Genomic DNA, 144,179 nt, shown 5'->3' with positions numbered 1-144,179 from the left:
TTTTTAAGATTTATATTTGGTTCTGAACTGTACAAAGGAATTTTGTGGGCTGCATATCACTGGCTTTCTAGACTAAACCTCTCATTAAAAAGATAAAGAAGCTGAGGCCTGGAAAGACAAAGTGGTTTGCCAAAGAGCGCACAATTAGTAACCAAGAGTAACTCAAACTCAAGACTTTTGATTCCAAGTTCAATGATCCTTCCACTGTTCCAAAAAAATTGTTCTTATATTTACTTAGTTCAGTTTCTTCAGCAACTTATTAAGTCAGTGGACACTGGACAATTTAGTACCAGTTAAGTTTCATGGTCAAAAAATCGATCAGGTGATGAGCAATCTACCGGTGAGGAACTTCTCCACACTCCCTTAGGCTGGTCTTCAGTTCCTGGATAAGCTCTCTCTGAGTCAGAGAGACAAGCATAAAATAGTGGATAGATAGATATGGTGCTGGACTTGAAGTAGGGGAAGAGCTGGATTTCATTCCTGCCTCAGATACCTACTAACTGAGTTCAAGTCATGTAAGCTCTCTGAGCTTCATTTTCCACATCTATAAAATAGTTTGTCCTCACTGACCTCTCCAATCCCTTCCAGCTACAAAATCTATGATCTTATTATCCTAAGTGGGTTTTTCTATCAGACTTTTAGAACAGAGGGTTATCTCAATAGCATGGTGATGAAGAAGAGTAGGACTTTGTAGGAAGAATCTTTACTAACCTTATTCAAAATTGGACCTAAGGCAGTGAGGCACCCAAGAACAAGGTAGGTCCATAAGATTTAGTGGAATCCTGGGGTCTAGAGAAAGAAGGGAGCATGTTAGCAAAATCACTAAATATTATGAAGACATGTAATGAATACAATATAACCCATTCATTTCAAATCATTTCAGTTCTATAATGGTAGAAGATACTGTATTATCAAAGGGATTCTACTCCCTGGGATTTCAGACTAGGCAGGAACAGTTTTTATTTAATTTTTAAATTGAGAGGAATCTTAGAGAGCAGCTAGCCCAAATCTTCCATTTGTCAGGTGTGGAAAATTAGTCCTCCAGAAGTAAGTTACTTGCCCCAGATCACAGTGGCAGAGGTACAAAAATTAGAATGAGGCTCTAAATATATTGATTAAGTTCATAGGTCAAGAAAGGTGAAATAGGAGGGGAAACAAAAGCTTCTTTAAGGTTTAGAATTAGGTTCAGATCTTGTGAGGGTGGGTTAGACAAATATTGTAACAGAAATCCAACTATGTTTAGAGTCTAGAATTGCAGACTTCTAAAGTAGAACTTAAGAGATCTGGGTTCTCTTTCGGGTTCTTCTACTAATGCCTTGAACAGCCTTGGGCAAATCACTTTACTTCTAGGGAATCCATTTCCTCTTCTGCAAAATCAGAACATTCATTTGTCTCTTTTCTAAGGCCCCTGTCAGCTTTAATTTTTTCATGTTTCCAAATAAAAATTTCAGATAAAATTATCATAGGTACCAAATCGATGCATTCAAATTGGATGCTGTTTAACTATAATACAACCAAATCAATACATGTTTGTTGCATAGTCTATGTATAAATTAAGAGCCAGTGTGACTTAGGACAGAGAGTCAGTTGTGAAGTCATTCAGGTCCATCTTCTGAGACATATTAGCTGTGTGACTTTAGACAAATCATTGACCCTCTTGATGCCCAGGGCAAATCTTTAGGTTTATCAACAGGCAGAAAGTTGCTGATCTGTACTGATAAAGGTTATTCCCAACAGCAATAAAATCATATTGTTCCATACCAACAAAACCATTAAGCATTGAGCAGGCAAACATATAAGCACCATGCAGGTCAAACAATTCAAATCGACTCAATTCTGCAAAAATAATGATTGCCAATAATGATAAATATGAATAGTAATAAAGCCCCATCATGTGAATGGCCCTGTGGAGAAAGGAACGTGAATTATATTCACAAAGCCAGAGGAGAAAGGGGAGGACTTAAAGCTACCAACTGATTGACTTCAAGGGTTGTAGCTTGCACCATATCACAGTTTCAGGCTCCAGAATATAATATGTAGCTCACATAACAGATACCAAGTTTAAGATTGTATCTCCCTTTCCTTTTGTGTTTCCCCCTTTTCCCATTACAATAGAGTAGTCTGCTTGAAAAGTCAACAGATCTCATTCCCTACGCCCTTTTGTTATTACCAAAAGGCATCTTCTCTCTTTGCAGATGCCCTATCACTGCTGGAGGAAATGTTCACCACAATGGCCATCAAGTCATGGTCCTCTCCACAGACACTTTCTCTGTTTGGTGTGACATAGAGGAAAAGTCAGTTTAAGTCTAGATACCTCCATTGCTTTTAGAGAAGGAAACTATAAAGGACAGCTGAGATTGTTTAAGCATTGAAGAATGGCTGAATCAGATTAATTAATCACAAAAGGCATTTACTACAAGGAAGCCACCTAGGCAGAGAGATTACTAAGATTATACAAAGCAGAGAAAATTAGGAAATTGTGTTCTTGATTTCTTTGGGAGTGGTTTGTCTCTCACTGGACTACTCATTTTTCTCAGGCATTCGTTATATAGATTTATCACCCAGTCAAATACACAGGACTTGAACTATAACAAAAGGGAGTTGTGGTTGAGGTCCAAAGGTGAATGGTAGCTATGTGGCACAATAAATAGAGTTCAGTGAACAGAATTTGAGGTGAGAAGACCTTGGTTAAAATCCTGACTCAGGGAATTCCTAGCTGTGTGGCCCAGCTTCAGTTTCCTTATACCTACAAAAGGAGTACAATAAGAGCACTAATCACTTAGCAGTGTTAAGGATGGAAAGGGGTAATATGTAAGATATTTCACAAGCCTTAAAATACTATATAAATGCTAGCAAATACAATGTTCATTATTGGTTGTTTCTTTTCAGTTCAAAATGAGCAGAAAAAAATGAGTTATCTTTCTGAGGGAGGAAATGTACAAAATGACGGCTTCGTAGAACTGTCAAGAAAGATTTTGGGGAAATCTAATTTCATACTTTGTTGTGGGCAAAGTGTCAAACAGAGTCTGACAGTTGAAAGGTATTTTAAAGGCGATCCTGTCCATCCTCCCTCCCAAAGCAGGAATTCTTTCTCTTAATACACAATTATAAATAAGTCCATGCCCTGGAAAAGGGGTCACGGGTAAAAGAAGAGCTGGTACCATATGTGAGGAATTTTACAAGGTGAAATTTCAGCAAGTACATAAATGGAAAGTATGTTATTTTAAAAATTGCCCCAAACAATGAGCTTTAAGCATTGTAAAACAATGAGTAAAGAATCATAGACTCATAAAAAGTTGTACCAACTTGTGGCCCAAAGAATCTGATCAGCTTCAGAGTTTTGAAAAGGAGTCTGTAAATCTATATACATGCCAAGTGTTGTCCTTGTAGCATTTATTTAATTCTAATGTGAAACAACCAAGATTGTGGATTAATAGAAAACAGTTCAATATGATGAACTCCTTACCACAAACTCCTCCAAATAAATCTAGAAAACACACCAGACCAAGTCCTAATGGGGAAATCCAGAAAAAAATCACAGCGAGTCGTTTGTGCAGCCCAGCTCATTCTAGGGCAACAAACAGGAAAGGTGTGGACAGTGGGAATACTGGAGTACACCACACAGAGCACACTACTGTTCAGAGAGAACCCACCTCCCAGTTCCTGACCTAGGTGAAATGAGAAGGGGAGTTGGGGGATGGGGAAGATTCTCATGGAGGGAGGAAGTATATGGAAAAAGGAAGAAGTTCAAAAGCCAGCAACAGCAGCAGAATGGATCAGAAATGGAGCAGATTCTCATTTTCAGCACCTAGTCCAGCCCACAGGGGAATAACCAGAGCAGAAATTCCATATCAGAGGAAGCCTGAAATTCTGCCACTATGAACCAAAGGAGCTTCCCAGTTGATTGAAAGAGGCTGAATCTACCAACAATCTACCCAACCTCCAACTCATACCCAGGCCAAAACAATTGCTGAGCAGAATGATCTGCAATCAGACTTTGTCTGAATCAGACTCCTTTGAAAGTTTTGAAAGTTTACACATCCCCAAAATATCCCTGAGATTCTGGAATAATACAATACTCAATACCCCAAAAAAGCAATGTGAGCTGCCCAGCCAGACCTTTCTTCTAGAAATGTAACATAAACTAGTTTTAACATCAAGTCCAAAGTCAGAAAGCTGGCTAGGAAAATGGACAAACAAACAACAACAACAACAAAAAATACATACCATAATGGACTATTTTGTTGGCAAGAGCTCTCACAACACAAACACGGGAGAAGAGGCTCTAAAACATCTAAGAGCAAAGCCTCAAGAGAAAAACAAAGCTTGGGTAAAAATATCAGCTGGAATTCCTGGAATAGGTAAAGCAAGAGTTGTAGGCTTTTTTAAGAGTTCTTTTTTTTTTTTCATAAATAGAATGAGAAATCCCTAGTCATTTGGACAAGGATAAAAAGCAGGGAATATATTTATGCTCTGAGTATGAACATGGAAGTATCCAAGAAGGTGAAAATAGAAGGACATTAAAAGGAAATATTACCTTTGTTCAGACTTTTGTTTACCTCCCCTATGCATTAAACCATCTGATTTGGAGAGTCATTTGAAAGACATTGATAGAGACAGTTAAGTGGCTCAATGAACTGAGAGTCAGACTTAGAGATGGGAGGTCCTGGATTCATATCTGGTCTCAGATACTTTCTAGCTGTGTGATCCTGGGCAAGTCACTTAATCCTCATTGTCCAGTCCTTACTGCTCTTTAGCCTTGGAACCAATACATAGGATTGATTCTAAGATGGAAATTAAGTATTTTTAAAAAGTGATGATATTGAGACAAAATGGTGTCTGGAATAAAGGGGATTTAAAAGTTCATTTTAAATAAATAAATAGATGGAAAGGGAGTGCTTGAGGAAAAACCTGGAAATGAAATAAGAGCTATAGAAGAAATAATTGGAAAAGAAATTTAACACTTTGGTACAAGAGTATAAAACCTTGCCTAGGCAAAAAGCTTCCTGACAATTAGAATGGACCACATAGAATCCAATGATTTCATGAAAAAATAAGAAATATTAAATTTTTTTAAAAAAAAAACTTAAAAAAGTAAAAGACAATATAAGGCATCTCATAGTAAGAACATATGTTCTGGAAATCAGATTAAGGAGGGGAAAATGCAATAGTCATTGAACTATCTGTATACCACAACAAAGAAAAAATCCTAGAAATAATATTTCAAAGAATCTTAAAAGAAAGCTGCCCAGATCTCTTAGAATCAGAGGGCAGAGGGCAAAGTGGAAATAAAGAGACTCCACCAGTCACCTCCAAAAAGAGACCCCAAAATTAAAATTCCCAGAAACATTACAGTTAAAATCCAAACTTCCAGGTCAAAGAAAAAATACAGAAAGAAGTCAGAAAGAAAAGAAGTCACAGTCAGGAGCACAGAGCACATCACTATAAAGGAGCAAAGGACTTGGAATATAATATTCTGAAAGGTAAAGTATATGAGCTTACAGACAAGAATAACTTATCCAGCAAGAGTGAGTATAATCCTACAGAGTAGCAAAAAATGATCTTTGATGAAATAGAAGACTTCTGAGCATTCCTGATGAAAAGACTAAAGCTGAACTTAAAAACTGAAATTCAAACACAAGAACGAAAAGAAACATAAACATGTAAGCAGAAAAGAACAAGGATGATTTTAAAAGTATAAACTGCTTACATTCAAATGTGTAGGACTATCTTCGAGTCCCTGTGAATCCTCTCATGATCAGGATTCATAAAAGGAGTGCAGTTTAATAAGGTCTGGGTGTGGTTCTCTTATGTCTTAATATCAAGAACAGTAAAAAAGAGAAGGAAAGAGGAATACACTGGGGAGTGGAGGAGGGAAAGGACGGTTGGGGGAAATTATCTCACCTAAAGTTGCACAATTAGGCAGCTATAAATAAGGAAGGAATCAGGGGAGTATACTTGAACTGTATTCTCATCTGATCATAAGAAAGGAGAATACACATGTACTTACACACATATACATACACACACAGAGTTGGGTATAGGAATTCATTTTACTCAGCAGGGAAATAGGAAGAAAGGAAAGAAAGGAAATAGAAGGAGGGTTGATTCAGGGAGAAATTAATCATAAGCCAAACAAGCTCTAAAGATGTACAGAAATTATATCTATTTTTGAGGTGGCAAAGGATGGGAATCCCTATTAATTGAAGAATAGATGAACAAATTATGGTATTTAAATTTGATGCAATAGTACTATTCTGAAATATTATCAGCATAACAACCAACTGGGATTCCAGAGGACTGATAAGAAACTGCTACCAGCTCCTGAAAGAGAAGTAAAAAACTTTACAATGCAGAGTGAGACTTTTTAAAAAAAAATTATGACCAACATAAAAAACTATTTTGATTATCTCATATATTTGCATGGGGATTGTGTTATTAATTTGGAAAATGTGGTTTGGAAGGAGTTTGTAGAGTTGGAGTGGGAAGGTAAGAAAAGGGATCTTAGCTGACTAGAACAAATATATATATTTTTTTATTTACACAGGGAAGGTAATATAAAGTTTGACCCAACCAATATGCAGTTCAACTCACTTAAGAAATAAACAAAAAGAAAGGCAAACTCAAGGATAGTCATTAATGGTTTAAAGTCATTTTTAAGAGGTTTCTCATAGTGGAACACAGCTATCTGTCTTTGGCCCTGTGTCGTTTTACATTGTTTTTATGATGAAGAAAGATGGCAGACAATAAATATGCAGATGACACAAAGTTAGAAGGAATAATTAACACAATAAATTAAAGAATCATGATCTAAAAAGATATGAGCAGGCTAGAACATTAGGGTGTCTATAAGAAAATGAAATTTGATAGTGAAAATGAAACACAACTTGGAATTAGTTGATACCCAAGTTAAAAGACTGACTCTTGCAATTACTAATCCTGTAGCCTTCATCATTTAACCTTTCTGGGGCTTAATTTTTCAATTTTAAAATAATAATAATAATATTTACAATACTTTCCTTACACTTTTGAGAGAAGAGGACTTGACAAAAGTTAAAGTCCTAAGAAAATGTGAGTTGTTATAATAATGATAATTAGGATTATAAATCCTTAAGTCTACAATAGGTTTAAACAATCAACTTCTTAAATAAAAGAAAAACAAACCATGGCTGAATGGCAGTATGTCTGAAAAATATGTGGAGGTTTTGTGGACTGAAAATTCAATTTGATTTAATTTTATTCAATCGGTATTTATGATACAGAAGCCAAAAAAGTCAATATGATTAGATTGCAATAAGATAAGCAAGAGAGAGTAGAGAGCTAGCCTCAATGTCAGGAAGTCTTACTCTGTGTTTATCTTTCGTATACCAATTTCTGAATGTTATCTCCCTTCATGTAATGTAAGCTTCTTAAGGGCAAGGAATGACTTTTTCTTTTTTTATCCCTCCAGTTGGGTACAATGCCTAATACATAGGAAGCACTTATTAAATGCTTTCCAATTGATTAATTTACATGCTCTACATTCAAGGTAAACTAGAAAACTGGTTATTTTCCAAATTTGAAATTGTCAATTTCCACCTGTGAACATTCTAACAAACTGTCCCTGATATTTATATGGCCCTACTCCTCCCCTCTGCCTCTCCAAGGCTCCCCTCAAGCCTCACCTTAGTTGCCATATCCTTTATGAAATTTTCTCTGATTCCCTAAATTTTCTGCATTTTGTCCTTCTTCAGACTGCTACCAATTATGCATTTTGTCTAATTATTATAACACTTTTCTCCTCCAGGAAAATGTAATTTGAGGGAAATAGTTGTTTTGAGTTTACCTTTAAATCCCCTTCCTCCATCCTAATAGTGCCTTCTCTGTAATAGGTATATAATTGTTTAGTAAATTATATATATCTCAAGTATTAGCATATTCTCCATTCACTGAACCCAAATCCTGGCCTGATCCTACATTTATTTTGCCATACAGTATCCTATTCCCCTTTCCATCTGACATATCCTTTGCCTCAGGTTCCAGATATTATTAAGCACTGCAATTAACAATGGAATTACCTGGAAATGACCAACCTTGACTCATCCTAACTCCTTCACTCCTTCCTCTCACACAATTCTCTCCTGACATATTTAGCCAACAAATATAGAGAGGCCTGTGACAATGATATATATGTATTTCAGAAAAATTAATTATCTTAATATCCCTGTAAGGTGGACCAAAATGAAAATAATTACATAGAGGCAAATGAAATGATTTTATTTTATTTTTTAAGAAAACCAAAAAAAATGATGAGTCATAAGGCAGAAGGTCTACAAAGCTTTTTCAGACTCAAGGCAAAATATAATGGATGATTGATCTTGTGTTTCTTACATAAAAAAAATACAGAGAGAACTACAGCCCACAGTTTACAAGCATTGACTTATAATTTATCAAAAAGGCCATCGATGACAAGGTTGTGATTTTTGGCCCTGTCCCCACTCCATAAAAAGGCATTACTCTTAACCCTGGCAGCTATTGAATTATGCTAGCCTTTCATTCCTTCTCCCAGCCTCCCAAACACTGCACATCTGTGAAGGACAGGCTCCTTGAACTATGCTCCACAGAGCCTTTTTTTCAGCATCACATGTCCCTGATTAGATGTTATGGGCCCCCGAGTAGACACCATTTTTGATCTATTGTGTCAAAATTGCTTACGTGGGACAAACCTCTCTGGCCACAGAAGCCCTCTAGGAGAAGCCAAATTACCATCATTATGGTGGACATATGAGGGAATATAGAACAGAACTGAAAGTATTAATTTTTTCATCAATGCACACATATTCCTTCTTAACACTTACTATTAGAGATTTGAATCAATAACCAATAAAGCAAATCAGTCCATGATGTTTAACAAAAACCCTAAAGCAATGTGTCAATGTCAGCTATCTCTATCATTAACATTTTATTAATATTGTGCTTTTTTTTTTCACTGCGTCCAAGAAGAGAGACACCAAAGGAACCAAACTCTGGCAATCTGAACCGGAAACTGATTATTATTCATCTATTAACCTTGAGTCCATGAGAAATGCAGCAAAAATTCTGCCAGTGTATGGTATTTTCTCCCAGCTCCATTTGTCCTCATGTGGATGAAAGAAGTGCTTAGAATCAGTTAAAGGGAATATAAGTGGAACAAGAGAAAAACACTAAGATATCATGCCTTTCAGAAGAACAGTCAATTTAGAGTACTGCAAAGAGAAAAGCGTTAATCTTTTCCTTAGTGTCAATCACTCCAAACTGATCTTCTAGGAGCTGGGGCAGAGTTAGAAAGGCAGCCAGGTTCTGGAGAGATGGAAGAGATTGCAAACTATTCAACAGAAACAGCTCAGACATACTGAATTTCAGATGAATGCCTCAGCGGCTGAAATTTTTGAATATATAGCCTACCCTGAAGGGTTCTATCACATGGAAATTTAAAGTAAAATCATTGAAAAAATGCTTGGGCAAGCTTTCTCTAAAAAAAAAAAAAGAAGAGCATAATTGACACACTTAACACTTTAAAATGTGAAAAACATTTTACATACATTATCTGGTTCATTTAAGCTTCATAATAACCCTAAGAGTTAGGTAGTATAGGCATTATTATTCCCAGTTTATAGATAAAGAAATAGAGGCAGAGGAGATTGAATAGTTTGTCCATGGTTCTTAGCTAGCTAGTATCAGAAGCAGAATATGAAACTAGGTTTTGCTCACTCCAAGGCCAAGTCTTCATTCATTAGGTGATGCTATCACTCTTAAACATTCAACGTTTTAAACATTTTTCCCTGTCCCTCCTCCAAGGTTAAAAGTATCTCTCCCTTCCTGTCTCTGTCTTAACATTCGATTGAATATTTCCCTTTGAGCTTATCATGCTCTAACTTGTACTGAACAAATTTGTGTCACTTGAATACAAAGCATTTCCTTTCTGGGACTGTGAATTTCTTGAAATCAAAGATCATCATTTTCTGCCTTCTTTCTCTAACATCTAGCACAGTACTTTGCACATAGAATATGCTTAATGCTTGATGATTTTAGACAGACCAATTATTTGATGTACCCCTTTCATCATTGAAACATGTATTCATAATCACAACTATGCCAATAATTCTCACTTATCATGCTCAGGGAAATTATATTTTCCATGAAAAAATACAATTGACCCTTAAATTTCCCATTAAACAGAACAAGGGTCATATTCAAACACACATCTTCTTGCCCTGCTTCACAATTCATTCCTTTCCCTAATGCACAGATAGACAAATAAGAATAGAGCCAGGATGGGGATGGTGGATTTTTCACTCCAAAATGCACCTGGACAATGCATAGTAGGGTTCCTTTCTTTAAATTCAGCTCATCATCTTTGGAGCAGAAAGGGACAACTTCACAGGTCAGGGCTGTGTAACACAGACCTTCTTGAGTTAAAGTTCTCCCTTCTCATTCAACCACACTCCGGGTGCCAATTTTACTACAATCTTAATGGACAGTGTGATGGACTGGTGGGAGGCTGTCAAGCTGATATGTCATTCCCCAAGTCTCTGTCCTACTAGAAAAGTTGTCAAAAAAGGAAAATAGTCATTGCTTTATCATAGACCCATCAAGTTTCCCATTATTAATTCTTCAATCATTTTGAAGGCTGATGCAAATATTTTTACAAATTGCTCCATCTAGTGGGCAAAGGAGACAGTAACTGTTCTGCTTTCAAATGAAAATCAGTAGCAGGCAAGAGAGGATTCATTATTAGATTAATAATTAGGAATCTAATTTGCAATCATTTTGATGAGTACCGCACCATAGCAGACCAAAAAAGCTCAAATTAAAATAGCATCCACACTGAATCTACATTTGTTGTTTGTTTGGTCGGGTTTTTATCCTTTTGGAAAGAACAGAAGCATCAAGATGGTAAAAGACTGAGATTGCCTTAAACCTATGAGGTAACCAAAGTTCCCAAAAGAATCAATCAAGGATGACATCAGAAGAGAAATAGAAGATAGTTGTCATAGTAACTGGGATATTTAGGCAGGGCTTATTATTGTTGTCTATTCACATTCATTTAGAACTTATGAATCATCATCCCAAGCAAGCAGAGGAAAATGCTAATTAATTAAATGCCATCTCAATATTATTTATTCTGTAACTACCATCATTCAAGCTAGCAACATAAATGATGGTGATTGGATAATTGCTCCCATGTCCTGATGATATTATAAATCATTGCTGGACTCTCCCCAACCAGTTGTGTTCATCCATTTACCATTGTTTCAGACCATTCCAAAAATGGGCATTCTGATGAGCTTGAACTATATGAGAGAAGCAACAAGCTGCATTCCTTCAAAATTCAAGGCACTGATTTATCCAAAGTGAGATCCAGGCAACCAGGCATGCACAGCAGGAGTCTAATGATTCCCAGATATGAACATTTAATCTCATTCTTCATTCAAATTTGCAGTGATTAACTCTGTGATTCCCAACCGAAACTTCTCTCAATATTTCTCAAAGATTTCAGTCTGTGCCCTTCTGTTATAGGGAAGGGATTAGTTCTGATTTTTATTTTTGATACCTAGAAGACCTTAATATTCTGCTGAATTCAATCGAATGGTTATATATCTCATGTCAAAAAATGTGTATCTATACCTGAGAAAGATTTTGAAGATTAGTCAAAATGTTTGTGTACCACCCTACTTAAAAGCGAGGTATCAAGAAATCAGCACATTCTCTAAGAGTAGGGTTGTGAAAAACGACTGAAACTATGGTAGTTTTGTAGTGGAGATAGTCTGATATCAGCATCAGGAGGACCAGTTTCAAGTCTATCTCTGCCATGAGTGATTCCATTCAGTAAGCATTTATCGAGTGCTTACACTCGTCCAGGCACTGTTATAGACACTTGGGATAAGTAGACAAAAAAGAAACTCACAAATGTGTTGCCAAGAATAAGGTACTTTTAGCTCTTAGTTCTTCAAGAAACTAAATAATAACTTATAAATCATTTACTGATCTGGATCAGTGGAGAGTGTTTCAATCCTGAGAGCTGACCATATGAATGAAATCAAAGGTCCAATATTATATCTATACATGTCTATGACCTACTCTTACACCCACACAATTTTCCTATTTCCTCAGTATATATATTTCTTCCAGAAATCCAGATCATAAGCATCAGGGATTTATTAGCTAGCTCATAAAATTCTGTAAGAAAAAAATCAATAAATTGGTGGTCAATCTTTACTGATGGCCTTCTCAAACTTGATTTGGCTGATTCTTAAATGGTAATCTATTACTGAACCTGTAATCAAAGGCTTTGGGGATTATTGGGATCTATCAGCTCCTGTGCTTTCCTAAAAGTCTTCCTTGTTTAAAAAAAAAAAAAAGCATTTCCTCCCAAAACTATCATTTATACTTCCTGGGGACATTTTGAATCAGGTATATCTTTTTCATGCCTAGCCTTTCATTCTACTAACCCAGTTCTCCTTACTTCTAAACATGTAGAATATGTCCTGTCTTCCATGATATGCCTGCCAGTGGTTCTTTTCCTTTGGGCTACTAAAATTCCTCATGAATATCTGCTATTTTTGGCTTTGTCATGAGCAAGAAAAACACTCAAGAACCTTGTGGACCAAGGTTAAAATATTTATAGGCTAAAATTTTGTTATGAAAAGAACAAACTAGTTATTGTGATTGTAAAATTAGAATAACTTCAAGAGGGGGAAGCTGGGTAGCTCCATGGATTGAGAGCCAGACCCAGAGACAGGAGATCCTAGGTTCAAATCTGACCTCAGATACTTCTCAGCTGTGTGACCCTGGGCAAGTCACTTAACCCCTTTTGCCTAGCCCTTAACACTTTTCTGCCTGCACAGTATTGATTCCAAGATGGAAGGTAAGGGTTTAAAAAAATATATGCAAGACAGATAATTCTGACCCAAAATTGAGCAATAAGTATTCAAGTCAGCTCGTCAAATAACAGCTAAAGTTTTAAATGCAAAGAAAAGAGTTGATATAGAAAGAAAACACTGAAGCACCAAATAAAGAATTTGGCAAGAAGAGGAAAGTTAAAGAATTGCTGGCTAATAATGTAGAATTTTGCAAAACTTATTCTTAGAGATTTTTATTAACAGTTATGTAAGCAGGCAATTTGAGGTCTTTAATCTACTGCCATGCTTTACACACTATAATTCTGGAATGGAACAACCTCACTTAAGAAAGAGACCTTAAAAAAGCATAATTCCCATTTAAAGCCCACATTTCCTGGTCTATTACCAAGCTACAATTTCTTTGCTAAGGGTTCCTGGTGGTTTTGAAATCAGCAGGAAGATAATAATAGCTCATGTTTATGTAGCACTTTGCAGTTGCAAAGCACTTTAATGTACATTTGACCCTCATGACAATCCTGAGAGGATACATTAATAAAATGCAGGTTTCCTATTATAAAGCAAATCTTTTATTTTCAAGGATTAATCAGTCAGCACTAAAAAAAGTATGGCTAATTCTGCATAACTCTCTGTACACAAGCTGCCATCTTAGGATAAGAATAGGACCTTTGGTCAAATTTAATAATGCAGTAAGTTCCAATTTTGAGACAAATTGCTTTATCAATTTCTCAATAGCCACTTAGTACAACAGTCATTTTTACAAATCCCTAATACATATTTTAAGCTGAAAACTCTGACTCACAATGGGAAATGTGCAGCTCATTGTAAAATTTAAATATACTTTGTCCTTGGTTTATTCTTCAAAAAACAGTCCGATTATTTTTTCCACAGTAAGTTTAACATAAGCCTCACCAATTTGAGATATTGAGGGAAGGCCCATGTGTCTCAGAGAAAAGACTAGGATATAGAATATTTTAAATTAAAAGACTTCTGTATATTGACATAAAGAAAACTTAGCAAAACTAGAAAAACAATTTCCATAATGACTACAATAATGGGAAGTAAAACAATTTTCAAAGATTTCAGAATTTTGATCCAATGACTCCAAAGGATAATAATGATATCTGTTGCCCAACTTATGACAGATATGTAATAATCAGAGATACAGAAGGAGATATGCTTTTTCAGACATGATCCATGGCTTGGTTTGTTGTTTTTTTTCCCCTTAAGTATACATATTTCCTTAAAGGGAGGCGTTCTGTTGAGGGGAGTGGGAGAGTTAATGGGTAATGATAGAAAAGAAAAAAATAAAGAGTATCTATAAAATGTAATTTTATTTGCACATGAAAAACAAAACAATGCAGGTTGGGAAATAAATTGTTTATTTTTTAGTATCTTTTTAAATATAACACAAAGCAAAAACTAAAAATAGCAGTTCAGTTTCTCATACAAGATACTTGCTCTTTATGTACTGAAAAGTTTGCTTACTAAAGAAGCCTTTCTGAGTAAAAAAAAAAAAAGTAAATGTTATCATGGTATTACTAAATATAATGCATATTATAAACTAAAATATTCAAAATACAATCAAATTAATAACAATGGCTCATATCTAAGAGAGTCAGTAAATAAACATTTATTAAGCACCTAGTGTGTGTCAGGCACTGGGGATACAAAGGTAAAAGTCAATCCCTATTCTCAAGGAGCTCTTGGTTTATATTCAACAAGCTATATATATGAGGGAAGGCACTAGCATTAAGAGAATTGGGAAAGACTTCTTGTAGGTGAGATTTTAACTGGGGCTTAAAGGAAATAGGAAGAAAACAGTAAAGAAAGCATTCCAAGCCCAGGGGGCAGGCAGACAGGCAGTGAAAATGTTCTGAGTTTGAAAGATGGAGTATCTCATTCAGGAACAGAAAGAAGGCACTTAAGCATGAAGTATGGAAAAAATTAAGTTGAGTAAATTGTAAAATGACTGGAAAAATGGTGGTGGAAAGAGGTTAGGAAGGACTTTAAATGCCAAACAGCAGGTTTTTTATTTGATCCTAGAGGTAATAGGGAACCACTGAAGGCGAATGAATCAGAAAGGTATAAGGGCAGGTTTGAAAGGGATATTATAGTTTAACTATTTTTCCCCAAACAAATGAGGAAAAAAGAAGTTCAGAAAAATTGATCAAAGGCTTGCTAGTCAAATAGGTATTATGTGTCTAATCAGGAATTTAAATAAAGTATTTCTTTTCAATATATCACATTATGTCTACACTTAAAGCCATGACTATATAAGTAAATTGATTAAAAATAAGTCTTCAAAGACCTAAATCACATAATAACATATGATAAACAAGTCCTAGGCATTCCTGGATGGAGAAAGGAAGAACAATGACAGTATAAGACCTTAAGTAGAGAGTAATGTGTCTTCCTATCTGTTTACAAATTTATTTAAGATAAAATCAAGTTTATATAAATTTCTGGAGGCAGACTGAGTAAAAGTGGCAGTGCCACTCTATTTGCTTTGGTGATGCTTGATAGGATGCCTCATTTCTATAAAGGAACCTCAATTCCTTTTTTAGTACTACTTCATGGAGTAACCATATTCTTTTTTTACCCTATCCCTGAATCAGAAAGTCCTAGCAGAATGATAGAATCATCCATTCAGAACTCAAAATGTTATCTAGTTCAATCTCTTTACTTTCTAGACAAGAAAAGTGACTTGGAAAATTAAATAATTTGACCATGATCACAAAATCAGTAAGGATTAAACCTAGGATTTGTACCCTAGATCTGGATCTTAGAACTCCGTATCCAGCACTCATCCCAATACTATCTCCCTAGAAGAGGGAAGTGATCCCAGAGCCATCACTACTCTTCTTTTAAACATAGAAAGTATTTTAATAAATGAAAATTAATGACTGAATCTATAGGTACATTCAAGTAATCAATTTCTTGAGTCCTCCTCTTGAAAGGGATAAAAGTTTCACAATGGAGCCAACATTTTTGTAAGAAAGATATTTTAAATGCATAGAGGAAAAGGCTTAGAATTGTTCATTAAATCAAAATCCAATTGACAATATCTGAAAATTGCAAATTCCAAATGAGTCGGGTCCACATTTGAATGAGGTTTTTAGAAAAGTTTGAAAGGAAACAACATGTTCCAAACGTATTTGCCTCAAGACATACTTAGCTATATAGGTAGAGGAGCTTGAAAAATACTAAATCTGTTTTCAGGATATAATAAAGGTTCTCAAAGGGGACATCTCCAAATTCTTTTTTCATGGCCAAGAGTCTAAAAAGGTAGGACAAAAAAAACTAGTCTTAGAACTAGTGATGAACATAACTAAATTTCTTGGTAAAGAAGAATTCAGTTATCAGGAGATATGAATCAGTACTGAGTGTAAGCAATAAACAGCATGCCTTAGGGGGTTTCTGGAATTCTTGCTTACTTAAGGAAACTTCTTTTCCGAAAGAATATTTTGAAGCTATAATGTCTAGAACAGAAAACAAAGTAAAATAAATAAACAAACAAACAAACAAATAAATGGATAATTTTGTTGAGTTCTACTACTGATAATGTTAGCAATTAATACTTAGGTCAGAAATAAGTGCATTCTGTTGGAAAGAACACTGAATGTAATCCTAGCTTTGCCACTATCCATCTGAGAAACCTTGCACAAATCATTAACTCTATATATCTAAAGAGGAGTAAGAATAGATGACATCTAAACTTCTAATATTAGAAGTCTGCCACTGACCTTTTTTCCATCTTTGATGGACAGTATTCAAGGTTTAAGCATACTGATATTGATTCAATGAAGCTAAGAGGCATTATGGAAACTGATGGAAAATCAGACATCTGCAGTAAGCTTGAGAGAGGAAGAAAAAACTGTTTCAGCCTGATGCCAATCCTCAGTTCAATCATTCGTATGAACATTTTTCTAGCTAGTCCAGCTTATGAAAGGATGTTCAGATAATTATATTAAGTTTGCATTGCTATCTGAGTTTCTGGATAATACTAATCACATATTTTGAAGCTGTCAATAATAAATGTGTTGCATTTAAAATGTTATCTTACACTCTCACTAGGGTGTTAATGGACACTTTATCATACTAGAGAAGTCTGCTGTGTGCCCAGTAGATTGACTGAACTTTTATGATTTGTCAAACCAAGCAATTCTGGTGCTAGGAAAAAGCAAGGACTTGAGAAGAAAAAGGATGGATTGGGAAGTTAACAACTGATTAAAAAACATGTTATCAGAGAAGTGGATTGGGATTTCTGGATCCTTTCTTCACCCAAACAAGATAATAAAAATGCACTTTTCTCTGGGCGGGTCAAGATGGAGGCTTAGCAAGCAGCAAAAGTTCAGACTTCATGGAAGACCCTTCCTTCCTGATACAGACTGAATGCTCCTAGGGCACCAAAACCCAACCTGAACAACAGGACAGAAGCGGGGAACCCTCCTTCTGGATTCAAATCAAAAGGTATGCCCCCCAAAAGCCTGAATCCGAGAATACTCAGGAAGGTAGAGGGTAGATCCCAGGAACCCTCCCCCACAACCCAGAGCACTGAGCCCACAGCAAGGGCAGAGGGAACCTTTGAGCGGCCAAAGGTGCTGGCTTGGAGGGTCTACCTTGTGAGCAGCGGGGCGCCGGGCTCGGAGAATCCAGCTTGGACAGCAGGGAGGAAGCCAGGGAGAGAGGGGACGGCGGCTGGGTACCTCCATCGGGCTCCAGCCTCACTTTTGCCTCGGGGCATAACCAGATCAATCCAGCCAATTCAATCAGAACTCCTCAGAGTTTAGGGAGGAGGGCAAAGGCACTTGTGGACAGTGAAGAAACAGCTAGAGAGAACTGGAGAGAGCCTGGGCGGCCCAGCCTTCCAGGTGTTTTCAGAGCCTCAGTTTCATACTGCATACAGCCCAACCCACTTGAATTCAATCCAAGCCAAAGCCTCCAGAGGACAGGGAAGCTAACATTCCTCCCCTAGAGATGATACCAAGAGATCTGACAAAGCTCCAAGAGGGGAGACTGACAGCCCCAAAACCAAAACAAAATGAGAGGAGCAAGAGCATAGCCAAATACGGGGAGCAAAGAAGGGGTAAACTCGAGCTAACAACAGAAAAAGAAGAAGGAAATTACAATAGACAGCTTCTGCACAGTTAATGAGCAAAGAGCAAATGAAACAGAGGGGAAGGGAACAGCAAAGGAAAAATCAGAAATCCCAGGGAATTGGATACAGGCTTTGGAAGAACTCAAAATGCAATTCAAAACACAATTAAGAGAGGTTGAAGACAATTGGGAAAATAACTTAAAAACTAAGATAAGTCATCTAGAAACAGAAAATAGTGTCTTGAAAGCCAAAATCAACCAGCTGGAAAATGAGGCAAAGGACATGAAAGATGACCTCCAAAGAAAATCCAACCAAAAGGAAAAGGACGACCAAAAAACTAAGGATGAAATCCAGTCTTTAAGAACCAGAATACAACAATTAGAATCGAGCAACTTCACAAAGCAGCAGGACTCTATAAAACAAAACCAAAAGAATGAAAAAATTGAGGAAAATATGAAGCATCTCATTCACAAAACAGAGGATTTAGAAAATCGTTCAAGGAGAAACAATTTAAGAATTATTGGCCTACCGGAAGACCATGACAAAAGAAAAAGCCTGGACATTATATTACAGGAAATTATTAAAGAAAACTGCCCCAAAATCCTTGAACAAGAGGGAAAAGTGGAGATTGATAGAATCCACAGATCACCTCCTGTACTTAATCCCCAACTGACAACACCCAGGAATGTTATAGCCAAATTCAAGGACTATCAGACTAAAGAAAAGATATTACAAGCTGCCAAGAAGAAGTCATTCAGATACCAAGGAACCACAGTGATGATAACTCAGGATCTGGCTGTATCTGCACTGAAAAAAAGAAAGGCATGGAATACGATATTCTGGAAAGCAAGGGAACTAGGTCTACAACCAAGAATCAACTACCCAGCAAAACTGACTATATTCTTACAGGGGAAAGTATGGTCATTCAACAAAATAGAAGAATTCCAAGAATTCGTAAAGAAAAGACCAGACCTGAACAGAAAATTTGATGTCCAAGCAAGACAATCATCAAAAGGTAATTAAAAAAAAAAGAGAGGAAAAAAGAAAAACAAACAAAAAAAATTTTAAGAGACTCAATAAGTTAAAATGATATGTATCCCTATAAGAAAAGAGGTCATTGGTAACTCTTAAAAACTGTTGTTATTACCTGGGCAGCAAAAGGAAGTATACTTAGAGGGAACAGCAACAAACTGTATAGGATGAAAGGACAAGACATAAATAGGTATATAGATATATGCATGCAAAAAATACATATGCATAAGTATGCATATATATATATATATATAACTAGAGCTTAAAATAGGTGAATATTAAAAGAAATGGGAAAAGAAACAAATGGGGGTAAATGTATATGTCATAAAGAAGCTCATGGTGGGAGGGGAGAGAACATCAATACACTGGAAAGGTAAAGAGGTCACAGACAGGAAATACTCAACTTTTACGTGATTTGAAAGTGACTCAAAGAGGGAAAAACAATCCAATCCATTGGGGGCAGAGAATAGATTTGCTCCCTATAGGGGAGTAGAAGGGTAACAAACGGTCTGGTGGGGAGGGAAGAAGTACAAGAGAGGGAGGGAGTGGGGGGTTAATTTTAGAAAGACTATAAGGAAAATAAGGGGGGGATAAATAGGGAGAGGGTAGAAAAGGAAGTAAAATAAGGGTGGGAATAAGGGGGTCTGTTCAAAAGCAAACATTGGTATAGAAGGAAATAGGGAAAGAAGAAAAGGCAGGAAAAGGAGCAGAAATTAAAATGCTGTGAAACACACAGCTAGTAATCATAACTCTGAATGAGAATGGAATGAACTCACCCATAAAACCCAAGTGAATAACAGAGTGGATTAGAGTCCAAAACCCTACCATATGCTGTCTACAAGAAACCCATATGAGAAAGGTAGACACACATAGGGTGAAAGTAAGAGGGTGGAGCCAAATCTATTGGGCATCAACTGACAAAAAGAAGGCTGGAGTCGCAATCATGATATCCGACAAAGCCAAAGTAAAAATAAATCTAGTTAAAAGAGATAGGGAAGGCAATGACATCCTGATAAAAGGCAGTATAGACAATGAGGAAATATCTGTACTCAATATATATGCACCAAATGGCAGAGCATCCAAATTTTTAAAGGAGAAACTAGAGGAGCTCAAGGATGAAATAGATAGAAAAACTATACTAGTGGGAGATCTGAACCTTCCCCTATCTGAACTAGATAAATCAAACCAAAAAATAAATAAGAAAGAGGTAAGAGAAGTGAATGAAATTTTAGAAAAAATAGAGTTAGTAGACATGTGGAGAAAAATAAATAGGGACAAAAAGGAATATACCTTCTTTTCTGCAGCACATGGTACATTCACAAAAATTGACCATGTATTAGGGCATAAAAAACATAGCAAACAAGTGCAAAAGAGCAGAAATAATAAATTCAATTTTCTCAGATCACAATGCAATGAAAATAATAATTAGTAAGGGAACATGGAGAGGTAAATCGAAAATTAATTGGAAATTAAATAATATGATTCTCCAAAACCAGTTAGTTAAAGAACAAATCATAGAAACAATTAATAACTTCATTGAAGAAAATTACAATGGTGAGACATCCTTTCAAAACATATGGGATGCAGCCAAAGCAGTACTCAGGGGGGAAATTTATATCCTTGAGTTCATATATAAACAAATTAAGAAGGGCAGAGGTCAATGAATTGGGCATGCAAATTAAAAAACTAGAAAGCGAACAAATTAAAAATCCTCAGATGAAGACTAAATTAGAGATCCCAAAACTCAAAGGAGAAATTAATAAAAATCGAAAGTCAAAGAACTATTGATTTAATAAATAAGACTAGAAGCTGGTACTTTGAAAAAACAAATAAAATAGACAAAGTACTAGTCAGTCTAATTAAAAAAAGGAAAGAAATAAACCAAATTGACAGTATCCAAGATGAAAAAGGAGACCTCACTTCTAATGAAGAGGAAATTAAGGCAATCATTAAAAACTACTATGCCCAATTATATGGCAACAAATATGGCAATCTAGGTGATATGGATGAATACTTACAAAAATATAAATTGCCTAGACTAAAAGAGGAAGAAATACATTACCTTAACAACCCCATTTCAGAAAAAGAAATTGAACAAGCCATCAAAGAACTTCCTAAGAAAAAATCCCCAGGTCCAGATGGATTCACAAATGAATTCTATAAAACATTCAAAGAACAACTAATCCCAATAGTAAACAAACTATTTGACAGAATAGGCCAAGAAGGAGTTCTACCAAAATCATTCTACGACACAGACATGGTACTGATCCCAAATCCAGGCAGGTCAAAAACAGAGAAAGAAAACTATAGACCAATCTCCCTAACGAATATAGACGCAAAAATCTTAAATAGGATACTAGCAAAAAGACTCCAGCAAGTCATCACAAGGGTTATCCACTATGACCAGGCAGGATTCATACCAGGAATGCAAGGATGGTTCAATATTAGGAAAACCATCCACATAATTGACCATATTAACAAGCAAACTGACAAAAATCACATGATTATCTCAATAGATGCAGAAAAAGCCTTTGGTAAAATACAACATTCATTCCTATTGAAAACACTAGAAAGTATAGGATTAGAAGGGCCTTTCCTAAAAATAATAAACAGTATATATCTAAAACCATCAGCAAACATCATCTGCAATGGGGATAAACTAGAAGTCTTTCCAATAAGATCAGGAGTAAAACAAGGATGCCCATTATCACCTCTATTATTTAATATTGTACTAGAAACACTAGCAGTAGCAATTAGAGAAGAAAAAGAAATTGAAGGTATTAAAATTGGCAATGAGGAGACCAAGTTATCACTCTTTGCAGATGATATGATGGTTTACTTAAGGAATCCTAGAGAATCAACCAAAAAGTTACTCAAAATAATCAACGACTTTAGCAAAATTGCAGGATACAAAATAAACCCGCATAAGTCATCAGCATTTCTATATATTTCCAACATCTCAGCAGCAAGAAATAGAGAGAAAAATTCCATTTAAAATCACCCTAGACAATATAAAATACTTAGGAATCTATCTGCCAAAACAAACACAGGAAATATATGAACACAACTATAAAACACTTTCCACACAGCTAAAACTACATCTAAACAATTGTAAAAACATTGATTGCTCATGGGTAGGACGAGCTAACATAATAAAAATGACAATCCTACCCAAATTAATTTACTTATTTAGTGCCATACCCATTGAACTACCAAAAAACTTCTTTACTGAATTAGAAAAAACCATAACTAAGTTCATTTGGAAGAACAAAAGATCAAGGATATCCAGGGAAATCATGAAAAAAAAAAGGAAAAGGAAGGAGGACTTGCAGTCCCAGATCTCAAACTATACTATAAAGCAGTGGTTATCAAAACAATTTGGTACTGGCTAAGAGACAGAAAGGAGGATCAGTGGAATAGACTTGGCATAAATGATCTCAGCAAGATAGTTTGTGACAAACCCAAAGATCCCAACTTTTGGGACAAAAATCCATTATTTGATAAAAACTGCTGGGAAAATTGGAAGACAGTGTGGGAGAGACTAGGTTTGGATCAACACCTCATACCCTACACCAAGATAAATTCAGAATGGGTGAATGACTTGAACATAAAGAAGGAAACTATAAATAAATGAGGTGAACACAGAAGACTATACCTGTTAGTCCTTTGGGAAGGGAAAGGTTTTAAAACCAAGCAAGACTTAGAAAGAGTCACAAAATGTAAAATAAATAATTTTGACTACATCAAATTAAAAAGTTTTTGTACAAACAAAACCAATGTAACTAAAATCAGAAGGGTAGCAACAAATTGGGAAACAATCTTCATAAAAACCTCTGACAAAGGTTTAATTACTCAAATTTACAAAGAGCTAAATCAATTGTACAAAATACCAAGCCATTCTTCAATTGATAAATGGGCAAGGGACATGAACAGGCAGTTCTCAGCCAAAGAAATCAAAACTATTAATAAGCACATGAAAAAGTGTTCTAAATCTCTTATAATCAGAGAGATGCAAATCAAAACAACTCTGAGGTATCACCTCACACCTAGCAGATTGGCTAACATAACAGCTACGGAAAGTAGTGAATGCTGGAGGAGATGTGGCAAAGTAGGGGCACTATTTCATTGCTGGTGGAGTTGTGAATTAATCCAACCATTCTGGAGGGCAATTTGGAACTATGCCCAAAGGGCGATAAAAGAATATCTGCCCTTTGATCCAGCCATAGCACTACTGGGCTTGTGCCCCAAAGAGATAATAAGGAAAAAGACTTGTACAAGAATATTCATAGCAGTACTCTTTGTGGTGGCCAAAAATTGGAAAATGAGGGGCTGCCCTTCAATTGGAGAATGGCTGAACAAATTGTGGTATATGTTGGTGATGGAATACTATTGTGCTAAAAGGAATAATAAAGTGGAGGAATTCCATGGAGACTGGAACAACCTCCAGGAAGTGATGCAGAGTGAAAGGAGCAGAACCAGGAAAGCATTGTACACAGAGACTGATACATTGTGGTACAATCGAACGTAATGGACTTCTCCATTAGTGTTAGTGCAATGTCTCTGAACAATCTGCAGGGATCTAAAAAACACTATCCACAAGGAGAGGATAAACTGTGGGAGTAAAAACACCGACGAAAAGCAACTGTTTGACTACAGGGGTGGAGGGGATATGACTGAGGAGAGACTCTAAATGAACACTCTAATGCAAATACCAACAACATGGAAATGGGTTTGAATCAAGAACACATGTGATACCCAGTGGAATTGCGTGTCAGCTGTGAGAGAGGTAGAGGAAGGGGGGGAAGGAAGAAAAGAAAATGATCTTTGTTTCCAGTGAGTAATGTTTGGAAATGACCAAATAAAAATTTTTAAAAAATGCACTTTTCTACAGTCTTGCAAATCTATTTTAAAAGGCCTTAAATGAAAATGGAGAAGAATGAAACTACCTATACTTACATTTAGGCTAGATACCTTACAAGAGTTTTAAAACATAGTAAAAATAATCACACTCACAGAAAGTTACAGAAGACAAAAAAGGAAGTAGTGAAAAATAGGAATATGCCTCAACTGTCTATATGCGAATGAAATCAATCAATAAGTAAACAAGTATTTATCAAGCATCTATATATGTCAGGCATTATGTGAGGTTATGGTACTGAAAAGATGAAAATGCCTTTAAGGATTTCATACATACATACATACATATATATATATATATATATATATATATATATATACATATAAACAATGTGTAGAGCAAGCTAGTCATCCTAATGCAAGTAGGAAAAGCTCATTTCAAAAGGATCTGAGGTTTAGTGGAGGTACTTACACCTGTATTCTGCTCAGGAGGTGTATACATTAAAAATAATGAGAAGTAAAAGGCAGTGCAAGGTAGTAATGCATATTAAGAAGAACATATACTTGCAAAAATGAAATCAAGGAACCAATGAAAGAGGAAAGGGGTAGGGGAATATTTGTATGAATATGTTTGCAAAAATGGAACCAATATTATCTGTGGAATATTCCACAAATCAAGCTGAACAGAAGAAAGAAATAATAAGTTGAGGTGACAAATCATGAGCTTCACATGGAAGCATGATATGATAGTGATTGATGTGGGGGAGTGGGTGGGAAAAAATTTTACAGGAACCTTCTCTATGTCCCAACTACCAAGACCTGATTTCTATTTCTTAATTGGCTTTAATGAGCATTTCATCCTTCAAAAGATGGAAGAATCAATTAAAGCAAATACTATTCTTACTTCTGTGACCTGAGTCTTTGATCCTTCTAGTGTCATATTCCTGGAGCATGTTTTATACACATTTGCACATATGTATATGTGTTATATATTTACATGCATATGACTGTGTACATAAGTATTTGTATACATATATTATATAATCCAGATATATTACCACCCTTTCATTTAAGACACCAAACATCAGAGTGCTTGTTGATTTAATTTGTAGTTTGGTATGTTTTTTTCTACCACTTTATCCTCTGCTGCCTAAGTAGTATCTAACTATTGTGAGATGGAATCACATTAAAAGACTGATATATATTAATTTAAGGTTGCCAAGGAATTCAGCTATGTAATTCCTAAATGAAAACTCAAGTCAGCAGTCAACCTTTTATGGAGTTTTTAATTTCAAACAGGAGGAAGAAAGGTATTAGAGAGAGAGAGAGAGAGAGAGAGAGAGAGAGAGAGAGAGAGAGAGAGAGAGAGAGAGAGAGAAAGGGGAGAGAAGGGAATAGGGCTTAAATACCCACTCTGCTTAGGCTGGGCCAAAGACCCAAGGCCTTGGATAGCTGAGGCAAAGAAAAGAGATCAGTCCCTATCACTCACGTGACCAAAATGGAGAAACAGTCTGAGCGCCTCCATTCCAAAGCACCAGGCTCCAACAACCTCCTCTCCTTCATACAGGAAGTCCCCAGAACTCCTCAGCTGTCCTCTACCTCACTTCCTGTGTCTCACCTGTGCCAATGGTGGCTCTAGCTTCACCCAGGACTGCCCAGAGGTCTGTCCCCTTTGCACAAGTCTCTTGAAGGTCATATTCTCAAATAATTAAATCTTGAGCTTTGCTGCAGCCCTTCCTAAATCCTGTTACCTTGAGTAGGGTAGAGAGTATAGCTTCCAAGACCTGATTCTGTCATTCCAAGTATCTCTATTGTTATTGATCAGGAAATAGCCAAATCCCATCCTCTAAAGAATGGTTTGAACAGGGTTGAGTAGTTTTGAAATTCACACTATATATTATATATATATATATATACATATATATTATGATAGATATTATTAACTATAAATATTTTAAAGGCTTCCATGAAAATAATTATAGCTTATGAATAAAGTTTTTTTTAAATATTGATCATTAATACAGACATATATGACCAAAAATATTCTATTAAATCCCGTTTCTTGTTGTCTTTTTACTACTCACTACATTGATGCCCTTCTTTTCTTCTCCAAAGCTATCTTTGAGATATTCTGCCATTTAGGGGAAGCTTCCTCCTTTCTTCTGTTTTCTGTTACAAGAATAACAAAATTAATATGATTCAATTTCCCCAGCGATATGTCATTTTGTTAAGCATTGAGTAAGTATCTCAAATTTAGAAAACCAGCAGTCAAGTTTACATTATCAGTGGTCTATAAATGATATGATTCTAACACCCTCTTCTCCCTTTCCCACCACTCTGATGTCATCTTTGCAAAAGTACCAGGGGACTCCCCAGAACTAACAGACAGTTGTAGATTGTCCTTTACTTTTCGGATTACTATGATGTTTTTAAAAAATCATCATCAGGTGGCCAGCATCCTGATGATAATGTTTAGAAAGGGTGAAATAACAGCCTTTCTGGACTCTGTTCTTGTCAGTCCATATCTGAAATATTTCATTCACTTTGGGAATGCCAAATTTTAGGAGTGATGTTCATAAAGAGCAACTCCCTGTAAGGAGAGCAAAAGAATGGCTAAGGGATTCAAAATCATGCTTTATGAAGATCTTGATGAAGGAAATAGCACTATTTAGTCTGAAGAAGAAAAGATTAGGGGGAACATGAAAACTTTATCCAACTATTTGAAGAAATGTCATGTGAAAGAGGTACTCAATTTATTCTGCTTAACCCAAAGGGCAGAACCAGTAACAAAAGGCAAAAATTATAGAACAACTTTAAGCTTGATTGAAGAACAATCTTCCTAATGATAAGAATTATCAAAAAGGGGAATGATTTGCCTTGAGAAGTACAAGGTTCCTCCTTACTGTTATCTTCAAAGACAAATTGAAGCAATTTTGTGGAAGTCAAATCCATTCCAGCAACTTCTCTACAAGCTATTTCCTGACCTCATGGAACATTTTCATTCCATGATTTCAGGAACGTTTCTTCATGAGTCTCAAAACAATGGGTTTACTTCTTGCTCAGATCTTTGTAGATCAATACCAAAGAAGCCTCCTACTCAGTGCAAAGGCTCTCTAGCCAAGCAAAAGCTGCAGGTATCTCATAATATTTAGTCTTGTTTTACGGGTGGTTTCCTTGATGCAATTTATTTCTCATTCTATAGATTCATTTCTTCAGGGTATGGTGGTGTTGTTTGAAGATCCCATTAAGATATTTTTATTATTTAAAAAGACATAAGATATACTACATTGACTTTTATGAGTCATTTCATATAAATTTAATAGTCCCAGGAACAAACAGTGAGATTTGCTACTGTTGCAGCAAAAACCTATGAGCTAAGGCTCAAAAGATAAAGACAAAACAAAAAATATAAATTGAACTGGTTCAAATGCATGATAGTTTCTTTGAGAGATGTTTAACTTCTCATTACTAATTGTGAAGTTAGGAGGTAGAACAAAGAACAGAAACTATTTTTCCTTTTTTCTTGGTGGGAGGGAAGCTGGAACTTAGAAAACCACATTTTCCATCATTTATTGCAGAAAAACTTCTTCATTACCAGATGAACTAACTGAACTTGGAAGTACTTCCCTGTTCTAGTATTCTATGCTGTGTTTCCACACCTCCTCGTGTCAGAAACTCTAAGGAGGACACAGGAAGCAGGTCAAAGGGCTCAAAAGTGCATAGTGGCAGCTTTGCAGTTGGCATGAGGTGGGGTAGAAGTTCCTAATTATTTTTGTTGTTAATTCATTTTCAGGCATGCCGGACTATGAGCCCATTTGGGTTTTTTTTTTTTTTTACAAAGATCCTGGAGTGGTTTGCCATTTCCTTCTTTAGTTCATTTTATAGATGATGAAACTGAGTCAAATGGAGTTGAATGACTTGCACAATGTCACCCAGCTAGTAAATGTCTGAGGACAGAATTGAACTCAGGAAGATTAGTCTTTCTGACTCCAAGCCTGGCACTCTAGCCACTGAATCACCCAATTGTCCCTAGTGAGTCAAATTATCCAGTCCCTTTGCAGTGGAAGGGAGAAAAGGAAAAGAAGAAAATAAGCATTTATATAGTGCCTACCATGTGTCAGGCACTATGCCAAGCACTTTACACATATTATCTCATTTGATCCTTGCAACAAGCCTGGGAGGAAGTTTGTTATTATTTTCTCTATTGAACAATTATTTTTATTTATTTTATTTTATTATCTCTATTTAACAAAGTGAGACAGACACTAAGTGACTTGCTCAGGGACACATAGCTAGTAATTATCTGAGACCAGTTTGGCACTCAGGTCTTCCTGACTCTGGGACCAGAGCTCCATTCGCTGCACCATCTAGCTGGCTCAAGAGAAGAGTTTCAAGTGAAAACTGACCACATGGAAGCTGCACCGGATATTTTCTAAGACTTCTTCCACTGTTAAACTTTATGTCTTTTTATGATGCAACATCTCATCTCTACTAAGGGAAAACCTAAAGATTAACTTAGAAAAATATCATATTGGAGACTTAAGTAACATGGAGGAGCATTCAAATAACGCTGAACAAGAGAAATCTTGTTCTTATAAGCAAACTGGGGAGTAAGAGGAAGAGAGGGAACAAGGGAGAGTGGTCATTCAGGGAGAAAACCTACTTTAGTTAAAGGGAATATTTCTTAGAAGACTATCTCATTACTGGAGGCAACCAGGTGGCACAATGCTGGGCAGTGTTAGGAGGTCCCAACTTCAAATATGACCTTGATACTTACTTAGCTGTGTGATCTCAGTCAATTTGTTTAACATCTCAATTTCCTTGTCTGTAAAGGGAGAACAATAACATCTACTTTGCATGTTGTTGTCAGAAACAGAAGTATATATATATATATATATATATATATATATATATATACATATATATGTGTATATATAAAGCATTTTGCAAACTTTAAAGTACCATATAAATGCTAGTTTTTATTATCATTAATTACTACTATTATCATTATCTTAACCAAACCTGAAATAAGGAGAAAAAAACTTCCTTCTTCTAAGAAGCTGACTGAAGCAAAAGTTACACTTAAATTCTCTGTAGCATGAAGACTCATTGACCTAAATAGAGTTTACCTCTGCTGATTACTCAGAAATCATTTAAAGGGAAAAAGAAATGGCATATTATTTTTCAATGAGAAAAACATTATTTCAAAGGAATCATTGAAAATTGATTAATCTGTTCCCTGACATACTTTTCTTGCCATTAATTCTCCTTAGATCTTCACACTGAAATTACCATTTTGAAGGACTGTGAGCCCTTCCAGACCTCATGCATTCCATATCCTGAATGAGTCATCTAACTGCAAACCAAGTTGGAGGTAGATGGCTATTTCCCTCAGCAAATGGATGAAAGAGCAGGTATCTTAAAACCTGGGAAAAGTTTGATAGCTTCCCAAATCTTTTAAGTGTCCAGATCCCATTAAACTTTATTGTACCTTAAAAGCTGGAATGTTATAGACTATGACAAACTAAATGAGGTTGGCATCCCTAGACGAGGCTGATTTTAGCTAGTAGACTCTGTAACAACTTTCTGGAAGATTTTTTCACAAATATCCTTAAGAATGAATTTATCAATGCAATTCTGGGTTACTGATAAGACCTCTTATAAAAAAAAATTCTCAAATCCCAAATACTGTTACTCAGTATTTAAAGGTCTCTAAGGTATACACAAGAAAATCTGGAAACAATTCAAGAAGACTGAAATTTAAATTCATACATGATGGTTTCATTATAAAAATCTTAAAGTTCATTACAAAGTTAATACTTGAAAAGAGGGGAGGGATGGGGGATTGGAAGGGGGGAAATTCCAAGAGATGATGAAGAAGAAAAAATGTTTAGGGAAAAAATTTGAGAGAATATATAAAGATATATATATATATATATGTGTGTGTGTGTATATACATATATGTATGTGGGTTAATCAATAGGAAGCATGTAATGCAGAAAGCTCACTTCTATTTTTTGTTTTATTTTATTTTTTAATATTTTATTTAGTTTTATTTGGTCAATTTCAAACATTATTCCTTGGTTACAAAAATCATATTCTATTCCTCCTTCCCCTCACCCCACTCTTCTCTTAGCCAACACACAATTCTACTGTGTATTACATGTGACCTTGATCAGAACCCATTTCCATGTTGTTGTTTACACTAGGATATTCATTTAGGGTCTATATCTCCAATCATATTCCCTCAACCCCTGTAATCAAGTCGTTGTTTTTCTTTGGTGTTTCTACACCCACAGTTCTTCCTCTGAATGTGGATAGTGTTCTTTCTCATAGATCCCTTTGGGTAGTTCATGATCACTGTATTACCACTAATGGAGAAGTACATTACATTCGATTGTACCGCAGTGTATCAGTCTCTGTGTATAATGTTCTCCTGGTTCAGCTCCTTTCACTCAGCATCAATTTCTGGAGGTCGTTCCAGTTCACATGGAATTCTTCCAGTTTATTGTTCCTCTGAGCACAATAATATTCCATCATCAACATATACAATTTGTACAGCCATTCCCCAATTGAAGGGCATCCCCTCATTTTCCAATTTTTTGCCACCACAAAGAGTGCAGCTATGAATATTCTTGTACAATTTTTTTCCTTATTATCTCTTTGGAGTACAAACCCCAGCAGTGCTATGGCTGGATCAAAGGGCAGGCAGTCTTTTGGCACCCTTTGGACATAGTTCCAAATTGCCCTCCAGATAGGTTGGATCAATTCACAACTCCACCAGCAATGAATTAATGTCCCTACTTTTCCACATCCCCTCCAGCATTCTTTACTTCCGTTTGCTGTCATATTAGCCAATCTGCTAGGTGTGAGGTGATACCTCAGAGTTGTTTTGATTTGCATCTCTCTGATTATAAGAGATTTAGAACACTTTTTCATGTGCTTATTAATAATTTTGATTTCTTTGACTGAAAATTCTGTTCTTGTCCCTTGCCCATTTATCAATTGGAGAATGGCTTGATTTTTATACAATTAATTTAGCTCTTTGTATATTTGAATAATTAGACCTTTGTCAGAAGTTTTTGTTATGAAGATTGTTTCCCAACTTGTTGCTTCCCTTCTAATTATGGTTACATTGGTTTTGTTTGTATAAAAACTTTTTAATTTGATGCAATAAAAATTATTTATTTTATATTTTGTGATTTTTTCTAAGTCTTGTTGGTTTTAAACTCTTTCCTTTCCCAAAGATCTAACAAGTATACTATTCTGCGTTCACCTAATTTACTTACAGTTTCCTTCTTTATGTTCAAGTTATTCACCCATTCTGAGTTTATCTTGGTGTAGGGTGTGAGATGTTGATACAAACCTAATCTCTCCCATACTGTCTTCCAATTTTCCCAGAAGTTTTTATCAAATAGTGAATTTTGGTTCCAAAATCTGGGATCTTTGGGCTTATCATAGGCTGCCTTGCTGAGGTCACTTACCCCAAGTCTATTCCACTGATCCTCCTTTCTTTCTCTTAACCAGTACCATATTGTTTTGATGACCATTGCTTTATAGTATATTCTGAGATCTGAGACTGCAAGGCCCCCATCACTTGTGTTTTTTTTTTCATTATTTCCCTGGATATCCTTGATCTTTTGTTCTTCCAAATGAACTTAGTTATGGTTTTTCAAATTCAGTAAAAAAAGTTTTTTTTTGTAGTTCAATGGGTATGGCACTAAATAAGTAAATAAATTTAGGTAAGATGGTCATTTTTATTATATTAGCTCATCCTACCCAGGAGCAGTTAATATTTTTACAATTTTTTAGAACTACTTTTAATTGTGTGGAAAGTGTTTTGTAGTTGGGTTCATATAGTTCCTGTGTTTGTCATGGCAGATAGATTCCCAAGTATATTGTCTAGGGTGATTTTAAATGGAATTTCTCTTTCTAATTCTTGCTGCTGAGATGTGATGGAGATATATAGACATGCTGATGACTTGTGTGGGTTTATTTTGTATCCTACAACTTTGCTAAAGTTGTTGATTATTTCCACTAGCTTTTTAGTTGATTATCTAGGATTCTTTAAGTAGACCATCATATCATCCACTAAGAGTCATTGCTTGGTCTCCTCATTGCCAATTTTTGTACCTTCAATTTCTTTTTCTTGTCTAATTGCTACTGCTTGTGTTTCTTGTACAATGTTAAATAATAGAGGTGATAATGGGCATCCTTGTTTCCCTCCTGAGCTTATTGGGAAGTTTATCCCAATTGCAGATGATGCTTGCTGATGGTTTTAAAAATATACTGTTTATTATTTTTAGGAAAGGCCCTTCTAATCCTATACTTTCTAGTGTTTTCAATAGGAATGGGTGTTTAATTTTGTCAAATGCTTTTTCTGTGTCTATTGAGATAATCATGTGATTTTTGTTGGTTTGCTTGTTAATGTGGGCAATTATGTGGATGGTTCTCCTAATATTGAACCATCCTTGCATTCCTGGTATAAAACCCACCTGATCATACTGAATAACCCTCATGATGACTTGCCAGAGTTTTTTTGCTAGTATTCTATTTAAGATTTTTGAGTCTATGTTCATTAAGGAGATTGGTTTATAGTTTTCATTTTCTGTTTTTGGCCTGCCTGGCTTTGGAATCAGTACCATATTTGTGTCATAAAAGGAAATTGGTAGAACTCCCTCTTTGCTTATTATGCCAAATAGTTTGTATAATATTGGGATTAGTTGTTCTTTGAATGTTTGATAGAATTCATTTGTGAATCCATCTGGACCTGGGGATTTTTTCTTAGGGAGTTCTTTGATGGCTTGTTCAATTTCTTTTTCTGATATGGGATTATTTAAGAATTCTATTTCTTCTTCTGTTAATCTAGAAAGTTCACTTCTAAAGAGACAAAACAAAGTTTGTATGTTAGTTTTTTCTGGTGTGCAATTCATGTGGAGTCCAAAGCACAGAATCACTCTTCCAATTTAACATGAGTATCAAACATAGTCACAGTAAATGAGAAACCATTAGTTGGAAAGAAAGACATTGTGATTCCATTCTTCTTCTGTATCCATCCTGGCTTGCCAGTCATTTGTCACACTCATTTCTTCTCTCCCTGCTAATCTAAATGGGATCAAACACAACATGATTGCTTCTAGTCTTCAAAGAATAACAAGATCATGGAGTCTTTGAAACCACCCAGTCCAATCTATACTTGACTGGAGAATCCAGCATACAAAATCCCCAACAAGTAAAGAGGAATTATATGTAATCCACTTCCCTTGTAGATGGTACTGTTAGAGAGTTTCTTTGTTTGTTTCCTGTAACCTAAAGAGACTTCCCAATTACTTCCCTCATTACTCCTAAGTATGGTCCTCTGGAGCAAAACAAAACCAGTGTAATCCTTCTCTGTGCTAACTATTCAAAAATTTTGAAATGGTTATCATGCTCTTCACTTTGTTTCCTTTTCTCCAAGCTAAATATCTCTCTTTCCTACAACAGCTCTCCATCTGCAGAGTTTAGAGCCCTTCAGCATTTAGTGAGCACCTACAAAAGGAGCAGCTGCTGTGCTATGTACCAGAAAAATAAAATAAAATCAAAATCTCTGACCTCAAGTAGCTGACTCTATACCAAAGACTTTACAGTCAATCACCCTGACCATCCTCTTCTGAATCCTTCTCAGCACCAAAAATGGACAGCCTATTCTCTATTCTACATCTGTGAATATGGTCTGACTATAGCAATGTAACTGTCCCAAATGGTGAATGTGACATTTATCCTTATTAATCACAGTTTTAAACCCTTACTTTCTGTGTTTGGATCAATACTAAATATCATTTATAAGGCAGAAGAGTTAGTATGGGCTAGGCAACTGAATTAAGTGATTTGGCCAGGGTCACCCAGCTAAGAAATGTCTGAAACCAGATTTGAACCCAGATCCTCCTGATTCCAGACCTGGCTCTCTATTCATTGAACCACCTAGCTGCTCACCTTATTAATAACATTATTCCTCCAAATGATATCCCTGCCTTTAGCGTCTCTCTGTGCCAAAGGAGAGGAACTATCATCCACACCGTTGCCAGATTAATATTCCTAAAGTACAGACCTAGACATGTCATTCCTATGCTCATGCTGCTTCAGTGGGTCCCCCAGCATGGATTTTTTAAGAGCTCTGTTTAACATTTAAATCTCTTATTCATTTACCCCTAAACTATCACTCCAGACCTGTTTCACATTCCTCCATATGTACTCTACATTCCAATCAGTAAATCAATCTACAAATGTTTATTAATCACCTCCTATATTTTAGTCACTTTGCTAAGTGTTGGGGATATAAAAACAAAGTATGAAACTCTGTCTGTAAGGAGTTTATATTCTAAGGAGAAAGACAAGTATATGTAGAAATATAAACAGCATAAATATAGTTACTATTTAGGGAGAATTAAATGCAAGATTTTAATTTGGGAGTGAAAATGCTACCAGTAGTGAGGAATTAGAAAAGGCTTTCAGAAAAAAAGATGCTGCTTAAACTGCATCTTAAAGAAAAAGAAGAACTCTTTGTGGTTGAAGGAAGGAGACATGAATTCCAGATATGAGGGTTGGCTAGTACATAGTCAGAGAGATGAATGATGGAGTGTCACATGTGAGAAACAAAGAGAAGGTCAATTTGACTGCAATGCAGTTCATGAGAGGGAGGAGTAATGTCCAATGAAGCTAGGAAGATAGATGAAGGCCAGGCTGAGTAGGGAAGAAGATGAACAAGAACAAGAGCAAAAAGAAAAGGAAGAACAAGAAGAAAAGAAGTTTATATTTTTTTATCACAAAGCCAAAAAAAAAACAACTGGAGTTGGTTGTGTAGGGAAGTCATATGTCAGATCTTGGCTAAAGGAAAATTACTCTGGCAGGAATGTGTAGGGTGCACTGGAGTAAGGAGATATTCATCAGAGAAATGGTAGCTCTGTGAATGAAGAGGAGTCATGCACAAGAAAGGGAAAATTGGCAAAATTTAGCAACTGATAGGATACTCCGGCTGAGGGAGTATGAGAAATCCTAGAAAATGCTGGGATTACTAAACTAGAAGGATGGTGGGGCCATCTAGCAAAACTGGTAGTGCCGTCACCTGAAATATAGGAGTTTGCAAAAGAAGAGTTTAGAGGGATGGCTAATCAGTTCTATTTTAAAACATTGAGTTTGATTTCTCTGGGACATAGAGCTTGAAATGTTTCTTAGACAATTGGTGATCTAGTTCTCAAGTTCCAGGGAGAAACTAGGGCTGGCTATGTAGATCTGGGAGTCATCTGCATAGGGTAATAGATAGTTAACTCCATAGGAGTTAATGAGGCTACCAAGAGGAAAAGCAGAGAGGGAGTAGAAAAGAGAGGCCAAGACAGAACCATGAGGACTTCCCACAGCTGAGTGGGAGTGAGTACATGGGAAGGGGGTGATATGGATGATAAATCCACAAAGAAGACAGTAAAAGAGAAGTCAGACAGAGATAGAGATAGAGAAGGATCATGGAAACTCAAAGAGGAGAAAATATCAAAGAGGGTTGGCAGCAGTGTCAAAAGCAGCATGTAAATCAAGAAATATTAGTCCTTCCTCATCAGAACTATTTCTCTTAGTGTCTTCAGAATTTTTACCTTGAGAACTTTCTACATCTCCTGAACTGACTTTCCCTAGAAGGCTGACATTTAAATTCATGAACAGTGGCTTCATTACAAATACCTTAAATCTCATTACAATGTCAGTGCTTAATTAGAACAGGGGGAAGATGCCAAGACATAGGGAGAATTCTAATCTCTGTCCACAGGATCCTACTTTTTCTTATTTTGAACATTTCGAAACCTGCTTTCCTCAAATCAATCTCCACCTACTGCTCTTCTTTTTCCAACACATCATATTGTTACTCTGAAGGACTTAAACAGTATTTATAAATGGAATAAAAAGCTAATAATCCTTGTTTTTTTTTTCTGTTGTTTTAGGCACAGATGGATGCATTGGAATAGGCACTCTGGACTAGAGCAAACTTCCAATAAAAACAATGCCTTATTCATTTTTTTAAACCTATACCTTCTGCCTTGGAACCAATATTATGTATGTATTCCAAAGCAGAAGAGTGGTAAGGGCTGGCCAATGAGGGTTAAGTGACTTTCCCAGAATCACACAGCTAGGAAGAGCCTGAGATCAGATTTAAACCTAGAACCTCCAGTCTCTAGGTCTCAATCCACTGAGTGAGCTACCCAGCTGCCCCTCTCCTTATTCACTTTAACAAATAACAAGGATTTTAGAGAATGAGTTCTTTTGATATTCAGCACTACTGCATTTCCACTCCTCTCACTCCCAGAGAATTAATTTTGTTAATTATTTATGATTTAGTATGTATTATTTTAATCAGATAGTCCTCTTCCCTGGCATAGGAATTCTATGTTGTGCTGAGGAAATGATAGTTTTAATTGGGGACATATGGAAAAGGTAATTGGAGCATGAACATAGGACAAAAGTTAAAACTAAGAGACATTGAAATGCATCTTATCCAACCCTGGCATCTTACAGATAAAGAAACTGAGGCCCAGAGTAGGTAAATGATTTTCCTTGGTTCACAGAAGTCAAAACTACAGAGGTACAATTTGAAACAATTTAAAGATTTCCTCTGATGTTTTTTATCACTCAACTTCATCTGTTGAGGGCTGAAGAAAAGATGATAGTCATGAGCTAGTGGAATACAGTAAAATTAGCACAAGCAATCAATAGCCTTCCCCACTTCATAAAGAGGTATACATACTTCTCTGTAACTACCTCAGGCCACTTGTTGCTCCTGCTAGCATTTCATCCCTAAAATACTTGTTTCCATTGATCCAACATTCCTTTGGTATTTATTTTAACCAGTTTTCACCTTTGTAAAAGTGATCCACAAGAGATGACTCTCTCCCACCCCACCCCAGAAACCAAATATCCTTTAAAAGGATGGCTGAACCTTCTTGATAAAGAATATTAAATCAGGTATTAATGATCATTCATTCATTCAAGAAAAAAATACTAAAGGCAACTATGTAAAATTTAAAGTAACAATTGGTGACTTGTGGGCATTTTGAAAAGGAGATAAAATCCAAAAGAGATAGCTTCTTTCCAATGAGAAAAGTTTTGCCAGTCTAACTTCCTCTCCTTTCTTTACATCTTGTTAGATCAGGAGCACTCCATAAACAGAATAGAAGGCATTTTCACAAGACTTTTAAAACAGTTTCTCATGCCATCCATTGGTTTGAGAAGAAAAGATATGGATTGTATTATTAAGTAGCTTTGTTGTTCATTTTTTTTTGTCAGTCACATCCTACTCTTCCTGCCATTTGGGGTATTCTTGGCAAAGATATACGAGTGGTTTATCATTTCCTTTTCAACTCATTTTACAGATGAGGAAACTTAGGCAAAGAAGGTTAAATGACTTTTCCAGATACACACAACTAGTAAGTGTCAAAGTTCAGATTTTAACTCAGGGAAATGAATCTTCCTGACTTCAAGCCTGGCATTCTATCTGCTCTGCCACCTAGTTGCTCCCGCCTTGACGTGGTTGGTTTAAAATTAATTGAATGAACAGATACAAAAAGCAGTCACTAAAGGATTAATTTCAACATTTAAGGTGGTTTTGAAAATAATGTCCCAAAGCTTTGCTATTCAGCCTATTTTATTCATCATTATTTTATTATATCAAATTCTATCACATCAAAATTCAACATATTTTTTATCATTAACTTGAATAAACAAAAAAGTGACTTGCTTATGATATTTGTAAATAACACAAACTTGGTAGGGTTAACTAACACATTAGATGAGTTTTGTCTCAAAAAGATCATAGCAGTCTAGCACAATGAACTAACTTAAATATAATTAAATTTAACTGATATAAATGTAAAATTCTTCAAATTTAAATTAAAAACATAGAATATGGGAGGCATGGATGAACAAAAGTTTACATGAAAAAATATTCATGGGATATAACAAATAACTCAATATGAGTCATGATATGTCATGGAAGACTAAGTTGATTTTAGACAGCATTTAAAACCATGGTGGTCATGAAGTAAAAAATCACATCCTCTTTGGCATGGACAGAGCACATCTGTAGCACTGTATACAGTTTCAGACTTTTTCAGTAGTTGATGAGCAGGAATTTATTAAATACTTACTATGTACCAGATACTGTGATAGATGCTAGAGGTACAAAGACAAGAATGAAATAGTTCCTGCTCTCAAGAAGCTTAGAGTCTAATAGGGGAGACAACATTTACACAGATAAATAGATAAATATGTAACAAAATGATACTTCAGTTTTCATTGATAATCTGTTGGAAAACAATCAGCAAAATTTGAAATCAATGAAAACTGAGGCAATTTTTTCCATATGAATCAATGTAAATCCAATTAACTCATTCTAGACACTGCAAAATACACACCAAAAACATCTTTTATAAAGAATAAATATAGCATTTAATACTAAAAACAATAATAAATTAATATAAAAGACTAATGTAAAGAATAAATGAACATTTAACATGGCATTCCCCTTTTTGAAGACTCTTCTTAGCATATGGAATATAGTGAGGAGGGTAGAGAGAGGTTCTTGCTTCGGAGGGGAATCCCCCTCCATGAGGACCTTAGGTATCAAGGCACTATCTGGAAAGTCTTTGGAAAAAAAAGTTGACATGTGGAGTAGTTAACTTGATTATGTCCATCTTCTCAGCTGAGATACTATGGGAGAATTTCTGCTTGACTGAGATGAGATATCTCATTCCCAAAGAGAGAGCTCATTCACTTTGTATAGTCAGGTATATACTCTCCTCCATATCCTTTATCTGATTTCCATTTGCTATCTGTATGGATAAATGTATTTATTTGCTTTTCAATACATGTATTGCTCACCCTGAGCAGAAGAACAAGTAGGTTGCCCCTTGTTTTCAAAAAATTAGTATCATGGTCAAATAGGCATGCCATGAAAACCAAGACAAATGTTTCACGGAAAAAATAAAACAATCGAAACCGACAATAACCAATATCAGTGAAAACTGAGGCATTACTGTATATATGAATAAATATATATTTAAAATATATACTTTTAAAATATACATGTATTTTAATAGAAAAAAATAAATATAAATATATACAAATCTAGTAATAGGTAACTCTGGTAGCTTCCTGAAGGAAGCCATGAATTCCACATGGTCAAGATTTGGAAGGAGAGCATTCCAGATAAAAGGGACAACCATTTCCAAAGTCATAGGGAAGGGAATTGAGACTTTGTGAGGCACATCAAGTTAGTCAGTATTAGATATGAGGATACACCATACCATGAGGGCCTATTTATCCCAGCTACAGGAGATTCTTAGCTGAATCCATATATTTGAAGGACTATTTTGTAAAATAGAGTCTAAACTAGTTCTGCTTGATGCCAAAGGGCAGATCTAGGAACAACAAGTAAAAGTTTCAGGGAGATAAATGAAATTTAATGTAGAAAAATTTCCTAACAATGTAAGCAATATAAAAGTAAATACTTAATTCAGAAGGTAATGGATTCCCCATCTCTTAGGTCTTCAAGCAGAGGCTGAATGAATTCTTATTAGAGATGCTACAGAGGGCTTGGATGGGACTAGACAACTTCAAGAATCCATACCCTCTCTGAGATTTGGTGATTCTAGGTCTTTCTATCTACAAGCTGTAGTCAGTTCATTTGCATCTACTTGTAAGCTTCAGATCACTTACAAAGGGTGAAAATGTGATTTTATTTATTTAGAAAATTAGAATTAGAAAAAGGAGTTCTTTCTGAGTCTCTATCACCTCCTAGATATTCCTCATTTTTAAAGCCCAGATCACTTCCTTAATCTGCATCCCCATCCCAAATTTAGAACATTCTCAAGAATCAGCCATAATTAAACAGGGGTTCTATGCATACATATGGAAGATCCCTAACCCTATTTGTTTTCTTCTATTGAGTTATTTTTCAATTCTCTGTGCTATAGCAGAGTATAAGTTAGTAGCTGAAAATCTATAGCTAGCCAAAAAAAAAAAGTTGAAACAATTTAGTTTTATTGAATGGAACCTTCATATTTTCTCTGGCTGATGTGAGTTCAGTGTTCTCAATGTAGCGTCTCAAGGAAAGGAGTTGACCCTCAGGCACCCTCATGCTTGGGATATAAGCTAGTGGTATTAATGGCAGTTGGAATGGCTTTCCACATCCTGCCATCACAATGAGAAAATCTGAGCCATTCCTAGGCCGAAATATGAAATTGGTATTGATCTGATATGACTGAACTTATGTCTGTCATTTATGAGAAGAGAGCACTTGCTTCATGTAACAGTCAGTGATCCATCCCTCTTTAATGAGGCCAGACTCATACTCTCAGAAAAACTAGACTGAGGTTCACAGTTACACTGCCAATTCCTACAGCTGCAGCAAAAGCAGATGTACGTGTATTCATTTATACAATTACATGTATGTATTTACATTAATGTAAACATATATATATATATATATATATATATATATATATATATATATATGAGCAGCTGAGTGGCACAGCAGCTAGAGTGTCTAGCCTGGCTGGAATCAGAAAGACTCTTCTTCCCAAGTTCAAATCTGACCTCAGACACACTGACTATTTGACTGTGAGCAAGTCATTTATCCCCATTTGCCTCCAAATGAGCTGGAAAAGGAAATGGCAAACCAGTCCATTGTCTTTATCAGGAAACCCTCAAATGAGGTCACAAAGATTTGATCATGACTGAAAAACAACTGAACTGAAAAAATATACATTTATACCTTTTTAGTCATCGTCATCTTCACAAGAATAGCTAATATTTATATAGTACTTATAATGTGACAGCACTATGCTAAATGCCTTACAATTATTATTTCATCTGATTCTCACAACCCCAGGAGGTAACTATTATTATTGTTAGCAATTTACAAATGAGGGAAGTGAGGCAAAATAGATTAAGTATAGCAAGTATTTGAGGCTAAATTTGAACTTGGGTCTTCCTAAATCCAAGCCTAATATATGATGTATGTGTATTTATACATATATATTTTATACATAGTAATATACATGTGCTGTTTCTTATTCCAGTAGAAATAAACCTATTTTTATCAGAATAAGTCAAAGCAGCACTGTTATCCGACATCATTTTGGGCACTGCATCTTCCCAGATTAAAAGGAGGACTATATTGCTTGGATTTTCAACCCAGGAATTCATTTGTGATTCCACGCAGGAGATCATTTGGACTTAAATCAATACTTACTTCCAACTGACTTCTACTACCTGACGGGAACCAGAACATGCTAGGTCAGCTAAAAGCATTCCATAGTAAATTAATTGATGCCCTCCTCCTCGCCACCTTCCTCCCCACTTAACACTTTTTTAATGGTGCTTTGGGCTTTTTTTTAATGTCTTGGCTTTGTTGTGTTCGTAGAATCATAGAGCCAGAAGATGATCTAATTCAACCCTCTAATTTTGCTAATTAACCTGATGCCCCGAGAGGCTAAGATACTTGTCCAAAAGTAACTCAGACAGCCAGTAGCTACGTGATTCCCTAGAGCTGGGACTGATATCTTTTCTTCTGTGTTCTCACTATGTAACATTGAGTCTGGCACCCAGAGGGTTCCTGTAAAATGCTTATTGGTTGATTATTATTTAATTAGTTATGTGAGAGAAGTTGAAGGGGAAAGGAAGTGGAATCTCTCTGATTTTTTTTTATTGATTACCTAGAGTAGAAATATATAAAGAAATAAGCCAACAGAACAGTATGATTTTTTTTCTTAAAAATTGCTGCCCCTGGCTAGCACATTCTCAAAAGAGAAGGAAACAGTGAAGTGTAATCAACTCCAAAGGCCACAACATCTGGTACTCGATGAAATCCAAATTCATCTGTGACCTGGTGCTGCTGTGCATCCACATAACTGGCCAGTAAGTTTCCAGTTCAAGAACTTAGGAAGAAAATTTGAAACATGTTTGAAAAAAGAGCAGCTTAATCCCTTTCCTGAATATTCTTAGAATTTGGCATTATTAGAGGAAGCCCTGTGTCAAGGTACAAATACAGGGTATCACAGAAGTCTTACTGCAGTTTTAAGCTATTAAGGCTGAAAATATACACCCCGCATATTTTCACTTTAATGTTTTAATACTTTTTTTTTAGTCAGTGTTCAAGGATTTTGTCAGTGTATGAATACTCCCTCCATGCATCAGATCTTTCTAAGATTTAGAACACGGGTTCATAACTTAAGATATGTAAAGATTTTAAATATATGTTATAACAATATTTCAATATAATTGGCTTCTTTTGAAATCCTCTATGTTGTCTTACGCATTTAAAAACAAAATAGTGAGAACTCATAGGCTTCACCAGACTGTCAAACGGGTCCATGAACCCAAAATGGTTAAGAAGCACTGACGTAGAAGAGAATCCTCGGAAGCTGTGGCCACAAAGCATCATGGTCACCCTATGACCAAGTAAATGATGAAGATCATTGGCTTTGACTAGACTGGTCCTCAGGGGGCATTCATTCTTTCAATGACACCACATGCAAAGCTTTGCCATCCAAGTAAGACCTCCCAAAGCACATGCTCTGTGGGTCCAGGTTCTGACATCCAGGTCACCACCAGACTTGGGGAAGGCAGCAGGGAGGACCTTTATAATTCTGACTACAGCTAATACAAAGATTACCAAAAAGCAACAGAGTAAAGGACTTCACCTTAAATCCTTTTCCTGTTTTACTTCCATTTGACATTTCTTTCCTTTGCTGATTCCACCTTTCTGTCTGTCATGTTTGCATCCAAGAGATCTCTGCTATTTGGGACTTTTGTGTGAATCCTCTTGGTTTTTAGAAAGCTATCAGTCAATCAAGAAACATTTATTAAGAGCTGAAATAGAGTAGCTGAAACTGAGGGGAACTAGAGTGACAGTCATGTCCCCAGCCTTGGTTCTTCCATCTTGGCTTACAAGTCCTCTCTCTCTCTCCATGCCTCTACCACAGAGCTTACTATATAAAGACCACTCGGTAGTAGCACAAGAAATAGAGTAATTTTCCTGTAGTTGGGAGGAGACAACTTCAAATCTTGCCTCAGATACTTCCTAGCTACATGACCCTGGGCCAGTCACTTAACCCCAATTGTCTAGCCCTTGCCACTCTTCTGATCTAGAATTGATATTAAGACAGAAGGTAAGGGTTAAAAAAAAAAAGAACTTACTATATTTCAGGCACTGTGCTAAGCTCTGGGAATGCAATGAAAACCAGAAAGGTCATTTCTATTTTCAAGTTCACATTCTAATAGGAAAACAACAAGCCAATAACTATACACATAAAATATATACTTAATAATGAGGTCAGGGTGCTGATGATGGACTTAGAAAGACCCAAGTTCAAGTCTTACCTCAGACACTTACTAGCTAACCATGGCTAAGTCTCTCAGAATCAATTTCTTTGTTGTCCCTGCCTCACACAAGTAATGTGAGGATAAAAGGAGACAGCAAATATAAAGTACTCTGAAAATCTAAAAATGCTATATAAATGCTAGCTGCTATTTCCTCAGTGGAAAGATGCTGGTGTATAGGGTTAGGGAAAGATCCCTTACAGAAGATGAGATTGGAACTGATTCTAGAAGAAAGCCAGGGAAACTGGGAGGCAGCTGTAATAAGGGAGAACAATCCGTGCATGGGGGAAAATCAGTCAAAAGTCACAGAAGGGAGATGGGAGAGTCGTGTGCAAGTAACAGCAAAAAGCCAAGGTCCCTAGACCAGAGCAAGAGGAAGGGAGTCAAGTATAGAAAAAGCCATAAAGGTAGAAAGGGATCAGGTTGTGAATGACTTCCAAAGCCAAAGAAAAGATTTGATCCCAGAGGAAAAGCCACTAGGATATATGGAGGGAAAGGCAGGCAAGAGGGTCCATACAAAAGGATCTACAGTTTGTAAAGATCCCTTTGGCAGCTGAAGGGAGGATGGACTAGAGGGAGCAAAGCCTTGGGGCAGAGAGACCAGCCCCAAGACTTGGCAGTGGTCAGCGAGCAAAGTGATTCAGGCCTGTACCTGAAAAATAGCTGTGGGACTAGAGAGATGAGGGTATATTTGGACTTCTAACTGCTCCATCCATTGCACTCATGGTATAATGGAAAGAACACTAGAGTGGAAGTCAAATGGCATGGATTCAAATGCAGACTCGGGCACATTATACATGATCTTCACAACAGCCCTGTGAGGTATATTCTATTATTATAAGGCATAGAATAGTTAAAAAAAAAAAAACTTTCCTACAATCACAGAGCTACTAAGTGTCTGAGAATGGACTCAACCTCTGGCCCTTACACCAAAAACAGAGCTCTACTCGCTATGCCATTGTGGCTCTTGGAGTAAATGTTCAAATTGGAGTGAGGGAGGAGGGCACAAGGACAGAAACACACCCTCCAGGAATCTAAAACAATAAAAAGAATAAATACTGAATAGCGAAGTATAAAAGGACTATAGGTCCATTACTGACTTTAGCAAAGGACAATTTGCATTATTTCCAAAATAATAATCATGTAAGTAATAACTATTTTAAGTGAAAATTATGTAATCCTAATGGGAAAGTAAAGGTTGCATTGTTATTCAACAGCATTTTTGGAATTGACTCAACTCAGATGAAAATGAATAATATTTCCCCCTGGGAAGTGACCATAATGTTTTGAGGCTTCTAAGATGGTACTTGAAGTGTTATGAAAAAACCTTGATGGATTTCATGGATCCCTGTATCATCATCCCATGAAGATGAAGGGATGGAGATGATTATTTCAAGGCACGGCTTTCCTCAGACATATTTAGGAATAAATTTAGCTCTTGAAAAGACTTTGGAGAGCATCCATTCCAATTTTTTTCATTTTATTGATGAGGAAACACTAGAGCCAGCTCTGTGTCTATATCTATAATTCTCAGTCGTTGAAAGGATTAGCCTGGGTCAGCCTAGACGACAGTCTTACTTCTAGTTCCAAAATGATAAAGGTAAACAGTGTTCTTTATTTAGTTGTTGAAGTGAGTTAAATAAATCCAATCTTTTACTTTCAGCAATCTAGAGCTAACATTGTAAAGGACTGTATTTATTGCACTGGAAACAGTAGGATCCAGGTGGGGGTTCCTCCTACAATGGGTCAGAGTTAGCACAAATCACTCTGATTAATATCAATCAGTCAGCATTAATTAGGTGCCCACTTTGTTCTAGGAACTAAGCTAGGTACAGGGCATACAAAGACAAAAATTCAAAAGTCTGCCTTCAAGGATCTTATATTTTACTGATGACAAAAGGTAAAATAAATAAAGGAAATGGCACTTTCCCATAGAAAGTCTGTCCTTAAATGTCTCATTGATAAGCCTATAGTGTGTCCCTAAAATCTCATGAGAAAGACACTAGTTATAACACTGAAGATTTTGGTGACTGATGATGAAAAAATAGAAAATGTCTAGATGAACAAATGTGTACAGGAAAAGGAGATTTATAGAGTATGTAATTTATCATTATATTTGCATTGCTGCCCAAAGTACAAAGGATTCTAATTCTAGACAATTGATACTGGCTCTTTAAACAGATATGACTTAAGTACAGATAGTTGAGCTACCCTAGCTTTTTGAAAAATATTGTTGGAGAATATCTAAGTCCCTTTGCTCTAATTTTGTGCTCATCCAGAACTAGCCTTCCTTCTCATGAAGAAGTCTCCCCATTCAGTACTATACCTTGTCAGGATTAGTCAATCAAAAAATATTTATTAAGCATTTTCTAAGTGCCAGACATTGTGCTAAATTGCTTTGTCTGTGCTTAGCACAAGTTTTTGTTCCTGGTGTATTTTTCAGCACAATTTAATTAATTGTCATTTAAGTAATTATCAGACATATGAGATCAGTTATTATGAATCATTTCCTGAGAACCTGATCATCCCTAAATGAAGTTATAAAGCTAAGTTTCTGAAACTACAAAACTAAGTACCCAGACCCTGGATCTATGATATGTTTCCCATGAGACAGACATAGGCAGCTCCTCAAAGGTTCAGATTATAATAACCACTAGACACTTCCCATCTAAAAGAAAAACATCCCACCTAGAGAAAGTTAATAACACTAAATCCCAGAGCTACAGGAAGACTAATCCTCCAAAAGTCCAATATGTTACTTTGAAGAATGTCAGCTTGAGAGGCAGGAGACCTAGCCCCAGTCTTGGGTTTACAACTACCTTGCTGCTGTGTGACCAAATCATTGTATGTCTCAGTTTCCCCACTGATAAAAGGAGGGAATATAATAAATGATCTCTGATATCCCTGCCAGGTCTAATAACCCATGATTATATCACATATGTCTATAGAGATTCAAATCTATCTCAGGAATGAGTAGCAAGGGATGAGAGAAGGTACTATTTTCTTGGTGCTTCTAATAACCACAATGGGTTTAGGGCTTTAGGTATGTGATTCTGTTTCTGATTTTTGTATTTTTAAATTTTATTTTATTTCATTAGTTACTTCTTTTTGTTTGCCTTTAAGATCATACATAATCTCCCTTGTCCCCAGCTTACACTTCCAGTCTCCTGTATTATTTTCCACACTCTCTAGGCCCATTAAGTTTTTCTTCTTACATATCTTCACACATCTTCCTTCTCAGAGTCTTTGCCAGGTCTGTTCTCAGAATCTGTCATGTACTCCTTCCTCACCTTGGCCTCTTAGCATCCCTTTATTTCCTTAAAAACTCAGTTCACATGCCATTTTCTTAATGGAACCTGTCTTGATTCCCCAGCTGCTAGAACCTTCCAGCCCAGAAGTATACTTTGTATTTCTTTTTATATTTTTCTATGTCCTTATGCATATACACACTGTCACCTACAGAATGCAAGTACCCTGAGGGCAAGAACTGTTTTGTTTTTATCTTTGTGTCTCCAGTGCCTGGCATGTGATGTGTACTTGGAAAATGTTTATTGGATGGTTTCGTTTTTTTTTTCTGATTTTTTTTTGTTGTTGTTGATGACACCTAGCTGCTACCATAAGGGCATTATGATTCCTGACAGCAATTTACTTCAGCATGAAGAAAAGAAGTGTCTGGACAGAAAAGCCTGGTGCCAGCTCTGGAAGGAAGAGTTTCTTTCTCAGACTTCTGAGGTACTGGCAAAGCTCTTTCTTCTGCAGGGAGAAAATACAAAGCGATACCAGTCTGTCAGCATAACTCAATTATCAGACTTACAATAATACCTGAATTTATTTAACAGGTCCTTCCTCCAGGGGAAAAGAACTCAAAAGGTTTTCAGGGTATTCTCTGTGGGATGACTGGGTCTGTGCTCTGTAAGCTGCCTTTCTACATTGTGACATTTGCCTGACAGTAAAATCCACAATGTTGAGTCACAGCATTGGTCAGGAAGAGGCAAAAATAGTCTAAATAGCAGCTGAGTAACTATACTTTCTAATGATAAGGCACTTTGAGGTTTGTAGGATTTGTAGCTTGCTTAAGTTTATAACCTGAAACACTTTTGAATTTGTAAATCAGTCGTGTGTATCACCAATGATCTTTTAATTGCCAAATCTAATAGTCTTTTCTCAATTCTCATTCTCTTTGACCGTACTGAAGCCTCTGACACTGTGATCACTCTCTCCTCCTGGATACTTTCTTCTGTCTAGATTTTCAGGACAGCAATCTCCTGGCACCCTTCCTATCTTTCTGACTGCTCCTTCTTAGCTGCCCTATGCAGATCAGAGCCTCTAACCCTCACTTTCCCTCAGTCCTATCTTGGATCCTCTTCTCTTCTTCCTCTACACTGGTTCACTTGGTGATCTCATCAGCTCCTATAGATTTAATTAGCATCTTTATGCTGATGATTCTCCATACCCGTCCTGCCCTAACTTCTCTGCTAACCCCCAATCTTGTGTCTCTATCTATTTTTCAGACGTGTAAACTTAAACTCAACATGTCTAAAGCAAAACTTATTATCTTTCCCCCTAAACCCTGCCCATCTCCTACCTTACCTATTAGTGTAGAAGACAACTCCATCCTCCTAGTCCCTTAGACTTGCAACCTATGTGTCATCTCCAACTACTCACTATCTCTCACACCTATATCCAATCTGTTGCCAATTTCACCTTCACAGCATCTCTCAAATGCTCCCCCTTTTCTCCTCTGACACTGTCAACACTGGCACAGGCCATCATCACCTCGTGCCTGGACTATTGCAATCATATACTGGTGTCTGTGCTTGCCTCGAGTCTTGCCCCACTCCCATCTATCCTCACCTTCCAAAATGATTTTCCCAAAGCACAGGTCCAATTATGCTACTTTCCTACTCATTAAATCCCTGTGGTCCCTTGTTGCTTCTAGGATCAAATACAAAATCATCTATTTGGCATTAAAAGCCCTTTATAACTTAGCCCCCTTCTACTTTTCCAGTTTCCCTACACATTGTTCCCTACCATGTGCTTTTAGATCCAGTGACACTGACCTCTTTGCTGTTTCACAAAAAAGAGACCTTCATCTCTGGGCATTTTCTCTTGGTGCCCCATTTCTGAAATCCTCTCCCTCCTCATCTCCATTTATTGGTGTCCCTTAAGTCACAAGTAAAACATCATGTTCTACAAGAAGCTTTCCCTAACACCTCTTAATTATAGTGTCTTACTCTCTTAATTATTCCCTGTTTATTTTGCACATACCTTGTTCATGCCTATTTGTTTATTTTCTCCACTTTCCCTGGAGGCCACAGATGTTTTTTGTCTCTGTTTATATCCCTGGAACTTAGCACGTAACACCTAGTTATTGACTGACTGACTTCATGCAGTACTACCTCAACTGAACATCTGGAATCTCTTCCTCTGGTCCAATTCTGTTGGACTTCTACTCATCTTTTAAGGTAAAGCTCTCTCTGCATGCCTTGCCATAAAACCTTTCCTAATAACACCAATCATCTGTGATTTCCTCCTCATATTGTCAGCCTTGACCTAGAACCAAAAAGGTAAGCTTGTCTCCTGCATAGTACCGGGACTATGAGCACAAAGAAGCATTATGTATGCTCAGGAAAATACACAAAATAATTTGGAGGGTACTTGCAGGTGACTACACTGCCAGAGAGGAAACTAAACATATTGCATACACCATAAGCACAGTGATTTGAAATTGGCCACTGGAGTTTTAAGAATGAGCATAAAAGCAGAATTTTGCTTTCTTTAGAAACAGGAAGTTGAGATATATTTCAGGATTTTATTTGAAAGTCCAGTTAACTGGCACTGGGGACCATGTCATTTATCCTTTTGCATGAGTTATGTCAGTATTACAGAATTTTAGACTTGGGTAGAACTTTAGAGGGTCTAAATCTGTGGCTCAACAAGAACCCCCCTCGATAACATCTGGAAGAAGTCCTCATGAAGAACTCTGAAGACTGCCAGCATGAAGTGAGGTATTACTTCCTGAAGCAGAAAGGTTTTTTCCCCAATGTTGAGTTAAAAGCTGCCTCTTTGCAACATCTAATCATAGCTCCCAATTATCTGCCCTAGAATTAAGCAGAACAAGCCTAATTCTCCTCAATATATAAATCCTTAAAATACTTGAAGACAATTGGCATGTCACAGAATCGTATCATCTCAGAGGTAGAAGAGACCTGGGAGTCCATCTAGCACCTGAACAAGAATCCCTTCAATAACATCCCCCAAAATTGATAACCTGGTCTTTGTTTGAAGATCTCCAGGAGGAGGAAAGGCAGTACTTTCATTGAGCTATACACTGTCCTTACATCTTGTGATTTTGTTTCCAATAGAGAATTTTCACAGTATAGTGGAAATAGCACTGGATTTTCAGTAAGAAAACCATGGTTCAAATATGGGTCTGCTACTTACTATTTATGTGACTTTAGGCAATTCATTTGGCCTCTCTGGGTCACAGTTTATAAAGTGGGCAGAAGGAGGTACTAGATGATCTAAAATACCTTTTAAAGAGACTTATTCCATTATAATTTCACTATTTTTAAAGTTCAAAACAGTTTCAAAGGAAGAAATCCAAAATATCAGTAGATATATAAAAAATGTTCCAAATTACTAATAGAAAAATTCAAATTAAAACCATTCCAAGGTTCCATCTCACAATCAACATTGAAAAAGTTGGCAAAAAAATGGAAAATGACAAATGCTGGAGGGGCTACATTATAATATGCATGCTTATATACTTCTGGTGAAGCTGTGATTAGCAAAGTTATTCTGGAGAGCATCTTGGAACTATGGCACAAAAATAACGAAATTGTGTATACACCCTATCTTAGTGATACCATTACTAGGCCTACACTCCAACAAGATCAAATAAAAAATGAAAAGGACCTACATATACAAAAAATAATCTGTCCTTTTTATAGTAAAAAAAAAAAGAACTAGAAACAATTGGGAAGTAGATAAACAAATTATTATACACAGATGTAATGAAATGCTATTATGTCATAAAAAGATGGCAAAAGAAGTGATTTCAGAGATACCTAGAAAGACTCATGAATAGGGCAGAATAAAATAAAATGAGTCAAAGAATAATTTATACTTGTAGAATCAACATCATAAAAATAATGATTAATTTTGAAGATGAAGAATGAAATGAGTAGAACCAAGAAAAGAGAAGGGAATAAACATTTGTAAAGTATCTAATATATACCAGGTGCTATGCTAAGAATTTTATAAATATATCATTTGATCACAGCATCAAGCACAAAGTAGGTGCTATTATTGTCCCTATTTTACAGTTAAGGAGTCTGAAGAAAAGTCTGTAGAAAAGTTAACTTGGAAAAGGTGGAAACACCTGGAAAGGTGTCTCGGGCTGAATTTGAACTAAGGCCTTCCTGACTCCAGGAAAACTTTTTCTACACTAACAACACTATAGAGACAAACAACTTTGAAAATATTCATGCTTCCAAGTACTAACAATTTTACATACTATCCACATCCTGACAGTAAGATGATAGATTTTGAGTATAGATTGAGATTTCTTTGATATCCAACTGATGAGGAAATTTGTTTTTCTTGAACATGAATATACATTTTAAGAAATTTATTTTACTTTTCTCTTTTTTTGAAAAAGGCAGGAAGTGGGAGAGGGAAAATAAATGTCTACAAATTTAATTTATTTTAATAGAGAAGTGGAGAGGTGCTAAAGATAAGAAATGTTGCACGCACTTTCAGATGAGGTGACTATATTGTTAGTTTTACTTAATTATTTTACTTTTTACAAGAGAACTCTCTCAGAGTGGTGGTAATCTATAAAGATTTGTAATGAAAAACCACATGCATCAATAAAATGTTTTAAGTTGTTCTATAAACCTATGCATTAAAAAAATTGATGGGAAGGGAAGGGAAGGGAAGGGAAGGGAAGGAAAGGGAAGGGAAGGGAAGGAAAGGGAAGGGAAGGGAAGGGAAGGGAAGGGAAGGGAAGGGAAGGGAAGGGAAGGGAAGGGAAGGGAAGGGAAGGGAAGGGAAGGGAAGGGAAGGGAAGGGAAGGGAAGGGGTCCAGGACAGGACTCTGAGGGACACCTAGGTTAGAAGGTATGACCTGGAAAAAGTTACAGCAAAGGAAACTGAGAAGGAGCAATCAGGAGGAGAACCAGGAGAGATCAGTGTCCCAAAAACCTAGAGAGAAGAGAGTATGAAGGAGGAAAGAGTGACCAACAGTGTCAAAAATGAGATTTTTTAAAAAGAACTTTGAATTTGGCAATTAAGAGAACATTGGTGGCTTAGGATAGTAGTTTCATTGGAATGGTGAAGTCAAAAATCAAACTATACAGGCTTAAGATATAAGAGGAGAGGTATCTATTGTGCACAACGGAGAAAAAGACATATATGCAAAAGAAATTCAATAATAATTATACAAATTACCTCACAGGTTTGTTGCAAGAAAAGTATTTTGCTGAGGTTAAATTCTGTACAAGGTGTTCCAAAAGTCTTAGTACAATTTTAGATTACTAATCCTTAGTACTGAACTAAGAATTTTGAGACACCTGGCATAAATTAAAATTATTATTATTCTACAGCATACCATATTTTTTGGTAGTTCTCACTTCTGCAAAGGTTATTCTTGCCACAATTTAACATTAAAAAAGGAATTTTAACAAAAATAATAATTTAGAATATTGAAGCAATTTAACACATAAAAATGCCTTCATTTACAAAGTTCTGTGCTTCTGTGCCTGTTGTTTCTTGCTGAGTCCTATACATGATAAAACCAATAAATAGCATCATTTGTACTGCTACAAATATTAAGAAATGTGTTATAGATAAACAAGATGGAAATGGAGATAGTTCTGGGCATTTTCCTCTTTCATTTGATAATACGTTTCACTAAATTGAATTCAATATCCTTCTTTACTACATGAAGGTGATCTTTGATATCACTGAACTGCTGGATGATTTCATTCAGACTGCCCACTGTGCCATTGTGCTATGCTTCACTGAATAGTCTAAGCATTTCACCATAGAATTCTTCATTTCATTCACTTCTCTTAGGACCTATTGTCAAGTTTTAACCAGTGTCAAGTTCTTGCTGAAGGGCCTGTCCAGGATACTGAACCTCCAAATCCTTCATAGAGAGCTCTTCAATCAAGACGGAGACATTTTCTTTGCCAATCAAGGTGTAAAAATGGAGATTTGAACCCCAGACTTCAATCCCCAGAAGTCCTTGGTACTTACCAGAATTCCCTATAATCTCACCTGAGATTTCCACCTGGGTGAGATCACAATTTGTATTTAAACAGGCTGTAATGCCTACTTCTCTCTCTCTCTCTCTCTCTTCTTCTAGCCAGAGGTGGCAAGATATAGTGAGTAGGTTGTGAATAGACTAATCAGCCTAGGCATGTGGTTTTTCTATTTTGTATTTTCTTTACTCTTAATTCTAATAATCCTTAATAAACTTCATAAAATATAATACTTTTATTACAAGAGACTAAATTAACTGTTACAAAGGATCATTTCTAATCATCAGTTGAGTTGCTTGATTTCAAGATGGATGCAATTTTAACCTTCAAAAATTTATCTTAATTTTCAATTACTTATACTCTCAAAGATTTCTTCAGCTAGCTGGACTCCAATATCAAGGTAGTCCTTCTGGAATAGTTCTTTTTTTCTATTTATTCATTTTTTAACTAGTTCTTGTTGAAAATGCTCAAGCTCTTTCTGGCACTTTTCTTTGATCATTTCAGGAATTTCTTTATCAGGTGCAAGAGGTTCTTTTTCAGGATCAGTCAGTTGGAAAGTCAGAATAGAAAGGACATGATAATCATCTGCAAAATCACCTCTGCCTGAAGATATTCCAAAATGCTGTTGTTCAGGGATCACCATGTTTTCCAGTTCAGCACAAAACTCACAATCATTTTTATCTGGTAACAAGTCAAACCATTATTGATTATCACTATGATTGTTTTCTGGAATATGTAGTCTTTGCCCAGACAAGATACAAATTATTATAAAAGTCCCTTTGACAATTTGTCAGAGCTTAATTAGTGCCATCATTATGATGCTCATACTGCATTTATCCATTGTTGTCTATGACAACCACAGCTGGATTGTGTTTATTTTCATAATTGTCAAAAGAATCAAGGAAAATTCAAAAACCCTCCCAATCCAAACACACGCCCTCCCAAACCTTGACCTTCTGTGTACCAAACTGTAAACCATTGACTCTAATTCGTCCTTTCCCAGTGAATCAAAATGAAACTGCAACCTTCCAGTTTTCAAGTGCAGCTTTTGCCTTTGTCTGGCCTGATCCTTTTCTGGCTTTCTAAAAAATGGAATTATTCAAATCTGGTCTGATCTAGATATTGCATTTCCCACATGGTCCCATTGCTTTGCATCAGATGTAGTCCTTTGATGCCATACTTGTATTCCAACCAGCAATAAGGCTTCAGGGCTAGAATAACAGCAGGATCTGTACCACCCCAGGGTCCCCACCTGCTTCTTGGGTGCCAGAGAAACATCTCAGAACTACATTACAATTTCACAGAGACTGAAAGGTCCAAGAAAAAACAGAATACCACTGTGACTATCATTTGTTCATTATATTTTAAGCATTTGATTTGGCAAAGTAAAATTTATTCTTAAGGGGTCTCTTCGAACATAGTATCTTTCATGTATATGCTAAGATCATACCTGATTCTTTGATAATAACAACAGCAATGATAATTTTGGTCCACAGTCACTGTTTGCTGATACCAAGAGGCAAAAAAAAAACAAACAGAACAACAACAAATCTGTATGCTTTGAATGTGTTTGCCACTGTTCTGGAGGATACCTAGTGTAGAGACCTAACAGCAGCAGTTTTTTTTGTAGAGACAGATGTTCTCCAGATGCTCCTGTTTGCAGATGATATGGTGTTAATAGTACAAATCTCTGAATAATACAGAGCTTCCTAAACGAGATGCGTACTCAAAAGAATTCAGTCTAGCAATCTATAGGAGGAAGGAAAGAAAGTAAATGAAGAATGTCTATTATCCAGACTGACATGTAGTTGGATATACAACTCATTAACTGATTCATCAGCTCAAATACTGCAAATAGGCATTGAACTGAGCCAGAAATTAAAAGAAAGGAAAGAATAGGTTGCTTTGTATTTGGAAAATTATGTTGCACTTTATTATTCTAAGCTCCTCTCTGAAACAAAAAATCCATCTTTTCTGACACCAGCATCCTTACAGTGTTGCTCTGAGACTTTGAATCATAGAAAAAACACAATCCCTGAGGAATCAAAATTGTAGATAACCTAAACTACAATCGATAAATATATTGCAAGCATAAGAAGACTGATACCGATGGTCAATAAGTATTTGTAAGTCAAAATGACATAAAAAGCTATCATCCAGAAGATGTATGAGCAGGAAAAGAGGTTAGTAGTCATTTAGCAAGGAAAAGAGATGACAGACAAATGGGTAAGTGCTCACATAATGTCAGAAGACCTGTAGAAAAGTTTCCAGAATGTATTGTGACTTGCCTATCAAAGAAGATATAAGGGAGGAAATAGATAAGAGTTGCATCATCAAGTTGTTGGAATGCAACTTATACCACTGGATGACATACAACCACCAATGAAACCATGGATCTACTCAAGAATTGGAATATAGAATTTCATTTTTCCTCCTTTAAATTTCTTTTTTTTTAAGATGTATGTCATTCTAGCCCATAAAAGTCTTTCACAATCCTGATTGTCAGTTAATGTGTTAGTTATCCTTCCTTTTCAGTTTCATGTCATCAACAGGTTTGACAAGCATATCTGCTATATTGTCACCCAAGATAATTGATATAAACATTGAATAGCACAGGACTAAAAACAGGAATCCCCAGTGCATTCCTCTAGAGATCACTCTCCAAATTGACATTGATCCATCCCATGCATTAATACAATATATTTTTCAGGGATCAAAACTGAGCCAAGAAATATATCATTATTCTCATTTAAAATGGACAAAATCAGTCTGTTTATTAGGGCAATATACCAAAAAAAGTTCCCTATTAGCCACACAGGCACCCTCAGGTCCCAAGACAGCTATAATCTGAGATTTGCAGTCTCAGATAAATTTTTCATCATTAAAGAGTTGCCTACATATTATTTAACACAATCTTGGTTGAAATGACCAAAGGAATAAATGTAGGGACAGGTACTTTTAAGATAAGTGCAGGAATTCAGCTCACAGGAGTCAATCAGTTTCTAGTAACAAGCAATGACCAACAGTAATCAAAAATTATAACACAGTTAAACATTAAGATCTGACTAATCATAATAAAGGATGGGAGGCAGAGTGGAAAAATGGAAAGAATACTAGATTAAGATTGAAAGAATCTTGGTTTGATTCTTGGTTCTGCCACTTAATGTCTTTATGATCTTTGAAAAATCAATAAACTGGCAACTTCCGGGTAATCATGGCTGCAATCTATACGCCACACTCTTCTTCTCCCCAGCACGGAACGAAATAGACTACATCAAAGGAGCATAAAAATCACCTTTGGAGGAACAGAAGGACTCCCCAGTACTCCCCAGTACCCGACAGAGGCGAAGGTACATGGGGTTTGAACATTTCAACACTATAATAAGAAGGAGGTAAAGCTAGCAAAGAAACGTGAACTGAGCCACCCTCCCCCCTTCACCTCCCCCACCAAACCAGAGTGAGCTACCGGAGCGCTCACTGGGACAGTGAGTGAGTGGGGAATATCTCTGTCTGGGGGGGGGGGGCACTCCAGGGTCCTTGGGATCTGGGGACTAACAGGAAAAAACACTGGAGAATCCTGCGCCGAGCAAAGGGGGCCCAGGGAGCTGTACTCGGGGCTGTTGCTCTGAACATCTGGGTGGAACTAAACACCTGGGCAGTGTGGCTGTATTCAGGGGCCCAGCACTCTAAGAAACCTCGGAGGCTGGGAAGAACTAGTCTGAGGCAACCTAAATTCACAGAAAACCCGCCCATATCACCCAGACCCCAGACCAAAAAGGAAAGGGGAATAAAACCATGGCTCACAGGGCCCAAAATCAAGCCTCCAGGAAGAAAGGGAAAAAGGTGACTATTGAAAACTTTTATGGTGGAAGTACCCAAGGAAAAGAGGAGAATGAGGAGGAAATCCAAAAAAAAATTCAGAACATGCCTCCCAAAATGGAAACTATCAACAAGCTCTGGAAGATCTCAAACTGGAGCTTACCCAAAAGATGGAAACCTGGAAAGAAAAATGGGAGAAAGAGATCAGCAGTCTGACAGATAAGACTGCTCAATTGGAAAAAGAGCTCGAAGCATCCAATAGAAGGACAGAAAGAGCTGAAAAGCAAAACCAGTCCCTAACAACCAGAATTAAGCAACTCGAAGAAAGTGAGATCCTAAAACAGCAAGAATCAATAAAGGCAAACCTAAAAAAATTAATGAATTAGAAGAAGACATAAAATATCTCACTGAAAAGGTCACAGACTTGGAAAACAGAGGAAGATGAGACAACCTCCGAATTATCGGTCTCTCAAAAAAACCAGAGATAAACAATAAACTCAATGTTATTCTACAGGAGATTATGAAATAAAATTGTCCACACATTCGGGAGCAAGGGGGCAAAATAAAAATAGAAAGGGTTCATAGAACACACTCTATACTAAATCCCCAAAAGACAACCCCTAGGAATGTAATTGCCAAATTCAAGAGCTTCCAAGAAAAGGAGAAAATCCTACAAGAAGCCAAGAAGAGGAGCTCCAGATATAGGGGGCTCCCATAAGGATCACACATGACTTAGCCGCTAACAAACTAAGAGACCTCAAAGCATGGAACATGATATTTAGAAAGGCAAGAGAGCTGGGTCTCCAACCAAGAATCAACTACCCAGCAAAACTGACTATATACTTCCAGGGGAAATTATGGGCATTCAACAAAATAGAAGATTTCCAAGCATTTGCTAAGAAAAGACTAGAGCTCAGTGGAAAGTTCGATATCCAAGCACAGAAAGCAAGAGAAACATGAAAAGGTAAATATGAAAGAAAGGGAAAAGGAGATAAATCTTATCTTTTTTCTTTAAGTCAAACTCTCTTCTATAAGGACTACATTTACATCAAATTATATATATATATATATATTAATATGTGGGGAAAAAGTTTTGTGTAACACTCAAAAATTGTACGCAGCATAAGAGTAGTTAGAAGAAACATGCATAAGGAAAGATTGGGGCATCAAGAAGATTTGGGGTAAGTGGGGGAAAAGAAAGGAAAAGGGAGGGGGGAACCATCGATAAAACTAAGATTTACTTCAAGAAATAGGGGGGGGACGTAATAAAATAATCTTTCCCATAAAAGATACACATGGGAAGGGGAGGGGAAGAACTATCATATGAGAAGGAGAGGAAGACAGCGTGAAGTGGAAGTACTTAAACCTTACTCTCAGTGAAATCAAATCTGAGAGGGAAGAACATCTAGATCCAATGGGATCCTGAATTCTATCTTATCCAATAGGGCAAGAAAGAAAGGAAAATTAAGGAGGGGGAGAGGGAAGGGAGTATAAAAAGGGAGGGAAGGAGAGGGGGGAAGGGAAGGGAGCATAAAAAGGGAGGGGCTAGAAAGGGAAGCATCTCAAGGGAGGGGACTAAGGGGACTGTCCTAAAGTAAATCACTGGTTCAAAAGGAGATAGCTAAAGAAGAAAGGTCAGAACTAGGGGAAGATATCAAAATGCCAGTGAATCCACAAATGACAATCATAACTTTGAACATGAATGGGATAAACTCACTCATACAACGTAGACAAATAGCAGAGTGGATTAGAACCCAAAACCCTACCATATGTTGTCCTCAAGAAACACAAATGAGGTGGATTGACACTCACAAGGTTAGAATTAAAGGTTGGAGTAAGACCTTTTGGGCCTCATCTGACAGAAAGAAGGCAGGAGTTGCAATCATGATATCTGACAAAGCCAAAGCAAAAATAGACGTGATCAAAAGGGATAGGGAAGGTAAATATATTCTGTTAAAAGGGAGTATAGACAATGAGGAAATATCACTAATCAACATATATTCACCAAACGAAATAGCATCCAAATTTTTAATAGAGAAACTAGGAGAATTGAAGGAGGAAATAGACAGTAAAACCATATTAGTGGGAAACTTGAACCAACCACTATCAAATTTAGATAAATCAAACCAAAAAATAAAAAAGAAAGAGGCAAAAGAGGTGAATGAAATCTTAGAAAAATTAGAGTTAATAGACATATGGAGAAAAATAAATAGGGACAAAAAGGAATACACCTTCTTTTCAGCACCACATGGCACATTCACAAAAATAGATCACACACTAGGTCACAGAAACATGGCACTCAAATGCAAAAAAGCAGAAATAATAAATGCAGCCTTTTCAGATCACAAGGCAATGAAAATATTGATCGGCAAGGGTACATGGAGAGCCAAATCAAAAATTAATTGGAAATTAAATAATATGATACTCCAAAAGCGATTAGTTAGAGAAGAAATCATAGAAACAATTAATAATTTCATTGAGGAAAATGACAATGGCGAGACATCCTTTCAAACCTTATGGGATGCAGCCAAGGCAGTATTTAGAGGAAAATTCATATCCCTGAGTGTATATATTAACAATTTAGGGAGGACAGAGATCAAGGAATTGGAAATACAAATCAAAAAACTTGAGAACAAACAAATTAAAACCCCCCAGAAGAAAACCAAACTAGAGATCCTAAAAATTAAGGGAGAAATTAATAAAATCAAAAGTGATAGAACTATTGAGCTAATAAACAAGATTAGAAGTTGGTACTTTGAAAAAACAGACAAAATAGACAACATACTGGTCAATCTAATTAAAAAAAGGAAAGAAGAAAGGCAAATTAACAGCATCAAAGATGAAAAAGGGGTTCTAACCTGCAACGAAGAGGAAATTAAGGCAATCATTAAAAACTACTTTGCCCAACTATATGGCAATAAATATACCAACCTAGGTGATATGGATGAATATTTACAAAAATATAAATTGTCTAGACTAACAGAAGAGGAAATAGAATTCTTAAATAATCCCATATGAGAAAAAGAAATCCAACAGGCCATCAAAGAACTTCCTAAGAAAAAATCCCCAGGGCCTTATGGATTCACCAGTGAATTCTATCAAGTATCCAAAGAACAGCTAACTCTAATACTATACAAACTATTTGACATAATAAGCAATGAGGGAGTTCTACCAAATTCCTTTCATGACACAAACATGGTACTAATTCCAAAGCCAGGCAGGCCAAAAACAGAGAAAGAAAATTATAGACCAATCTCCCTAATGAATATAGAAGCAAAATCTTAAATAGGATACTAGCAAAAAGACTCCAGCAAGTGATCAGAAGGGTCATCCACCATGATCAAGTAGGATTTATACCAGGGATACAGGGCTGGTTCAATATTAGGAAAACTATCCACATAATTGACCACATCAACAAGCAAACCAACAAGAACCAGATGATTATTTCAATAGATGCAGAAAAAGCCTTTGATAAAATACAACACCCATTCCTACTAAAAACACTAGAAAGCATAGGAATAGAAGGGTTGTTCCTAAAAATAATAAACAGTATATAACTAAAAGCATCAACTAATATTATCTGCAATGGGGATAAACTAAATCCATTCCCATTAAGATCAGGAGTGAAACAAGGATGCCCATTATCACCTCTATTATTTGACATTGTATTAGAATCACTAGAAGTAGCAATTAGAGAAGAAAAAGAAATTGAAGGCATTAAAATGGGCAAGGAGGAGACCAAATTATTGCTCTTTGCAGATGACATGATGGTCTACTTAAAGAATCCTAGAGATTCAACCAAAAAGCTAATCGAAATAATCAACAACTTTAGCAAAGTTGCAGGATACAAAATAAACCCACATAAGTCATCAGCATTTCTATGTATTTCCAACACAGCTCAGCAGCAAGAACTAGAAAGAGAAATCCCATTCAAAATTACCTTAAACAAAATAAAATACTTAGGAATCTATCTCCCGAGACAAACACAGAAACTATATGAACACAACTACAAAACACTCTCCACACAACTAAAACTAGACTTGAACAATTGGAAGAACATTAACTGCTCATGGGTAGGACGAGCCAATATAATAAAAATGACCATCCTACCCAAACTCATCTATCTATTTAGTGCCATACCCATGGAACTTCCAAAAAATTTTTTTACTGATTTAGAAAAAACCATAACAAAGTTCATTTGGAAGAACAAAAGATCAAGGATATCCAGGGAAATAATGAAAAAAAATACAAAGGAATGGCGCCTTGCAGTCCCAGATCTCAGACTATATTATAAAGCATCAGTCACCAAAACAATCTGGTACTGGCTAAGAGACAGAAAGGAGGATCAGTGGAATAGACTGGGGGCAAGCAACCTCAGCAAGACAGTATATGACAAACCCAAAGATCCCAGCTTTTGGGACAAAAATCCACTATTTCACAAAAACTGCTGGGAAAATTGGAGGACAGTGTGGGAAAGATTAGGCTTAGATCAACAACTCACATCCTACACCAAGATAAATTCAAAATGGGTGAATGACTTGAACATAAAGAAGGAAACTATAAGAAAATTAGGCGAACACAGAATAGCATACACGTCAGACCTTTGGGAAGGGAAAGACTTCAAAACCAAGCAAGACTTAGAAAGAGTTACAAAATGCAAAATAAATAATCTGGAATACATCAAATTAAAAAGTTTTTGTACAAATAAAACCAATGTAACCAAAATCAGAAGGGTAGAAACAAATTGGGAAACAATCTTCATAAAAACCTCTGACAAAGGTTTAATTACTCAAATTTACAAAGAACTAAATCAATTGTACAAAAAATCAAGCCATTCTCCAATTGATAAATGGGCAAGGGACATGAACAGGCAGTTCTCAGCCAAAGAAATCAAAACTATTAATAAGCACATGAAAAAGTGCTCTACATCTCTTATAATCAGAGAGATGCAAATCAAAACAACTCTGAAGTATCACCTCACACCTAGCAGATTGGCTAACATGACAGCTGTGGAAAGTAATGAATGCTGGAGGGGATGTGGCAAAGTTGGGACACTGATTCATTGCTGGTCGAGTTGTGAATTGATCCACCCATTCTGGAGGGCAATTTGGAACTTGCCCAAAGGGTGAGAAAAGACTGTCTGCCCTTTGATCCAGCTATAGCACTGCTGGGTTTGAACCCCAAAGAGATAATAAGGAAAAAGACTTGTACAAGAATATTCATAGCTGCACTCTTTGTGGTGGCCAAAAATTGGAAAACGAGGGGATGCCCATCAATTGGGGAATGGCTGAACAAATTGTGGTATATGTTGGTGATGGAATACTATTGTGCTAAAAGGAATAATAATGTAGAGGAATTCCATGCAGACTGGAACAACCTCCAGGAAGTGATGCAGAGTGAAAGGACCAGAACCAGGAAAACAGTTTACACAGAGACTGATACATTGTGGTACAATTGAAGGTGATGGACTTCTCCATTAGTGGTAATGCAATGTCCCTGAACAATCTGCAGGGATCTAAAAAATACTATCCACAAGCAGAGTATAAACTGTGGGAGTAAAAACACCGATGAAAAGCAACTGCTTGACTAAAGGGGTGGATGGGATATGACTGAGGAGAGACTCTAAATGAACACTCTAATGCTAATACCAACAACAGGGAAATGGGTTCGAGTCAAGAACACATGTGATAACCAGTGAAATCATGCGTTGGCTATGGGAGAGGGAAAGGTGGTGGGAGGGGGGCGGGGAGGAAAAGAAAATGATCTTTGTTTCCAGTAAATAATGTATGGAAATGACCAAATAAAATAATGATTAAAATTAAAAAAAAAAGATTTTGTAAGCACAAAAAAAAAATAAACTACTTTATATTTCAGGTTAATTATCTTCAAAATTAAGAGACTGTATTAGATAAAATTTTAGATAAAGATCCTTCTTGGCCTAAATCTGATTGTCCTATTGTTCAATTTGGCTTACATAAATATAGAAAAAAATCAATTCCAGGCATATGAAGTTGGACAAGGCATAATAACAATCAAAGCCATAAAACAAAGTAGTTTGTCATAAACAAATCACAAAGATCTCCACTGCTTATATTCTGGTTAGGCCCTCTATATTATTATCCCTATTAATAATTATCCATTGGATACAATCATTCAACTAAACCATCTAATTATATTCATGGAGGAGATAAAGCCCATGCCTCTTTATCTCCTCCATGAATATAATGGAAAGGGGAACTGGATGATAACAACCCATTCATGAACAAGTACAGTTGGGTCCTCTGATGCAATACTCCATATGGACTTCGGAGCATACATAGATATTCTGTAAATGTTTCATTCCCTCTAAGCATATGGCAAAAAGATGGTCTTTTCTGAACTATATGTTTATTTAAAAAGGCACTAATTAGTCAAAGAAAGTCTCTATCTTTCTTCAAAGCCCTCCTTTCCCAACCCAGAGACATTATAAAGCTATGAGAACATAGTCTTGCTATTACTTTGACTCTCATGTCTACTCTTTTCTATACTCATTGAACGGGTATTAGAGATGGAACAGATTAGACTGTTCATCAGTTTTGAAAAGTTGGGAGAGAGCCACCAGACGTCTGGAAGATCACAATAGAATTTTTGGAAAGCAAAGTCTAGCATGACAGCATGCTGCCAAGGAGAAAATGGTACCCAGACTAGCATCAAATTGACTCCCCCCACCAGATGAGGCCAGGTATTAGGAGGAAGAGAGTAATTCTGTCCATAGACTATGTCACATTCAGAAATGACTTTGTTGGCAAAAATGTTATGTAGCAATTGTTTTAAGTTTAAGCCCATGCTCTGCAGGAACACAAATTGTATACAGGAGAGCGCTCCATGAATATAGGGAAAGAAACACATGCTTATTCTTGCTATTTCTGTGTAATAGTTAATTAATACTAATTAAGTGAAACTTAGGCCTCACTCCACTGGTGTTGAATATTAGAGAGAATACAGCACTCTCCCTATTTAGCATAGGAAGTTTTAATAAATGCTTTACTGAAATCTATATGAAATCTCTGGGGTCCAGGGAATAAAGCCTCTCCTAATATGTCTGGAGACTGGTATTTCTACTGATCTCTTCTATTCTTCTTAGTCTATAAATAACAAGAGTGAGTCAAGTAAAAAGGTCAGAGCCAGTTATTCTTATCACTTTAGAACCTCCGATGACAATGAAAGCTACCTTAACCTCAGCCTTCTGATTATAGCTGATAAATCCTCATCAAAGCATTTTCCCCATTTCTTAGTAAGTGACATAGTAGGAAGACAAGGCAGAAAGAAAAAAAAAAATTAAACTGCTTCTCCTAGTACCATATGCTCATGAGATTTAGATTTGAATGGCCTTACAGAGTAAAAACTCTACATTTCATATATGAGGAAAAAAAAGAATTTACAGTGGCGAAGTGCCCCTTTTCCCAATGTAACACACGAAGAAAATGGCAGGACTAAGAATCAAAACCAGATGGTCTTAACACCTGATGCTCTCACTATCACTCCACAATTGTCTAAATTAGTATTGCCTGTACTGCTCATTTAGTACTTAATCACATATTACCTTGTTTGTATTGTAGCTTAATTCCTACCTTTTATTTAACTTTTCATGCATATTTTATCTGTTTCCCCAATGAGATTATTAGCTTCCTAGAATAAAATACATGCTTTTATCTCTCCTTGTATATCCTAGTACAATGTAATGGAGCAGCTGGGTGATACAGTGGATAGAGTAGTAGGGCTAGAGTCAGGAATATCTGAGTTCAATTATGGCTTCAGATACTTACTAAATATATGACCCTATTTGTCTCATTTCCTCATCGATAAAATGGGGACACATGAGAGAAAGAAATGGCAAAGCACTCCGGTATGTTGCCAAGAAAACCCTATGATTTTGTCCATGGGAATCACATAGAGTTTAACACTGCTGAATAACTGATCAATAGCAACGAAAGTATCATATAACAGATATGAGATATTCAAATATATTCTAAATAAATTATATTTTGATATTCTGAATAAAAGATTTATGAATCAATGATAAATTTTAGTCCTGGAATACTGTTCTGAGTTGGACAAAAGACCAATAAAAGAAGCAATTCTTGTTCCTAGCCCCAAATAAAATTAAAATTAAAATGAAGTAGTGTTATGACATTTTTCTGCTCTTGTTCCTCTTTCTACTACACACATCCAAAAAAAGCAGAAAGTAACTGATAAAAATCATAGAATAAAGAAAAGTTTGCACATTTCAACCACAGAACTAAGGCAGACCCTGCACAGCTAAGTGGTACAATAGATAGAGCACAGGGCAATCTTCATGAGTTCAAATCTGGCCTCTGACACTTACCAGAAGTGTGATCCTGAGCAAATTGCATAATGCTGTTTGTCTCAGTTTCCTGGCTGGTAAAATGAAGTAGAGAAGGAAACAGTATCTTTGTAAAGAAAATCCCAAATGGGGTCATGAAAAGTCAGACCCAACCAAAATGACTACCTACAACAAAAGGCAGGTTTCTTAGTCTTATTCTGCCCTTCGAGAATAATTTTCAGCAGCCTACATTTTCATTTTCTTCCCATCTGCTTTTTTTGGCTTATATTTCTAACATATTAAATTTATTTTTAATCAATTTATCTGGTTTTTGTTACATTAAAATACCCAAGAAACTCTCTCCCTTCCTTCCCTCTACCCATTAGAGAGAACATCATTTTGCAAAACGATACATGTATATATAAAACTGTCTTGCTTGTTTCTATTTATGAGTTCTTTCTCTGGAAGTGGACTTACACAAGTCATTCTTCAAACAAAATTTCTGTTGCTATATGTAATGTTCTCTTGGTTATTCATGTTTCACTTTTCATAATTTCATGGAGGTCTTTTTCCCCAAATTAATTTGACCATCATTTCTTAGGGTACAATAGTATTCCATCATAATCATTTGCCACAACTTGTTTAATCATTCCTCAACTCACAGGCATCCATTCAATTTCCAGTTCTTTGCTACCACAAAAAGAGCTGCTTATATATCAGAATATATAGTTTCTTTTCCTTTTCCCCTGATCATCTTAGGAATTAAATTTGATCATGGTATTGCTGTAATGAACAGTTTTCCACATTGTCCTCCAAAATAGCTGGATCAGTTCACCAACCTGCTTTTTGATTTCCCAGTTTCTTCTCATCCCCCTTTTTTCCCTAGATTCATCACCAAACCATGTTTCATTTTTACAATCTCAGTGCTATTCTTTCTACCATTTTCTCTCATTAGATTTTGTACTTTTATTGTTAGCCCTTGCTCCAACTTTTTTGCTAATCTTTCAACATATTTTAAATACTCAATATACTTAGAGATGTCATTCTCAAAAATTACAAAAAAAGGATCAGTCTGAAAACCATTATCTCATTATCTGTTTTTCATTCTAACATAACATTATTCTTGGATATGATAAGTATTTCCTTATGAGTGGGCCGATTAAGCACACAAAGCCAGAGCTTTGCCATAAGGAGTTTTGGGGTTTATTTTGGTTTGATTTTGGGTGGTGGTATTACTGAGCATGGTAGAATCTGACCAAACTGATTTGTGATGTCTATATTTATTAGAAGAGGTTGGCTTGTACTTCCTATCTTTCAATAGTAGGAACCTTTCATTTTTTTCTCCTCCTTTGGTATTGTAAACCTCAAAATTTCTCAGACTTATGAATGTTAGGGGTTTCCCCCCTTGGGGAATCTACTACTTTAAAAAAATTCCCTAGCAGATGGTGAGAATTTTACTTGAGTGTGGGGGCTCCTAGCTATGGGAGTGTCCCTGCTCCACCCTACTTAAGACTGCTTTAGGACAGAAAACGGCTGGCTAAACAATGAAAATACTTTGATCCATGCTTATGGAAGGGACAGGAAGTTCTTTGAGTCATGACTGTTTTAGAATTGATACAATGGAATACTAAGTACCTATAAAGGTGGGGCAACTTGTAAACTACTTAAACCTAAAAGGGTGATAACTTATTCAGAGGTTTTTTCTTAATGAAATTTGTTGACACAGCAGCATTTTTTCCTGACTTACTAAAGAGATTAAAACTACTCAGCTGTGAATTCAAAATGGGTGGTCCTTTAGAAACATCTACAATGATTGGTAGATGTAAGGACTTAGGGGAGGTGACAGAGGAGATTTTGCCCTTAAAAATAAGAGCTTGGATCTCATTCAGGGATCTCGATTTCTGACTCTCATTCGGAAAGAGAGCTCCTTGAGGAGCCCCACTGAGGGGCTCTGTCCCTCTGGGGTAGGAGCTCTGGAGGCTCTTGAGAGAGAGGCCCTTTGAAACAATCTCTGGCTGGAAGACTCTTTGAGGAAGGACGCTGGCCTGGTGTCACTAGTATCCTTGTTTAGTCAGACCTTGTGGTAAGTGTTAAAAAACTGACTGATTTCTCTTTTAAGACTCAATTCTAGGCCATATTGGCTTGAGGCCCTTTTTATTCCTTTCTTACTCTCTCCCTCTTTCTTTGATTACTCATTGTATTGTTAATTAAAATCTCTATAAAACCCAATTGACTTGGGTATTTGAATAATTGGGAATATTTCCCTGGCAACCACCTTATATTTGATTTTAAACCCAAGACGCTGTAGTTAAACATATTTCTGTGGTCAAATTTACTCACTCTTTCTTATATCTATCACAATTTATATCTTCCACTATTTTAATCACTACAGTTTAAGACCTCAACCATTTTAAATCTCACAGTATATAGTATTATTGAATGCATGGGCTCACCTACCCTGAATAATTGAGGAAACAACCCTGAATAATATTCATAACACCAACCAAATTTTCATGGGTCAACAACTGAGAAAAAATTTGGCATTTTATTCAACTTCTAGACCTTTGGCACTGGTAGAAAATACTGTAAATCAGGTATTAGAGAAAAGAAGACACACTAACAAATTCATGTTGAGGCAACCAAATATCAAGGACTGAGTTTCATTTGAAGATTAGACAGGATAGGTTTGTTTTCCTGAAAGTTTATTAAAACTTCATATAGTCAGATATGGATAGGATCAAAATCATAATTAAGGCCTAACCTCTTGAGCCATTATGACATACCATTATGACAAAAACAACTCAACTCTTAAACCAAATGTTAATACCATATTGAGCTAGGACTATTGACAGAGAAGATAAATTCTTTTGAAGCTCCTCATTCATCTTTTCTCTTACTCTACTATTTGTTTTTTTTTTGTTTGTTTGATTTTACTTATTTATATATTTGGGTAGTTATTTATTTAATCATTTATTATTTTTTTCATTTTTCATTTTGAGATATGTTTAGCTATTCATATGGAGAGAATAGAGGAGCTAGAGGTCTTCATGACCACATCACTCTATCATCTTGTCAGAACTCCCACTCTGAAGTTTTGAACTATGTGTTTGTAAGGGATTTGACAACAATTTACTAGATGGAGTATCCCAGTTAGGTCTCAGATTTTCCAAGGAGGAGCAATAAGACAAAAATATGAGAAATCTTTCAATAAAAAGTCAAGACTTTCTCACTAAAGACTTCTGACTGAAGTTGTATTTGCATGAATTTAAAATTACAATCATGACTTTTTAAATCAAAAGCTTTTTATTTAAATATCCTTTCCATGCTCCTCCTTTGGCAATAAATTCTGTTCATCAAATATTTGTTAATTGTTTACTATTTGTAAGGCATTTCTTACCACAAAGAATACAAATGATTCATACAGAATGAAATAGCTAAGCATCTTCTCATGGAGAACATTTTTGGGGAAAGATGACATTTGGACTGTCTTGAAAAAGATAAGGATTCTAAAAGGAGAAGAGATGATGGGAGTGATTTCAGGCATGGAGTATGGCCTAGATGAATGCATGAAGTCAAAAGACACAAGGTTAACTTTGAAGAAAAGTTAGTATTCCTATAAGCCTGGAGTGTAGAGTAAGTAGAAAGTAAGGCAAATTAATTTGAAAAATAGGAAAAAATACTAAATTTTGGTGGACTTTAAGTGGCGAATTAAAATGTCTTAATTTTATTCTTTGCAATCCCAATTTCTCTTGTTAATCTTCTCCATTCTTTTATGGCATATCATTGAACTATCTTCTTTATTCTTTTCACCAGCTGAGTACAAGATTTCCTACCATAATTATTTCAGTGAATTAAAATTTCTAATGCCTTTTCTTCTATCTTTTAAAAAATGTTACTTCTCCTAGACATAGTATTAATCATTTCAACATTTTCCCATAACACCATCTATCTCATCATCATTAAATTTCCATGGCCCTTTAAGGTCAGCAGTGCATTTCATATATTATCTCATGGCACTGAAGTTTTTGGCCAAATATTTGTTCATGTAATCCCAATCCTCAAAATATTACAGAACTAATGTAAGCCTATAATATCTCAGGCTACATTGCCTCCTTAATAGCTTGATCATGCCACTCACTGTTTATTTTAAAATATCTGCTTTGAAACTTGGTCCTAATATATCTTTTTTTTCCTTTTTCTTTGGCAACTTTTGGAACCCCTGAAACATGCCTTCAAAACTTCTCTTACAGCTTCTCTTTTGATACTCCCCTCAGACTATGCATTTCAAATATGTCCATCTGAAAGTCTTTATTCAATATACTACCTCCTTGCCTTCTGATATTCTGTTTATTGTTCTGACAGAAATTATCTTGAAAGACTGATTTTTGCGTAAGAATAAAAGTTTATTGATGATATCAGGTTTCTTTTATTAGGCCAGCATCATTACTGATAAAGTGATATAGATCTTCATGGCTCTCCCATGACCAGGGACAACCCAAACTGGATCAGGAAGCTTAATAAATGAATTCTTAGGAGTTAATTATTCAGCCCTTCCCTTGAACATCCCAAGACATATTTAAATGGTAATCGCTAATTAAGAGATGGTGCATCAAATGCTCAGTGCTTTCCCAAACTGACAGGTGAAGGTTTACATGTATTCCAGGAAACCATGGTAGCAGAACTTTCCTGTTAGCCAGAATCTATGAAAGGACCACATTCCTGAAGACAAAAAGCACCAGACTGGATGGTATCTTTGACCCAGCTCCCATACACAATAATACACTGTAATTCTCCCTAATATAAAGGAAACAATACAGTATGTGTATTTTTTTTTACATTTTTACATTTACACATTTACATTTTTTTTACATTTTTACATTTTACATTTTACATTTACACATTTACATTTACACACAAACATTTACACAATTCCCATTTTTATTTTTTTAAGTGGTCATTCTTCGCACCTGAGTTACTCTTCCTGATTCAATATTACATTCAAATGTTCTCTCAGAATACTTATATATGTCCCCATAACCATTGCCCTCTGAATAAGATTCATCTGACAGGATTAATTTGCTAAATACCAATTCATATTATAACTCTCCTAAGATAGTACTCTCCAGGTATGTGCTAGAACAGGTTCTGAGAGCCTATTGTTATATTTTCAGTGTGAGCATTTACACCTCAGACAGGTACAGATGTTATAAATCATGGATTGATTCATTGCTTATTGGTTTCTAGATTTAAGAAAGTGATGGAAAAAATGTTAATGATATACATTAAATTTTATGTATATACATATGTCATATATACATTTTTGGAGGGAGAAGCCAGGTGTTAAATATTTACCAATATACCACTGCTTCCTTCTATTCCTTGTCAAAAAATTAATACTATATTATGCCACTTGGACTTGTCTGCCAGAAAAAAATTTACACGTATACATATATGAGATTTCTGGTTTTGAGATATTGAAACTGACATAATCCCCCATTATTTTCCAACATAACTCCTTGCCTCAAGAGAATTCAAAGTAACATTTTTAGGAAAACTGAACAATAAAAAAATTACATGTTAAAATATAGTTTTGAGTTAACATCCCAGAATAGTTAGTTACCTCTCAGTTCGTCTTGAACTACTTCCTATTGCAGGTTCCTTCCTATAATCAATATTTAACCTGGAATTCAAAAGAGAAGCCGATGTCCACAAGTAGGTCATGGCAATCATTTCAGGAGGTGCAAAAGTAATGATTCCATCTAGACAGGAGTTAAACATGGTTATCACCCTTAACTCCATTTCAAAGGAAAGCCTTAGCCTTTGTTCTTTCTACTTTCCTATAGGGAAAACACTGGAAAGGGTTTTAGGCTAAAGCAATAGTATTTCTTAATATTTCTAGAGAAAATTTTAAAGGTTTTTTCATTAGTTTCTACACTGCCAAATTAGTGAGCTCTCTTTGTACTTCTCTCATGCACTAGTATTCTAATATATTTATTTAGGTACATTTCTTGCCTTTCCCCATCCATTACTCCATCCTTAAGGATAAGTATCATATATTTACCTTTTCTACACTATGGTTATAGTATATCTCTGTGTCTGGATTGTGCCAGCCCTATACTATATTCCCTATTACCATTATTATATGTAAACTCCATGAGGGAAGGCATCACATTTCTATTATCTATGTATTTTTCTCAGAATTTCTCACAAGAAGTACATAGACCCAGATCTTGCTAATTAGTCTGTGTTAAGATGAGATATAATGTTCCTGGTCTGTTAACAGAGAGAAGCTTCTCTGCAGGGTGGAGGACAGATAAAATCAAGAGTATTTGAAAAGATACTCAAATCTTCTTGAAGCCTGTGTTTGGTTGTGCAATTCTATATTGACTTCCCAGACTAATTTTCTGCTACTGTAATTACTTTTCTGCCTATCTCCTTTATTTAGAATAACTGTTATGGGAATTAAACTTTCATAGCAACCTAGTCTGACTTCATGGGTTACTCTGGTTTGGCTAATAATTTGGACCTTACTTCTCAGATTTTCTTTCTTCCTTTTAATTATTTGGTCAATTTTAGATGTTGGCCTAATTATTGCCATGGAATGGGATTGGCATGGGATATGTGAAGATTGGATTTAGCTATCTCCTGATTGTAACAATGAAGATACTTAGCTCTTCCTCTATTGTGAAGATTAAATTATAATCCCCTGATTGTAACAATGAAGGTACTTAGCTCTTCCTTTATTGAGAAAATTGAATTGTAATCCACAATCTATTTTTATATTTTAATCCCCAAAAGGTGATAACTCAGTATTTTAAGTAGATCTACTCATTTTAACTACAAAAAGGTGTTAAGTAACTACCAAAGGTGAACTAACCAAAAAAAAAAGGTGTTAAGTAACCAAAAAAGTTATAATTTAATGAAAAAAGGTGTGAAGTAGAGAGTGGGCAGTCCTGGAGAGGAGCATCTGCTTTGATTGGTAGATGTGAAATTTAAAGGAGGTAACACAAGAGAAAAAGATCTTTAAAAAGAGGACCAGAGACCAGAAGAAGAGATATTCTATTAGGGAGATATTTGATGGGAGATCTCTAACTCAGAGTTAGACTGGAGGAACTGGACCCCTGGAGGAACTCATGCAGGAGACCTCAGACTGCTTTCCTTTTAGATGGTCACCATTGGTAAGTGAAAGCCTGACTTGGAGGTGTAAACCTCTGAACAAATGCTCATTGTCTTGAGATGTTTTCCCCTGGCTGGGGCTTAGAATTTCTAACTGGTATCAGAGCTAAGCCAGAGCTCTATCTCTTTCTCTCCCCCTTTTTCTCTCTTCCTTAATATCTTCCCTCTATTGTAAATAAACTACCATAAATTACATTTAATTTTAGTAATTTATTTTGGGATTTAAAAATTAAATCCCTGCAGACCATCACTTTATATATTCAGTGTCCAACCACAATTAAAATTAACAGATATTCCATAGGCTTGATACAATAAACACTTGATTGGTTGGTTATTGCCCTTCTCACTGTAAGAGGAGCAATATGACATCCCTGGTGATGTCTTTTGATTCATGTATAAATTGAATCTAAGTGAGGCAGAATTGAACAAAGTCATCAGCCTCACTTTCTTCCAAATTCATCAAAGTCCAGTGACAAGACAAAAGCCAAATAAACTAGTGATGGTTGGGGATGCAGTGAAGACCTTGGCTTCTTCAATGTCTAACCAAGCTCTAAGAGCTCCACAGAGCCCATTTCCACTTTCTTCATGGTCATTGGATCAAACTCCTCCCATCTGCCCATTCATCTGGAGGAGTCTTCACAGTGATCCACACAGTGGTTTCCTGGAGTGCAGGCGCCATGCAAGCTATGCCTTCGTGGAGCCAAAGGTGAAAACTGGGTGGTAGATGAACCCCCAAGGAGGAGAACAGCCTTAAAAGGGGTTCAGTGAGCTCTCCCACAAGAGATACTAGTTTGGCCTGATCACTAATCAATGACAGTCATTCATTCTATCACCATAGGTGCCTAATCAGTGGCAGAATGAATGGTTGGATGAATTAAATCCAAGGAATAGATCTCAATTTAATTAATAATGGATTTTTCTCTATTTATATGATCCTATTCTGGGCAACTGCTCTTACCTACTGTGAGATGAATTCTTCAGGACCGTTTTCCCTTTACAGATTCCTCCCACTGACTCCCTTCCCTCATAATGCATAGATGCCATTGTATTCTTTTTCCTTCTGCCGTATTCCTCTTACAATCCTTATGAAGAAGAATCTAGAAAAGGTGGCAATGTCTAACTTCTTACCTTTTTGCCTTTCTTATTCTTCCTTCTTTCAGGGATCCCTTTTACCTTGCAGGCCCAGTTTTTTAAACTATTTTTCTTCTTGCATCCCTCTAATTCTTCTTAAATACTCTCATTTGCCTACTTAGCTGATAAATTACAATATCCCTGTTTAAAGCCAAAAGGAAAGAGTCCAGAATTATCTCAGACTTAGAGCCAGTGCTTCCATTTCTGATCTTCTTGAAGGTCTCCTTTCATCTCTACCAGTCTTTGTGTAGTTTCTTCCCACCACACATTTGCATTGTTGTCTGCTTCATCCCAGATTTTCTCTCTGAGTCACTACAAAGTTCTTCCTTCTGACCTTTCTTTTCATCATCATCATCATCATCATCATCATCATCATCATCATCACTACCACTAATGGAAGACAACTCCTGCTTACTTTCAGACTTAATAAATGCCTCTCTATGCCATGGACCAGATTTTAAGCGACCCTAAGGTCCAGAAATTATTCCATACTTTTAAGGAGATAAATTTTCTCCTCTGGCTGCCTTCAGTAACTTGCAACTCAGTTTACTTTTACAAATTTTAAATTGAGCTCTCAGGGGTTCTTCTAAGATGTTGCCAAACTTGCCTGTGGAAACCAATTCTTTTTAAACCTGCTTTAAATTCAAAGTTTTCTTCACAATGTTGTTTATTGCCTCAAACTACATCTTTCAGCTAAGGCATTTTTCTTCCATGAATAAAAATTTCAAACACTTTAATGGGAACATTAAATTTGGCTTCACTTGGTTCCCCTGACTGCCACAAGGTCTTTAGTTTAAGGTATTGACAGGAACACAACTCTTTTTGTGTTTTTTTGATAAAGTGCTTGTTTATAGCAATGTGTGATAAGGAAGGATGTTTTTTCTTCGTGGCCTATGTGGCCAAAGGTGATTTATATTTAACTGTTTTGTTACAGGCTAAGGGATTATGAGATTCAGAAACTGTTCTAGTTTCACTAATAGTTATAAATATTCACAACAACCTGTAGCTCTAGAGAAGCAGTGATGTTTGTCTGCATAAAATATTAGCCTCACCTCTTAACTTTTCCTGTTCATGAGCTTTAGGTATGCAAATATTCTGATTCCAAGAGGAAGAGCAACTGAGTACAAGCTCCTTTCTTTAACCTAGTTGGAGAGTTTAACAATAAAATCTGCCTGACATATAGCAAATTATTATACTAAATATTCCTTGTTGATGCTGTATGACTATAAGTCTTGAAGAACATAGTCTCAGAAGAGCTGAAGGATCAACTGGAAGGATGGAAGGAAGGAAGGAAGGAAGGAAGGAAGGAAGGAAGGAAGGAAGGAAGGAAGGAAGGAAGGAAGAAAAGGAAGGAAGGAAGGAAAGAATGAAAGAAGAAAGGAAGGAAGGAAGGAAGGAAAGAAGGAAGGAAGGAAGGAAGGAAGGAAGGAAGGAAGGAAGGAAGGAAGGAAGGAAGGAAGGAAGGAAGGAAGGAAGGAAGGAAGGAAGGAAGGAAGGAAGGAAGGAAGGAAGGAAGGAAGGAAGGAAGGAAGGAAGGAAGGAAGGAAGGACATGAATGGAGGCTCATGAGGTAAGGATGTAAATGAAACTGATTTCATTGAATACATTGAAACTGGAGCAGTTTTTCTGAGGAGATCCCTGTAGAAAAGGAGACACAATGATTATTGCATACATATAAAATATCCCAACTATAAGAAATTGAACCTCTGTCTCATATTACACTGACTATCCCCAACATAATATGAAGTAAAAAGACATGGAGAAGTTAAGAAAAAAATTTTCATCATTGATTGTTAATGATAAGATATTGATAACTATAGAGTTTATATACATGAATATATGCATATGTGTATAAGTATATATGTATGTGTGTATGTACATGTGTGAATTTTAGATTTACTCCATCTTGCTTAGTCTTTAGAATTTTAGCAACCAGGAATGTAAACACCCCCCACTTAAGGATTGGGTGTGGTAGAGGAAGGTCTATGACCAGCATGTACTAGCAAGTGACAAATCAGAAACAACTGACTGACCCCCTGGGGGTCAATATTAAGACATCATTGGTACATGTGACACACAAGAAGTGATGTAAAGAACTGCCTTTATATTTGTATCACTTCCTGTGAGAGGGACTTTTTGCAACTTTTGTGGACTTGGGCGGTAAAACTTGACTTGGAGGAACTCTGGAGTGTGGAGACCTGAGACTGCTTCCCTTAGGTGACCACATGGTGAGTGTTAAGGCTGAATCCTCTTTCCCTGGTTTTCTGAAGGCACCAGCTTCTAAGGAGGCCCCTCATTTGGGGGAAGCCCTTGGCTGGAAGTCAAGCTAGATTTAATCTTCTGGGAAGGCCCCTAGAGAAGCTTCTGAACTCTCCCTGGCTCAGGCCAGGCTGGAGTAGATCTTTATCCCTTTCCCTCTTTCTCCTTCTTAATTTCTTCCTTCTATTGTAAATAAATCACCATAAAAATCCATTCTGACTTGCGTATTTCATTGGGATTTAGAATTTAAATCCCTGGTGACCACTAAATAATATATTCAGTCTCAACCCAAAATTTTACCCTGAACACATGTGTGTATATATATTCATGTAAACAAGTCACATGCCTATGTTTATATTTATGCCTACATGTGTTGCACATATGTGTGTATTCATGCTTACATGTGTGCCTTGTTTGTATACAGTTTATGTACATGTATAATACACATGCATACTCAAACACATATTCACGGCACATGTGCACACTGCACAAACACATGCATGTTCATCCTCATGTGCTGGTATATGGCACATTTGGGGTTGTGCTGAATGCATGTGTATATCATGTACATATATGCTACTTTATTGTATTTTGTGTGTGGCTTGTGTTTTGTTCATGTGAAATCTATGTATATTTATGCATGTATTATACATATGCATGTACAGGGATATATTAATGTAGACATATATATGCGTGTGTGTGTCTATGTGTACTGTACACATACATGATTAATTCTTTGGAATGCCTTTTGGTTCCTTGCTCCTTTGACCAACCTTCTCTTTCTCCACATATGCAAATATGGATGGAGTGAATCTTGGCTGTCAAGGACTCTTAGGGAAGGCACAATCCATTTCTACTTCTCAGAGAATAATGCTGAGGCAACACCAAAATTCTTTGAAAATTATCAGCCCCTCCTCGATCTATACTGTCTGTCAGATGTGTTCTGGTGACTGCCTGGAGAGGTCACTGGATGAGGAGCCTTTGGTCAGGACCATAATCTTTGAACACAGAGTGTCCTTTGCAGCAGCTTTCAGCCCTGGATAGCTTCTACTTTTGTATTATTTTTTAAATTAATTTTTGTATTATATTTTTCCACTCTGCTAGCTCCTACATGGTGTAAAATTACCATGAAACTATTTTGGTTGAAAGATGACAGATATAGCTTCTGAGTCACTTGTCTAAGGATCACTGCTTGAGAGGCACATGTCTATGATGGTGGTGGTGGTGGGTGAGATATGTCTATTTTGTATTCTAGCTATTGGAATATGTGTCCTATCGCATGCTAAGATGGAAACTACATGAAGCCAGGGATCTCATATAAATTATGCATTTTATTCAGGACTTATCATGGTGTTTTACATACACTAAGTCATCTAGCTATAAAAATCTTGGCCTATTTGCACAGTAGGGTCTCTCTACAAATTTTGTCTCTCAGGCACAGGAAGTTGCTTGAGGCTCAGAGAATTTAAATGGCTTACCCATTGTTACACAATAAGCATCAGAAGCAGGATTTGAATCTAACTCTTTTCTACTCCATCTACTGTACTTTGTCCACAATGCCAAACTGCCTCATACAGTATCTGCTAGTTGTTGGATTAGACTGATCTGGATTAGAGTTCAAGAAGACTGCTTTATAGATCTAAAATCATAAACCCCAAATTCAAACTATTGTCCAATTAGTCAATAAAGCCCTGCCCAGACTGAACAAGACTGACTGCAATCTCTCATAGGAATTTTTGTTTAAGAACACCTCTCTCTGCCTTCTCAATTCACCCATGCATTTGCCTCAGTGTCCTACCTTTCTCTAAGATGATGAAACTACCATCTACGAAGTTAGATTCTACTAGACTAAAAGTCCTTCATATAATGAATAAGAAAAACACAAATCCAGATATGCCACAGTTCAAATTATGCCTGGGGCTCCTTAAACAATGGATCCAAAAAAACATAATTTGACAATGTTTTGGAGCAGTTTTGTCCATGGTGGTGAATTAATTAGATGATCAGCACAGGAAACTGTCACTCAGATACTGACTCTGAAGATGTAGCAATGGTGATACAAAACACTAGTGCCATCTCATGAGTATAGTTCATCTGGAAAAAGTCTTTCTTGACTTAGTATAATCTAAAAGTGACTTCTTGAGAGCAGAGATTGAATGTTTTTGCCTTCCTTGTATCCCCCACATTTAGCTCAGTACCTGATACACAGTAGGTGCTTAAAAAATTCATATTGACTGTCTCACCAACATTTTCCTTATAAAATTATCCTGGAAGTACAGAAGATAACAGGGATGGTATTCTGAGAAAATATTCTAAGACTGGAAACAAGGGACACAAGTCAAAGTTTAAAGTCCAAAGAGCTAAAGATGAAAAGGAACTGAGGGATATAAAGAAGAGCTGTAATTTGTTCTTGTTCAGTTTCAGTCATGTCAGACCTCTGGGTACCCCATTGGCCTTGACAATCAGTTCTCTTTTGAGTATCCCACAGCTCTGAAACCACAGCAGTGCTGGTCCCTGCATAAATCATGATCAGGGCACAAAATGTGTAAACTGGGACTTGGACTATCATCCAGATGGATTTACAAAAGGATAAGGAAATACAGCACTGATTTCACAAAGACAAGACTCCTAGGTCTTCTACTTGCCAACTGTGAACTAATTAAAGGATATCCCTTGGCTTCAGTTGCCTCATTTCCTCTAGGAATTAGACTAGATGATTGCTAAGATCCATTTCAATTGCACATCCTAAACTAGCAATTTGATCTAATAATAGTACATGGATAATATATTCAAGCCATTAACATTTTTTTCCACTTGGTCTGTCTTGTGATCTCATGGGTAAAGGGGAACCCCCTGTAATGAAATTCCCCAGACCAATGCAGATGGGCAACTTTTCTACAATTTTTAGACTGGTAAAAAATTGAAAGGGTCATTAAGTGGTTAGGTCACTTGCTCAGGGTCTAAGACAGGAGTTGAACCCAGGTCTTTCTCACTCAGAAGTCATCTTCTGATCATAAGCAGCTTTCACTCCCAAAAACAAACCCTTAAGCCTTAGTGACTTGAGTAATTTCAGGATCATAGATTTTTGAGTTGGAAATGACCAAAGAAATTACCTCATCCACATGTCTAGTTTTATAGATAGGAAAACTGAGATCCATGAAGAACTTGGTCAAATTCAGATACAGTAGTATTATTAGAAATACGTTTTGTAAAGTGCTTTATAAACAGAAAATTACTATATCAACATCAATGACTAAAAGCTAGTAAGTGATGCTATACACTAAATTTTATTTAAAGGTACACTATTACAGCTTTTATGGGTATCAGAATTTAAGACTGTTCAGCAGTTACATCTGTAATATCTATAGGGAAAATGTATTTGGGATTGAAGAACAGGGAATATGGAAGGTTTTGTAACAGGGAATGGAGGAGTTGAGGGGAGAGAGGGAATATGGCTGCCAATGAGGTAAAAGAAGACACCCTGCTGAGAGGCTATTTTTGAAAAATGGGTTTCCTGAGAAATGGACCACTTATGATAGCCTGAGGGAATGTCTTTTCTATGGATTGATGTTGAAGATACCCCAGAGCAGGACCCTCCTGTGGAACAAGTCTCCCCTGGACCAAGGTTACCCAGCAGGAGTCCAATAAGGACAGTCTATGGTTCAATGGCTATCCTGAGGTTCAGTTCTCTCTATGTCCCCTGAAATGATAGTCCTCTTATCTGACTGTAGTTATTTAAATAAATATGAATTTTAATAACAAGTTTGGATTGGGGAGGTATCAGAGAAGAGGGAATCTGAATTTCCCTAGATTGGTTTTGAATCTCTCTCAGCTTTAGAGCTGAGGCCAGGCCTCACAGGCTGATGGAGGGTTTCTTTTATTCCAGTCTATGCTGATGCTAGCTTTCTTAAGTTCAAAGTCTTTAGCAGTAGACAGCAAGAGAAAAAAGGTCTGACTTTCAGAGCTGGTTGGGCCTGTCTCTTCAGGCTGACACCCCTGAAGACCAGTCTTACAGTTCAAACTGCTCCCCTTAAGTCCTTTTGTTTGATAACACAATCACAGGAATCCAGGTAGAGCACACAGTTGGGAAAATCAGGAATAGAGGCACTTCTATCCAGAGACAGGGAGAGAGGCAACTTCCAGGGACCAGAACAACTGCCACTCCTAGTTGCCCCTCCCCCCACCAACTGTCATTCTTATTAATATCTTCTCTCTAACATTCCAACTGCTGTTTGTTCCACCTGATTGGCAGAAAGTCCAAAACTTGCTTGATTACAGGATAGTTTTTCAAGTTGTGTTCATCTTATTAACTTTTAAAATTACCAATTCTAAGGATGGGTTCATATTTTCTTTCTTTCCCTCCCAGCTGACTCAGAGTCTCTATTCCAGTGAACATAAATAAGTGAAACTTCCAGTCACTTTGTTCTCAGAAGCAACATGACCAAAAAAAATCTCTCTTTAACATGAAACTAATATCCAGGTAATCTACTGAAAGGAAGAATCACATAGAGAGTATACAGACTTAAAACTAGCAGGGATGTGGTCATAGAGGTCATCTATTCCAATATCCCCATTTTTCAGTTAAAAGAACTTGAACTCTAAGAAGTCATATGGCCTGCCCAAAGTCCAAGAGGTAAATGAAGTGTCATAGCCAGTGTTTGAGGTCAAGCCTTTTAACTCCAAAATGCAGTAGTCTTGATGTTGCATCATGATGCCTGCTATTTAGGTCAATTCATTTTAATAAGTAATTGATAAGAATCTCATATATGTCAAACACTGTGCTAGGCCCTGGCATGACAGAGACAAAACTGCAATATACTAAAGTGCAGTTATAATCATGTCACTCCTCTACTCAATAAATGGCTCCTATAGCCTCCAGGATCAAATACAGAATGCTGTGTTGGGCATTCAGAGCCCTTCATTGCCTAGCCTCCTAGTGCTTTTCTAGTGTTCTTCCTCTTTCCTTTTTAGTGTTCTTACACTTTTCTCCATGACTTATATTTTTGGACCCAGTGACATTGGTCTCCTAGCCAAAATAACAAGACACTGCATCTCTGCTTTGGGCTTTTTTCTCTGGCTGGCCCCCATGACTAGAATATTCCCACCCTGCCAACTTCCTTGCCTGGTTTCTTTAAAGTTCCATCAAAAATGCCCTTATTTTGCCAGAATTCTTTCCCACCCACCTCCAATCCCCTTAATTCTAATGCCTTGCCTCTTTTAATTATTTCCTAGTTATCATGCATATAGCTTACTTTGTATACATTTGTTTGCATATTATCTCCTCCATTAGATTGTAAGCTCCATGAAGGTGCTGTCTTTTGCCTCTTTTTATCCACCCAGCGTTTAGCACAGTGTCTGGAACATAGTAAGTGCTTCGTAATGTTTGTTATTGATTAATTCTTCAGTAAATCCTCTGAAAACCTGGGATATGGAAAGGAAAGTCCCAAGAAGGGACGTTTGAATTGGAGTTTCTTTCAGAATAAAAAGCCCATAAAAGAAGTAAACTAGTGAAATCAATGTCATCAGTTCATATGAGCTATGGATTGATGGGATTGACTTAACTGGTTCCTGTAAGGCCATTCACCTGTAGCAGCTTTCAAAAATGCCTCCAGATATTAGGTTTGATACATGATTGATCATGGTATGAACAGTCCCAAACTGACCATATTCCAGGTTTTTTAGAAAACTTAAATAGTACCATGTCAGAACCTTAAAGCGGTTTGATGTCAAAAATCAATACCATAGGGGGAAAAAAACTACTTCCTTCCTGAAAGATTGGTCTGTAAATTCCTTAACTGAAACTATCTTCTATTCCTCTATAAATACATAAAATCTGGAATAGCTCTCTGTTTATGCTGGAGTTCTTGGCTAAGAGAACTAATGACTATTTTTAATAATTAAAGAAAGCATTAAAAAAGGGGGGAAACAATAGTTTGAGGGTAGGCAGAGGGAAAAGATTTCTGAAGCAAACTATACATTATTCTAATTCATTAAGAAAATATAGTCATGGTAGCGGTCAAAATGTGGATTTGAAGTCAGTATAGACAGGATCCAAAGTCTAGACTTCTAAACCAGTGGTTCTCAACCTTTCTAATGCCATGACCCTGCAATACAGTTCCTCATGTTGCAGTGACCCCAAACCAAAAAATCATTTTGGTGACTACTTCAAAACTGTAATTTTGCTACAGTCTGTTCCCATGATATCGTTTCACTCTTCTTTCTCTTTAACCTTTTACTTCCCTTCCCCATCCCCCCAATAATATTCCTCATCTTTCTACTCTCTCTCCTTCTTGACAAAAACACCTAATTTAACTCAGTTATACATTCATTTATTTTTACAAATAGTTTAAAAAGACCATAATAAGAAACATCACTGAGATGCTAAGAACAGTGTTGTGGCTAAACCCCAAGGTGCTCCAGGCAATTCTTCTCCGGTGATATTATCAGACTCTTCTTTGAATAAGAAATAAATCCAAAGGGGAAAGAACAGTAGGATTTTATAGTTTCTCCAACTTCCTAGGAGAATTTTTTCATGATCACTTAGAATAGGTCCAAGAACTATTTCTAAGTGGTAGTCTTAAGTTCAAGAACTATGTCTATGTGGGAGCCTTAAGCATTCAGACATTAAAAAAAAAAAACTATAGAATTCAGGGGACAGCTGTGGCTCAGTGTATTGAGAGCCAGGCATGGAGTTGAGAGGATCTGGATTCAAATCTGGTCTCCTAGCTGTGTGACCCTGGGCCTTCTTTGCCTAGCCCTTAACTCTCTTCTGATTTGGAAACAATACATAGTAGTGATTCTAAGATGAAAGGGTTTAAAAAAACTATAGAAGTCAAAGACAGGAAGAAATTTCCTTTATGCACCAAAATATTCATAGCATCACTTCGTGTAATAACAAAGAACTGGAAACAAAGTCTATATCGCTTATGTGTGGAATGGCCAAATGAACTGTGTAAAATGAATGTAATGGAATTTTAAGGCTGCTGAAGAAATATTGAATATGAAAAGTTCAGAGAAATATAATATATATAGAGAAAGAGAGAGATAGTTAGATAAATAGATAAAATAACAGAACCCAGAAAATGACTTCTACCACTAACATGTAACTGGATATGTCAGAAAAGAAACTGAATACTCTCTAATTATAACCAAATTTGTCCCCTGTGAGAAAATGCATCTCCAACCCTTCTCTGAAAAAAATGGGATGTGTGTATGTGCATGTGTGTGTGTGTGTGTGTGTGTGTGTGTAGAACATTGCAAAGAGTGTCAAAATCAGTTAAGGAATTGTCTAGTTTTGCTGAACCATTTTATGTTTTATATTTTGTCATAAATCATGACTCAATGAGTAGACAAAAATTAATGAAAGAGTGAAAAGTTTATTTTAATAAATGAAACTAAGTAAAATAAAATAAATGAAAAAGATGAGCCCAATACCTTTCCCTTAATCACCAAACACACTTCTCATTGATAACCTATTTCATCTCAGGAGGCTTGTCCTAAACAAGTTAGGACTAATATTGGTGCATGGCAGTTGGAAAAAGAGATGTTCCATTAATATGTAGTCTGTTGAAAGGAACTATTTTTGGTTGTTGGATTATTTTTTCTTCTGCATGTCAATCTCTAGGCTACTGAACCTTTCTGAGAAATCAAAGGCTTGAGCTAGAGCATGTATGCTTACATGTAAGTATGAAGATAGCAAAGTGGCTAGAGTCACGAATGGATGCCTGAGAGAGGTGAGGTTGCTTTATACTTAGGGATTATAGCTTCTGGAATAACTTCAGTCTAGGAGGAAATCTCATGGTGTTGGAGCTAGATTCCATTACCTCAGGCCACAAGGACAATGTCAGTTCCAGTCAATGAAAGCAGCTATAGAAGACTAACCACTAAAATCTTCTTGTTCAGTCATTTCAATCCTGACTGATGCTTTATGACTACATTTGGACTTTTGTTGGCAAAGATATTGGAATGCTTTGCCATTTTCTTCTCCAGTTCATTTTATAGATGAGGAAACTAAAGTAAACAGGATTAAGGGTCTTGCCCAAGATCACATAGCTAGAAAGGATCTAAGACTAGGTTTGGATTCTGAAAGATGACTCTCCCTGGCTCCAGTTCCAGCATTCAATCCATTCTGCCACCACTTTCCCCAACCTCTAAAGCTTAGGGGAGAAGATTTTCCTTGAGATCAACCAATATAAAATGTAGAATATAGGTGACAGATCAGAGAGAGAAAGAATTTCTAGGTTCAAGAGGGATAGAAAGGTTAGGATTTTCTTTTTTTTCTTTTTTGTTTCTTACATTAAAATACCTCCTCACATTACAGAAGAAAAGGTATAAGTATATATAAAACTATATATTATTTCTTCTGTGGAGATAGACATAAACAAGTTATTCTTCAAACAATATTTCTCTTGCTTTATATAATGTTCTTTTGGTTCTCATTTCACTCTTCATTATTTCATTTAGATCCTCTTATGTTTTTTTTTTTCCAAAATTAACTGGTTTATCATTTCTTATGGCACAGTAGTCTTCCATCATAATCAAATACCATAACTTGTTTAGCCACTTCCTAAATGATGGCCATTCTCTCAATTTCTATTTCTTTGCCATCACAAAGAGAGTTGTTATAAATAATTTAGAGCATATGGGTCTTTTCCTTTTTCCTTGATCACCTTAGGAAATAAACATGATAGTGGTATTGCTGGGTGAAAAGGTATATACACAGTTTTATATCTCTGAGCATAGTCTCAGATTGCTCTCCAAAATGACTGGATCAGTTCACAGTTCCACCAACAGTAGTGTTCCAATTTTTCTACATCCTCTCCAACATTTGTCATTTTTTTTCTTTTATCATTTTATCCAATCTAGTGGGTATGACATGATCTCTCAGGGTTTGTTTGGAGTTTTTTGCATTTCTTTTTTTAAACCCTTACCTTCAGTCTTGGAATCAATACTGGATATTGGTTCCAAGGCAGAAGAGTGGTAAGGGCTAGGTAATGGGGGTTAAGTGATTTGCCCAGGGTCAAACAGCTAGGGAGTTTCTGAGGTCAGATTTGAACCTAGGACCTCCTGTCTCTAGGCCTGGCTCTCAATCCACTGAGCCATACAGCTGCCCCCTTTTGCATTTCTATAATCAATAATGATTTAGAGAATTTTTTCATTTAGTCATATATAGCTTTGATTCCATCATCCAGTCATCTAAAACCAGTCTATTAATATCTTTTGACCATTTATCAACTGAGGAATGGCTTATATTCTTATATAGTTAGCAAAGTTCTCTATAAAGTTTAGATGTGAGACCTGTATCTGAGAAACTATAAAATTTTTATCTATATTTAAATAATTTAGAAAATTTTACCTATAAAATTTTTCCCTAACTTACTACTTTCCATTTAGTCTTGGCTCCATTATTTTTATGTGTACAAAAACTTTTCAATAATATATTCAAAATTATGCATTTTACATCTCACAGTGCTTTCTATCTCTTGTTTATACATAAATTCTTCTTTCATTATTGGGACAGTTGGAGGATTACATTAGATTCTCCTGGTCCATCACCATTGAGTATAAAATGAGGAATGTACCAGAAAAACATTGTACAAAGTAACAGTAATACTGTATAATGAACAACTGTGAACGATTTAGCTATTCTCAGCAGTACAATGATCCAAGACAGTCCCAAAGGACTCATGATGAAAAATGCTATCCACCTCCAGAGAAAGAACTGATGAAGTCTGAATACAGAGTGAGGCATACCATTTCTCGTTTTATTTTCTTCATATCTAATATATGTCTTCCTATCACAAAATAGCTAATATGCAAATCTGTTTTGGATGATAGCACATGTATAAGCTATATAAAACTATTTACTGTCTCACAAAGAGGGAGAGGAAACAGGAGGGAGAGAATTTGAAACTCAGAATGTTAGAAAACAAATGCTAAATATTGTTTTTACATGTAATTGACTAAAATAAAACTTTCCTGAAGTTAAAAATAAACAAATTAATTAATAAGATAAGGGATATACTGTACATACTCTGAATCCCAGGAAGTTGAATTAAACTAGAAGAACTTTAGGAAAGAGATGTCCCATGGGCCCAAAGTTGCCATGGCTAGATCTAAAGGATATGTAATAGCTTCCAGAACTTAAGTTACAAACAATTAGCTTTGTCCAACTGAATCCACCAACAGAGAGAAGTAGAGTGTTCTCTTATCAAAGATAAAAGTCAAGAAAAAAAGAAAAAAATTCCCTCAGAATAGAGAAGAAATTAAGAGGAAGGTCTAAATTACTGATTGGCATGCAAAACCAGGATTAAGTCTTAAAACTCAATTTACCCTTTGAGTTTTTAGTTGAAGTAGAAAATAAGTATAAACCCTTAAATGAGCTCAACTTTTTAGCATGAAGACGCTAAGACTTCTACTTCCAGGGAGCAGAAGAAAGGACATAAAGAAAAAGACTCACCATTGGAGATTTTCCTTTTCCACCAGAGCCCCCATGACACCTGGCCTATTCTTTATATGGAAAACTCTTCCAAATCTTCCTCTCTTTTAAAATAAAGGACTTAGTGGTCTCTATGACCCCTATCAGCTCTAAATCACTACTTCTATAGTCTTATACTCCATTCTCTGTAACAAATGTCCTCTATTTTGAAATAATCTAAAATATAGTTCAATCTAGGGTATTACCAACTGATATGAGAGGATTTAATGTATTACTCTCCTCAGATAACATACCTGAAAACAACACATTTAACTTTAGAAGCTCTAATGACCTGAATTTCAAGCAGGCCAATCATAAGTCAATAACCTAGGAAAATTCTATGGTTTACCAAACCTCTCCAAAACACCCCCTTCCATTATCACAATATATGGATAATTTCTATTCTTTGTTCATTTGGGGAAAAATAGTGGCTCATCCTATACACTAATTAGAACATTATTCTCTTATCACCCTCACACCATTTCTCTTGCCCATTCACTTCCTATCAAGCAAGACAGATTTTTGAAGATCTAATAGCTTAAGGCTACCCAAGGGGTTCACAAAGTATTTAGTCAAGAGTAGCTCTTTATTGTCAATTTGTTTCAAAATGGCAATTAAAGAGCTGAGTCAAGATGGTGGCTTAGAGACAACAACAGCTCAGTACTCCTGCAAACCCTTCCTCACCAATCAAAAACACAATGTTACAAGGGGACTGAAAACCAAATCTAACAACAGGACAGAACTAGGGAACCCTCCTTCTGGACTCAACTTAAAAGGTATGATCCCCCCAAAATACGTGAATTCAAAAACAGCTGCCTGGTTCTGGCCTTTAAAGCCTGGTTTTCCTTTTCACTTTGGTCAAACTGGTTTTGTAGATGTGTGAATTTCTTTTGCATTATTTCCCACTTTTCCTCCCAGAAGGCTTCCATCTTTTTGGTCATTTCTGATTCAAATTCTTCATGTGTTTGTGGAGAGTTTCCATTTCCTTTGGAAGGTTTAGGAGCATTTTCTTGTGCATCGTCTTCTATCTCCTCTCTATTTTGTGTTTTGGTTCCATAAAATGTGTCCAAAGTCGCCCCTTTCTTCTTATTTTTCTTGGGATTTTGGGGCTTCTGTGCTTCTGTGGAGTTTGCCATCTCTGAATGGGGAGGATTAGCTTTTCTTATCTCTGTCTGGTGTTCAGAGGCTTTAGTCCTGGGCAGATTGTCGGTTCTATGAGCTTTCCCTGGGTTAAATTGAGTATGCCTCACTGGAACTGGAGTGGAAGGGTCGGACCTGGGGGCCACATTCTCTCCCGGCTCTATCTGCTTCCCTGCTGCTAAGGTGCCCCCTCGACTGGACTGGGTCGGGTTGCTTTCCGGAAGTTGCCTTCAGAATAGCTGGCCGTGAGGCTGTTTTGTCGGCCCTGAGGGTTGCTGTTGTTTCAGACAACCCTGCTCTCTGAGGGGGAAGGAGTCGCGGCTTCCCGGAGCTCCGAGGGCAGTGACTTTCACTGAGACTTGGATAGCAGGATCCAGCTGGTGAGGCTGTCTTGCCCGCCCTGAGGGTTGCTGTTGTTTCAGACTACCCTGCTCTCTGAGCAGGGCGGGGCCATGGCTTCCCGGAGCCTTGGACTCTGCACTCCTACCCCTTAGGTCCAAGTGATCTCGGGTTCTGGCTTTTGAGGGGGGCCGTACCTTTTGATCCAGGTCCAGGTCCAGGAGGAGGATTCCCAGGGTCTGTGCTGTTGATCATTTTGAATTTCGGGGCCTTAGGAGCTTATAGTTTGAGATCGGTCGGGAAGGGTTTTCCGGAGATCTGAACTTTAGCTTTCTCTAAGCCGCCATCTTGACCGGAAGTTGATCAATCTAATTTAAAAAAAAGTAAAGAAGAAAACTAAATTGACAGTATCCAAGATGAAAAGGGAGACCTCACCTCTAATATAGAGTAAATTAAGGCAATCATTAAAAAACTATTATGCCAATTATATGTAAATAAATATGTCAATCTAGGAGATATGGATGAATATTTACAAAAACAAAAATTGCCTAGATTAACAGAAAAACAAATAGAATACCTAAATAATCTCATATCAGAAAAAGAAATTGAACAAGACATCATCCCTAAGAAAAAATCTCCAGGAACAGACAGACTCACAAATAAATTCTATCAAACATTCAAAGAACAACTAATCCCAGTATTATACAAACTATTTGACAGAATAAGCAAAGAAGGAGTTCTACCTAATTCCTTTTATGACACAAATATGGTACTGATTCCAAAGCTAGGCATGTCAAAAACGGAGAAAGAAAACTATAGAACAGTCTCCTTAATGAACATAGACTCAAAAATCTTAAATAGAATACAAGTAAAAAGAGTTCAGCAAGTCATCACAAGGGTTATAGGGATGCAAGGATGGTTCAATATTAGGAAAGTCATTCACATAATTGACTCAATCAACAAGCAAACCAACCAAAATCACATGATTATCTCAATAGATGTAGAAAAAGCCTTTGACAAATTACAACACTCTTTACTACTGAAAACACTAGAAAGTATAGGAATAGAAGGGTCTTTCCTAAAAATAATAAACAATTTATATCTAAAACCATCAGCCAACATCATCTGCAACAGAGACAAACCTGAAGCCTCCCCAGTAAGATCAGAAGTGAAACAAGGATGCCCATTATCAACTCTATTATTTAACACTGTACTAGAAACGCTAGCAGTAGCAATTAGAGAAGAAAAAGAAATTGAAGGGATTAAAATAGGCAATGAGGAAACCAAGCTATCACTCTGTAGATGATATGATGGTCTACTTAAAGAATTCTAGAGTATCCATTAAAAAGCTAGTAGAACTAATCAACCACTTTAGTAAAGTTGCAGGATACAAAATAACCCCATATGAGTCATCAGCATTCATATATATTTCTAACACATCTCAGCAGCAAAAATTAGAAAGAGAAATTCCATTTAAAATCACCCTAGACAATATAAAATACTTAGGAATCTATATGCCAAGACAAACACAGAAACTATATAAGCACAACTACAAATCACTTACCTCATAAATAAAACTACATCTAAATAACTGGAAAAACATTAGTTGCTCAGGGGTAGGATGAGCTAACATAATAAAAATGGCAATACTACCTAAACTAATTTACTTATTTAGTGCCATACCTATTGAACTACCAAGAAACTTTTTTACTGAGTTATAAGAAAACATAACAAAGTTTATTTAGAAGAACAAAATATCAAGTATATCTAGGGAAATAATAAAAAAAATGTGAAGGAAGATGGCCTTGTAGTACCAGATCTCATACTATATTATAAATCAGTGGTCATCAAAACAATATGGTAGTGGTTAAGAGACAAAATGGAGGATCATTGGAATAGACTTGGGGTAAGTGACCTCAGCAAGAGAGTCTATGATAAACACAAATACCGAGCTTTTGTGACAGAAATACCCTATTTTATAAAAACTGCTTGGAAAATTGGAAGACAGTATGGGAAAGATTGGGTTTGGATCAACATCTCATACCCTACACCAAGATAAACCCTGAATGGGTGAATGACTTGAATATAAAGAAGGAAACTATAAGTAAATTAGATGAACACAGAATAGTATGCTTGTCAGATCTTTGGGAAAGTAAAGATTTTAAGACCAAGCAAGAGTTAGAAAAAATTATGAAATGTAAAATAAATAATTTTGATTACATTAAATTAAAAATGTTTTGTACACACAAACCAATGCAACCAAAATAAGAAGGGAAGCAACAAATGGAGGGGGAGGAATCTTCATAATAAAAACCTCTGAAAAGGTCTAATTACTCAAATTTATAAATAGCTAAATCAATTGTACAAAAAATGAAGATATTCCCCTATTGATAAATGGGCAAGGGACATAAATAGGCAATTTTCAGATAAAGAAATCAAAACTATTAATAAGCACATGAAAAAGTGTTCTAAATCTCTTATAATTAGAGAGATGCAAATCAAAACAACTCTGAAGTATCACCTCACACCTAGCAGATTGGCTAACATGACAGAAAAGGGAAGTAATGCATGCTGAAGGGAATATGGCAAAGTAGGGACACTAATTCATTGCTGGTGGAGTTGTGAATTGATCCAACCATTCTGAAGGGCAATTTGGAACTATGCCCAAAGGGCGCTAAAAGACTATCTGCCCTTTGAAACAACCATCACACTGCTGGCTTTGTACCCCAAAGAGATAATAAGGAAAAAGACATGTGCAAGGATATTCATAGCTGCGCTCTTTGTGGTGGCAAATATTGGAAAATGAGGGGATGCCCTTCAGTTGGGGAATGGCTGAACAAATTGTGGTATTTGTTGGTGATGTAATTCTATTGTGCTCAAAGGAATAATAAACTGGAAGAATTCCATGTGAACTGGAATGACCTCCAGGAATTGATGCAGAGAGAAAGGAGCAGAACCAGGAGATCATTGTACACAGAGACTGATACACTGTGATACAATCCAATGTAATGGACTTCTCCATTACTGGCAATGAAATGATCCAAAACAACTCAGAGGGATTTACAAGAAAGAATGCTATTCACATTCAGAGGAAAAACTGTGGGAGTAGAAACAGAGAAGAAAAACAACTGCTTCATTACATAGCTCGAGGGGGATATGATTGGGAATGGAGACTCCAAATGGTCATCCTAGTGCAAACATCAACAACATAGAAATAGGTTTTGATCAAAGACACAAATAATACCTAGTGTAATTGTGCATCAGTTATGGGAAGGAGTGAGAGGTGTGGAGGGAGGGGAGGGAAAGAATACGATTCTTGTAACCAAGGAAAAATGTTCTAAATTGACTAATTATATAAAAATTTCCAAAAAACGGCTGTTAAAGTATTCTTTAGCTCAAGAGACTCAAAATGTGATTGAAGTATAGGAGACCTTAGAATTCCCTAGTCTGACCTCCTAATTTTATAGATGAACAAAGTGAGGCACAGAGAATTACTTAAAAGTTTTACCTGTAGACCAAGGCCTATGATATAAAATCTAATTTCCATTCTATGGTACAGTATTTTCTTCTCAAATCACCCGTGTTTTAAGTCAATAGCACTCATCTATTCATACTACTATTTAAATCTTTTATTTTCTTCATAAATTCACATCAATCCCATTAAATATTCCTTTGAATAAAGACTGCAGCTTATACCTTTCGGGTTGGAAATAATCTGTTGTCATGGCAGGTTAATACCCTTGATCTGCCCAAAACAGACTTTACAAACCAAGTGCAGTTGCTATGACTGAAATATTCCTTTAATACAAGAATAAAAATGAAGGATAAGTCTATTCATTTCTTTAATAGTCTGCTTCTAGGTGCTATGGAAATAGAAATGAGATCAAAACACTGGCAAGAGTGTTATGACTGTGAAAAGGACAAGAGGGACAAAAAGTCCAATGAAGTACTTCACTTCTTACTAGAAATGTCTACAGCTCCCTCAATTGGGCCTTTAGAATCAGAGATAAGAATAATTAATTTTAGAAAAATCACCAGTGGTCAATTTGGCAGCTGAGAAGGGAAAAGAAAGCAGCATCCAGGGGAAAAGGGCAATAAAGAAAGGGAAAGAAAAAAAAAAGGAAAGCTGAAGTTTGTGAAAATAAAATGAATTGCAAGAAAGAATTCATCCATTAAACAATGATTTGTTAAGGAAGTAGAATGGACCATGCAAGATTCTAGACTTTTGAGTAAATAAGAAGATAAAATAAGATAGAATCTCTATTTAGCATAGAGAAGATGGCATGCAAAAATAAACAATATTATACAAATAAAGTCCAAACTTGATTCTAATTTATGCATAATGAAGCAATACAAAGGCAAGTATATAGGAAGGACCACAAAAAGAATTTGGGGTCAAATATGAGGAACTCAAAGAAATATCAGAAGATGTTTACAAACTGTAATAAATGGCCAGTAAGAGGGTCATGCATACATACACTGGGGAACTGGAGAGAGGGAGAGAAAGAGTTGAGAGAATGGAGAGAAGGAAGAGACTGACCTTCCCCTTTCTTCCCCTTTGGGAAGGTAACCCAGCTTTGTCTCCCTGAGGGACAGAGTATGCCTTCTTAGAGAGTGGTTCTGGGAGGTGGAGGTTAAAACTAGAGGCAAGAGCTTTAGTGAAATGGCACACAGATTCCCTTCTTGGTCCCAGTTATAGTTGAGAGACCAGATGGACCTTCTTGTCTCTCTGGGTCCTTCAATTATACCAACTGCCACTTCTCCTCCCCCCCAAAAAAAACCTGGAGTTATTCCTCTGCCCAGAGGATAGTATCACTCCTTTGGGTCTAGTTATTTAGATCCTTAGGATCCTGAGTTAACCCCTCCTTTTTGGGGAGAGGTATGGTTCTCCCCAAATCTTCAGCCCCCTTCCTTAGTGTCAGGAAGTAGGTAGACCTGATCTAAGTAGTAACACTTTATTTGGGATCACTCAGGGAAGGTAGAGATGAAGGTATTAGGTGAGGAACGTGGGTAGCAGGAATCCCTATTGATTGGCAGAATGACCCACCAAATCTCAGGGGTCCAGGCTCTCAGCCTTGACCCCTCTTCTGGTCAGCTGCTGGTTTGTTCCCTACTCCTGAGTAATTTAGTTAAAGCAATGGAGTTCAGGAAAAGTTGGGGAAAGAGTAGGAGAATCTTTGGAGAGGAGTTTCTCAGTAGACGGCTTCCTTCAAAGTCCCAGTCTATGATGTCTCAAGTTGAGTAAGAGACTTCAGGGGTTCACTGGGAAACACACACACACACACCACACACACACACACACACACACACACACACACACACACACACACACACACACACACCTAATAGAAGAGCTTCACTATTTTGTGGAATCATGTAACTGCTTCTCCAATTGATTTCATCTTAAAAGTTTATTTGAAAGTGTTTTTCATGCATATTGCCCCAATATTGCCATGTTTTTGAGGCTTGCCCTTGATGTGAAAATGCTAAATAGAACTCAGAATCCTAACTATGACCCCAGCAGAGGTCTTTTTCTTGCTATAGTGTCTCTGTCCCTTCATCCCTATGTAATTCAGGTCTACTCCCTCCCCCAGTTTTTCTCATTCTCTGTCTTTCATTTCCTATATGCCCTTTGTAACCTTGTTCTATTAAACTCCTCTCCAATATCAATCTCTTTCTCATTCACTCCTCCCTCCTTGCATTAAGAGACACCCAGCTTAAGTGGTCTTGTGAGACCCACAGAGCCTTTGGCACTCTCTTCTATATGGACCAAAGGGCAAAATGACATCCTCCTGGTTCCCCACTACCATTTCCAGACACTTGCTCTGCCATTTTCCTCCAACAAATTCTCTTACTTTGACATTCATTCCATCTGATTACATAAGCCTCTGTCAACCCTCATCACTGTCAATGTTCATAAATGAATTTGTCACCTGCTTTATGGCCTTTCTCACTAGGACAACTTCTGCCATCATCCCCAGTGTTATCCACCATCGCATGTCACCCACATAGGGATGGCATATACTTCTGATTAGGCAATATCAGCCTGAGAATGAGGAGGCAGGATCCTAGCTGGAAGGTGAGTGCAAACAAAATGAAAAGCCAGAGTGAGCTTGAACTAGGCTGTCTGCTGAGTGGAGATTCAAAGCTTAGGCAGTCTGGTAGATCCATTGCTAGACAAAAATCAGAAGCCATTAAGAATCTTTTTACTCCTTTTTAAAAAAAATTCCATATTGGTCATGTTGTGAGAGAAAACTCATATAAAATCAAAATCCAAAATAAATGAACAAATGAACAAATGAACACACACACACACACACACACACACACACACACACACACACACACACACACACACACACAGTCTTCTTACTCCCAAACCAAGGATTTTCCCTCTAAGCTATGTTGCCACTCAAATAAAAAACACTGTGGTACAATGGAAAGAAGACTGGACCCCAAATCAGGACAACTCTGTTCTAATTCAGCCTCAAAACTCAGTAACTATAGAACCCTGAAATCATTTCAGCCTTAGAACCTTAGCTTTCTCATTTGTAAAACAATAATAATAATAATAGCTCCAGTGTTTTCTACCTCACAAGACTATTGTAACCTATAAAACTCTTTCATTAATTCTAGAATAAGAAGTAAAAAGGGGGGAAATAAGATGTATTTTAGAATAAATAATATTAAGCACTAAAATTCAAAAGTTTTCATCACAAACAAATCCTTTTAAGGTCTGAATGAAACTGACATAAAGATATGAAAAAAATTAACAAAAAAATGGTGGGGGGAGAAGAACATTAGAAACATTTTTGTACCCAGAGATTTTACATAGTTAACTATATTCTGCAGTGATGAGAAGTATCAAATGATTTTAAATCATTTTAAATATGCTAAGTACTTGCCTATGAATAACAACTCCAAATGTTCTGCCAGTGCTCCAAGAAGACATTGCATAATGATGGCACATTCCACCATGTATTTCTGCTGAATATATTGCAATGCAGAGGACTAATGAGAGGTATGTCAGAGGAGTCTGACAAAACAGTATTAACAATCATAATTTATATTCTTTAAATACACTTGTAGCCCACCAAAGGTAAACAGAGGTACTGAAGTTATATATTAAACATGTTGCAATTTTTAGGTTTCATATATATTTTCTCTTTATTTACTATTCGCCCATTTCTACATGTTAAAATTATGGGATGATGGCCATTAAAGAAGTGAGAAGACATTCTAGCTCAAAAAATCAGTGGTTGAAATTATCAAGATGAAACTCAGGTTCCTACCTAAAAGAATGGTTTACTTTTAAAAGCCTGTCATTTGCGCTTGTGATTTATATTCTGTTCTCAAGGCTCCAACTTTGGCACTTTATCCACTGCACCATCCTGAAGGAAACAATGCAATCCCTTTCCTCCTACCTAATTGATTTTCTATCATAGTCCTCACAGCAATTATTTTAAATCTTCTATTCGCTCCTCAAACTTTATGCCAAACCCCTGAACCCCAGCCCTTCATCAGAGAACTTGGGCTCAAAGTTAACTGCGAAAATAGAAACCATTTGTCAGCGGCTTCCTCTTCTCTACCTGCAGCATTTCAAAATTCCTTGATGTCATCCCCCAAGGTATCCTCCTTTACTCATGTCTTTGTATCTCCATTGCCTGCCACATAGTAGGCATTTAATAAGTACTTCTAATGAAGAGAGGGTCCTTCCCCTCACAAAGACTAGTTCCCCCTCTTGGGGCCCTTCCCCCAGTTCCCAGTATCTCTCCTCTATTAAGATTATCCCCTTAATAATCTCTCTTAATCTTCGATCTTTATCTACCAGCTCATTCCCTGATGCCTACAAAGTGAAATGTAAAAAAAATGAAAAAAATTTCCTTTTTGCATGGAGTTTATAACCTAGTTGTGGGAATATATATGTGTATACATATGCATATATATATAAAATGTTAAACAATATTCTAAAATTAAATGCTTTTCAAAAGAGCTATCTCAGGGTCTTATACAAATAATTGTGAAAGGGAGTGTTGCAAAAACCCTCTAAAATTTAAATTTTGAAGGTAGTTAATAATCAAAGTGACAACTTTGTTCCCTGGACTTAGCTTAGCTCCACCTACTCTTTCATTGATATGTTAAAACAGAAAAGATCTAGAATTGGGAAAAGAGGGAAACAAGTCTCAGAGCTTTTTGGTAGTAATTAGGAAGATTATCATTTCCTAGTTTATAACCTACCCTTCCAAGATTGCAAATTTGGAAATCATATGAAATGTTCCCGATAAGCTACAATGAGGACTTTGACCAAGAGGTGATAGGCTTTGTATCAGATAGAGGAGTCCAAAGAAAAGGTTGAGCCTAGAAGCACTAATCAGGTGGAAAGACTCTAAACATATTAGAATAGAGTGGAAAATCTGCTGGAGAGGAGAGATGAAATGAGACAGAAGAGCAGGAGATTTTTCCTGGAAATGACTTTTATGCAGAAGCTAGAAAAATCGTAGGAGCTTTATTTAAGCTGATGTATGGATGTGGATCTGCCTTGTCATAGCAGAGGGATGTGCTTAGCTCAGTGAAACTATGAGCTATGCCAATGCAGAGCAACCCAAAGAGGACAGGTAATAAAAGGAGAGTTCTATCAAAAGGTGATCCCCTAAAGAAAGAAATGGTCAATTCCAGTATCTTTGCCATGAAAACCCCAGCTACAAATTTCACAGGGTCAGAAAGAATCAGAAACAGCTAAATGATTGAACCATAATAAAAATGGTGGTACTAACTCTACTCTTAAAAGCTAACCAAGGAGGACGTAGGGGACTCGATGGAGAGAGAACCAAGCCTGGAGATAGAAGGTGCTAAGTTCCAATCTGACCTCAGACACTTCTATCTGTGTGACCCTAAGCAAGTCATTTCACCCCTACTACCTAATCCTTACTACTCTTCTGCCTTAGAACAAATACACAGTATTGATTCTAAAATGGGAAGTAAGAGTATAAACAAATAAAGCTAATCAAAGATTTGTGCTGAAACAGAACCTTGACAATATATACCCATCTGAGTGGCAGTTAGCAGTGGGAATTATAAAACCATTGGAAACTAAACTCAGTTTGAATAGAGTTCAGAAAGTCTATAGTGGGAAAAGAATGAGTTGCCCTTCTTTGCCCTAGCCATATATGTTTTGCCTACACGTACACTCTGGATATATGTACTCCTGTGTGTATGACTTCCATGTTTGTGTTGTAGTCACATTTGTTTCTTTTCTACACTGGATGAAGTACTACCTAGAGATGAACAATGGAGGGTCAATATTGATTCACTGCCAACACAGAGAAGTGTGGAGTGTATGTATTGGCTTTGTCATGAATGTTCAAGAGCACAGGGTATGTATTTGTTTCTTTCTGTCCAGTTTTTCTCATAGGAAGGAAGGTAACATTAATATATTAATGACTTAATTTGTGCCAGACACTGAAAATTCAAATACAAGCAAAAAGAAAGTTCCTGCCTTCAAGGAGCTTATATCTAATAGAGATAAGAATGCAGAAAATGGAGCAGAAAATGTGGGAGGGTTGAGAGGGAAGAATGCCTGCTGGAGCATGGTTTTGAGAGTCAAAGGAAATTAGTATCAGGGCCAGGAGAACAAGGAAGGCAGGTCATCTTCAGGCTCCCCACAAAATAGAGGCTCCCAGAAGAACTCACCAAATGGGAGAAGGGAATAAGTCTTTGTGTAGAGATAGTCCATAGAGACTGTGCTATATTTTGTACCCTGGGGGAGAAAGGATGCCCCAAACTATGGGAGGAAATTTTTGTTGCTACTCTTCTCGCTATGCCATTTTAAAAATATTTTTGCTTTCAACTAATTATACTATCTGTCTGATATTAAAAGTAAAAATTGTAGAGGCAGGGTTGTTCATGAGTTATGGTTATAATAGTGGAGAGTCCCTTTTAGCATTTATATAGCACCTAATATATGCCAGACACTGTGTTAAGCATTTTAAAAATAATATTTAATATCATTTAATCCTCAAAACAACTCTGGGAGGTAGGTGCTATTAATATTCATGTTTTACAGATAAGGAAACCAGGATAAACAAAGGTTAAGTGACTTGGTCAAGATCACATACTTAGTAAGTATCCAAGATCAAATTTAAACTCTTTCTGAAATTTTAACTGTCTTTTTGATACTGGGTCTTATAATTTATTCCCTTTATTATATTTAGCATGAGAGGCCAGCCATAAATGAGAATATATTCAATGAGAGGTAGTCATCTTCTTGGAGAGCCTGCCAAATTAGTTGGAGAGATGGACACAATCCCTCAGATGCTACAGTTGAAAAACGAATTATAACGACAATAGTTGCTAAGGATTTTAGGGAAATAAAAGTAACTTAGGCTTAGGGTGCTATGCTTTCTGTTTTGTGTCTCCTAAAATTGTCAATGTGACAGTAAAATTAATTGCTTCTTATCTTACCCAAAGACATACTTGCAGGACTCAAGAATTGGAAGCAAGTTATTAGAACAAGTTCAATTAATGAGAAAAAGAAAGTAGGGACACTATGACTTGAAAGTAGCCCAAGTAGGCTCTTTAATGGTTCTGTAGATTGTAAAAGTAGTAGTCATTGTTGTAGTTGTAAGAGTCACAATAGTAGTAATAAAAATAATAACAAAAGTTACATTAAATAACAGCTCACATTACTATTGCCATTTTAAAGTTTGTAAGGCACTTTACACATATGTTCCCCTATGATACTCACAATAAGCCATCTAAGAATGGTGCTATTGTTATTAGTATTGTACAAAAGAAGAAAGGGGACTTCAGAGAATGATTGCTCACGCTCATGCCCATGCCATGTTTGTCAGTCCAAGAGACATGATTATAATCCAGATATTCCTGACTGTAACCACACTGATCTGGTTACTTACGAGGCTATGGAAAGTAGAAGCCTAAAAACCATCTTAACTACTTCCTTTCCTCCCTTCCTCATCCCAAGAAAGGCAAGGTAGTATTTGGGAAGAGCTCAAGTAAAACATAACAAAAGGAAACATTTATATGGAGCTTCGTGCTTATTCCCTCATTGGAACCTTACACTGAATACTACATGGATTGTTATCCATCCTCGGGTTAGTGATAAAGAAACTGAGGCTCAGAAAATTAGTGAGGTTAGAGGTGGAAGGCAAAAGCAATTCTTTCCTAATTCCAAGTCCAGCACTAATGCCATTGCACTGACATTCTCCTTGCCTAGACAAGGAAACAATGGCAGTGATCCAGTGACTAGCCAACATGGAGGTACTTCCTCCAGTGTGGATGAGATAAACTCTCAGCATACTCTTTTTTTTTTTTGATGCTTATTTTCAAGAACATTAATGATATCTCAGAAAGCATTAGCAGATCTTATATGTATTGATGCCAAGTGAAGGAGGCAGACAAGGGGAGAAATATAAATAAGAAATGCATTATTATTTGAAAGAACAATAAAATTAAACTAAAAAACTGACCAAGCCAAGAAAAGAGTAAAGAAAATGAATCAACTCTTATGTATAATATTGGGAGAGAGTGGCTGTAAAGCATTTCAGAAACTATCAGATATATTGGTTAGTTTTGCTAAATTGTCCTCTCTTTTTCTGTCTCTGCCTTTCTGTTTATATCTCTCTGTCTCTATGTCTCTGTCCTTGTCTCTCTGTGCATCTTATCTCTGTCTTTGTCTCTATCTTGATCTTTAGGTCTCTGTGTCTCCATCCCTGTCTCTCTGACTCTCCCTTTGTCTCTCTGTCCCGGTCTCTGTCACCATCTCTGTGTTTGTCTCTCTGCCTCTTGTGAATGGCTTTTTCTCTGCCTCCATGGCTCTCTTTTTCTATATCTGTCTCTCTATTCTTTTTTACAAGGAATGGCTAGCTGAGTAGGTTGGCAGAGAGGAATATATTCAGAAATGAAGGTGTTATAAAAACAAATGATACTAATACTTTAAAAAACCATAGTACAAATTTAAAAAAATAATTTCCCATGTACATGTTGAATTTAATTTACTTGAAGGACCTTTTCCAAAAATGTTCAGGAATCACTATTTGCATTTTTTAAAAGTAAGATTAAAGGTAAGAGACTCTTGGGATGATCTGGCATCATCCCTAATTCCTATTTCTCAGGAGCAGACTCTAGTCTCATCCCTAATTTGGAAACTTCAGTCCTAATTACACACTAAATCAACTCTTCCACCTAAATGCCTAAGTGGGGCATGCATTGGAAATGTTGTACAGACTTTGAGAAGGTATATTTTTTTTCTTTTAGATGGTAAGAATATATTTTGGAGATTTGATCATAAGATCTTGAAACCTACCCCATCTGGGAATAATTTAGATGAGGTATAGAAATATAATTCCTTGTCTAGCTTTTGCATTATTTTTTAAAATTGTACATCTCCCATTTCTCTCTAGGTAATTACAACTTTCTTTTTTGCTTATAACTATGAGCTAAAAATCCTACTCCTTTAATTGGATATTAAATATATAGTCACAGTCCATAGAATGTGAAAATGTTTTTCATAATGCTGGTCAGCTGGAGTTCTGTAATATTAATTCCTGGCACAGCATTTGAGGTTTGATTGAAGCTGCAGTACTGACATTCTGTACTTCCTTAGCTGAGGGCATTGATAGGATGGAGGCAGCCTTTGAAGTTTGCCTTTAGCAATGAATTTTCAACTGCTTTTCAGAAAAAAAAAAAGTAGTCCAAGGATCAGCAGCTACTCTGGACCTATCCTTAAGCCTTTTTAACAGAACAGTTACTTGTAATTTGGTATTTTGCTGCAAAAGATTAAGATCAAGTAAAGAATATGGAATAGGGGGGTCAGGAAATGTGATACATAACAAAGAAGAAAGATGCTGGAGTCAGAAGACCTGGTTTCAAATCCTGCTTTTGATGTTTGGAGCCTTTGTGACTTTCAAGTCACTTGAATTTTGTGGATTTCAGATTCCCCTTCTATAAAACGAAAGAATTGCATTCAAAGGTTTCTGAGTCCCGTTCTAGCTCTAAATCTATGAACATCTGATGATATTGGTTTAAAAAACCCAAGTAAACAGAATATTCTCACCAATATTTCCAATTTCTTACATAAGGCCCACTCTTGAAACTGGATTGGAAAATATTCAGGACCATAGAATTTGAGAGTTGCAGGGGATCCCAGAAAACATCTAGTCCAAACCATAGTTGAAAGGACTCCCTACTTTAAGAGTAACAGTCTCAAGGCCATCTAAAATCTAGAGGCAGAATCTACCAGCCCTTAAAGTACTCCATTCTGCTTTTGGATAACTACAATTGTCCTGACATGAAACCTGAAGTGCCTTTTGCTAATTCCATACATTGTTTGTTTTGACCTTCTGGGTTCAAATTGAAAAAATCCTACATGATAGACATATTTGAATTGAATAGAATCAACAATTCTATCACCTTCAACTATACTTCCATGTCTTCTCGTGTCCAAGCTAAACATGCCCAGTTCCTTCAACCAATCCTCAGATGACAGGGACTTTAAGTCCTTTAATACCTGACAACTACCTATTGGTTATAGTGAGAACATTTTTTCATTTACATGTCAAATTAGATAATTCCTAAATACCCTTTCAACCCCAAAACTCTATATCTCTGTAGTTCTGTTTGTTTCTATCCTATTTGCCACATTCTGGACACTTTATGCTTATTTACATCCTTATTAAACTGTGACATTGAATTGTGAACACAATACTCCAGACAATTTTAAATAGACCATAGGTAGCCCTTTATTAATATTTATTATTATCTTTTTCCAAACTACATGTAGATATAGTTTTAATAATCATTTTCTGACATTTCAAGATCCATGTTCTCTCCTTCCTCTCTTTTCCAGATGGCAGACAATATGATAGACATAGGTTATACATATACTATCATACAACACATATTTCCATGTTCATCAACTTGTAAAAGAAGATGCTCATAATGGAAAAAATTCTCAGGAAGGAAATGAAGAGAGAAATGGTTATCTGCATTCAGACTTTGCTCATTCTTTCTTTGTAATGGATAACCTTTTTCATCATGAGTCCCTTGGAGTACTCTTGGAATCTTGCATTACTGATAATAGTTGAATCATTCATAGTTGCTCATCATACTTTATTGCTATTAATGTGTGCAATGTTCTCCTAGTTCAGCTCACCTCACTTTGTATTACTTCATATGTCTTTTTAGATTTCTTTGCAATGTCTTGTTCTTCATTTATTATGGTACAGTTGAATTCCATTACAATCATATAACACAACTTGTTCATCCATTCCCCAGGTGATGGACATCCCTTCAGCTTCCAGTTCTTTGTCACCACAGAAAGAGATGCTACAAATATCATGGCACAGGTAGGTCCATTTCTCTAGACTTTTATCTCTTTGGGACACAGACCAATTAGTAACATTGCTGGGTTAAAGGGTATGCATGGCCTTTGGGCATGGTTCCCAATTGCTCTTCAGAGAGGTTATATGAGACCACAGGTAATCTAAAGAACAAAACTCTCCTTCTGTGAGAGTCAATTTGACATAGAACATAGAAGATTGGCTTCAGAATCAGGAAGACTTTTCTGCCTCAGATATGGACAGCCTATATATATATGACTCTGATTAAGTCACTTCCCCTCTATGTACTAGGGTCAAATCTAGCCACTGCTTGTTTATTTATAAATGGAAAAATAAATATATTCTTAGCTTGTGAGGCAGTATAAAAACAGGAGGCTGGCCAGCTTTACCCCTGTGGACTATAGTTTGCGTACTACTACAGGTGACTCTCCAAGACTATATATAACAGTGAACATGCTACTCCCCCACTGGCAGAAGGTGGTTCCTATTATGGGAGTTACTTAAACCCGTGAAACTGAAGATTCAGTTACTAACTCATTGGTTAGCATCCAACCAAAAGCTGAAAAACTGATTGACATGGAGAAAAATGCTAACAAAGCAATGTTGAGTTGTCATTAAGCTGGATAGAAAGGAAATGAAGCTTTTTCTAATGAACAGGTAAATATAATTCAGTAAAGAGCAAAAATCAGCAAGGTTAAAAAATCTTTCTCTAAAATAGAAAAAAAAAATCAGAAATGAAACATTATGTTCAATTAGTGCATCTTTTAAGGTGGTCTAGGAAAGTTGTTGAGGAAGCATTCCTAAGACCCAAAACAAGGCTCCTACACCAAGGGAGGTATGGAAGCTTCCAAATTTAAAGTTCTTCCTGAAGGGATAGAAATTGCCTTTGAAGGTGGAAAATAGGGGACATTATTTTAAACCTCTGATTTACATTGATATTATCTAGCCTATTAGGAATTTTCACCTCCTTTATTTTCTAAGTTTACCTCTCATCTCACAGCTGTCCCTTACTCCACTCACATAGCCACTGTCCTAGCCCAAATCCTTATTATCTCTTTCTTGGTCCATGTCCATAAGTAGCTTTCAACATCTCCAATCTCTCCCCTCTCTAATATGTCTTCCATACAACGACCCTTAGGAATAATCCTAAAATACCAGCCTGACCATGCCATTCCTTTACTAAAAATTGTTAGTAACTCTCAATTTCTTCTTAAGACTGACATATAAGAAATTCAATCAAATATAATGTCCTCTTGAGTCTGGGCTCTAATTTGCCTTTCCAGCCTCATTTGATATTTTCATCCCTTCCCCAAGCATTCCTTTGCTCTGTACAAGACACTTTTAGGTACTAGGGATACAAATACTGAAATGAATTAGTTTCTTACCCTCCTCATTGCACACTGTATGCTTCAGTCAAACCAGATGGCTTAGCTTATTTCCTACTTTGGCATTCCAAAGCTGACCATTTCTAAAAGCCATCTGCCTGCCTAGAATGCCCTCCCTCCTCATCTCTGCCTCCATGAAATTCTTCACTTCTTTCCTTAGAATTCTATCCTTGGTGAAGCCTCCCTGATTCTCTCAAGTGTCAGGGTTCTCTCCCTCCTCAAAGGAGCCTGTGTATGCATGTGTGTATTCGTGTATGCATGCAAATAGGCAGATTGTATTGGTATATATAGTATTCATGCATGTCACATATATACATACTTGTGTATATATCAATATACTCATCTATACCTAGTGTAAAGATGAGATTGCAACACAAAAGAGATTTGCAAGAAAAAGCAAGAGAGTTAGAATTTGGTGAATTGCCAATCAATCAGATGGACACAAGATTCCAATAGAATCTTGGACAGGGGGCAGTTGGGAAGCCCAGCTGCTTGAACTGACTTCTCCTTTCCTCTGACTTGGAAGGAAGTGGGAAAACCAATTATTATCTTGATCAATGATTATTTATCTGACTGAGTACTAAGAAGATTTGGAGCTTAGCTCTGAAGAATCTCTGTCAGCTTTTGCTATCAATATCTCTCCATAGAGAAAATAACCTTATTTCCTGAATTGAACACGTGAAAATCTTCAATCAATAAGAAATCATAGGAAGTTAGGGAAATCTATTTTCCTCTTCCCCCCTCCCCCTCTTTACCTCCTCTACCTTAAAGAATAAAACCCTCTTAATTAAAAGGATCTAAATTGTGGGAATAGTTAATGGGGAAATCCTTATCATTCCTGAGAAGAGCACTTGGATCAGTTGGGAAAGGGACAGGAAGTGGAGTGGGGGAAGGAGTGTAAGATTCAGCCTTTCCTTTAGCTGGCTTCTCAGTGTCCTTGTCCTATTACCATAAATCTCCTAATATTTGCATCTATTGCACTAGATACCCACATCATTAAAATATGTATATGTATGGATAGGTATACATAGATTTGTATAGACACATTTGGGAATATACTTTACTTAAGGTCAGGAATCATTTCTTTTTTGTCTTTTTATCCTCAGTACCTAGTATAGTACCTGCCACATCATAATCACTCAATACTCCATAGATTTATTTGAATTATCATCATCATTATAATTATTTATATTATTTATTATAAGATAGTATTCATTTTCATGGTGATTTGTAGTTTATAAAACACCTTCCCATACATTATCTTGTATGTTTCTCATAACAGCTCCATGAAAGAGACAGTAAAATTCTTCTTATCCATATTTCACAAATTTGGATTTGCAGATAAGGAAACTAAAAATTTGTGTTTCTATAAAGCATATTGATGTCAGAACACTATTGAATGAGACTAACAATAACAGTAACTGGGATTTATATAGCACTTTACAGTTTTAAAGCATATTATATATATATTACTTCATTTGATCTACAAAGGCTCCTGATATAAAATATGTTTGAATACATAAGGGAAAACTACTTAATGTATATACTATAGCTAAAAGGACAAGTATGGCTTCCTTCTCTATTCATATACCTCTATTTATTTGGAGAAACACATTAATATTCTCTTAGGATACAGAAAAATCACATTATAGTATTTTACTATTTTTATTGCTTATAGTGTCAGCAAGAGAGATGGAAAATATTGGCCATAAAAATAAATTCAATAGACAACCAGTTCAAAACAACATCTCCCATCAAGTGACATTTTCAAGGCATCAGTTCTATAGATCTAAGTTGGTGAGGGAAAAAGAATACCAGCCAAGTTGAAAAATGGCATTATAGCTCAGTCTACTGAGATGTCACATTAAAACTCAAGCAAGAAGCAGTTAGGTGACCCAAAGGATAGACAGCCAGGCCTGAAGACAATAGATCCTCAGTTTAAATATGGCCTTAGATACTTCCTGGCTGTGTGGTCCTGGGTAAGTCATTTAACCCCTATTCCCTAGCTATTACCACTTTTCTGTCTTTGAATCAATACATGGTCTTGATTTTACAATGGAAGGTAAGAGTGGTTGGTTTTTTTAACTCAAGCAAAAGTATTTTTTAAAAGAAAAGACATGAATGAACAAGAATGGTGAAACATAGCTATAGTCCTGTTATGGGGTAATCTAAAGCTAGCATTCTGAGTTCTGAGCTACAAAAGGGCTAAAGTGACATTAGTTAAAAAGAAATGAATGTGAAGAGCCCTCAAATCAGAAGACTTGGATTTAAAACCTAATTATGTTACCAATTTACTAAATAACTTTGGGAAGCTAAATGAGAGAAACTCAACAAATCTAAATAAACTTAGGAACTATTATATAATTATTTTCACATTTTATATTAATCTGAGAGGACCAAAGCATATGCTGTAAGACTGGGAAAATATACGGAGATCCAGGCAAGCAGCCTACATTTATATTTATATTAAAGATGCCTTGTTGTTAGCTAGAAGTCAGAGCACCAACTGATAACTTATACAGAAAGTATAGTTTTTGTAGCTATTCCAGCACATACTCCCAAGAGACAAATATACATTGATGCCCATCTAACTGTCTTTCCTCCTTCAGTGTCCATATCACAGTAAGTGCTTTTGCATATAGAAAAAACTGTATGAAACGCAATGCTCACAGCTGTAAATCTTGAAATCTCTCAGACTTGTGAATGTCAAAAATTTCCCCATCAGGGAATTCTTAATTGGAACAAATTCCCTACTGAGAAACATTTCCCATTTTGATGTGAGAACTCGCCAGCATCAGAAATGGGAGGACCTCTACTCCACCCGTACTTAAAACTGCTTTAGGGGAGAAAACTCATTGCTAAACAAAGAAAGTACTTGGATCCATGCTTATGGTGGGGCAAGGAGTTCTTTGAGCCAGGCCTCTTTTTAGAATTGATACAATGGGATGCTAAGTGCATATAAAGGTGGGGCAACTTGTAAACTAATTAGACCTAAAAGGTGAAAACTTACTCAGAGGTTTTCTCTTAATGAAATTAGTCGACACAGCAGCATTTTTTTTTCTCTCTTACTAAAGAGATTAATCTACTCAGCTGTGAATTCAAAATGGGCTGTCTTTTGGAAAACATCTACATTGATTGGTAGATGTAGGGACTTAGGGGAGGTGACATGGGAGAAAAACCCTATATAAGAAAAAGCAGAATCCTTTTGGAGATATCCTTTTGAAGTTATCCTTTTGGAGAAAGCCTTTTGGAGGATCTCTGATGAGGACCGCTTGGGAAGAATCTCTTGAGAGAGGCCTTTTGGAACAGTCTCTGGCTGGAAGGCTCTCTGGTGAAGTCAGCTGAGATGGAGCTGGCCTGGTGTTACTAGAATCCTTGTTTAGTCAGACCTTGTGGTGAGTGTTAAAAAACTGACTGATTTCTCTCTTAAGATTCAGGTCTAGGCCATATTGGCTTGAGGCCCTTTATACGTATTCCTTTCTTATTCTCTCTCTCTCTTTCTTTGATTACTCATTGTATTGTTAATTAAAATCTCTATAAAACCCAATACTTGGGTATTTGAATAATTGGGAATATTTCCCTGGTGACCACCTTATATTTGATTTAAAAACCAAGACACTGTAGTGAAACATATTTTCTGCAGTCAAATTTACTCACCCTCTCTTATATCTATCACAATTTATATCTTCCACTATTTTAATCACTACAGTTTAAGACCTCAACCATTTTAAATCTTACACAGTCAAATATAAAATCTCTACCTGAAAAGGTAATTGTTTATCAAAAGGTAGCCCTTCCTCCTGTGAGTTAAATTAAAAGATTGGACAATAATTTAATGAAATTATGTGGTTGTCAATATTTATTATATCTTGAGTCATATATTTATTTACAAATATATATATATATATATATATATATATATATATATATAGAGAGAGAGAGAGAGAGAGAGAGAGAGAGAGAGAGAGAGAGAGAGAGAGAGAGGAAACAATAAAGAAGAGAAATGTGAGGGGGATAGAGAAGTTATCTATCTATCCTATCAACCTAAATGTTTAATCAGAGTCTGCTTAATCCAGGCAGAGATTAATTAGCTCTCAATCAGGAAGGCTGATGATGAGTAACCACAAGGCCACCTCCAAGATGGAATCTAATCTCTTGGGAAATTTGGAAAGGAGTCAGTCTTTTCACTCACCCAACAAACTAGTCCAGAAGTCAGAGTCTAAGTTGAAGCTGAGCTCCAACCTCAGGATCCAAGCCCACATCTCCAGGGAAGCTCCCTTGAAGACTCTCCCCAGTCAGAAGACTATCTACAGAAGACAATCTCTTCAGACTATCTTATAAAAGACAATCTCCCCTGAGGAAGTCTGGGGTTTGCTTTTATGGTGACTTCTGGTCCCTTCTCCTCTTCACAGGGCCAATCACAGTTTCCAGATTGTCTAGCACTGACCAGGATCAACCTTCTCACCTTCTGAAAGTTAAGTTCTCATCAAAAGGATTCACAGCTAAGGGTGTGAATTTTCTAGATCTCACTTAGTACTAAGTAGGGTATTCAATCTTTTGTTGATTCAATTTTAAAGTAGACAGAAGAGAGTTAATCCTGTCTTCAGTCTAGTGAGGTACTAAGTAGGGGTACTTAAGTTAGTGTTAATTCAAGATAGACAATAGAGTAAAGAATTCTCTTTCACAATCCCACCTGTGATTTTTTGGGAGACTAGTCTCCCCAGGGGATAATTTTAAAGTACAATAGTTAGAGATAAAAGGAAAATAAAAGAGATAGAGAGTGAGAGAGAGCAAACCAGTATTTGGTAGGTGAATTGACAATAAGCCAATTAGGGGACAATCCCCTGTGGCATACAAACTTATATTCAAAAATACTTTTGTTCAACTCCTGCACAGTTCAATTAGTTATACTCCAAAGTTCATGCTGGATCCCCTGATGTTGTGGAAGTTTCTTCAGGCATCTTCATGGCTTCTTTCTTCAAACAATTCATTTTCTTAATTCAAAGAGTTGTAAAAGCTCCTTTTCCTGAAAATTTTCTCAAACAATTTTAAATTTTGGATTTTATGACAATTATACAATCCACTTCACTCCACTAAAGGTCCAAACATATGTAACTCTCTAATGCTAATCAAATTTGGTCCATCAAAGTCTTGACTCTCACTTTTAGGGTAAATTGTTTTAGATTCATAGATTCATTTTTATTGTTTCCTACCTTTCTAATCCCCATATTGTGACAGTATAATGTAAATGCTGAAATTATTTGTTATTTACAATAATGTTTTTCAGTGATGCATGGAATGACTGCTCAAGTGGTTCCAAAATAGAATTTTGTAACTTGGTCATAACCTAGAAGATGCTATATCTCTATTTTAGCTATGTTGTTCCAAATTGCAATAAGTTTCTGTAGCAAACAACTGAAACTCTGTAATATGAAAAATATAAGAGAGATAATAGAAGATAAATGAAATAGTACAATGGCATTCTTGGATCTCCTTCTATACCCAAAAGTATGTGGTAGATATTAGGTAAAATATATTAATGGAATAATTAACTTCAACTATTTGCATCCTCTTTGTATATAGCACTCTGCTCCCCTTGATCCATTCACATATCACAGGATTACAGATCTAGAACCAAAGGGGAACATCTAGTCCAATCTATTTCATTTTTAAAATAAAGTAAGTCCTAATAGAGGTTAAATAATTTGCCCAAAGTCATATAGGTTAAAAAAATGTTGCAGATCTGATTTTTTAATACAGGTTCTCCAACTCAAAATTCAGTATACATTTCATTGTACCACATCGTTTTCCTTAAAAACTCTAATTAAATGATCAATTCAAGAAGATTTTCTTTAAGTTTATAAGTTTCATTTTTTTGGCTTTTATTTTTTTCAATTTTCAATTTATTTATTCTTAAGTATTTTTCCAGGTTACATGATTCATGTTCTCTTCCCTCCCTTCTTCCCTCCTCCTTCCTGGAGGTGACAAGCAATTCCTCTGGGTTATACATGTATTATCACTCAATGCCTATTTCCATATTATTCATTTTGGTAATAGAGTAGTCCTTTAAAACCAAAACCCCAAATCCTGTACCCATATAAACAAGAGGTAAATCATATGTTTTCTTCTGTGTTTCTACTCCCACAGTTCTTTATCTGAACATGGATAGCATTCTTTCTCATAAAACCTGTGGGATTGTCCTAGATCATTGCATTGCTATTAATTAGTAGCAAAGTCTATTACATTTGATTGACCCATAATATTTCAGTAACTGTGTTCAATGTTTTCCTGACTCTGCTCATTTCATGGAGGTCTTCCCAGTTTTTATAGAAATCAAGCAGTTCATCATTCCTTATAGCACAATAGTATTCCATCACCACATATACCCCCATTTGTTCAGCCATACCCCAATTAATGAACACATCATCATTTCCCAATTTTTTGCCATCACAAAAGTGCAGCTATGAATATTTTTGTACAAACATTTTTAATCTCTTTGGGGTACAAAACTAGTATTAGTATTGCTGGATCAAATGTATGCATTCTTTTAGAGGTTTTTGAGTGCAATTCCAAATTGCTTTCCAGAATGGTTGAATCAATCCACAACTCCACCAGCATTTAAATAATAGACAGAAAGGTGAGGAGTATTCCAAGTAGAAAAAAGCAAAATGGCAAAAGAAAACAAAAAACAGAATAAAAAGGACCATAAAGACAATGATTCATATGTTGCCCCTCTGCCCTTACTGTTCTCACTTACATAGAAGGTTCATGTTGGAAACCAGTGGAAAAAGAATCTGGAAAGTTCAAATGGTCCCACATCATGAAGGACTTTCAACATCATATATATGATCTGATAAACTGGTCCTTGACTAGGGGAATTACAGAAGGAATGTTATATTTCAGGAAGATTAGGATGTTGATGATAGTCATTCAAAGTTAAGAAAGAAACAAAAGGCAGATGAGCTAAAGAGGAAAAGAGAGTTTTATAGTTTTTGCCTCTTACTGAAACAAGGAAACTGTTTTGAAACAGAATCCGAGGACTACCATAGTAGAAATATTGACAATATCACTTCTTTAAAAATATATACCTTCCCTTCCCTCTTAGAATCAAGTATTGGGGAACTTCCGGGTAATCATGGCTGCAATCTAGACGCCGCACGCTTTCTCTCCCCAGCACCGAACAAAATAGACTACATCAAAGGAGCATAAAATCACCTTTGGAGGAACAGAAGGACTCCCCAGTACCCCACAGAGGCAAAGGTACGTGGGGCTTGAACATTTCCACACTAAAATAAGAAGGAAAAGCTTGCACAGAAAAGTGAACTGAGCCGCCCTTCCCCCACCCCACCTCCCCCACTAAACCAGAGTGAGCTACCTGAGCGCTCACCGGGACAGCGAGTGAGTGGGGAGCGTCTCTGTCTGGGGGGGCACTCCAGGGTCCTTGGGATCTGGGGACTGCCAGGAAAAAACGTCTCAGGGCGCTTTCACTGGAGAATCCAGCGGACCTGGACTTGGGGCGGGCTGCGCTGAACAATGCGCGCTGATTATCTGGGCGGAGCTGAATACCTGGGCTCGGAGGCTGGGAAGAACTAGTCTGAAGCAACCTAAATTCACAGAAAAACTGCTCTTATAACCCAGACCCCAGACCAAAAAGGAAAGGGAAATAAAACCACCAAAGGGATGGCTCACATGGCCCAAAATCAAGCCTCCAGGAAGAAAGGGAAAAAAGTGACTATTGAAAACTTTTATGGTGGAAGTACCCAAGGAAAAGAGGAGAATGAGGAGGAAATCCAAAAAAATTCAGAACACGCCTCCCAAAATGGAAACTATCAACAAGCTCTGGAAGATCTCAAACTGGAACTTATCCAAAAGATGGAAACCTTCTGGAAAGAAAAATGGGAGAAAGAGATCAGCTGTCTGACAGATAAGACTGCTCAATTGGAAAAAGAACTCGAAGCATCCAATAGAAGGGCAGACAAGGCTGAAAAGCAAAAATCTGGTCCCTAATGACCAGAATTAAGCACCTCGAAGAAAGTGAGATGATAAAACAGCAAGAATCAATAAAGCAAACCCAAATAATTAATGAATTGGAAGAAAACATAAAATATCTCACTGAGAAGGTCACGGACCTGGAGAACAGAGGAAGACGAGAAAATCTCCGTATCATCGGTCTCCCAGAAAAACCAGAGGTAAACAACAAATTGGATTTTATTCTAGAGGAGATTATAAAAGAAAATTGTCCCCACATTCTGGAGCAAGGGGGCAAAATAGAAATAGAAAGGATTCATAGAACACCTTCTATACTAAATCCCCAAAAGACAACGCCTAGGAATGTAATTGCCAAATTCAAGAGCTTCCAAGTAAAGGAGAAAATCCTACAAGAAGCCAAGAAGAAGAGCTTCAGATATAAGGGGGCTCCCATAAGGATCACACACGACTTAGCGGCTAATACACTAAGAGACCGCAAAGCATGGAACACGATATTTAGAAAGGCAAGAGAGCTGGGTCTCCAACCAAGAATCAACTACCCAGCAAAACTGACTATATACTTCCAGGGGAAAATATGGGCATTCAACAAAATAGAAGATTTCCAAGCATTTGCTAAGAAAAGACCAGAGCTCTGTGGAAAGTTCGATATCCAAGCACAGAAAGCAAGAGAAACATGAAAAGGTAAATATGAAAGAAAGGGAAAAGGAGATAAATCTTATCTTTCTCTTTAAGTCAAACTCTCTTCTATAAGGACTACATTTACATCTAATTATATATATTAATATGTGGGGAAAATGTTTTGTGTAACTCTCATAAATTGTATCATCATAAGAGTAGTTAGAAGAAACATGCATAGGAAAAGATTGGGGAATTAAAAAGATTTGGGGAAAGTTGGGGCAAAAAAAGGAAAAGGGAGGGGGGAACCGTGATAATACTAAGATTAACTTCAAGAAATAAGGGGGGAATCAATAGAATAAACTTTCCCATATAAAGATACACATGGGAAGGGGAGGGGAAGAACTCTCATATGAGAAGGAGAGGAAGAGAGCGTGAAGTGGAATTACTTAAACCTTACTCTCAGTGAAATCAAATCTGAGAGGGAAGAACATCTAGATCCAGTGGGATCCTGAATTCTATCTTATCCATTAGGGCAAGAAAGAAAGGAAAATTAAGGAGGGGGAGAGGGGAGGGAGTACAAAAAGGGAGGGAAGGAGAGGGGGGAGGGGAAGGGAGCATAAAAAGGGAGGGGCTAGAAAGGGAAGCATCTCAAGGGAGGGGACTAGGGGGACTGACCTAAAGTAAATCACTGGTTCAAAAGGAGAAAGCTAAAGAAGAAAGGTCAGAACTAGGGGAAGACATCAAAATGCCAGCGAATCCACAAATAACAATCATAACTTTGAACGTGAATGGGATGAACTCACCCATAAAACGCAGACAAATAGCAGATTGGATTAGAACACAAAACCCTACCATATGTTGTCTTCAAGAAACACATATGAGACGGGTTGACACTCACAAGGTTAGAATTAAAGGTTGGAGTAAGACCTTTTGGGCCTCAACCGATAGAAAGAAGGCAGGAGTTGCAATCATGATATCTGACAAAGCCAAAGTACAAATAGACCTGATCAAAAGGGACAGGGAAGGTAAATATATTCTGCTAAAAGGAAGTATAGACAATGAGGAAATATCACTAATCAATATGTATGCACCAAATGGTATAGCATCCAAATTTTTAATAGAGAAACTAGGAGAATTGAAGGAGGAATTAGACAGTAAAACCATATTAGTGGGAGACTTGAACCAACCACTATCAAATTTAGATAAATCAAATCAAAAAATAAATAAGAAAGAGGTAAAAGAGGTGAATGAAATCTTAGAAAAATTAGAATTAATAGACATATGGAGAAAAATAAATAGGGACAAAAAAGAATACACCTTCTTTTCAGCACCACATGGCACATTCACAAAAATAGATCATACACTAGGTCATAGAAACATGGCACTTAAATGCAGAAAAGCAGAAATATTAACTGCAGCCTTTTCAGATCACAAGGCAATTAAAATATTGATCAGCAAGGGTACATGGAGACCCAAATCAAAAATTAATTGGAAATTAAATAACATGATACTCCAAAATCGGATAGTTAGAGAAGAAATCATAGAAACAATTAACAATTTCGTTGAAGAAAATGACAACGGCGAAACATCCTTTCAAACCTTATGGGATGCAGCCAAGGCAGTACTTAGAGGAAAATTCATATCCCTGAGTGCATATATTAACAAATTAGGGAGGACAGAGACCAAGGAATTGGAAATGCAAATAAAAAAACTTGAGAATGAACAAATTAAAAACCCCCAGAAGAAAACCATACTAGAGATCCTAAAAATTAAGGGAGAAATTAATAAAATAGAAAGTGACAGAACTATTGAGCTAATAAACAAGACTAGAAGCTGGTACTTTGAAAAAACAGACAAAATAGACAAAGTACTGGTTAATTTAATTAAAAAAAGGAAAGAAGAAAGGCAAATTATTAGCATCAAGGATGAAAAGGGGGATCTCACCTCAAATGAAGAGGAAATTAAGGCAATCATTAAAAACTACTTTGCCCAACTATATGGCAATAAAGATACCAACCTAGGTGATATGGATGAATATTTACAAAAATATAAATTGCCTAGACTAACAGAAGAAGAAATAGTTTTCTTAAATAATCCCATATCAGAAATTGAAATCCATCAAGCCATCAAAGAACTGCCTAAGAAAAAATCCCCAGGGCCTGATGGATTCACCAGTGAATTCTATCAAACATTCAGAGAACAGTTAACCCCAATATTATACAAACTATTTGACATAATAAGCAAAGAGGGAGTCCTACCAAACTCCTTTTATGACACAAGCATGGTACTAATTCCAAAGCCAGGCAGGCCAAAAACAGAGAAAGAAAACTATAGGCCAATCTCCCTAATGAATATAGATGCAAAAATCTTAAATAGGATACTAGCAAAAAGACTCCAGCAAGTGATTAGAAGGGTCATCCACCATGATCAAGTAGGATTCATACCAGGGATGCAGGGCTGGTTCAACATTAGGAAAACTATCCACATAATTGACCACATCAACAAGCAAACCAACAAGAATCACATGATTATCTCAATAGATGCAGAAAAAGCCTTTGATAAAATACAACACCCATTCCTACTAAAAACACTAGAAAGCATAGGAATAGAAGGGTCATTCCTAAAAATAATAAACAGTATATATCTAAAACCATCAGCTAATATCATCTGCAATGGGGATAAACTAGATGCATTCCCAATAAGATCAGGAGTGAAACAAGGATGCCCATTATCACCTCTATTATTTGACATTGTATTAGAAACACTAGCAGTAGCAATTAGAGAAGAAAAAGAAATTGAAGGCATCAAAATAGGCAAGGAGGAGACCAAATTATCACTCTTTGCAGATGACATGATGGTCTACTTAAAGAATCCTAGAGACTCAACCAAAAAGCTAATTGAAATAATCAACAACTTTAGCAAAGTTGCAGGATACAAAATAAACCCACATAAGTCATCAGCATTTCTATATAATTCCAACACAGCTCAGCAGCAAGAACTAGAAAGAGAAATCCCATTCAAAATTACCTTAAACAAAATAAAATACTTAGGAATCTATCTCCCGAGACAAACACAGGATCTATATGAACACAACTACAAAACACTTTCCACACAACTAAAACTAGACTTGAACAATTGGAAGAACATTAACTGCTCATGGGTAGGACGAGCCAATATAATAAAAATGACCATCCTACCCAAACTCATCTATCTATTTAGTGCCATACCCATGGAACTTCCAAAAATTTTTTTTACTGATTTAGAAAAAAACATAACAAAGTTCATTTGGAAGAACAAAAGATCAAGGATATCCAGGGAATTAATGAAAAAAAAATACAAAGGAAGGGGGTCTTGCAGTCCCAGATCTCAGACTATATTATAAAGCAGCGGTCATCAAAACAATTTGGTACTGGCTAAGAGACAGAAAGGAGGATCAGTGGAATAGACTGGGGGCAAGCAACCTCAGCAAGACAGTATATGACAAACCCAAAGATCCCAGCTTTTGGGACAAAAATCCACTATTTCATAAAAACTGTTGGGAAAATTGGAGGACAGTGTGGGAAAGATTAGGCTTAGATCAACACCTCACACCCTACACCAAGATAAATTCAAAATGGATGAATGACTTGAACATAAAGAAGGAAACTATAAGAAAATTAGGCGAACACAGAATAGTATACATGTCAGACCTTTGGGAAGGGAAATACTTCAAAACCAAGCAAGAATTAGAAAGAATTACAAAATGCAAAATAAATAATCTGGATTACATCAAATTAAAAAGTTTTTGTACAAACAAAACCAATGTAACCAAAATCAGAAGGGTAGCAACAAATTGGGAAACAATCTTCATAAAAACCTCTGACAAGGGTTTAATTACTAAAATTTATAAAGAACTAAATCAATTGTACAAAAAATCAAGCCATTCTCCAATTGACAAATGGGCAAGGGACATGAACAGGCAATTCTCAGCCAAAGAAATCAAAACTATTAATAAGCACATGAAAAAGTGCTCTACATCTCTTATAATCAGAGAGATGCAAATCAAAACAACTCTGAGGTATCATCTCACACCTAGCAGATTGGCTAACATGACAGCTATGCAAAGTAATGAATGCTGGAGGGGATGTGGCAAAGTGGGGACATTAATTCATTGCTGGTGGAGTTGTGAATTGATCCAACCATTCTGGAGGGCAATTTGGAACTATGTCCAAAGGGCGATAAAAGACTGTCTGCCCTTTGATCCAGCCATAGCACTGCTGGGCTTGTACCCCAAAGAGATAATGGACAAAAAGACTTGTACAAAAATATTCATAGCTGCGCTCTTTGTGGTGCCTAAAAATTGGAAAATGAGGGGATGCCCCTCAATTGGGGAATGGCTGAACAAATTGTGGTATATGTTGGTGATGGAATACTATTGTGCTAAAAGGAATAATAAAGTGGAGAAGTTCCATGGAGACTGGAACAACCTCCAGGAAGTAATGCAGAGCGAGAGGAGCAGAACCAGGAAAACATTGTACACAGAGACTGATACATTGTGGTACAATCGAAGGTGATGGACTTCTCCATTAGTATCAATGCAATCCCTGAACAATCTGCAGGGATCTAAAAAAAAAAATACTACCCACAAGCAGAGGATAAACTGTGGGAGTAAAAACACCGCTGAAAAGCAACTGCTTGACTACAGGGTTGGAGGAGATAAGATTGAGGAGAGACTCTAAATGAACACTATAATGCAAACTCCAACAACAGGGAAATGGGTTCGAGTCAAGAACACATGTGATAACCAGTGGAATCATGCGTCGGCTATGGGAGAGGGAAAGGCGGGGGGGGGGGGGGAGGGGAGGGGAGGAAAAGAAAACGATCTTTGTTTCCAGTGAATAATGTATGAAAACGACCAAATAAAATAATATTAAAATTAAAAAAAAAAAAGAATCAAGTATTGGTTCCAAGTTAGAAGTGTGGTAAAAGCTAGGCAATTGGAGTTAAGTAACTTATCCAGATTTACACATCTATGAAATGTAAATCCAGATTTGAACCCAGGATCTCCTGTCCCTCATCCTGGTTCTCTATCCACTGAACCACCTAGCTACTCCACAATATGACTTCATATCATGATTATATTAATTTTTAAGTGTGTGCTTATTGAAATATTAATTAACATTCAGGTTTCTAGAGTTGGGAAAAATAATGGAATAGGATATAAATAATAGAATCTCAAGAAGTGGGAGAAACTACAAAGGTCATCTAATCTATACTTCGAACAAGGTTCTCTACTACAACATATGCCACAAGTGGTCAACCAGTTTTTGCTTCATGATTTCTAGAGAAAATATATCCAATAACTCCAGAAGTAGCCATTCAAATTTGGAAAAACACTGGCCATTATGATTTTTTTCCCTGTCATCAAATCTAAATGGAACTTGTTATCATTTCCACACATTGTTCCTGGTTCTGTCCCTTGGGGCAGATGATTCCCAAATCAACAGAAACTGCCCTTATCTCTCTTTTGAGTGCCAGTACCACATCATCAGTTGCTTTCTGGACATCTGTCTCACAGTGGCTGTCCCATCAACATCTCTAAGACCAAACTGACTGTTCTCCTCCCTAAATCTACCTCACCACCTAATTTCTAAAAAAAAAAAAAAAAAGTTTTTTTTATTAAAATATATTTATTGATTTGTTTGTACATTAAAATATCCAGATAATACCTTCCCTCTTCTCCCCCCATTAGAGACATCTAATTGCCATCATTTGACAATATATATGTCTATGTGTGTGTGTGTGTGTGTGTGTGTGTGTGTGTGTGTATAAAAAAGTCTTCCTAATTTCTATTTATCCCTTCAATTATTTGGAAATGGTTATACACAAATCATTCTTCAAACAATATTTCTGTTGTTGGGTATAATATTCTCTTGGCTTTGTTTGTTTCACTCTTCATAATCCCATAAAGATCTTTCCATGTTTTCCCAAAATTTACTTGCTCAACCCTTCTATTCCTTTTGAGTGCATGACTATTTTTCCATGACACAGACTCACAATTTTGAAGTCATCCTTAACTCTTCATGCACTTCACATATCTGATTAGCTTCTAAATATAATCTATTTTATTTCTACATCTCTCATCTCCATGCTGTTCTCTTTCCTCACACTACAAGTAGTCTAGTTCAGATTTTCATCACCCCTTTTCTACCATATTTAAATATTCTCCTAACCAATCTCCCTCCTTTCAGACTCCTCCTTTCAACAACCAGTTCTCCATATAACAACAAAATTGATGATCCTAAATCACAAATATGTCCATTTTACATTTCATATTACTCAAGAAGCTTCACTGGTTCTATATTGTCTCTAAGAAAAAATTCTTTGATATTTAAAGCCCTTTGTTATCTACCTTCAGCCTACCTTCCCAGGCTCTGTACTACATACATTATGTTCTCTCACATACTCTTACTCAGAAAAATTGGCTTGCTTGACATTTCCTATACATAACATTGGATTTCCCACCTTTAGCTCTGTCCCCTATGCCTACAATGTTCTTCTTTCTTCCCTGCACATATTAAAAGCCCTAGGTCCCTTCAAGGTTCAGCTCAAATGTCACCTTCTATAAGAAGTATACATATAAACAGGTAGTTTAAAAAAAACAAATCAAAGTTATCAGTAACTATATGAAAAATATCCTCTAATTCACTAATAATTTTAGAAATGCAATTAAAACAATTCTGAGATACTACCTCACACCTATCATACTGGCCAAAATGACAGAAATGAAACCTAACAAATTCTGGAGGGGGATATGGAAAAATAGGGATAATAATGCCCTGTTGGTAGAGTTGAGAACTGGCCTACCCATTCTGTAGAACAATTTATATCTATGCTCAATACCCTTTGATCCAGCAATACAACTACTGGGTTTATACCTCAAAGTAATCAAGGTTTCAATTGTACAAAAATATGTATAGCAATTCCTCTTGTGTCAGCAAATATTTGTAAAAATATGGAATGCCCACTGCTGAGAAATGACTGAACAAGTTGTGATATATGATTATGATGGATTGTTATTGTGCTATAAGACATGATGAAAGAGATGGTCTCAGAAAAATAAAAAAACCAAGATTTATATGAACTAATGTAAACTAAAGTGAATATTACTAGGAGAACATTATACATAGTAACAGTAGTATTTTAATGATGATCAACTCTGAAAAATTTAGCTATTCTGATCAGTGCAGTAATCTACAACATTTGCAAAAGACTCACAATGAAAATGCTATACACCTCTGGAGAGAGAACTCAATATTCAATGCAGATGGAAGTATATTTTTCTATATTTTTCTGGCTATTTCCCCCCTACAACATAGCTAAGTTGGAAATGCTTTGCATGACTTCATAAGTGTAATACATATTCTATTTCTTATCTTCTCAGTGGATATGGGAGAAATGCAAAAAGGCAGAATTTGAAATGGAAAATAAAAGTAAAAATTTATTTTTAATTTTTTTAACTTTCAATCCTCCCTTATATCTCTTCTTTTCCATGCTAAACCTCTTCAGTTCTTTCAATGGATACTCATATGAAATGATCTCAAGGACAGTGACAATCTTAGTTAACTTTCCCTAACTTCCTTCCAGCCTTTCTAAAAATTCAAAAACCAGAATTGACTGTAATGTCCATATTTCATCAGACTAAGACAGAATATACTAGTAATATCAAATCGCTAGTTTGAGGCACAATGTAGCTCAAGATCAGTAGTTATTTTGACTCCCACACTAGTATCTGCTAATAATTTCAGATTTTTGCAAACTGAAATATTGTCTAAGCCTCATAACTCTGTTGTCCTAACGAATAATGTGAAAACTGATCAAATATTTTTTTTTCTAAATCTACATATACTATACTTTCTACATTCTCTTAATCTGTTTACTAGTCTACTGACAAAGAAATAAGTTAGATTCTGGTATGATGTATCCTTAAGAAACCAGATTGGCTGCTTGTAATATACTATTTCCTTTTCTAGACATTCACCAATCATTGTATTAATAAACTTTTTCAAAAACTTATTCAGAACCTTGATCAAAATCACTGGGCCTAAGAATAAAATATTAATAGTAAATATAAATAAAATATGTTTTAAAAACTTTTCTTTTTTGGAAAATTAGGATATTTGCCTTTCCCAATACTGTGATACCTTTCTGGTTTTCCACAATCTTTCAAATATTTCTGAAAGTGACTCAATCATCATATCTGCCAGAATCCTGGAATATGGCTCATCTGTCCTTGCTGATTTCTATTCCTCAGGGGCAACAAGATGCATCCTTACCATCTTTCCTAATTATCTTAGTTCAACATTTTTATTCAGTTCTTTCCAATCCAAATAACATTCTTCTTAGTAAAAAAAAAAACCTGAATATAAATAAAAGTTGAGAAATTTAATCTGCTCTCTTTCGCAGGCAACTATCTTCGTCTCATCCATCTCCCATAACAGAAAGAAAAAAGAAAAAAATCATTTTGTGTTTTCTTTAGATTTATACACCAGCCTCAGTTCATTTGAAGATTTAAAATGCCTCATGATATATCTATAAGATTTTGCTACCACGTATTCTCTTTATCCTATAGAAGGAATTGGACTAAAGGATGTCCAATATCACTTTCAGTTGTAGATCTATGTTTCCATAATACATTACCATTCTATTTCCACCTTCCTTTCCTTGTCACCACCCAAAACTTTCCAGTCTTTGTATACCATACTCTAGACCTCATACTCTTCCATCCAGTAATCCTGATATCTTTGTTATTATACAAAGATCTATCTTTTGTCTTACATTTCCTCTGGCTGTTTCCCCTTACTTGAATATTCTCCCTCTTCCACTATGTCTACCAGCTTCCCTGGCTTCCTTCTGGTCCTAACTAAAACCCCACCTTCTACAGGAAGCTTTTCCCAACCCCTTTTAATTCTAGTACCTTCCCTTACTTCATAATTTCCTATAAATCCTGTACATATCTTGCTCATACATATGTGTTCACCTGTTGTTTCCTTCATCAGATTGTGAGCTCCTTAAGGGCAAATACTGTCTTTTGCCTCACTTAGCACAGGGCCTGTTAAATACTTAATAAAAAACTTAATAGTTATTAGGTAGTTAACAGATAGCTTAATAAATGTTTATTGACTGGCTTCCATATATGCCATTTTAAATTCTAAATTGTTCCATTAATTTTGTTGTTTATCCAAATCATTCTTCTAAGAAAATCCTTGCTTTTCTGACTCATGGAAACTATATCTATTAGTTGTTTGTTTGTTTTTTTTATTTCCTTCTTCAGAGCTTTTTATCCTTCCTGAGCTGGTTTGCTCTGGAGAATTTTAAAGCATAGCACTCTATCTAACTTTTAAAATATATCCACTCAAATTCTGTCAAAAATGCCTTCCTTTCCTCCTTTTTATCACAAATTTTAGTCTAGTCACTTTTCTCAGTGTTCCCATCATTTCTCGCCTAATGAGTTACTTTTTATAAAAATCAGACCCTATTGGGATTATTCTGGAGAAAGACAGAGAGACAGAGACAGAGACCAAGACAGACAGACAGAGTTGAGAGATATAGATAAATAATAAAAGAGAATTCTGGGCTGTTCCTGAATTTCTAGTTTATTTCAGACTGTAGTATAGCATATTCAGAAGGCAATATCATTTTTGCTTCTGACTCTGTTCAACTTAACTCAAATGCCCTCCACCATGTTCCCTCTTCTGGTTCCTAGTTTATTCACTTGAACATAGGTTTTTTTTTTCCAATTTTTTTTTGTATTGAATACATAATAACCACCACCAACAAAAAATATTTAAATAAACCAATGAATAAAAAATTGTGTGCAAAACCACAAACCCCAGAGTTAACAATTTGTTTAAAATATATAAAATATATATGTATGCTAATATAAACATCCTCTGCTTTTGAGTTCCCTTTGGATATTTTTCTTCTCATTTTGTACCAGTTTTTAAATGTAATCATAATATTTCTCTTTTTTCTTCTTTTATTTCTTCATAGATTTCCCTTATTTTATTTTTATTTCTATTTGTTATTTCTAATAAAATAATACAACCCATTACATTCAAATACCACAATCTATTCAGTCATTTCACCCATTCTTTACAGTTGTGTTATTTCCAGTTATTTTGTCATTAGAAACAAATTTTCCTTGAAAACTTATATAAATACACAACTTTTTACCCTCTTGCCATTAGAGCCTAATCATAGTAATGGGATTCCTAGATAATGAGAATGAACAGCTTTTCAGCTCTTATTGTATATTTCCATCTTGTTTTCTAAAACAAAAACAATTCACAACTACTCTAGCAATGTAATGTTGGACCCATTTCTCCATTTTCCTATAGGCATTTAATTTGATCACATTAGTCCATTTTGTTATCAGTTAATATAGGATACAAAGACCATGTTTAACTAGATTTGTCTATAGGCAGCAAACACTCTCTGTTGCAAAGACCATACTCTTTCCAAAACCAAGTCTTTCCATTTTGGTCATATCCAATTGGAACTTTTGTTTCAATGCCACAACCCTTCAGGGATGTAAGATTACCCCTATTGTGTAATGAATGCTTAAGTAATATTTGCAGAATATTTATGCTCAGTAAATCATTGTTGTCCCATCAAAAACTGTTTGGATTTTATATATATATATGAATGAGCCTATGAGCCTCATGCAGGTATGTGGGGGTTCTCCAGATACCAAATATATTTCCCTTACTTGTACATATAGTTCCAATATTAATAATGCTTCATTATCCCTAGTACTCCCAGATATAATATAGTTACTTTCTTCATCCCTTCCAATTAGATTCATTTTAACCCCAACTCTGTCAGATATCTAGACTAAACCTCTGCCTCCTCTGGATCATCCGAGGCATAAAATATTCTAGAATAGTCTGCTCCAGCCCATAACCTTAACTTTATATGTATCTCTCATTTTCAACGTGTTTCTTAAAAACAACACATTGTCAGGTCCTAAGTTTTGATCCTTTCTTTTTTCCATTTTCTTCCCACAGATGAGTTCATCCCAATTACAATCAATGTCATAGTTTCTATCTGTGCATTTCCATCTATTTGATTCCTCCTCACTGTGTGTCCTGCTCTTCTTTTCCTCCTACTGTATTCTTCCACAGATATCCAATTTTCTTTGGCCAATACCTCTGCAATTCATACTCCTTCCAAAAATCCTCCCTTATTCTCTGATCTTGCCCTCCTAGTTCCAAATTGCTCCCACCTTTCCAAAGGTCCCTCTCTTATTTCTTCTTATTTTTTAATTCTAATTCTATCCACCTTTCAAAAACCTCTTCCTTATCCCCATGCTCTCCTACTTCTGGATATGAGTTTGATTCTAAAAATTCCTTCCCTCCTTTGTCCTAAGAGTTCCTCCTTTACCCCCTCTTGATATGTACTCCACTATAAGAATCCCTTCATTTATTTATCCGTTTGACCTCCTTTCTCTTAATCCACCCTTCCTTTTCTGGTGAGAGTAGAGTTCTAGTGCTATCAATCCTCCACCCTTCTTCCTCTTCTTTATGGAAGCTCTTCCACTCTTTCTTCCTCTATATGAGACAATCATTTCACCCTCTACCCTCTCAGTCTATTCCACTATGATTTGGGCTCATTCTAAGTGTGTTTCACACTTTCAATGTGTTTCTTGTAAACAACACATTGTAATCTCACATTATATTCAATTAGACCCCAAGTCTTCTATCCAAACATGCCCCTTCAAAATACTAATGCCATTCCTAGGGGGCCATAGATGATATTTTCCCCTGCAGGAAACAAACAATTTGACCTTTTGGGTGGCCTATGCTTAATCTTTCATTACCTTAATATGTTTTTTATAGATTATAATTTTCTGCTGAGTTATGAGATATTCTTCAGGAATAGTTGAAACTCCTTTACTTCATTAAGTATCCACTTTTTAACCTTTTCTAATTATGTTCATCTTTACTGGATATGTTATTCTTGGTTACAAAATGCTGTGTTCCATGTCCTGCATTCTATTAATATTGTGGCTGCTAAGTGTTGGGTTACTCTGATTATATCTCCACAATATTTTTTTCTTGTTGCTTATAATATTTTCTCCTTAACCTAGGAACTATGGAAATAAGCAATGATTGTGCATCTTCATCTTTGAGTCTCTTTGAGGTAGCAAACTATGGATTCCTTTCATTTCTCTTTTAGCCTCTGATTATAGAATTTCTGGGCAGTTTTCCCTGATGACTTCTTGAAGTATGGTGTCTAAACTTTTTTTGAACATAACTATCCAAGTATCCAACTATTGTTATATTTTCTCGCCCTGATTTATTTTCTAGGTCAGCTATTTTTCAGATAGTTTGTTTTATATTGTCTTCAATTATTTCATTCTTTTGATTTTGCTTTATTTCTTATTGTCTTCAGAAATTGTTAGGTTCCCCTTGTCCAATTTGGGAAGGTTCAGGTCTCCAACTAGTATAATTTTTCTATTATTTCATCCTTGTGATCCACTATTTTCTCCTTTAGAAATTTGGATGCTATACCATTTGGTACATACATGTTGAGTACTGTTATTTCCTCATTGTCTATACTGTCTTTTATCAGGATGTAATTACCTTCCTGATCTCTTTTGACTAGACATATTTTTACTTTGGCATTGTCAGATATCGTGATTGTGAGTCCTGCCTTCTTTTTATGAGTTGATGCTCAGTAGATTTGGCTTCATCCTCTTACTTTTACCCTATGCATGTCTACCTTCCTCATGTGTGAATCTTGTAGACAGCATATGGTAGGGTTTGGGTTTCTAATCCACTCTGCTATTCACTTGCTTTTTATGGGTGAGTTCATTCCATTCACATTCAGCTGCCTATTTCCCATTTCTATTCCTAGTCCTGCCATTTCTTCTTTCACTATTTCTTTCTACACCAATATTTTGTTTTTAATTAGTCCCCCTAATTCCCACCCTTATTTTACTTCCTTTTCTACCCCCTTCTTATTCCCCTCTTCTTTTTCTTTACAGTTTTTTTAACTACCCCCACCCTCTCCCTCCCTTGTATTGCTTCCCTCCCTACCAGTCTTTGTGTTACCCTTCTAATTCCCTCTAGGGATGAAATCAATTCTCTGCCCCAATATATTTGATTGTTCTTCCCTCTTTGAGTCAATTTCAATGCACATAAGAATTGAGTATTTCCTATCTCCAACCTTTTTACCCTTCCAGTGTATTGATGTTCTCCCCTCCCTCCCACCATGTGCTTCTTTGTGACATATACATTTACCCCATTTTGTTTCTTTTCCCATTTCTCTTAGTATTAACCTCTTTTTAGCTCTAGTTGCATATATATATTTATGCATACATATATCTATATACATATTTATGTCTTAGCATTTCATCCTATACAGTTTTTCACTGTTCCCTCTAACTATAATTCTTCTAGCTACCCAGGTGATGGTAACAATTTTTAAGAATCACCAATGTCCTCTTTTCTTATAGGAATACATATCATTTTAACTTATTGGGTCTCTTAAGAAAAAGTTGGGTTTTTTTTGTTTGGTTTGGTTTGATTTTTCTTCCTCCCCCCCTTCTTAGTTACCTTTTGATGATTCTCTTGAATTCTGTGCTTAGGCATCAAACTTTCTGTTCATGTATGGGTTTTTAAATTAGTAATCAATAACTAAGTATTATATTTTATAAAATTTTATTAATAATAACTAAAACAAAAGAACTGCCTTACTTCATCCCAATTGAAGGTTCAAAAAAGTGACCGAGGGAGAGGTTACAGCCACTTAAATACAATCATGCAAAATGTGTGGACTCAGGAAAATGTAATCCTGGGAAAACCTAAGGGAATTCTGGGAGATGAAGTCCAAAGTCTCAAAATCTCCATTGATACACATTACCCCTGTGATCCTATTGGGGAAACCAGTTTCCCCAAAAGGATCATGGAAACATAACTATAAAATTATAATAATTTGTGAATAAGAGGAAAATAGAAAAAAAAAACAATGATTACTAGGTTGACAAAAGGCCAATTTGGGGGCAATCCCCTTTGGCATCAGAGTTTATATTTTAAAAAAAAAAGGCATTTCAACCCCCCACAGTTCAATTCACATCCCAAAGTTGACTTCGGATCTTCTGGTGCAGCATGTGATCTCTGCAGGCATCTATCTTTATGGGGCATTGTGGATTCTGGGAGGTATCAAGTTTCTTATCCTAAAATTACTCAAATTTAAATCAAAGTTCACAACAATAACTTAGCTCTTATTGATGTAGGAAATACATATATGGACCTTGATTTATCCAGAGAAAGGGACATTAGACAAATACGTAGACAATTTGTTGAGAAGTGTTGTTCAGTGGTAAAAGACTTCTTTAAAACTAGCTGTCTTAATTAGGACTCTATGGACCTTGAAGAATTGAGGAGAATAGCAATCTATGTTTATAAAAGCCATGCAAAAAGATATGAGGGAAACAATAAGTCAGTGGAAAAATTAAAGAAAGAAATTAAAAATTTACAAGGACAACTGAAAAGTAAGAGAGACCATAACCCCTTTGCAGGAATGCACAGATAAATCATTAACATGCCTGCACTGTGGAAAAATAGGCCATGTAATGATGGTCTGTAGGAGCTGGTTACAGGATAAAAGAAATAATAACAACTTTAGAAATAATAACTATAGGAATTTTAATGCCAATCAAAATAATGACAGTACTCCAAATGAGGAAAATGATAATGCACAATACAATGCCCAACAACAATATATAAAAAATGGAGCTCATCAATTTTCATAAGCAGACCAGATGCAAAATGTGACTCTATTGGCTCTCTAAATGTAGTAGGTGTATCAGGAACACCTTTTAAGGTTCTAAAACTTTTTCCTTGCATGGTATGTGTGGAACTCCTAACTGTTGAACATTCTTTTCTTTTAATTCCTGGATCCCCCCACAAACTTGTCAGGGCAGGATTTACTATGCAAACTATAGGCCACAATCATTTGCACCCCAGATGGCTCTATGTCCTTGGAAGTGCCTGAGGAATCATTAAATTTACTCCCTGTACTTCTCTCAGAGAGCCAGGAGGCAAAAGAGCCTCCCACCTTTGAAATACCTACAGATATATCAGATTCTCTTTGGGCCATGTCTTCTTCCAATGTAGGCTTACTTAATTCAGCTGTTTCTGTGCAGATTAAAACTAAATCTAGCCACCTTCTTCCATTCCTCAGTATCCTCTATCAAAGGAGGCAACAGAGGGCATTACCCTGCTAATAAACCCATTAACTGACCAGGGCATAATAATTTCCTATAAATCTGAATACAAAACGCCTATCCTGCCCACTAAAAAACTAAAAATGGGACCCGGTGGCAAACATCTCTATAGATTTGTACAGGATTTGAGGGCTGTGAACAATCACATTATAAAGATACACTGTAGTTTCCAACATAAGTACTATTATTTCCTCTATTCTAAGCACAGCTACATACTCTATAGTAGTGGACTTGTGCTCAGCCTTCTTTTCCATACCCATACATGAGAACTACAGGCATATCATTGCTTCCACCTGGAAGGGCTCTCAGTATACATGAAGTTGTTTGCCCCAGGGGTTCATGAAAAACCCAAGTTTACTAGCACAAATTTTGAGCCAAGACACAGATAATATAAAATTTAAAAATAGCAAATTAATCAAATATGTAGATGATCTGCTCTTGGCTTCAATAGATGTAGAAGCATGTCAGGTAGATAGTAAACACCTTCTTTTGGAATTTCACAAAAGAGGGCATAAGACCTCGAAGGATAAGGTTCAGTGGTATCTCTCCAAAGCAAAATATTTGGGGTTTATTCTGACTGCTGGTCCCCATTCTATTTCTCCCAAGTGAATTGTAAATAATCAAAAATTGAGTGTTCCTACCACTAAGAAGCAGTTAAGGGCAATTTTAGGAGCAAAGGGGTTTTGTAGACAATTGAACCCTGGGAAAAACTAAGGGATTTCTGAAAGATGAAGTCCAAAGGCTCAAAATCTCCATTTATACACAGGTCTGGTCTTTTCTTTACAAATGCTTGGAATTCTTCTATTTTGTTAAATGGCCATACTTTCCCCTGTAAAAATATAGTCATTTTTGCTGGGTAGTTGATTCTTGGTTGAAGACCTAGTTCCTTTGCTTTCCAGAATATCATATTCCATGCCTTTTGGTCTTTCAGTGTAGCTGCAGCCATATCCTATGTTATCCTAACTGTAATTATTTGGTGTCTGAATGACTTCTTCTTAGCAGCATGTAATATGTTTTCCTTGGTCTGATATTTGGCTATATCATTCTGAATCAGTCTGAATTTGTCTATAACATTCCTTGGTGTTGTCAGTTGGGGATTAAGTACAGGAGGTGATCTGTGGATTCTTTCAATCTCCACTTGTCCATCTTGTTCTAGAATATCAGGACAGTTTTCTTGGATTATTTCCTGTAGGATGATGTCCAGGCTTTTTCTTTTGTCATGGTCTTCCAATAGACCAATGATTCTTAAGTTGTCTCTCCTGGAATGGTTTTCTAAATTTTCTATTTTGTGAATGAGGTGCTTCATATTTTCTTCAATTTTTTCATTCTTTTGATTTTTTTTTTTATAGTTTCTTGCTGCCTTGTGAAGTCGCTTGCTTCTAATTGATGTATTCTGGTTTTTAAAGACTGGATTTAATCTGGATTTTTGGTCATCCTCCTTCTGGTCTGATTTTCTTTGGAAGTCATCTTTCATCTTCTTTGCCTCATTTTTTAAGATGATTAATTTTGGCTTTCAAAACATTATTTTCTTGTTTTAGTTCAAGTGCCTCTGTTTCCAGATGACTTATCTTGCTTTTTAAGTTCTTTTTCCAGTTGCCTTCAGTCTCTCTTAATTGTGTTTTGAATTGTATTTTGAGTTCTTCCAAAGCCTGTATCCAATTTGCTGGAGTTTCTGTGTTTTTGCTTGATGTTTGTTCACCCTTCTTTGTTGCATTTGTTCTTTGTTCACTGCCTAGGTAGAAGCTGTTGATTGTAATTTCTTTTTTCTTTTTCTGTTGTTTGCTCATATTTGTCCTTTCTTTTCCCCCTGTAGTTGCCTGCACTCTTGCTCCTCTCATTGTGTGTTGGATCTGTGGTTTTGGACTTTTCTGTCATTCTTCCCCCTTGGAGCTTAGTCAGCAAATTTCTCAGCACAGTCTGTGGGGGAGGGTTGTTGGAGCTTGAGCTTGCCTGTCCTATTAAGGCTTTGATGAGATTAAGCTCATCTGAGTTGCAGAGCTGAATTTGCCCTGAGGCCAAAACCTGGGGTAGGAGGTGGCAATATAAAGTGTCTCCCCTGCTGCAACTAGGCTATCGGCTCTGTGCTTCTTCTCCAACTGTTTCCCCACCGCCTGTGTGCGACACTCTGAGCCTGGCACAGCTTTGCCCACAAGGTACTCCTTCCAGACCAGCACCCTTGCCCTCCCAGAAGTTCCATCTACCTCTGGAGGCTCAGTGCTCTAGGTGAGGGAGGTGTCCTGGGACCTTCCTTCTCCCTTCCCCTTAAACCTGAGTATTCTTGAATTCAGGCTTTTGGGGAGTGTATCTTTTAAGTTGAGTCCAGCAGGAGGGTTCCTTGGCTCTGTCCTGTTGTTAGATTTGATTTTTCAGTCCCCTAGGAACATTTAGTTTGTAATCAGAAAGAAAGGGTTTTCAGAGGTCTGAACTTTTGCTGCCTCTATGCCACCATCTTGACTCTGCCCAGCTGTAGAATTGTTTTGTTGTTGTTGTTGTCTGTGGGGCATATTAAAAGGTCAAGGATGCTTCATTCTATGCTCTGCTATCTTCATAACCTACTTCACCATCTTCCCACAATGTATCTCTAGTTTCTTGCTACACATTATTATCCTTCTTTTTACTGATTTGTTCCTTTTGGATAAAGCAATCAAAAGCAAGTATAAGAGAAGAATTGGAGTTGAAAGAAAGATTTGTATGGCTTTGAGCAAAAGAGTAATCTCTTTGAGCTGTAGTTCTTTCATATATAAAAGAAAAAAAAAATCCTTTACATGCCCTAAATCTCTGTAATTCTATATCAAACTTGACAATTAAAATTGCCAATACTATGGAACAGAACGAATTGGGTGTTCAGAAGAATAATGCCTCTTGGGTGAGGGCTTGCTGAGCCTTTTTCAGGATTATTTTCCTTCTTTAGTATCTATTGTTCACCTAGCTCTCATCTGTGACTCTAAGAAGCTATGGCATACATAGTGTCCACACCCCAGTAAACCTTCTGGGGAGGCCTCAAATTCCTCAGTGAGTTAGGAGGGAGTCTAAAACTCCCTTGGGGATTTAAAAACACTTCCCCCTGGCAGAAGGGGCAGATGAGAACAATATGTTCTCATGTGACCAGGAAGTCAGAAAAAAGCATACTGTGGAGTACATAGAGTTTGATTAAACTAGGAAGAAGTCAAGGTCACCCATTTTCTCTTGAGCCATTATAAGTCATTTTGACTTTTGTCTTCCAATGTCTCTGGAGGGGAGAGTGAAGCTGATGACTTTGTGCAATTCTACCTCATTTAAATCCAACTTATGTGTGAGTCAAAAGACATCACTAGTGATGTCATTTTGGTCCTCTGAGTATGAAGAACAATAATCAATCAACTATAGATGAGCTGAAAGTATATTACTTAATACTTCTTAAATTCTGATTTTAGGAACAATGAAAAAATGAATTTTCTCAAATAAAAAAAATATATATATAATATCAGAGCATTTTGTCACATTTCAATATAATCATTTGCCTCCTTTAAAATTATCTAACTGTGGAGACAGCGAGGTGGTTCTTTGGATTGAAAGTCAGGCCTAAAGACAGGAGGTCCAATGTTCAAATCTGTTCTCAGCCCCTTCCTAGCTGTGGGACCTTGGACAAGGCACTTAACCCCAATTGCCTAGCCCTTACCACTTTTCTGCCTTGGGACCAATACACAGTATGGATTCTATGACAGATGGTAAGGTTGTTTTTTTTTTAATTATTATTATTATCTAACCATAGGGAGAAAATGATTTCTCAGTAACGAATAAATTTTTGTTGATGCCAGTATATCTCAAGGCTGGGCATATCAAACTTACTTTCCTGCCAAATGTAAATGCCACTTTGAATGGAAAGAAAAATTACCAGCCAAGTTATGAAATTCATTTTTGCTTATGAAAAGTCACTTATAAAAATTCAAAACTATCTACAACTAACTTGAATTATAAGTCTTCCAGACCCCATATTACCAAAAAAAAAAAAAAACCTACCAGTGACAAAAATATCCATTATCCATCCATTATCCATTATCTAGACATACCACAGTCCTCATGATGATGATGGCACTCAGGAGATAGAAGGCAGTGTGGTACAGTGGAGAATCTTGCTCACAAATGCTTCTTACCTGCAAGACCTTTAACTCACTTGACTTCATGGGGCTCAGTTTCCTCAGCAGTAAAAGGAGGGATTTGAACTTGGTAGCTTCCATGATCTCATCTAGCTCTACATCTCAATTCTATCTAGATATTTGGTCCTATGATCCACTGGTATAGTCTTCACTCCAGAGAAACAGTTGAAAGATCCTAGAATTGGTAGTCAGGAGAGTTCTCTAAGGAACCCATATGTAAGGTAAGCCCGAATACTGTGACAATGTCACTAAAACTCTTCCAAAAGCAAAGAACTAAATTTAGATTTAAAAAGAGCAGGTCTGTGGAGCAGATAGGTGACTCATTGAATTGAGAACCATTCCCAGAGATGGGAGCTCATGGGTTCAAATCTGGCCTCAGATACTTGACTTGGGCAAATCACTTAACCCCAGTTTCCTAGCCCTTCTTACTCTTCTGTCTTGGAACCAATACACAGTACTGATTCTAAGACAGAAGGTAAGGATAAACAAAAGACCAGGTCCAGCAACACTGAACAAGGTTAATGTATACTTCCTTACTCAAACATAATCCACAGAAACCCATCTGATCTTGCCAAACTGAGTCCTGGTCCCAGCATGACTTCTCTTCCATTTGTATAGTCTAGCAAATGATTTGATAAATTTCATTCATAGATGTGGAAAGGAAACATAATACTGAGTCTGTGATATCTCATATAGACAATCTAATTAATACTAGGGGAATAAGGAATAAAACTTGAAATCAATGTCTACATACATTTCAGTTTTCTAAAATTACCTAAGGAGACTGTTGCCTTTTAATTGGTATGTATATGTGTACTTTAAATTTTACAAAGTTCTTTATATTTATTATGTCATTTTATCATCATAATGACTCTGTGGGATAGATATTATTATCATACCTATTTTACAAATGAACAAACTGAGGTGGAGAACAGATAAGTGACTTTTCCATTGTCTCAGTTAGTAAATATCTGAGGCAGTATCTAAACCCACAACTCAACATTTCAGATTGGAACCCTTCCAGATCTTACCCTTCTATATGACCTTTTCCGTGCCATTACATTAAACATAAACAAAGGCCCTTCTAACATTCTAGAAACTTTCCCAAAGTCAAATGTCCTGATATTGAATGGATATCAGCAGATCACATGGATAATCTATCAGTTTTTCCCTTGTTCTTTTGCCCCTGATTCTTATTTTTCGTTCCCATATGTCTGAAGACATTCTCATGAAAATAAATGAATAAAATGATTATTTCACACCTGTGAATAATTTTTCTTCCTTCCATTTGACCAAGAAGATAAAATTATGAGGAGAAATTAGCTAATTATATGTTGCTATAAGACTCAAATGAGATAATATTTTTAAAATACTTTGTAAAACAATGTGTTATACTATGAAAAAGTGCTTTACTGTGAAAAAACTGATTACTACTACAGGAAGACTTGCAAGCAAGTGCAAGCCATGGAACTCTGAAAATCTGTCAATCAGAAAATTTTCAGAGAAGAATGTGGCCAGGGAGAAGGCAGTTTGAATAAGCTGGCATACAAAATGATTTACTCACCCTTCTTCCTTGAAACTGAGGAAGAAAGCTGACAGAGAGATTTACTCTGTAGTTTCTGGTTACTGGTTTCAACTTGAAGACTTGGGCTTAGCTCTGTCAAATTATTAACAATATTCCCTTAAAGACAATTCAACTCTACTTTCTTGATATTGAATTTAAAATAGATTAGGGAAACCTAAATTTCCCTCTACCCTTATTCCCCACTCCCTACCCTTTCTTCCTTTAAAATAAATCATTTTCCAGTATTTTTGAAGTGAAACTAGTCTGTTGAGCTGCTATAACTTACCATCTCTGAGTGGCTGTTAGGATCAACAGAAGGAAGCAGGAAGTGGGGGGGGGGGGAGGTGGAATTGAGAATTCAGTCTCTCCTTGACCTTATTTCCTAGAGTCATTCTTCCAGTTTTTCTCTTTATCTTAAATACCCTAGTAATTGAGCCTCAAATACATTACTAACTAATAAAATTAAAATTAACTATTTTTCTTTACTTTTGTTACAATTAAAATTATCTCAAGATACTGATTATGGGTAAGATGTGTTACTTTATTGGTTATATCAGTTTATTGAATAGGCAAGCATCATAACAAATAAAGTTCCCTAAGTCAATGATGACCCTCTCAATGACCAGAGACCTCAATGTTTGGCCAGGAAGTTCAATAAAAAGAGTTTTAGGAGTTTATTATCCATCCCTCCCTTGAATATCCCAAGTCATCTCTATTTGATAAGTAGCTAAGAGGTGATCCATCATACTATCCACTTCTCCCCACCTCCATGTCATAGGGAATGAATATAGGAAAACAACTCTTGTCCCCTTCATTCATTAACCAAATTCTGTTAAAAAGGGAAAGAATTTGTTGGAATTCCTGGGGAGGGCGGGTGAAAAAACAGAAACTAGATAGAATCTCTGGCATAGAAGTGAGGCAGAGAAATGCATAGTAATTTTCACTGACACATATAGAAATTACTATAGCATATACAAAATAAGTTCTCATACCTATTAATTTTTCCCCAAAAATATAACTGTTTCTACTACAGCAAAACCTTGAAGAACTGCATACACTTCAAGGCTAAATTGAATTCCTTTGGAATACATCATGCCTCTTGCTGACATCTCATCCTCCACTTTTCAGATTCTTTTCATGTATTGTCTTCCCCATTAGATCATAAGCTCTTTGAGGGCAGTACCTATCCTTTGCTTTTCTTTTTAGCTCCAGGGCTTAGAACAGTACCTGGCAGCTTAATAAATGCTAATTATCATTATCAAATAATAATTATCAGACAAACATCTGAAGCCATTCTAGCTCCATAGGATCCTTGAGTCTATGTACTTGGCTGGTCCATGCTGGGTGAATACAGGATATCTCCATGTCCTGATGAGACAATGAAGAAAAGAAACAATTAATTGGTTACTCTGCTTCTTCTTTATAATGCAGTTAAGAAAGCAATACCATAATGGTAAAAGGAGAGTAAAATTAGAATTAAAAGTCCCAAGTTCAAGATCAAGTCTATTAGTTACTAACTCTGACACCATGGTAAAGTCATTTAGTCTCTCCAATCTTAAGTTTTCATATCTTCCCTGAAAGGGATAATAGTTCTTAGATATGACCTACTTCAAAAATTGTTGTGAAGACCAAATGGCATGGAATGTAAGAATTTTGAGGGTAGAAACTTTCCTTTTTTTCTTTATAACTATAGTACTACCACAGTGTTTGAACCAAAGTAGGTGCTTCATAAATGCTTGTTGGTTTTTGACTGTGATAATGCACATAAAGAGTTATATAAATGAAAGGTTTTTTTCCCCTATTAGACTGTGACCATTATGAGTTCAGGGACTATGTTTTCCTTTCTTTTTATTCCCTAGCTCTTATCATCATGCCTGGAATTTCCTGGGCACTTTAAAAAATGTTCATTGATTCATGAGGGCTCCTATCTCCTCCACTTCATCCTTTAGGTCCTCCACCTACTCCTCTTCCTCATCTCTCTTCAGTTCTCACCGATTTGAGAATAGTCCCAAGGCAAGGCACTGCCCTCCTTCAATTCACACACACACACACACACACACACACACACACACATACTGACCTATGACCTAGAGATTAATGATTAACTCCTAGTACATCCAAGTAACTCCTCCACTAACCCAAGCACTATCCCTCTAGTTCTTGCTCCCATTTTGTCACAGGAACATTCTAGTTTGAATAGATCTGGATGGCTCCTTAGCCTCTCCCCAGTACCAGAGGTCCAGACTACTGTAGATGACAGACATTGCTGAACCCTGTATCCTTCTCAGTGCCTATTTGAATTTCTCTTTTGACATAGATACCCCACCTCCCCTCTGGCACTTCCCTAGGCATCATCCTTATAACCCAGGTCATTGTACTAAGCATGTCCCTAAATGTTGCCCTGTCATTGCCCCAGAAGTATACTAGGAACTGTCCTTCAAGGACTTCTCTTCATCTACCCAAGGAAGGTAGTTAGCCTTACAGAAACCACAGACCCTGGCTCATTTCAAAGGCAGGGAGTTACTGAATGGTAGAACAGTTGTTCCTTCCCAGAAAGGACCCCTCTCTGAATCCACTGATTCCAATCTAGACCCTTGTAAGAGAAAGTCTCTGTTCTAAACTGTAAGGGTTAAAATTAAATGGGTTGGACTAACTATATAAAAATGTGGTTGCCAGAAATTATTACTCAAGTCAGAATGACTTTATAGCAATTTATTTATAAAATAGAGGGAAAGAGTGAAAGTAAGGAAATGAGAGAGATTAGATATTTAATCCAGCCTGTTCCAAACCAGGCAGGACTTCAGAGGCCCAAGCAAAGGGGTAAATAAAAGAGGTAAATTAAACAAGGGTTTTAGCCATGAGGTCTCCTCCAAAAACTAGTACTTCCAGAAAAACCAGGTAAGGGAGCCAGCCTTTTTAATCCATCCACGTGGTAGTTCTAAGGGAAAATTGAAGAGCAGTCAGAGGTTCCAAGCCAGAGCTCCTTCAAGATCAAGTTTCATGGTGAAAAAGCTGGTCACAGGAAGTTTTTGCCTCTTTTAAAGACCCTTCATCTTGTCACTTCCTGTGCCTTCCTTCCATTTTACGTGGACCAATTGCAGCTATAGCTTTGCTCAGGACTGCCCAGGTGGCAGTCAGTTGATTCTGATTCATCACTCACTACAGTACATATGGGTCACAGACCTCTCCATACTTAAGGATAAGTGCAGTGTATATGCTTCTGTTGATTAAATCTAAAAATGGGCAGGGGAGGGTTAATCTCATCTTCATAAAACCTAATAAATTGTCATTCAAGCTCTACTTGAAGATCTCAGCTTAAAGCAAGTTACTTGGAAGTTCTCACTTTGAGAGATCTTTTATTTTGGGGTTGTTTTCTTATGTCAAGGACAAAACTCTGCTACAACACTTATCCCTGGGAACTGGGCCTGCTCTGGTCCCATTGATCATGAGAAGATCAAGATCAAGAGAAAAAGGTCATACCTACGACAGTTATTGTGTAGGCTCCCACTTGACTCCTCTCTAGGCAGGGCCCCTGATGCCACTAGAAGAATAGCTTCTGGGAACTGGAAATAGCTGGAGTCCTTTTGGGTTCTGAAGATCCTTGAAGAAAGACATAGATCATACATTTAGAACTGGATTTTAACTTGGACACTCCCATCCAATCTGATCTAATTTATTTTGTGAATAAGGAAAATAAAGCCCAAAATGGTGAACTGACTTGGCCTAGGTCACACAGCATAGTAATAAGGGTAGTTGTGTATTGGACCAGCCACTAGATTTAAAGTGAGAAACACTTGGGTGCAAATTCTTTTTTAAATTCATACTGACAGAATTCACAATACTGGGTAAAGTTACTCAACCTGGAAAGGCTCAGGTTCTAAGTGAATGATCTTAAGTAGAATAATTCTAATCCTTTCCTCAGTCAATTCCTATCACAAGAAACCAGACATCCATGTCCCCTCAGCTAATATCATGTCCATAACCCCAGGTGTTGCCCCCAGCAACCAGAGTTATTTCCCTGGTGTTTTCCCAACCTGAGATACTCTGGTAGTAACTCAAAAGATGCCCTGGAGAAATGCCCCAGGTAATGCCCCAGACATTTTCCCAGGCAAGGACTCCCATGTTCTTACCTTAGGAAACAGGTTATAGCTTTACAGAAATCACAAATCCAGGCTTGTTTCAAAGGCAAGCAGATGCTCAGTGGGTGAAGAATCACAGGAGTTGTTTTCTCCCATAAAGGACCTCCTTCTGACCCCACTGAGTGCAATGTATGCCCTTTTTCTTACCAGACCCAATGAATTGTCATGCAGTCTCTGCTTGAAAACCTGGAGTGAAAGCAATACACTTGAGAGCTCCCATTTGGAAGAGTTCGGAGTGGCTGGGAAAACAATTTTAAGGCAATCTATGTCTTAGGAACAAGATCATTTTCTCTGCTCCAGATGGGCAACTTATAATTTTAGCTCCCTTTAGGAAGTATAAAATGACCCACTCATAGCAGAAAAGAGATACCATGCTCTTAGAAGTCCATGCTCTCTGAGTGGAACATCTGCAGTTGTCTCTTGCCCCTCATGACTTCTCAATTTGCTAAATTCTGAAAAGAGCATACATTTTTATCTGTATGAATATTCTGTGATACAAATTAACAAGTAGCTTTAGTATTTTCTCTAATGGAAAGCTGATTCTTTTTCTCACAGGGATGTTACTTTGTGGCCATTAGTGGGACTTCAGAGAATAAGAAAAAGCTTTCTCTGCCCTTGAATAATAATGGTTGCTTTAAATTTTATAAAACATCTTTCTCAGCAACAGCCTTGTAGAAACAGTAATTTAAATATCACCCTCTTTTCCCTTTTAAAGTTGAGGAAACTGAATCTTTGAGAGCCTCACCAACTCGCTCAAGAACACAAAGCAGGTGTACATCAGAACCAGATTCAAACTAAAGTGGATCTTTCCTAACTAAAGGTATAGCACTCCTTCTACTGCAACATGCTGCTTTCCAAATACTTAAAAAGCTTTGCATGGGCAATAGTTGTCTTAACAGATTTCTTTATAGGCAACTTATTTAATACACATGATCCCATATATTTATATTTTGTTATTGAGGAAAGAATCTTGAGGGCATAAAGATACTTTATAGATCTAATCCTCTCTCCATTTAAAAAATAAGAACAAGGAAGCCCAAAGAGGTGAAATAATTTGCTGTAATTATACCTTGTCTATGGCACACAGAACTCTGGATATAATTATGTTCTCATCATCTTTGCTGTGACAGAGACCATCTTTAACAAATGTCTTTTTTTTAATATTTCAGTTAGACTTGTCTATACCCCAAGATATTCCTAGAATAAATGATGCATGAATTTTGTTTTTTTAATTAACTACATAAACCAACATTCTTTCCTATATCTCTCCTCCCCCTACTTAAAAAAAAATAGAAACATAATTCTATATCAGTACATACAATTTCCCTGGTTTCTCTGAAACCATTTCTTTCAATGTATTTTATAGCACAATAATGTTTCACTGCATTCATATACCATAGTTTATTCAACAATGACCCAATTGATGGGTATCCCTTTGGTTGATAGTTCTTTGCCACTACTAAATGAGCCATGATAAATGTTTTTGTATGTCTGGATCTTTTTTCCTCTTTCTTTGGTTATATTGGGGTAGAACCTAATTGTGTTATTGTTGGGTCAAAGGGTAAGCACAGGTTAGTAAGTTTTGTGCCACAATTCTAAATAAGCATAGATTATTATAGAATCATTTAAAATTATTTTTCCCAGTTGTTTTTATAGATATTAGACGACATACTTCTAAACAGAATAATTTCCTAGAGTGCTAAGGAGGAAAAGGAACCGTCTGAAGAGAACCTAATTACCCTGTTCTCTGGTTTCAATCCTTGGATATAGATCCATATTTTTGTTGTTTAGGCATTTTTCAGTCATGTCCAATTTTTTGTGACTCCATTTGGAGTTTTCTTGGTAGAGATATTGGACTGGTTTCCATTTCCTTCTCCAGCTCATCTTGCAGATGAAGAAACTGAGGCAAAGAGGACTAAATGAGTTGGCCAAGATCACACAGCTTGTTTCTGATGCCACATTTGAACTTGGGAAGATGATTTCTCCTGACTCCAGGCCTGGTACTCAATACACTGTACCACCTAATTGCCTATGGATCCATATACCTGCTGGAAACAAGAGGGAAAATTAATCTTTCCTCTATGCCTTTTCCCAGAACTGTTTTTGAATTCGGTGTTTAAGAAAGAAGAAAATCAGTTCAGTTGTCCAATATTATACTCTTTCTCTCTGTTTACTTTATGAAAAACTATTCCAAAAAGATAGTATAGTATAGTGGTAGTCTCTTGGTGACCGAGAATGACAATTGTCTTTGTGCATTATCATCTATTGATGTACTCTCATGTGGCTTTGAAGTCCAAAGACTGAGGCACAAAGTTTGTGGCACATAGGGCATGGGACTCCAGTTGTTACGGGAGGTGAGGTTGTGGCCTGGTGTTGGCGTTCACGCGCAGCGGCAAGACATCGACGTCGTTCATCTTCAAAGGTGATGGCGGCATGGTTAATGTGGGTTCGCCAGCTGCTTCTGTCAGAGGCAGCGAGTTCTAGTTGCTGTGCTATAATGCCAGCCCACTTCAAGTTTGACTTTAGCTGATCCTTGAATCTTTTCTTTGGTCGACCTTGTTTCCTGAGTCCAGCTGACAGTTCACCATAGAATACCTGTCTTGGTATTTGCTGTGGGTCCATGCGGATGACGTGTCCAGACCATCGTAGCTGGGTTTTGAGGACCATGACATCTATGCTGATAGAGTTGGCTCTGTCGAGGACTTCCTGGTTGGTGATTCGGTCCTGCCATCGGATCCTCATGATTGACCGGAGAGAGCGTTGGTGGAATTTCTCCAGCTGTTTCATGTGCTTCCGGTACAGTGTCCATGTCTCGCAACTGTACAGGAGCGAGCTGAGGACCACTGAGTTGTACACTTTGAGCTTCGTCGCAGGGTTTACACCACTGTGTTGGAGGACTTTGGAGCACTTCCGCCCGAGTGCCTGGCTGGCCTTTTGGATCCTGGCATTGATCTCATGGTCTAGGGACCTGTCGTTGGCGATGGTGCTGCCCAGGTACTTGAAAGTGTTGACGTTAGAAAGCTGCGTGCTGTCGATTGTAATGCATGGCTGGTTAGTTGGCCTCCCTGGTGCAGGTTGGAACAGCAACTCTGTTTTGCTGAGGCTGCTAGTCAGGCCAAACAGTTTTGTTGTGGTGGAGAACCTGTCCACAATGGTTTGGAGATGATTTTCTTGGTGGGCCATGAGAGCAGAGTCATCTGCAAAGAGAGCTTCCAGGATGAGTCTCTCTGTTGTCTTTGTTTTTGCAGTCAGGAGGCGAAGGTCAAATAGTGAGCCATCCAGTCGGTATTTGATGTAGACGCCCAGGTCTAGATCCATCACAGCATGTTGTAATACTTGGATGAAGGATAGGTTGAATAGTACCGGAGCGAGGACACAGCCTTGTTTCACGCCATTGGAGATGTTGAAGTGATTGGAAGTCTCTCCACCAGATAGGACTTCCCCTGTCATGTCGACATGAAAGAGCTGGATCAGTTTGACGAATTTTGCTGGGCAACCAAGCTTGCTAAGGATCACCCACAATGCGTCCCTGTTCACTGTGTCGAATGCCTTTGTCAGGTCTATAAACATAATGTAGAGACTCAGGTTCTGCTTAAGGCATTTTTCCTGCATTTGCCTCACCATAAAGACCATGTCGATGGTGCTACAATCTGGTCAGAAGCCACATTGTGATTCAGGCAGGTTCTGCTCTGAAGCAGATGACAGGAGTCTGTTGAGTATAACATGGGCGAGGATCTTTCCAGCAGTGGAGAATAGTAAGATGCCTCTGTAGTTGTCACAGGCTGCTCGTGCACCTTTGTTCTTATATAGGGCTACGATGGAGGCATCTCTGAGTTCTGAGGGCATGTCTTCCTCTTCCCATATGCTGGTCAGCACTATGTGGAATGCCTGGAGCGCCTTTCCATTTAAGGCCTTGTACACCTCGGTTGGGATCCCGTCTTTACTGGGTGCCTTGCCTGCACTCATTTGTTGAATGGCTTTTTGGACTTCCTCTATTGAAGGAGGGACATCAAGTTGTTCAATGGTGCGGTTTGGGGGGATCTGGTCAAGGGAGCTTTGGTCGACTGAAGAGGGTCGGTTGAGAAGCGACTGAAGTGTTCTTTCCACCTGTTGCTGATGCCTTTTTTATCTTTTATGAGAGTGTCACCATCAGAGGATAGCAAGAGAGTGGTGGTGGGTTTTAATGGCCCATAGACAGTCTTGAGGGCACTGAAAAATTGTTTGTAGTGTTTTGTATCAGCAAAGTGCTGGATTTCTTCTGCCTTTTTTTCCCACCATCGGTCTTGCATCTTCCTGATCTCACACTGTGCCATGGCTTGGAGAGACTTGAATCTGTCTTTTTTAGGAGCAGAGTTTGGGTTATTTTGCCACTCCATAAAGGCTTTGTTCTTTTTGCTCAATAGGTCTTCAATAGCAGTGTTGTTCTCGTTGAACCAGTCCTGGTGGTTGCCTTGTTTGGGGCCTAGGACTGTCTTTGATGTTTCCTTCACTGCGTCTCTGAACTGGTTTCATTTCTTGGTTGAGCTTCCAGTGAGTGGTCCCTTGGCAGACAGCTTGTCGTCCAGGCAGGACCGGAATGTTTGCAAATAAGATGGATCTCTAAGACGACTCACATTGTAAACTGTGTGAACTGTCTGGGCGTGTTTTGGATGGCAAGGCGCAATGCGCATTTGAAGAGTCGCTCTAATCAATTGGTGGTCATCCAGCATTCAGCTCCTCTCATGACTCTGGTGATCTGTACATCCTGGATGTCTCGCCGGTGTACAATGATATATTCAATGAGATGCCACAGTTTTGATCGTGGGTTCATCCACATTGTTTTATATTTGTTCGCCATTCTGAACACAGTGTTCGTGATGGTGAGTTCAAACTCTGAGCATTTGCTGAGTAGCAGTAGGCCGTTGTTGTTCATTTTGCCCACGCCGTGTTTGCCGAGCACTCCTTTCCATCTTTCATGGTCCTGGCCAACGCGGGCAGTGAAGTCTCCCAGGAGTATCAGCTTGTCATTTGTGGGTACTGAGTGCAGGACGGCACTCAGGTCAGAGTAGAACTGCTCAAAGGTCTCCTCGGTGCTGGTCAGTGTTGGGGTGTATGCGCTGATGATTGTGGCATACCGGTCTTTGCTAAGAGGCAAACAGATCTTCATGATCCTCTCACTGATGCCCACAGGCAAGTCTGGCAGCTGTTTGAGCAAACTGGTCTTGATAGCCAGGCCAACACCATGGATTCTGTCTTCATTTGAGGCTCTACCTTTCCAGAAGAAGGTGTAGCCAGTGGTGGGTTTGCTAAGTGATCCCTCTTCTGGTAAGCGTGTTTCACTTAAGGCTGCGATGTCAATGTTATATTGCTCCAGTTCTTTACCGATTAGAGCTGTTCTTCTCTCAGGTCTTGGGGTATTCCCTCTATCAAGTAATGTTCTGATGTTCCATGCTCCTAGGAGGAGTTTCTTTGTATTTTTTCTTTGATTTTGACCGCTTAAAGGGATGACCCACCAGCCGCGGTGTGCTGACCGGGTGTTTGTAGGGCAGGCAATGTTTGGGACACCTTTTCTAGTTCCCTCCCTTGATTAGGGTGAGCAATGCTGTCCTAGAGAGGGCTGCTCAGTCGCCCAGGATGCTGCCGAACGTCCCTGCTGCCCACAGGGCTGAGCGACCACTGGTCCACGGGCCGCCTATGTGCAGGATCGTGACTACAACTGCCAGTGGTCACCTCCACCTGTTGCATCACCACTCCCCCATCACCGCAGGTCTTGAAGAGGGTGGACTGGGTTAGGATAGATGAGTGTGCACAAAGACACTTGTGTGTGAAAGAGATTTAAGTGGAAAATTCGATGCACAGAGACAGTCCCACTCTCTCGGCGTTGGAAGCCTGGGTCCAGTGGCACGAAAAGTCATTACACCTGGAGACTTCCTCATTTGCATTGGATGGCCGTGTTGTCCTTTGTGCTCCAACATGCCCTAAGCACTCCACAGTGCTTTGCTGCGTCACCATCTCAGCTGTTGAACCTTCTTATTGGTTTCTTCCGCCTGTTCAGCCGAAGCAGTCTTCACATGCTGGGTGAGCAAAGCCCTGGTTCACCAGCGGTTGACGGCCTGATAGCTACCCTCACAAGGTTTAGCCGGCCTGTTGAAGCCGTTGCCCGGGGTGTGACCGCTGCTGCATGCTAACAGGTACTGGGAGCCACAAGTGAGAGCTGGGTGTCAGGTGAGGGTCAGAGGCTAGAGAGCTGCCCTAAGAGGGCACGACAAGCCCTCCATACCAGAGATACTACCCCTCCCTGAACACCCCATACACCCCAAAAAGATATATGGCTCATACCTAAAATGAAACCAAATGAAGGGTTCTTCATCCTCTTATACCTATGTGAAGTCACCCTGTATCCTTAGGCTTAAATTTGGAGGAAAAGACTTGATATTGTTACAGCCACATCCCTCCTTCATTTCATAGAAAATCTTTCTAACCATGGCAAGTAGAACTAATTTTTTTAAAACATAAAGAGTATTGTCATAATGCTCTGGCATCTCTGACTGCCATAATGGAATGTAAGTACAAGGCATGTTAATGGGTGGCCTACTTTGATGTTCTTTCTATAGCTTTGTTTTGGGTTTTTTTTTTTTTTAAGTTGGCTAAGTAGGATCTGGACTGGTTTTAACCATATGAACTATATTACTGGAAGGCCAATCTAATTAGATTGTGCAAGGTTTTTAATCCTTATCACTAGTACTAAATCTTATCGCTAGCAAGCTTTAGCAGCATTACTTTAAAAATTTCCACAAGTGATCTGGATGGCGTCCATGAAATATAAATAATGGTCAAAGGGGAGTGAGAACTTCCTACAATGCAGCCACTGGGGAGTGGTCAAAAAGGACATACATGGGAAGTGCTCACTAGGCATTTGAATTAACAGATCAAGGATACTGACAAAGAACTTGACACCCCTAAAGATTTAGCTATACTGTTTTTCTGTACTCACTCTGTTGTAATTTTGTCTGTTTTATTAGTTCTTTGTATTAAGGGCCTGCTCCCTATTGCATAAGTTTTATATCATTTCTGGTCAGACTGATACAACTTTGTGATGCTAGAAAATTGTGAACCTACTAATAGTTTCAAAGGGGAGAAATTGAAGGATTAAATTTTGTTTCTGTGTATAACAGAATGCTGAAATGAGAAAAAATAATTTCTGCCAATTTATATATTGCAAAACAGAAAAAGGTGGCAATAGAATTGTTCTTGAACTGCAAAATTTTAGGACAGAAAACATCTGGATATTTTTTAAATTTATAATATTTCCATGAAAAGGAAAATGACCTGTATCAATATTATATCACCAGGAAAACAGTGTTTGGTAAAGAAAAGAAACCAGAGTTGTGTGATCAAGGGCATAAAAATTGGGACAATTTGGGGGAATTCTGTAGACTTTCCCAGGCTACACATGTATTGCCTACATATATTGCGACTTGAGATGGTCTCTACTTCTTGATTTTCATGACCCAACACTCCAAATCATTGTCCTTCAAA

The 144,179-nt window shown here is 36.8% G+C and overlaps 1 pseudogene; it reads right to left on the bottom strand.

Moving 5' to 3' along the window:
- Positions 1–52,788: 52,788 nt before the first annotated feature.
- On the bottom strand, positions 52,789–131,039 carry LOC100618195 (protein ERGIC-53-like; annotated as a pseudogene).
- Positions 131,040–144,179: the final 13,140 nt, after the last annotated feature.

Source organism: Monodelphis domestica, chromosome 3 (genome assembly GCF_027887165.1).
Source record: "Monodelphis domestica isolate mMonDom1 chromosome 3, mMonDom1.pri, whole genome shotgun sequence".
Classification (NCBI taxonomy): Eukaryota; Metazoa; Chordata; class Mammalia; order Didelphimorphia; family Didelphidae; genus Monodelphis; species Monodelphis domestica.
The sequence above is the reverse complement of the archived record's forward strand: the minus strand, read 5'-3'. Positions and strand labels throughout refer to the sequence as shown.